The 144179-nt window shown below is 42.3% G+C and overlaps 1 protein-coding gene and 2 pseudogenes across 1 annotated transcript; 2 read left to right on the forward strand and 1 right to left on the reverse strand.

Annotated features, from left to right (window-relative positions):
- Positions 1–5263: 5263 nt before the first annotated feature.
- AP1S3 (adaptor related protein complex 1 subunit sigma 3) lies at positions 5264–88797 on the forward strand. The gene is made up of 5 exons (XM_003925476.4): positions 5264–5387; positions 67570–67748; positions 69753–69861; positions 79007–79144; positions 86757–88797. Exons 1-5 carry the CDS (start codon positions 5385–5387, stop codon positions 86790–86792), a joined length of 465 nt encoding a protein of 154 aa, XP_003925525.1. The 5' UTR covers positions 5264–5384; the 3' UTR covers positions 86793–88797.
- LOC120364525 (small nucleolar RNA U3) lies at positions 35284–35388 on the forward strand (annotated as a pseudogene).
- Positions 88798–132393: 43596 nt separating the features above from the next.
- On the reverse strand, positions 132394–133101 carry LOC101040001 (max-like protein X pseudogene; annotated as a pseudogene).
- Positions 133102–144179: the final 11078 nt, after the last annotated feature.

Here is a 144179-nt window from a genome sequence, read left to right on the forward strand (position 1 = left end):
TGCTGAGATTACAGGGGTGAGCTACCGTACCCAGCCTAGAGGGAGGTTTTAAAATAACACTTTTCTGTGCTTTCCAAATCTGCAATGAACCTTTATTATTTTATAATTTAAAATTTTTGGCCAGGCGCGGTGGTTCACGCCTGTAATCCCAGCACTTTGGGAGGCTGAGGCGCACGGATCACAAGGTCAGGAGTTTCAGACCAGCCTGGCCAATATGGTGAAATCCCATCTCTACCAAAAATACAGAAATTAGCCTGGTGTGATGGCAGGAGCCTGTAGTCCCAGTTACTTGGGAGGCTGAGGCAGGAGAATCACTTGAACCTGGGGAGTGAAGGTTGTAGCGAGCCGAGATCACACCACTGCATTCCAGCCTGGGTGACAAATCGAGACTCTGTCTCAAAAAAAAAAAAAATAATAATAATAATTCTGAAAATATTCTTTAGAAATAGATTAAGTAGATGTTTTTCCATTTGGAATAATAGGCCATCTTTTGAAAAGTAAGGGGGGTTTCTAAAGAGCATAAGGCCTCATACTAAAAGTTTCACCATGACAAGATGAATTCCTGAACACTGCCGAAGGGATTACTGGAGATGTTGATTACTTAAGACATTAATAAGAGGGCATTAAAGAACAGCAGGACCAGCCTTCAATTAATGCCAGTGAAGGCACTGCGTAAGCTGACTTTGAAGTTGGCCTCTCCTTTGCTTCTTCAGTTTCTTAAACTCATAGCTTGATCTTCCTCAATTTCTAGGAAGTTAGTATTTTGGGTTATAGATCATTATTATTTTACTTTAGTATCATGTCTCTAATTTACTCTTTTCCCTTGCTGTGGCCTTGATGGTGGCTTTTACTGCATTCTCTCTACATCTTCTGCTAATATTTAAACATAGAATGATCTGAGATGTGAAACTCCTAAATCAAGTTGACCAAATCCCAGGGCATTGTTTTATGAGTACACACATAGAATCAGCTCATAAACGACCTAATCTGAACCAGGTAATACACTGTAAGCGTCTTCCTATGGCAGTAGATTTTGAATATAAAAGCCCCTTTAGAATCTGACCAGGGAACTCCTCCTTATAGTGGTACATCTTAGGTGATAGGGTCTTTGGGTCCTCCCTAGGGTTTTGCTACTGGTGGGCCTGATGTGGAGTCAGGAATTTGAACGAGAGCAAAGATAAGATACAGAAGTCAAGACTAAGACTGGGTGTGGGGGCCCACACTTGTAATCCTAGTACTTTGGAAGGCTGAGACAGGAGGATCCCTTGAGGCCAGGGGTTCTTGAGATCAACCTGGGCAATATAGTGAGATCCTCTCTCTCTCTCTCTCTCTCTCTCTCTCTCTCTCTCTCTCTCTTCTCTCTCTTAGTTTTTTTTTGGTTTTGTTTTGTTTTTTTTTGAGAGGGAGTCTCACTCTGTCACCCAGACTGGAGTGCGGTGGTGCGATCTTGGCTGTCCCGGGTTCAAGAGATTCTACTGCCTCAGCCTCCTGAGTAGCTGGGATTACAGGTGCTTGCCACCACATCTGGCTAATGTTTGTATTTTTAGTAGAAATGGGGTTTCACCATGTTGGTCAAGCTGGTCTCGAACTCCTGACCTCATGATCTGCCCACCTTGGCCTCCCAAAAAACTGAGATGACAGGAATGAGCCACCGTGCCAGGCCTGTGAGATCCTATCTCTACAGAAAATTTAAAAATAAATGAAAAAAAGAGAAGTCAAGACTTAAACATGCATGGCATTCTTCTGAGACAAATGAGTGACCAAACCAACACTGTTGTGTTCTGAGTAGGTCAGTCAGGGGCGGGGCTTTAGGGGAACCAACTTGAATTTTAGTGCCTTGATTCTAAGATTATCTCTGCCTCTTACTGCCTTCTTATTTATTTTATTATTACTGTTATTTTTTAAATTGAGACGGGGTCTTCCCATGTTGCCCAGGTTGATCTCAAACTCCTGGCCTCAAGTGATCCTCCTGCCTCGGCCTCCCAAAGCACTGGGATTACAAGCTGGAGCCATTGTGCCCAGCCTGCCTCTTATTATTATTGCTGTTGAGCCTCTGAGCCTCAGGCTCTCATCTACACCATGGCCACAGTGCTGCCTTTTTTAAAGATTGTCTTGGGGGCAGCTGAGATAACCCATGAGAAGCGTCCAGCTCACTGCAGGCCTCCCTCTTCAGGTGATTTGGAGGTGTGGCGTGAGAACCTGGAGGGAATAATGCTGGGTGGCAGGGGCCTCAGAGGGCATTCACTGCCCATCGCAGCCAGGCCAGGAGGAAAGGCCAAGGACACGAATAATGGTTAAGTTTAATGCCTCCCCACCCCCACATCTTTAATTACTCCCTCTGCAACCATGGGCCACACAGTAAGGGAAACTTCTCCTGCTTTCTTTGTTTTTATTTTTTGAGATGGAGTTTTACTCTTATTGCCCAGACTGGAGTGCAATGGCGCAGTCTTGGCTCACTGGAACCTCTACCTCCCGGGCTCAGGTGATTCTCCTAGCTCAGCCTCCCAAAGCAGCTGGGATTACAGGCATGTGCCACCATGCCTGCCTAATTTTTTGTATTTAGTAGAGACAGGGTTTCACCATGTTAGTCAGGCTGGTCTCAAACTCCTGACCTCAGGTGATCCACCCGCGTTGGCCTCCCACAATGATAGGATTATAGGTGTTAGCCACTGGCCTCTCCTGCTCTAATATTTGACTTAACTATCATGGCAAGAGGACTGAGAAAATTTCTTTAGCTTTTTTTTTTTCTTTTTGAAAGAATCTGGTAGTGTTGTCCAGGCTGGGGTGCAGTGGGGATCTCAGCTCACTGCCACCTCTGCCTCCAGGGTTCAAGTGATTCTCCTGCCTCAGCCCCCTGAGTAGCTGGGATTACAGGCACCTCACACCACACCTGGATAATTTTGTATTTTTAGTAGAGATGGGGTTTTATCACGTTGGCCAGGCTGGTCTCAAACACCTGACCTCAGGTGATCCACCCGCCTCAGTCTCCCAAAGTGCTGGGATTATAGGCATGAGCCATGGCGCCAGGCCTGAGATTTCTTTAACTTTGAATTTCACCTTTAGTGATTCCATCTCTTTCCCACTAGCAAAGAAACCCTTAGGGCAGAAGGCTCTGGATGGTAGCACAGAGCTGGACCCTGCCTTTAAGTTACCTAGAAAGGAGGAGAAGCACAAAGATTAGACTCTGTCTCGTTAGATAAAGCATGAAGTCCTGAGATAGGGAAGGAACAGACCCTGCGGGGAGAATATAGAAGTTAAAAAGCAGCACTCCTAGATTCACTTTTCTTCCAGGAAGCAAAATCACCCCATCACCTGGGGTTTAACTTCCAATGCCCCAGGCAGAATGCTGAAAGTCCAGTGTTTGAGAGCTTTGATGCTGGAGGCTGTGGCTCTCCTGGGGGCTTGCAGTGATGCCCTAACTAGAGAACACTCATTGCCTCTGGCCCCTACCCACCTCTGGACCTCCTCACACTTAACTCACACAGAGGCCTTTTTTGAAGTGTTTCCAGAAGGACTTTTTTTTCTCACAACCAAGTCCCCTGTCACCTCCCCAGGGGCACTTACCTGACCACTCAACTAAATCAGTATAGCTTCTCTGTGCCCATCCCAGGAACTCAAATATCTCCCTCTTAGCATTCATTTTAATTTCTTACATTTTATTTACTTATTTATTATGTGTTGTCCCACAAGAGACTGTAAGCTCCAGGAGACAGACCACCTGTTTGTCCCCAGCTGGGTTCCCCAGGCTCCTCTTATAGGGCCTGGCCTGGAGTGATGAATATTTGCAGTGTGAATGCAGGGGTGGATGGGGTTCTACTTACTTTCACTCACCTGGGTGGGCTTACATCCCTTGGAAGGTACACAACAGATTCTGGGAAGCACTTCCACTGATTTGGGGTTCCCCAGGAAATGATTCACTTTTTTGTTTGTTTGTTTTTGTTTTGAGATTGAATTTCACTCTGTCACCCAGGCTGGATGATTTCAGCTCATTGTAGCCTCTGCCTCCTGGGTTCAAGTGATTCTCTCCTGACTGAGCCTCCCTAGTAGCTGGGACTACAGGTGTGTGCCACCATGCCCAGCTAATTTTTGTATTTTTAGTAGAGACGGGGTTTCATCATGTTGGCTAGGCTTGTCTTGAAGTTCTGATCTTAAGCGATCCACCCACCTTGGCCTCTCAAAGTGCTGGGATTACAGGCATGAGCCACTATGCTTGGCTCAGGAAATGATCCTTAACTTTTGTAGGGTCTAGGATCTCTTTTGCTATTTGATAAAACCAGTGGACTCCTTTTCTCAAACAAACAAACAAACAAAAACCAGAAAGATGCATTCAAAACTCTGCTTACATCTAGTCTGTCTCGTAAATATAATTTAAAGAAAAAAGAAAAAAACCCTCTGCCTACAATTTGGGGGTTTAGAGATTCTCAGTGCCCCAGGCAGTATCCCTAGACTTAAGAAGAATCAAGGGGAGGAGAGAAATTGGAGAGCCAACCCTCTACACCACAACTTAGGAGAGACCTCTTAAAAGGGTCGTGCTGCCCAGCACTTTGGGAGACCGAGGCAGGTGGATCACCCTGAACGCAGGAGGTGGAGGTTGCAGTGAGCGGAGATCGTGCCACTGAACTCCAGACTGGGCGACAGAGCCAGGCTCCGTCTCTAAATAAATAAATAATTAAATTGGGGGCCTACTTAAAATGATCTTTACCTTTGGAATGTAGAGTTTATATTTTAAAAAGTGAAATGGGGGCGGGAGGGGATAAGAAATCGCTTCTGGCTCCATCTCTGCCAACTGCTGCCCCCCTAGGAGGCTCAGGATAAGACAGCCTCCGACACTTTCTCCGAGTGTATCGGGAGGTATCGTTGCCAGGTCTGATGAACGTTTGTGGAAGGAATGCAGGACACACTCGCGTGGCCGAATCGCGAAAGGTCCCCGGAGTTCTCCACGCAGGGAGTTTCTAGCGGGCCACACGCTCTCGCCTGCCCACCTGCGCGGGGCTGCGGGCTGGCGGGGTGCAGAGGAGCGCGCAGGTGCATTCGCCCCAGGTGCAGCCGGCGCGGGGCGGGAACTGCTGAGGCCAAGGCGGGTGCGGGGAGGGGGTCCAGGAGAGGCAGAAAGGAGAGGGGAAGAAGAGAAGGAGGAGGAGGAGGAGGAGGAAGGAGAAGGAAGAAAGTATAAGAAGGTGGGGGTGGGGGGAGCGGGGAGGAGCGCGCGGGGAGGAGGCAGCCGCGCTGGGAGGAGTCTGCAAACTTTCAGCGCGAGGGCATTGTGGGAAGCAGCCATGGTCTAAGCCTCACCTGTCAGCCACGCCGGCTCCTGCGCTCGCCTCTAGCCCTAGCGTCTCCAGCTCTCCTAGCTCGCACGCGGGGGCGGCGGCGGCACGGTCACCATGGTGAGTGCCGGGAAACCGCCGGGCCGGGTGGGCGATGGGGGCGTGCGCACTCCGGGGAGGCACCTGGGGCGTCCGGGACGGGGTGCGGGCCGAGTCCCTCCCTGCCCCGCGAACCGCGCGCTCTGATGGCCCCACCGCCCCGGATGGCGCGGGCGCGCCAGGATCGCTTGCCCTGGATTCCTACGGCAATCCGCCGTTGCGGCTCCATTCATTCGATCCGCGTTTGCCGGGAGTTTAGTCTGTGCGGGTCTCGGTGCTGGGCGCTGGGGATGCCGCGGGGGACCAGGCGAAGCCCCTGCTCTACAGGAAGCTTACCTTCTAGGAGGGGGATGCGGAGGGAGGGAAGCATGCGATATACAAGTGAAATGAAGAGAACTTCCAGAGTAAGAAGAGCTCTGAAGTCTCAAATACAACTGGGTGAATGACAACTTTTGATTTGGCAAAGCCTCTTCAAGGACATGACATTCTAGCTGCTGGAGGTCCTGGAGGGGCGCTGCAGGTGGATTAGAGAGAGTAAAGGGGAGGGGAGGTGGGCATCTGCCAGGTGAGGCGGTTTCTTACAGCCCAAAGTAAAAAGTTTGGTTTTTTTTCCGACTGAGTAGGGGAATCCTTGCCAGAAAACTGACCTTACCCATTGTGCACTTTTTTTTTTTTTGAGTCGGATCTCGCTCTGTTGCCCGGTCTGGAGTGCAGTGGCGTGATCTCAGCCTACTGCAACCTCCACCTCCTGGGTTCAAGCGATTCTCTTGTCTCCTGCCACGGCCTCCTGAGTAGCTGGGATCACAGATGCGTGCCACCACGTCCTGCTAATTTTTGTACTTTTGGTAAAGACGAGATTTCCCCATGTTGGCCAGGCTGGAGTCGAACTCCTGACCTCAGGTGATCTGCCTGCCTCGGTCTCCCAAAATGCTGGGATACAGGCGTGAGCCACCGCGCCTGGCCTGTTGGGCAATTTTAAGAGATCCCTTTGGTAGTTGTTGGAGAATGGACTGGGGTGTGTAAGAACAGGGGTTAGAGGGTCAGGTTGGAATCTGAGGCCGGCTGCAGCCCTGCTGGTGAGAGATCTGGTGACCTGCACTTGGGTGGAAGTGGTAGTTCAGGCTCCTCTTGCTCTTGCCTGCTGTCGAGGGACAGCCTTTTAAGAGTGCGGTGGTCTGAACATCACTAGTCGCACTTACCCTAAGTGTGGGCCCATTTCCCAAATCCCCAGAAGGGAAGTGACCTGCACTCTGTGGGTCCACTGGAGGCAGGAGTGGGTGGGCCACATGGGCTAAGAAAGCTGATTAACAAGGAGAGCCCTGGAGTGCTGAGCAGCAGGCCAGCAAGACCGCAGATGCTGATTCCTGTGAAAAGTTTGGCTTCGCACGTTAGAGGTGTCGTTTTTGTCTCTTGCAGGTTCTTTGTAAATACAGCAGGATGCAAAAACAATGCTGTAAATAATGGAGCAGCTTTCTTGGCTTGCTCAGGTTTCCTAAGGAACAAGGTGACAGGTGCCCAGTCCACTAGTGTCATTTGCCTAACGAAGGCTGGAATAAGGCCCTGCATTTCTTTTTTTTTTTTTTTTTTTTTGAGACGGAGTTTCGCTCTTGTTACCCAGGCTGGAGTGCAATGGCGCGATCTCGGCTCACCGCAACCTCCACCTCCTGGGTTCAGGCAATTCTCCTTCCTCAGCCCCCTGAGTAGCTGGGATTACAGGCACGTGCCACCATGCTCAGCTAATTTTTTTTTTGTATTTTTAGTAGAGACGGGGTTTCACCATGTTGACCAGGATGGTCTCGATCTCTCGACCTCGTGATCCACCCGCCTCGGCCTCCCAAAGTGCTGGGATTACAAGCTTGAGCCACCGCGCCTGGCCAAGGCCCTGCATTTCTTAGTCGTCAAAGGCAGCTTTCATGCTGAGGCCTGGGCTAAGGTCTGGTCTAGGGGGAAAAAAACTCCCCTAGACAACACCTGTGGTGGAGTTTTGTTTTTTCTTGCTGGTGTCATATGTGTGATGAGTTGATCAGAAATGTGGGAAGTTCCTCCAGCTTTTCTACGAGCTTTTGCCAAACGTGAAGCATTCATGTTATTGGGCACTTGTGATAAGGCAAGCAGGATGTCCAGCTCTTTTCACTCACGATCCGACTCGATCCTTGCAACAAACAAGCGAGGTTAAGTCTGTTATGCTCATTGCACTTTATCTGCTTTGAGCTATTCTAGCAGTATGGCCTTGGACAATTCCTTGATCTGTCTCAGTTTTCCCATTTGAAAAATGGAGATAATGGTTTCTAACTCATAAGGCAGAGGTTCTGAGCGAGGCCTGTGTACCCCCAGGAGTCCCCAAGACTTTTAGTGGAGGTCGGCAAGGTCAAAACTATTTTCATGCTAATACTAAGATATTAATCTCCCCATTTCATTCTCATTCTCACAAGACTACAGTGCCGTTTTCTTGGGTCTACATAAGCTGAGATAGCACAACAGATTGAACACAGATGCAGATAGGAAGGTCCAACTGTCTTTGATAAGCCCAGATATTAGGAGATTTGCAAAACTGTAAAACAGTACCACGCTTTTCACCAATTTTTCTTTTATTTTGCTTTGGAAAATATTGTTATTGGCCATAAAAATGTTAAGTTGAATGTGTAGTAGGTTTACTATTTTTAAATTTTTATTTATTTATTTTGAGACAGAGTCTCTGTGTCACCCAAGCTGAGTGCAGTGGCGAGATCATGGCTCACAGCAGCCTTAACCTCCTGGGCTCCAGCAATCCTCCTCCCCGCGTTTCCCAAGTAGCTGGGACTAGGCAAGTGCCACCATGCCCAGCTAATATTTTATTTTAATTTTTTTGAGATCAGACTTGTTCTATCACCCAGGGGAGAGTGCAGTGGCATAAGCATGGCTCATTGCAGCCTCAACTTACTCAAGGTATCCTCCTACCTCAGCCTTTCATGTAGCTGGGAGCACAGGTGTGTGCCATCACACCCAGGTAATTTTTTGAGTTTTGTAGAAATGAGGCCTTACTTTGTTGCCTTGGCTGGTCTTGAACTCATGAACTCATGCAATCTTCCCACCTTGTCCTCCCCAAGTGCTGAGATTATAGGCGTGAACAACTGGGCCCATGGAATTTTTTATTTTTTGTAGAAATGGAGCCTTGCAGGCCAGGCGCGGTGGCTCTCACCTGTAATCTCAGCACTTTGGGAGGCCAAGGCAGGTGGATCACAAGGTCAAGAGATCAAGACCATCCTGGCCAACATGGAGAAACCCCATCTCTACTAAAAATACAAAAATTAGCTAGTTGCGATGCTGGGTGCCTGTAGTCCCAGCTACTTGGGAATCTGAGGCAGGAGAATCACTTGAACCCGGGAGGTGGAGGTTACAGTGAGCTGAAATTGCACCACTACACTCCAGCTTGGCGATTGAGCGAGACTCTGGCAAACAAACAAACAAACAAACAAACAAACAAACAAACAAACACAAAAACAAAAAACAACAAAGAAAAGAAAAGAAATGTAGCCTTGCTATGTTGCCCAAGCTGTATTGTTTTAAAATATATTAATATCTATCTTATCCATTTTAAATTCAAATACAGTAAATATCAGTGGATATAACCACCATAAACAAAAAGGTCTTTGGGATTGATGGGTGGATCACCCAAGATTGGGAGTTCAAGACCAGCCTGACCAACATTGTGAAACCCCATCCCTAAGAAAAATACAGAATTGGCTGGGCTTGGGGGTGCATGTCTGTAATCCCAGCTACTCAGGAGGCTGAGGCAGGAGAATCACTTGAACTCCGGAGGTGGAGGCTGTGGTGAGCCAAGATTGCACCATTGCACTCCAGCTTGGGCAACAGGAGCAAAACTCCATCTCAGAAGAGTGTAAAACCATCCAAAACATTTCATAATCACTGTCACAGAGTTAAACAGGTACCATGAGTGAATGCATGTGAAGGTGCTTTGGTGCTTCAAGCAGCTTTGCCATTGTAAGTGCTCAGTAACCATCACCTCTCCTTTCTTATTACCTTCAAGTCATAAGAAAGAGTAAGTGGCCCTCACTAGTGCCCAGCAGCTCTGAGATCTTCGCTGAGGCTCACCGTGTAACGCCCTGTCTTTCCTGCTGCGTCATCCCTGACTTTTGCTGATTCGTATGCTAGGAAACTGACAGATACTTACTGGCAGATCTAGGCACCTAGTACTTTACAAAGAGAAAATGGTTCTTGATTCCATGGTGCCAGTGACCCTGGTTTCTGGCACAGAGATTTCATATCTGGTGCATGTTGGGACTGTGTTTGTATCTGGGTCACACTGTTTGAATCAATCGTGTACTTCTCCATCTCACCTTTTAGCAGTCTCTACCTTGGAAAACAGTGTTAGGGCCATTGTGCTTCTGAAATCCCATGGGCTGAGCCTAGTGCCCTTGAAAAGGCTTATAGGGGGCCTGGCATGGTGGCTCACACCTGTAATCCCAGCACTTTGGGAGGCTCAGGTGGGCAGATCACGAGGTCAGGGGTTCAAGACCAGCCTGACCAACATGATGAAACTCCGTCTCTACTAAAACTACACACAAAAAAATCAGCCAGGCATGGTGGTCTGTGCCTGTAATCCCAGCTACTCAGGAGGCTGAGGCAGGAGAATTGCTTGAACCCAGAAGGTGGAGGTTGCAGTGAGCAGAGATGGCACCACTGCACTCCAGCCTGGGTGACAGAGGGAGACGCCATCTCAAAAAATAAAAATAAAAAAGTGCTGGGATTACAGACGTGAGCCACTGGGCCCAGCCCTGGAAAGCCATTTTTTATTCAGAATATATTTAAGTTTGAAATAGTGGGAGTGCACCCTTCTAAAAAAACAAATCCCCTTGTTCATCGTAATCTCATAGAGTTGTGGAGGGTGAGCGTGGAAAAACCGAACTATGAACCTGTAGGTCCTGCCGCGCCCCCATTCCTCTCTATATCAATTTTAGGGTCTGAGGCTTGAATGAATTGTAACAAGCATGCAATGATTTTGGCAGTTTAAGTTGCAGTTTGAGGGTGAAGCGGCCTATTACACTGATGAGTGCTTTCCTCCTCCAAGACGTGGTCTAGGCCAGCAGTTAGTGTGAGGTTCAGGGGTTTGGGATCGGGGGAGAAATGACCCTTTGTGGTGTTCAGTTGTCTCAAGAGGGCTCACCTCCAACTGGCCCTTCTCACGAATCTCCCCAAAACACCAGTGAGACTTGTATTTACTCCTCACCAGGATTACTTCCGAGTTTTTATCACTTTTTTTTTTTTTGTGGTAAATACTGTCAACTGCTGATAACTTTTGTGTGCTGTTATGTTGACAACACGTTCAAGGAAGCAGCAAACTGTGTATTTGCTGAACTGTGTTGGCAATGTCTGCCGTTTTGGGTGAACTGTGTTGGCAATGTCTGCCGTTTTGGGTCCCGTGAATTATTTCATTATGAACAAAGACATAATGATAAAAATACCTCCATTTCCAACACACACACACACACACACACACACACACACACACACACACAGCACCTTTAATAACCTCCAGAGTAAGTACTTCTCGAAGTCTTCATGAATTATTCTTTGAATCTTGTTTTGTTGCTGTGATAACCAGTGGTTCTTCCAGAGACGTGAAGCTTCGCTGTGGTTCTGTGATTCATTTCTTCCATGGGGCCTGTCTTTGTCTCTCTCGAGTCCTCAGAGTCTCTCTTTCTGGAATATCTTGTTCTTCCCCAATACTTTCTCTGTTTAACCTAAAGTATCCAGGAAAACTCCCTTTAAACCATTTGAAACTCCCCCATAACCTATGTTATAAAAGAATGTACACAGATATCAGAGACATATGCCCCTAAATTCTCTCAGTGTCATATGAAACTAACCAGCCAGCACCCTGACGAAGGAACTGTTTTTGACTGGGCGTTGTGGCTCACACCTGTAATCATAACATTTTGGGAGGCCAAGTACGGATTGCTTGAGTTTGGAAGTTTGAGACCAGCCTGTGCAACATGGTGCTATCAACCATCATCAAGAAACTGGCTTTTAAAAAATCTTTGTCGGTTGGGCATAGTGGCTCACGCCTGTAATCCTAGCACTTTGGGAGGCTGAGACAGGCGGATCACCTGAGGTCAGGAGTTTGAGACCAGCCTGACGAACATGGAGAAACCCTGTCTTTACTAAAAATACAAAAATAAAATTAGCAGGGCATGGTGGCACATGCCTGTCATCCCAGCTACTTGGGAGGCTGAGGCAAGAGAATAGCTTGAACCCAGAAAGTGAAGGTTGTGGTGAGCTGAGATTGTACCATTGCACTCCAGCCTGGTCAACAAGAGCGAAAATCCATTTCAAAAAATAAGTAAATAAATAAATAAACTTTGCTAAAATCCCACTTCTAAGAACTTTCCTACAGGCATTCCTGGGCTCTGAAACCACTCCCTCTCAGTAGCTTCTGAAACTGCCTGGGGAAAAATATGATCCCTCATTAGTCTTTCAGTGCAATGGGGCATGGACCGAGTAAAGTACATTTAGTAAAGAATAAGGGCACAAGGGATTCTGTATTTAATGTCCTCATTGGATCTTCCCTAACAGGATTTCTGGGCTGGTAAGAAATGGTTGGTGTGGGTCAAGCTCAGCGGACACTGAAATGCTACGGGAGACTTCCTTCCATACTGGGTATCTCAAACATGAGGAGCGAAGCGATGGTTTGCAAACTGGGGTGCCCGTACCTGCTGTTTATTCATCCTTGTAGACAGGTGTTGTCAAGGGATAAACACGACTCATCCTTGGAGCATTGTTCAGAATGAGAATTTTTCATTTTATTATTTAATTTTTTTGAGATGGAGTCTCACTCTGTTGGTTAAACTGGAGTGCAATGGCGTGATCTTGGTTCACTGCAACCTCTGCCTCTCAGTCACCATGCCTGACTAATTTTTATATTTTTAATAGAGACAAGGTTTCACCATGTTGTCCAGGCTCGCCTCGAACTCCTGACCTCAGGTGATCTGCCCATCTCAGCCTCCCAAAGTACTGGAATTACAGAGTGCAATGACAAGATCTTGGCTTAACCCAATCTCCCCCTCCCAGGTTCAAGTGGTTTTCCTGCCTCAGCCTCCTGCGTAGCTGGGATTACAGGCATGTGCCACCACACCCAGCTAAATTTTTTTGTATTTTTAGTAGAGATGGGGTTTCTCCATGTTGGTCTTGAACTCCCAACCTCAGGTAATCCGCCCGCGTTGGTCTCCCAAAGTGCTAGGATTACAGGTGTGAGCCACTACACTCGGCTCTTATTGACCCATTTTCTAAGGCAGCTTCCACTAATTCATTCACAGTTTATATTGGACAAATAAACTGGATGCCCGTCCCGTGACAGGCAGGACTGGTTACGTAATTTGTGGAGCCCAGTGCAAAATGAAAATGCAGGGTCCCTTTTTCAGTTTGTTGGGAATTTCAAGACAATGACAGCAGACCATTAAGCCAAGTTTTGAGTCCATTTAAATGCAGGGCTCCTCTATGTAATGACCCTGTGTCCACAGAAACCAGCCCTGGGTCTAGGCCTCAGAGACTGCGTTGAACAAGTCAGAGACCCCCTGCTTGCATGGAGCTCACATTATTGGTGAGGAGTTCTCTAAACTCTGTAAATATTTTGAATCAGCCACACAGGAGAAGAATTTAATATTAAGCACTCTTGAGTCATCTCACTTTTACTTCCTGGACAGTTGCAGTTGGGTCATGTGGGGACCCAGCTGTGGCACTTGGCGTAGGGGCAGTGTTGGCCTTGGTGGCTGTGTCAGGCCCTGCCTGGGCTGGGGAGGTCAAGCCATTCCTCCAGCTGGCTCAGCTAGCTGTTGGCTACTTCCAGAGCTGGTTCCCACCAGCCAGAGAGTTCCGAAGCCGTATCTATCTTCCAGGTTTCTGACTGGTGATCCAGCTGAAGGAATTGCCCTTGGCCTTACCCCTGTGGTGAACCCTGGATGCAGATTAAGGGCTTCCCCAGCCCCTCCTGTGTTTGCCCTGTTCATCTGGGTGTGATATAATTTGTTTGCTTAGATCCTGTACCTTCTTTTATTTTGAAACAGAATCTCACTCTGTTGCCTAGGCTGGAGAGCAGTGGCATGATCTTGGCTCACTGCAATCTCCACCTTCCGGGTTCAAGTGATTCTCCTGTCTCAGTCTCCCAAGTAGCTGGTATTACAGGTATGTGCCACCACACCTTGCTAATTTTTGTATTTTTAGTAGAGGTAGGGTTTCACCACGTTGGCCAGGTTGGTCTTGAACTCCTGACCTCAGGTGATCCACCTGGCTTGGCCTCCCAAAATGCTGGTATTACAGGCATGAGCCATGGTGCCTGGTCTGATCCTGTACATTCTTTCTCCATTTGTGTAAAATAAGGAGGCAGATATGCCTATATACAAACTGAAAACTTCAAGAGGATATACAAGGACGTTGATTTTGGGCAAGGCTCTAGGCCTGTGGTAAAAAGATTCACTGTGTGTGTGTGTGTGTGTGTGTGTGTGTGTGTGTGCGTGTGTGTGTGTGTGTGACTGTGTGTGTGTTTTGAGACAGGGTCTCGCTCTGTCACCCAGGCTGGAGTACAATGGCGCAGTCACGGCTCACTCTAGCCTTAACTTGAGCTTAAGAAATCCTCCCATCTTAACCTCCCTAGTAGTTGGGACTTCAGGTGCATGTCACCATGCCCAGATAATTTTTGTATTTTCTGTAGAGACAGGGTCTCGCCTTGTTGCCCAGGTTGGTCTCGAACTCCTGGACTCAAGTAATTTGCCTCCCTCAGCTTCTCAAAGTGCTGGGACTATAGGCGTGAGCCACCAAGCGTGGCCTAAAAGTAGTATGCTTTTCAAACACTCAGTTTTCCCTATTTGCATGTACTATGCTTTAAATTATGTAAAAAATGACTCTTAAAAATATTGTATCTATTACTTTTCCAGCTAAACTGTTTCATTTTTCCCTATACTTTGTAACTTCTTAAGCTTGAGTGTGTCTGGAACTGAGATGGAAACAGAAACAGCCTCTTTAAAGAATATACACACAAAAAAAAACTCATCTGTCTGTCTTCATCATCATCATCATCATCTGTCTGCTTACCTACCTATCTACTTTAAAGATTCCTGATTGTATGACTTCTGTATGAGAATTAACTAGCCGGGTGTGGTGGTGTGTGCTCGTAATCCCAGCTACTCCGGAGGCTAAGGCAGGAGAATCCCTTGGACCTGGGAGGCAGAGGTTGTAGCGAGCTGACATTATGCCATTGCACTCCAGCCTGGGCAATGGGGTGAGACTCTGTCTTACAAAAAAAAAAAAAGAACAAAAGAGAGAATTAAAAATAGCTGAGAGGGGCCAGGCATGGTGGCTCACTCCTGTAATCCCAGCACTTTGGGAGACCAAGGTGGGTGGATCACCTGAGGTCAGGAGTTCGAGACAAGCCTGGCCAACATGGTGAAACCCCGTCTCTACTAAAAATACAAAAAAAAATAGCCAGCTGTAGTGGTGTGCCTGTAATCCCAGCTGCTCTGGAGGCTGAGGCAAGAGAATCGCTTGAACCCAGGAGGCGGAGGTTGCAGTAAGCCAAGACTGTGCCACTGCACTCCAGCCTCGGTGACAGAGTGGGACTCCATCTCAAAAAAAAAAAAAAAAGGAATAGCTGAGGGGAAAGAAAAAAGTTATTCACCTTTCTCACTTTAGTGACTTTGGGTAATGAGGCAAAATAATATTTCTTATTGCTCCACAGGACTGAACCATCAGAATACAGAAATACTTGCCAGATCATTTGGGGTTGACCTCTCTTCACATTCGGTAGACAGCTGAATGTTCTAGCAAGATTAAGAAGTCACGTCCTTGCAAAAGTCAGGAAGGACCTGTCAAATCTGGTGTCAGATTTAGATGATCGCTGAACTGTTCTGCTCTACGTTTCAAAATCTGCTGTGTGTCCCCCAGCTCTTCCCCTTTTCTCCTTCCCCCCCCCAAACTCAGGGCAACAAGTTGTTATTATGCAGATGAAGCTATGAAAGACACACATAAAATTAACATTTCTTCTAAGAGAAGGGTCGGATTCCACCTAGTGACAGAACATGCTCTTAGACATCTCTGTATATGTTTTGCTACATATGCCTTATGGAAGTGACATATAGGATATCTTTTTTTTTTTTTTTTTTTTTTTTGAGGTGATGTCTCGCTCTGTTGCCCATGCTGGAGTACAGTGGCATGATCTTGGTTCACTGCAACCTCCGTCTCCCGCGTTCAAGTAATTCTCTGCTTCAGCCTTCCGAGTAGCTGAGATTACGGGTGCTCACAACCATGCTTGGCCAATTTTTTTGTATTTTCAGTAGAGATGAGGGTTTCACCATCTTGGCCAGGTTGATCTTGAACTCCTGACCTCGTGATCCATCTGCCTCGGTCTCCCAAAGTGCTGGGATTACAGGCATGAGCCACTGCACCATTCCTGACATATAGGGTATTTTGCACATCTTCTTGTGAATATCTGGAGGTATTCTCTACAGGTGTTCACTACTAGAGGAAGGTGTTGGTATTGTGTGGTAGAGAGTAGAATGCAATGAGGTGGATGACCCCAGGCCCTGTGTGAGCACTGTGATCTTGGTTACTTGGATCATACTATTTCATGAGATCACCTATTGAACAAGACACCTGGTTCAATCAGCGTAGGGCCTGGCACCTGGAACACATTCATAAGTGCTAGCCAGGGTTATTTCTGAGAGAAATGGGAAAAAAGTTAATGAAAATGCTTTAGAGTGTTTTTTTTTTTTTTTTTCTCTGAGAAATTTATTTAAACAGATGAAATAAAAATTGGCTGGGTGTGGTGGCTCATGCCTGTATCTCAGCATTTTGGGAGGCAGAGGTAAGTGGATCACTTGAGAACAGGACTTCGAGACCAGCCTGACCAACATGGTAAAACCCTGTCAAAAAAATTAGCTGGGCGTGGTGGCGGTTGCATGTAATCCCAGCTACTCAGGAGGCTGGGGCAGGAGAATTGCTTGAACCTAGGAGACAGAGGTTGCAGTGAGCCAGGATTGTGCCATTGTGCCCCAGCCTGGGTGATAAGAACAAGATTCTGTCACACACACACGCACAAAATCAGTCGGGTATGGTGGCGCACTCCTGTAATCCTAGCACTTTGGGAGACTGTGGTAGGCAGATCACCTGAGGTCAGGGGTTTGAGACCAGCCTGGCCAACATGGAGAAACCCCCGTCTCCATTAAAAATACAAAAATTAGCTGGGGATGGTGGCAGGCACCTGTAATCCCAGCTACTTGGGACGCTGGGGCAGGAGAATAGTTTGAACCCAGGAGGTGGAGGTTGCAGTGTGCCAAGATCGTGCCACTGCACTCCAGCCTGGGTGACAGAGTGAGACTTTGTCTTAAAAAAAATAAAAAATAAAAAATACAGCTGGAGGGGAAGATTTGAATGTATAAAAAGGCATGTTTGTCTCTCAGATCCATGCTTGAAGTTTGTTAGTGGTAGACTTTGAAAGGGTATGATGGATATACCATTGCCTACCTCTTACCAAATTTTGCCTGTAACTGAAGTCATCTTTGTCAAGGTCTAAAAGGCCCTGGGGATAAATTTGTAATGAGTATCGAGTAGGAAGAAAATGAAAGTTTTTTTTTTTTTTTTGAAAATGAAAGTTCTTAATAACCATTAAGTGGTCATCACCATGCAGTGCGTTGAGTTTAGCATAGTAAGCATAGCCTCTTGAACCAAGTTCAAAAAAAGCATCTCAAAATTAACTGGGCGTGGTGGCACTCGCCTGTAGTTGCAGCTACTTGGGAGGCTGAGGTGGGAGGATTGCTTGAACTGGGAAGGCGGAGGTTGCAGTGAGCTGAGATTGTGCCACTGCACTGCAGCCTGGGTGACAGAGTAAGATCCTGTCTTAAAAAACACAAAAACATCCGTATGAAATATGAATAGGGTCTCAAGTTACTCATTTTCATTTTATTTTGTTTTGTTTGAGATGGAGTCTCTCTCTGTCACCCAGGCTGGAGTGCAGTGGTGCAATCTCTGCTCACTGCAACCTCCGCCTCCCAGGTTCAATCTTCATGCCTCAGCATCTCAAGTAGCTGGGATTACAGGTGTGTACCACTATGCCTGACTAATTTTTGTATTTTTAGTAGATATGGGGTTTCACCATATTGACCAGGCTGGTCTCAAGCTCCTGACCTCATGTGTTCCACTCACTGTGGCCCCCCAAAGTGCTGGGATTACAGGCATGAGCCACTATGCCCGGCAATCTTTGTGTTAACTGCAGAGGTTATTACTAATAGGAAAGAAAAACCCACAAGTATAAGATCTGATTACAAGATTCTTGTGTTTTGGGGCAAAATTTTTTACATGCATAGCAAATCTAGACTAGTACAGGAGTAAAAAATTAAGCTCTGAAGTATGTCATTCAAATTATATAATCACTGCAGGAATTCAGTGGAGGAGAAGAGAGGGAGAGGTCTCAGGCTGAGCCTGGAAGGGTGAGATGACCCTACCTTCAGCTTTTCAGGAAACTGTGTTTATGAGTATCTGGATATGTGTGTGAGAGAGAAGGGGTTAGCAAACAGAATAAAGAAAGGGAATAATTATTAAGGAAATAGAAATGCTGGAGGAGAGCTTGGTGAAGGTCAACCATGAGGAACTGTTTTCTCATTGCTACTCCCATCTCCACCCTTTCTCCCCAGCTCTGCCTCTCCAGTTAACCCCACTAACAAATTATTGATCTAGTATTACTGGAGTGACATTTCTCACATGTGAATTTTTCACATAACTAAAAAATAAACCTAAACAAAGTTAGAGTTAAAAAAATATTAATGTCTTCCTTTTAGACCGGGTGTGGTTCTCACGCCTGCAATCCTAGCACTTTTAGAGGCTGAGGTGGCTGGATCACTTCAGGTCATGAGTTTGAGACCAGCCTGGCTAAATGATGAAACCCCATCTCTACTAAAAATATAGAAATGAGCTGGGCATGATGGCATGCACCTGTAATCCCAGGCACTTGGGAGACTGAGGCAGCGGAATCACTTGGACCTGGGAGGCGGAGTTGCATTGAGCCAAGATCACACCAATGCACTCTAGTCTGGGTGACAGAGCAAGACTCTGTCTCAAATGCAAAGAAGCAAACAAACAAAACGAACAGATAAAAAACCCACTTTCCTTTTGCATTTGGGGAAAAGGGTCGAAAGTAGCTTGTGGCTTTTCCAAAGTCAGGAGGCATCTTACATCACTCAACCACATGATTTGGGGGAGACCTTGCCTTCTTAGCAGACTAGGTGCAATGCAGGCGAAATTGTAGATGTATTTAGGTTTCTCTGCGTATGTCTTTTGTCTCTGAGTGGATTATCTCATGGATCTTTTTCAGATATTTTTGTGTATCTTTAAAAAAACCATCTATAGGCTGGCTGCTGTGGCTCATGCCTGTAATCCAAGCACTTTGGGAGGTGAGGTGGGAGGATCACCTGAAATCAGAAGTTGGAGAGCAGCCTGGCCAACGTGGTGAAACCCCGTCTCTACTAAATACAAAAAATTAGTCAGGCATGGTGGTGCATGCCTGTAATCCCAGCTACTCTGGAGGCTAAGGCAGGAGAATCCCTTGAACCCAGGAGGCAGAGGTTGTGATGAGCCAAGCCTGCACCATTGCACACCAACCTGGGCAACAAGAGCAAAACTCTGAAAAAACAAAACAAACAAAACCAAAACCATCCATAGTCGTGCCCAATGGTTCCTATCTGTAATCTCAGCACTTTGAGAGGCTGAGGCAGGCTGATTGCATGAACCCAAAAGTTTGAGACCAGCCTGGCCAATATGGTGAAACAGAGTCTCTACTAAAAAAATATAAAAGTTAGCTGGGTGTCTGGGTGTGGTGGTGCACCCCTATAGTCCCAGCTACTCAGAAGCCTGAGGTGGGAGGATCAATTGAGCCCTGGAAGTTGAGGCTGCAGTGAGCCATGATTTCATCACTGCACTCTAGTGCAAGATCTCATTTCAAAAACAAACAAAAGCAACGTCAAACTTACTATCTCCCTCTACACCCCTGGATGTCAGCCCCCAAGCTGTCTTCCTCTGCCACTTTAAGGTGTGCTTTGAGCAGGGAAGCTTATTTTTTTAATCTATTTTTATTTTTATTATTTAAAAAAAAATTAATTTTATTCATGTTTTTTTGAGATAGAATTTTGTTCTTGTTGCCCAGTCTGGAGTGCAATAGCTCACTGCAACCTCTGCCTCCCGGGTTCAAGTGATTCTCCTGCCTCAGCCTCCCCAAGTAGCTGGGATTACAGGCGTGCACCACCACGCCCGGCTAATTTTGTATTTTTAGTAGAGATGGGGGTTTCTCCATGTTGGTCAGGCTGGTCTTGAACTGCTGACTTCAGGTGATCCACCCACCTTGGCCTCCCAAAGTGCTGGGATTACAGGCGTGGGCCACTGTGCCCGGCCTTAAACCAATTTTTAAAAATTGACAAAAATTATATACATTTACACTGTATAACATGATGTTTTGATACGTATACACATTACAAAATGGTTAAATCAAGCTAATTGGCATATGTATTGCCTCACATATTTATAATTTTGTGTGTGTGATGAGAACACATAAAACAAACTCTTAGTAATTTTCAAATATACAATACATTGTTGTTAACTGTAGTCACCGTGTTGTCATAGACTGAATTTATTCCTCTTGTCTGACTGAAAGTTTGTATTCTTCAACCAATATCTCCCCAATTTCCTCCCTGTTCCCCCAGCCCCTGGTAGCCACCATGCTACTCTGCTTCTAAGACTTTGTCTTTCTTAGATTTTACGTTTAAGTGTGACCATATGGTACTTTTTTGGTGCTTGGCTTATTTCTTTTTTTTTTTTTTTTTTTTTTTTTTTGAGACGGAGTTTCGCCCTTGTTACCCAGGCTGGAGTGCAATGGCGCGATCTCGGCTCACTGCAACCTCCGCCTCCTGGGCTCAGGCAATTCTCCTGCCTCAGCCTCCTGAGTAGCTGGGATTACAGGCACGTGCCACCATGCCCAGCTAATTTTTTGCACTTTTAGTAGAGACGGGGTTTCACCATGTTGACCAGGATGGTCTCGATCTCTCAACCTCGTGATCCACCCGCCTCGGCCTCCCAAAGTGCTGGGATTACAGGCTTGAGCCACCGCGCCCGGCGGCTTATTTCACTTAACATAACGTCATCCACGTTCTCACAAATGACAGGACTTTCTTCTTTTTAAAGGCCAAATAGTATTCCATTGTGTATATATACCACAACTTCTTTATCCATCCATTGATGGACAGTTAGGTTGAGTCTATATCTTGGGTCATCGTGAAGACTGCGACAGTGAACCTGGGATTGCAAATATCTCTTCCACGTACCGATTTCATATCCCTTGGGTACATATTCAGTGGTGGAATTGCTGGATTATATGTGAGTTCTATTTTTAATTTTTTGGAGGGCCTTGATGCTGTTTTCTGTAATAGCTATACTAATTTACATTCCTACCAACAGTGTACCAGGGTCTCTTTTCTCCAACCAATCTTGCTAACACTGATTATCTTTCACCTTTCTGATAGTAGTGTTTCTTTTTTTTTTTGAGATGGAGTCTCGCTCTGTTGCCTAGGCTGGAGTGCAGTGGTGTGACCTTGGCCCACTGCAACCTCTGCCTATCTGGTTCAAGCAATTCTCCCACCTCAGCCTCCTGAGTAGCTGGGACTACAGGCATGTGCCACCAAACCCAGCTAATTTTTTTTTTGTATTTTTAGTAGAGACGGGGTTTCACCATGTTGGCCAAGATGGTCTTGATCTCAATCTCCTGACCTCATGATCCACCCGCCTCAGCCACCCAAAGTGCTAAGATTACAGATGTGAGCCAACACACCTGGTTGGCGATAGTAGCCTTTCTAACAGGTGTGAGGTTATATTTTACTCTAGCTTTTAATTTGCATTTCCAGATGATTAGTGATGTTGAGCACTTTTTTCTCCATATACCCATTGGCCATCTGTATATCTTTTTTTCTGAGATATTTCTATATAGGTTATTTGGCTATTTTTTTCAGTTGGGGTTATGTTTTTGCTATTGAGTTGTTTGAGTTCCTTTTGTATTTTAGACATTAATCCCTTACTGGATTTATGGATTCCAAATATTTTCTCCTATTCCATAGATTGTGTCTTCACTCTATTGCTTGTTTTCTCTGTCGTGCAGAAGCTTTTAGTTTGATGTAACAGAGAAGTTTATTTTATTTTATTATTTATTTATTTTTAAGATAGGGTCTTACTGTGTCCCTCAGGCTGGAATGCAGTGGAGTGATCATGGCTCACCACAGCCTGGGCTCAAGTGATCCTCCTACCTCAGCCTCCCAAGTAGCTGGAACTATAGGTCGTGCCACCATACCCAGCTCATTTTTTCTATTTTTTGTAGCAACAAGTTCTCACTATATTGTCCGGGCTGGTCTGGAACTCCTAGACTCAAGCAATACTCCAATCTTGGCCTCCCAAAGTTCTGGGATTACAGGCGTGATCCACTGTGCCTGGCAGGAATTGATTTAATAGCAGCTTAAGATAAACGTCAGTAGAAACGCAGAAGAGCATATTGCTTGGACTGGATGATGAGGGGACTTAGTTTCTGTACTTAGCTGTGCCAAATACCGCGACCTCCCCACATCATCTAGCTTCTCTGGGGCCTATCCTCGGTTGTCAAAAGATACAATCTTTTTTTTTTTCAGAAGATACAATCTTTTTATTTTTATTTTTTGAGATAGAGTTTCACTCTTGTTGCCAGGGCTGGAGTACAATGGCATGATCTTGGCTCACTGCAACCTTCGCCTCCTGGGTTCAAGCGATTCTTCTGCTTCAGCTTCCTGAGTAGCTGGGATTACAAGCATGTGCCACCATGCCCAGCTAATTTTGTATCTTTAGTAGTGATGGGGTTTCTCCGTGTTGGTCAGGCTGATCTTGAACTCCCGACCTCAGGTGATCTACCCGCCTCGGCCTCCCAAAGTACTGGGATTTCAGGTGTGAGCTATCGCGCCCAGCTGAGATACATTCTTAAAAACCCTTTCTTGCTCTCAGTCTGTTATCAGCTACAAGAAAATAATATGCCTCTATGAACATGATATGCATTATTTTCTGAGTATGTCAGAATCAAAAGCAAGGCTGGCCTGATGCTCAATTGTTGAGCATGAGTCCTTGTGTTGCTGTTGCCCAGGAGCCAGGCTCATGCAGGTGCGGCTCAAAGGTGGGGATTTTCATGTCCATTGCTGTCTGGAAGGGCCAACAGCCATGCACACAGCTGGCATGTGGCAGTCAGTGGACCCCTTGCATTACTCATGAATCTCTGTGTGTCTAGCTGCTATCGTAAGTAGAGTTTTGGCTTCAATCAGATCAAGTGGAGAAGAAGCAGAGCACTACTGTTTTGCTTTAGGTATAGATTTATTGAATATCTACCAGAATTGGGACATTATTAAGAGATATAAAGTTAACAAAACTGATTATGCTTCTGCTTCAGGGAGGGAGGGCATCCATACCTAGAGCAGCTTGGATGTCATTCCAAATAGAGGGTTTTTTTCTCAAGAGCATGGAAGATGAAGGTATGGTCGGGAGGGTCACGGTGCGTAGGGAAGTATATGTTTATATGTTTTGAGAGGGTCCTGAAATGATGTTAGAGACTTGGGTTAGTGAGAAGCGTTTTCTGGCATTGACGGGGGAGGGGAGCTGGGCAGTGTGACTGGTTCTAGCAACCTGTGTTTCAGGGTTTGCAAAGCAGATTAGTTTGGCTGTGCATGGGAATGAGTTTGGTAAACACACACATACCCCCAAAACATCAGTAATCTAGTCCCTGAGAAAAAGTGGAGTCATTTGGTGAGGATGTTGATGCACAAAGGAAATTTTCTCCTTGTCATTTGTCTGGAGAGCAGTCCAAGAAGGTCTGTTTTTTTTTTTTTTTTTTTTTTTTCCCCTCCTAGTTTGGAATCACCAAATCACCATTTCCTAGGTATACAGAATACGAGCAAATAGGTGCTGCTTGGGACAAACACCTAAACTCAAATTCTTGCCTTTCTGTGACTTTTTTCAGATGATAGGGATAGTATGTACCCATATGTATTTTACTGATTTAAAGTATTAAAGTGAAGTTTAAAGTTTTATGTTCATTTTCTTATATATGAGTTAAACAAGAACAACTCAGAAATACTTGAACTCATCTTTGCCTTGGACATTTTGAAAAAAATATTCAGACAATAAGTATTTATTGAACAGCTATACATCAGTCAATGCAAATTAAAATCCAAACCATTAAGTATATTTAAGAATAAAACATTTTAAATCGTAATGGATCAAAATGCGAAAACTTCAACTCTGATCTCTTGTGTAAATCACTGGGAGAAAGACCTTTGTCTTATATCAATTGCAAGATAAATGTTTTTCAGTCTGAGAAAAAAACCTTTTAAAAGTAATCTTCCTTGAAAGAAGAGATTTGTCTGATTTATTAGTAAAATTGATATCAAAGTGCCTTTAAACCACGATAGAAAGAAATTTTGGAGCAATTACCTTAGCAAACATTATGCCAATAAAATTTGCATTGTTATTGCTGGACATGGTGGCTCACACCTGTAATCCCAGCACTTTGGGAGGCGGAGGTGGGCAGATCACCTGAGGTTGGGAGTTCAAGACCAGCCTGACCAACATGGAGAAATTCCGTCTCTACTAAAAATACAAAATTAGCTGGGCATGATGGCGCATGCCTATAATCCCAGCTACTCAGGAGGCTGAGGCAGGAGAATTGCTTGAACCCAGGAGGCAGAGGTTGTAGTGAGCCGAGATCGCACCATTGCACTCCAGCCTGGGCAACAAGAGCAAAACTCCATCTCAAAAAAAAAAAAAAAAAAAAAAAAAAAAAAAAAATCTGTATTATTGCAATCTCTTTTACACATAAATCAGTTTCAGGGTCAAAACACTGATATTTTAAAGGCCTCATGAAATCTTTCTAGCAAGTGTTACATTAAGGTTTTTTCTTTCTTTCTTTCTCTCTCTCTCTCTTTTTTTTTTAACATAGCTAGCTTTTAAATCCCATTTTTCCTGAACTCATTTTTATAACCAGTAAATGTAATTGTATTTTATCAGCAAAAGTTCAAAAAGCAGAAAATATAAGGTAAATAGCTTTGCAATAATCACTGTTCGTAGCAAGTGTTTGTAACATGAGTTCTTCTATAATATAATTTAGAGTTATATACTGTACTAAGGTCTCGACTATGGAAGCTAAGAATTTAGGACCTTGAGCAAAAATGGCCAAAAATGATGCAAAATTCTTTTTTTATTAACTGTGAAATTAGATAATCACAAAGCTAGTAGGACTTTTTTTTTTTTTTTTTTTTTTTTTTTTACACAAAGCATCTTGAAGCAGTATTTTTGGCATCCATAAATAACTGGCAATTATTTATAGATATATAATTAACCTGACATTTAATTATGTATCTTCACCCTTGAAAGATACATAATTAAATGTCGGTTTCATTGCCAATTGCCAGTTATTTATGGATGCCAATGACTTTATAGTTTATTTCTGTAGCTACACATTGCTAAAATTGGGTTGGGTTTACGCATTTTAAAAGAACGAATTAAAATATTTGGCAAGTGAAAGAAGTGAGCAAATGGAAAATAAGCAATAATGTGCTTTTTCTCTAATGAGTGATGTAAAGTAAGTTTTTTTTTTTTCAGCAAAAGGGACCTGAAAATATCTGTTGCATTCTCCCTCAAAACAGCTTTATGCAATTTGGCTACATGGCAGGTGTGATTAAAAATAACCAAAGAGCAAGCATTTAAAATCAAAGATGTTAAGTCCCTCTGCACATGGCTGATTGCTGTGACATCAAAACAGGCCAGGGTTGGGTGTGGTCCTGGCACTCACTGTACTACCTTCATGAAGGGAGATGGAGGCCACCAAGTAGAGAACAAACCCCATATTTATTTCCTTACTCACCGTCAGTCACATCACATTGTAAGAGTAGCAGAAGGCTCTGAAAAAATATGTAGTGGGATTTGAGCATGAAGACTGGTTCACTATCAGGTAATTAGCCCTGCAATTAAAATCGTATTAATTTTTTTCCTCATGCCTGAAGCTTAAATCTATGATCATTAAGTGATGCCCTCTTTAAAGCAGCCAGTGGTCCTTAAAGATTTCTGGCATAAGAACAACTTTGAAAATTTGGCCTGGTGCAGTGGGAGGCCAAGGCAGGCAGATCACTTGAGGTCAGGAGTTCGAGACCAGCCTGGCCAATATAGTGAGACCCCCGTCTCTGCTAAAAATACAAAAATTAGCTGGTATGGTGGCATGCACCTGTAATCCCAGCTACTCAGGCGGCTAAGGCAGGAGAATACCTTGAACCAGGGAGGTGGAGGTTGCAGTGAGTTGAGATTGCACCACTGCACTTCTGCCTGGGTGACAGAGCAAGATGCCATAAAAAAAAAAATTGCTAACATTTCTGAGTCTTTTCCCAAAAGCATAGCTTATAATTCCAGAATTTTTCATATGCTTTCAGGAGTCCTATAGACACTCCTTTTCCTTCCAGATTGTCTTAGGACCTTGGCCATTTCCTTTCTTTTTTATTTTATTTATTTTTTTGAGATGGAGTCTCACTCGCTGTCACCCAGGCTGGAGTGCAGTGGCTCAGTCTTGGCTCACTGCTACCTCTGCCTCCTGAACTCAAGTGATTCTTCTACCTCAGCTTCCCAAGTAGCTGGGACTACAGGTGCACACCACGATGCCTAGCTTTTTTGTGTGTTTTTAGTAGAGACTGGGTTTCGCCATGTTGCCCAGGCTGGTCTCAAATTCATAAGCTCAAGAAATTCACCTACTTTGACCTCCAAGAGTGCTGGGATAACAGGCACAAATGATCATGCCCAGCTGGACATTTTTTATAGAGGTGTAGAATCCAAGCTGCATTTGAGACCTACCCAGCCACTTATATTTCTATAATTTTGGGAAAGTCCATCAACTGTCAACAACTTAATGTTTTTTGTCTTCAATATGATACATTGCCTAGATTTGTGGATTAAACAATATAATGTATGTAAAAGTGTCCATCATCCTGCCTGCCGTGCAGTGGGTCAGTTTTACTGTTGAGTATAATTGTCATGTAGAATACCTTGTTCTTATTATTTGGTCGTTGTATTTGTGTCTTTTTGGAAAAAAGTCCCCTGGGAAGTTAGATGATGATCAGAAAATTCCTTGGGAGAGCCTAGATTCAGAGTAGTAAGAGTCAGTAGGCCAGCTTGGGTGTGGTGGCTCGCCTGTAATCCCAGCACTTTGGGAGGATGAGGTGTAAGAATCACGAGGCCAGGAGATTGAGACCATCCTGACCACAATGGTGCAACCCCATCTCTACTAAAAATACAAAAATTAGCTGGGCGTGATGGTATACACCTGTAGTCCCAGCTACTTGGGAGGCCGAGGCAGGAGAATCGCTTGAACCGGGGAGGCAAAGGTTGCAGTGAGCTGAGATCATACCACTGCACTCCAGCCTGGCGACAGAGGGGGATTCCGTCTTAAAAAAAAAAAAAAAAAAGTCAGTCGGCCAAATAGTCGCTGATGTTCTTGAACTCATAGCTGCTGTATTTATCTCCACTCCAGTTAAATAAATCAACAGAAGATACTCAGAGAAGCCAGACAGGACATTTTCCCCAGAGATGTGTTCCCAAACTCTTCCAAATTGTTTTCTTTTCCCAAGACTCTAAGCGGACCATTGCTGTTAACACATCTTTCTTCAGGCAGACCCTGAAGACAGGTTGACTTTTAGTGTCATTCCGGCCATGTCTTAGTAACACTATGCCATGTTCATGTTGACTGGACCACCTCTCATACAGATGCTCCTTTTATTAACTACAGGCTATTTTATTTTATTTTATTTTATTTTTTTGAGATGGATTCTCCCTTATTGTCTAGGCTGGAGTGCAGTGGCATTAGCTTGGCTCACTGCAATGTTCGTCTTCCAGGTTCAAGAAATTCTCCTGCCTCAGCCTCCCGAGTAGTTGAGATTATAGGCGTGCACCACCATGCCCGGCTAATGTTTGTATTTTTAGTAAAGATGGGGTTTCAACGTGGTGGCTAGGCTGGTCTCAAACTCTAGACCTCAAGTCATCTGCCCACCTTGGCCTACTAAAGTGCTGGGATTATAGGCATGAGCCACCGTACCTGGACTAAGCTATTTTAATTGCCAAGTTATGGGGATTATCTGTCATCTTTTTTTTTTTCCTTTTTTTTTTTTTTTTTTTTTTTTTTTTTTTTTTTGAGAGAGTCTCACTGTTGTCCAGGCTGGAGTGCAGTGGCACAATCTTGGCTCACTGCAGCTTCCCTGCCTCCTGGGTTCAAGTGATTCTCCTGCTTCAGCCTCCTGAGTAGCTGGGAAGCCAGGTGCGTGCCACCATGCTGGCTAATTTTTGTGTTTTTAGTAGAGACGGAGTTTCACCACGTTGGCCAGGATGGTCTTGATCTTCTGACCTCATGATTCACCTGCCTTGAACTCCCAAAGTCCTGGGATTACAGGCGTGAGCCACTGTGCCCGGCCATCTGTTATCTTTTATGAGCAGTCTGTAGTATGTTGACTCTGGTGTTACGGATTTATTTAATATAGACCCAAAAGCCTCATGTTGGTAACCAGCAGTCCCATGGACACTGCACATATGTAAAAATGGCCTTTGATTGTGGGGAGGATTGAGGCATGAACGCTGGGAAGACCTCAGGATTTAGAGTCAGACGGATCTTATTAGAATCTCTCTCTGCCACTTATTAGCCTTTGAGCTCAGTCATTGACATAGGTATTTTGGGACCCTATCCATGGTCTGTGAATACTTGCTATCTGTTCCTTGCTGTTTGTTCTTGTGACTGTTACGGTTTGTGGCTACTCACATTTCATGCTTCTCTTAGCAAAGCTATGTGTTCATAGACTGGAAACCTGGCTTTGCTTAAAAAGACCATTTGATTTCTTCATTTGTTTTTGAAAAAATGACCAGTTAAAGTAGTTTTTTCCAGAAGCATGGGGAAGGAAGGAATAATCACCCACTGTCTGCCACAGAGGTTTATCATCAAACAAATTCTATTGCATTCCTCATTTAACCAATTAACCCAACAGGTGATAAAGTAATACAGTAGGTCCTCACTTAACACCGTTGATAGGTTCTTAGAAACTGTGTCTTTAAGCATGATATGCTGTATGCCATAGGAACTTGAAAAAAAGAACATGATTCTTTTTTTAAGATGTCTTGCTCTATTGCCGGGGCTGGAGCACAATGGCATGATCACACCTCACTGCAGCCTCAGCCTCCCAGGCTCAAGTGACCCTCCCACCTCAGCTGCTGGGATCACAGGCATATGCCACCATACCCAGCTAATTTTTTTTTTTCTTTTTTTTTTTTTTGAGATGGAGTCTCACAGTGTCACCCAGGCTGGAGTGCAGTGGTGTGATCTCGGCTCATTGCAACCTCCACCTCCCAGGTTCAAGCAATTCTCCTGTCTCAGCTTCCTGAGTAGCTGGGATTACAGGCGCCTGCCACCACACCTGACTAATTTTTTTGTATTTTTAGTAGAGATGGGATTTCACTATGTTCGCCAGGCTGGTCTCGAACTCCTGACCTCGTGATCTGCTTGCCTCAGCCTTCCAAAGTGCTGGGATTATAGGCATGAGCCATTGCGCCTAGCAGTTTTTTTTTCTTTACTTTTTTATTTTTTTGAGACGGAATCTTGATCTATCACCAGGCTGGAGTGCAGTGGCATGATCTCGGCTCACTGCAACCTCCACCTCCCAGGTTCAAGTGATTTCCCTGCCTCAGCCTCCTGAGTAGCTGGGATTACGGGGGCGTGCCACCACGCTCGGCTAATTTTTTGTATTTTAGTAGAGACGGGGTTTCACCATGTTGGCCAGGATGGTCTCGCTCTCCTGACCTCGTGATCCGCCCACCTCAGTCTCCCAAAGTGCTGGGATTAAAGGCATGAGCCACTGCGCCTGGCTAATTTTTGTATTTTTTTTGTACAGATGCAGTTTCACTGTGTTGCCCAGGCTGGTCTTGAACTCCTGGGCTCAAGCTGTCTGCCTGCCTTGGCCACCTGTAGTGCTGGAATTAGAGGTCTGAGCCACTGCCTGGCCTTGACTCATGTTTATGTCAATTAGCATATGGTAAAACTAGTTTTGTTACATAGTATGTTGTTTTGCTTAAGTTGTGGTTTTCTTTTCTTTTCTTTTTTTTTTTTTGAGATGGAGTTTTGCTCTCGTTACCCAGGCTGGAGTGCAATGGCGCGATCTCGGCTCACCGCAACCTCCGCCTCCTGGGCTCAGGCAATTCTCCTGCCTCAGCCTCCTGGGTAGCTGGGATTACAGGCACGCGCCACCATGCCCAGCTAATTTTTTCTATTTTTAGTAGAGACGGGGTTTCACCATGTTGACCAAGATGGTCTCGATCTCTCGACCTCGTGATCCACCCGCCTCGGTCTCCCAAAGTGCTGGGATTACAGGCTTGAGCCACCGCGCCCGGCCTAAATTGTGGTTTTCAAGAACCTATTGCTGAAGTTAAGCGAGGACTTAAAAACTGTATTGTGGCCGGGCGCGGTGGCTCAAGCCTGTAATCCCAGCACTTTGGGAGGCTGAGGCGGGTGGATCACGAGGTCGAGAGATCGAGACCATCCTGGTCAACATGGTGAAACCCCGTCTCTACTAAAAATACAAAAAATTAGCTGGGCGTGGTGGCGCGTGCCTGTAATCCCAGCTACTCAGGAGGCTGAGGCAGGAGAATTGCCTGAACCCAGGAGGCGGAGGTTGCGGTGAGCCGAGATCGCGTCATTGCACTCCAGCCTGGGTAACGAGAGCAAAACTCCATCTCAAAAAAAACAAAAAAACAAAAAAACAAAAAACTGTATTGTATTCTATGGAATACTGAGTAATATATGCATAAGAAGAGTTTAGATGCTTGGATTATTTGCTGTGGAATAAAAGCACTTTTATATTTATTAGGAAGCGGACCTATTACCTTAGGTTTTCAGGGTTCACAAGTTTAGTTGGCTTTACAGATCTATGCGTGCATTCATTTTAGGTTAGTTAGTACCATAGTCCTCAGGAATCTGAAGGTGGCTCATAAACTTGGGAGGGAAAGTGATTGCTGTTTTGAGAGCTGGGTCAGACCCTAAAAGAATCATTACTTAGGGCTGACTGGAATTAATTAACCTGATCTTTCTATTTTCCTTGGATTGCATCCAAAATCAACCCTGGTTGGTTTCTGCCAGCATTAGCTCCTTCAAACTCTGCCTCTCAAAGATGTGTCATAGACTACAACCCATGACTAAAATTTGCCGAGAAAGGAGAACTGATTACTATGCTCTTAGTGTGATAGCAAAAAGTACTCAAGATTTTTCCAACATGATTTATGGCACATTGACATTTATTTTCAGAACAGTGGTATTGCTTTGCTAACTCTATCACCCCATTGGTAAAATGAATTGAAAGTCTAAGGCAAATACTAAATCACATTTATTTAAAATAAAGATTGGGGCCAGGTGCACTGGCTTATGCCTGTAATCCCAGCACTTTGGGAGGCCAAGGCAGGAAAATCATTTGAGCCCAGGAGTTCAAGACTAGCCTGGCAACATAGTGATTCCCCTGCTCTCTACAAATAAAAAAAATTAGCCAGGAGTGATAGTGTGTACCTATGGTCCCAGCTACTCGGGAGGCTAAGGCAGGAGGATCTCCTGAGCCCAGGAGGTTAAGGCTTCAGTGAGCTGTGACTGTGCCACCATATACCAGCCTGGGTGACCGAGTAAGACCCTGTTTCAAATAAAGTAAAATAAAATAAAATAAAATAAATTAAATAAATAAATAAATAAAGATTGAGTCTTAGTTCTTATTGTCAGCCTGAAATCTCCTGTGTGGTCTTAGAACTCCCGTCATATTTTTTTTTAGTTTAATGTACAAACCTCATTTTGATTGAAGTGTAACTAAGAGTTTCTATATTTGCAATGAGAATGTTTTGCAAAGAGTGGGTGTTGACGTGACCAGTGAGAATTTCATTTTTGAAGTTTGTTAGAGTCTTTGGAAAACTAGCCGCATGTTCATGTCCCTGATACTTTGTCCTGGAGGGCCAGAGATAGTTTAAATGTTACCTTTTAAGTATATTTGATTTCAGAATTAGGTGATGCCTGAGGAGCAGAAAGGCCAACCCCTGGTCATTTTTACCGCTTTATTAAACTTCATATGATGGACATGGTCTCTGCTGAGGCTGCCAGCTGTGACCTACGTGGGGACAGAACAGAACGTGAAAGGCAAAGAACGGCCACTTCCCATTGTTAACACAGACAACAAAGAACAGAGTGGGAGATACCTAGTGACGCCAGCCATATCCACTGAGGCCTCTTCTTACTGTTTTTTCTCTTACTTCCTTAGTGAAGTCTTTCTCCCAGAGTCAGAGAAGGTCAGGACTTCCCAGGGTTGGAAAGTTCCAACCACTTCCATTTTCCGAAACCACTGGTATGTGAAAAAATGAAGATAGTGTGGAAACAGGGTTATAAATGTTGCCGCACATTTGAAAGGCTTGTGCTTAACAAGTTAATGAATGCATCATTTATAAAATACTGGGTCCTTTCATTTTGTCTTCTGCAGAATGTTTTAAAGATGTATAAAGATGCAGGAGCCCACTCACTGTGACTGCCAGCAGCTTGGGCTGGGAATAGGACATGTGTTTATTGATGTGTAAAGAATGTCTCTGTCTTTTGGCCTCATTGGGGTTTCTCTAAATAAGGCCATGATTCTGTGTTGGACTCTGTGGATGAGAGGGCTGCCACTTCCTTCTCACCCCTCTCACTCCAAGAGCTACCTTCCATTCTGAGGATGATTTGTTTGTCTTTGCTATCCCATACATTGGCGTCTAACTTTCAGGAAATATGAAAGGATATAGGGGCTATTTCAGAGCATATTTAGCTAAGCTATATTCTCCAAACAGGGCTATCGTTGGCAAAAATATTCAGAGTTGGGGGTCTGCTGCCAGCCTGCCTGGCTTCCAAGCCCAGTTCTACCACTTACAGCTGTTTGACCTTGGGCAAATTACTTAACCTCTCTGAGCCTCTACTATCACATTTTAGAGGATGGGAAATAATTATTATCCTCCTCATGTATGGGGATTAAGTGAGGTAAAATACTACAAGATCTGACATGTAGTAAATGATATTCCGAATAATGTCCAATAGTAGTAAATTAATATTTGTTATACTCTTCATTCCTTCCCCAAGATCTTGATCTATTGACTCTCTTATTCTTTGGCTCATACAGGCAATTAAGGCCCATGAGCGGATGGCACAGAGAAGTTGTCTACCATCTCTAGGCGTAAATTTCAAAAGGCACACTTTGAAAGTCAAAGGAAAATTCCTCACTGAGGTTTCAAAATGGCATACGGTGGCTCACTCTTGTAATCCCAGCGATTTGGGAGGCTGAGTGGGGTAGGTCACTGGAGGTCTGGAGTTCAAGACCAACCTGGCCAACATGGCAAAAACTCATCTCTACTGAAAATACAAAAATTACTATTGTAAAATACAAAAGCCGGTGTGGTGGTGCATGTCTGTAATCTTAGCTGCTTGGGAGGCTGAGGCAGGAAAATGGCTTGAGTCTGGGAGGTGGAGGCTGCAGTGAGCTGAGATCGTGCCACCTTATTCCAGCCTGGGCAGCAAAGCAGGACTATATCTCAAATTAAAGAAAAAGCAAACAAGAAACCCCTCATAAAATGGCATACATGAAATAGTAATAGAAGAAAAGAGATTTTTGATTGTTTTTATTGACAATTTTAAGTTCCTTACTCACTTTTGTAACTTTACTGCACGTTCCTGATTTTACTCCTTCTCTCTCTACTACTGCACAGGAGGGATGTGGCTCTTGAAGGCAGTGGTTTTCCAGGCCAGGCTTTATTAAGGTCCATGAGTGGACAGCATGGGGAAGCTGTCTACCATCTCTAGGCATAAATTTCAAAAGGCACACTTTGAAAGTCATAGGAAAATTGCTCACTGAGGTTTCAAAATGGCATATATGGGCTGGGCATGGTGACTCACTCATGTAATCCCAGCACTCTGGAAGGCTGGGATAACATGAATACCTTCCAAATGTTCTTAAACCGGAGTAGCTCAAATGTTACATTTTACTCTTCATAATTAAGTTTTATTTTTCAGAACTAGTTTCCTTGCTTAGAAAAAAGTCCCCAAAACATAAAAGCTATTTCTCTAAGAGCAAGGGATTGGAAAGGGAATCAAAATTTACTGCTCTGACTTTTTTTTTTTTTTTTTTTTTTCTTTTGAGATGGAGTCTTACTCTGTTGCCTGGGCTGGAGGGCAGTAGTGTGATCTTGGCTCACTGCAACCTCCGCTTCCTGGATTCAAGTGATTCTCCTGCCTCAGACTCCTGAGTAGCTGGGACTACTGGTGTATGCCACCACGCCTGGCTAATTTTTTGTATTTTTAGTAGAGACAGGGTTTCACAGTGTTAGCCAGGACTGTCTCGATCTCATGACCTTTTAATCTGCCACCTCAGCCTCTCAAAGTGCTGAGATTAGAGGCGTGAGCCACCGTGCTTGGCCTGCTCTGACATTTTATAAAGGCTGACATGCTGGCTGGGCATGGTGGCTCACACCTGTAATCCCACACTTTGGGAAGCCGAGGCGGGCAAATCAGGAGTTTGAGACCATCCTGGCCAACACAGCGAAACCCCGTCTCCACTAGAAATACAAAAATGAGCCAGGCGTGGTGGCAGGTACCTTAGTTCCAGCTACTCGGGAGGCTGAAGCAGGAGAATCACTTAAACTCAGGAGGCAGAGGTTGCAGTGAGCTGAGATTACGCAGCAGCACTCTGGCCTGGACAACAGAGCAAAACACCATTTCAAAAAAAAAAAAAAAAAAAAAAAAAAAAGGCTCACATGCCTGCATGCGTAAGTGGAAGAAGACTTGGGTGGATAAACGTGATATTTGTATTCTATAATATTTGGCTTCTGAGAAGTATGTTAAAACAAATGCTTTGTGACTGCTGACCTAGTATTTTAAAGAATATATGGTTATTGTTGCCTCGTGGATAAAGGTCTAGTCTCAGATAGTTAAAGTTGAACCTTGGGCATAATCTCACATCATCTCCTTGGAGATGCTGGTCAGCTTACATAAACACGTAGAACTGGTTCTTGGCAAAATCTGGGCTTTGACCACATTTTATGCTGCTGTGCCGCACTGTTCCTGTGGCTATTATTTTATCAGCTCAATAGTAAACAGGCAGATAATAAGCAGGCCTTAAGACACTTATAGGACACATAAAATCTATCATATCATGTGTTCTGTTTTCTAGAGTGTGTGTTCAAGAGTCCCCAAGACATAAATACAACTCCCCAGTCCCAAATAGCCATTGAATCAGAATGCCCCCAACATCGACAGTTGTATTAGATGAAGATGTTAAAAATGGGGCCCAAAACAACCTGATGAGAAAATGGGCAAAGGGCTTAATAGATATTTCTTTTTTCTTTCGAGCCAGAGTCTTGCTCTGTCACCTGGGCTGGAGTGCAGTGACGTGATCTTGGCTCACTGCAACCTCCACTCCCTGGGTTCAAGTGATTTTCCTGCCTCAGCCTCCCAAGTAGCTGGGATTATAGGCACCTGCTACCACCCCTGGCTACTTTATATTTTTAGGAGAGACTGGGTTTCTCCATGTTGGCCAGGCTGGTCTCGAACTCCTGACCTCAGGTGATCCGCCTGCTTTGGCCCCCCAAAGTGCTTGGATTACAGACATGAGCCACCGCACCTAGCCTGTATTTTTTGTTTTTAAGAGGAACAGCACATCTTTGCATTTAGGTGTGTAGACCTTTGTGTGTTGTTTTACGAAAGGAAATTGTACTGCGTCCCTGGGCCAGATGCAAACTGAAGAGTATGGTGTTTAGAAAATTAGATTACAAGACTATACTTTCAGGGATCATTTCTATAGTTTGTTACTAGAGAAAATTAGATTACACGGCTGGACACTGAGGCTCACACCTTTAATGCCAGCACTTTGGGAGGCCAAGGTGAGTGGATTGCTTGAGTTCAGGAGTTTAAGACCAGCCTGAGGAACATGGCAAAACCATGTCTCTACAAAAAATACAAACATTAGCCTGGCATAGTGGCACATGCCTGTAGTCCCAGCTACTTGGGAGGCTGAGGTGGGAGGATCACTTGAGCCCAGGAGGTTGAGGCTACAGTGAGCTGTGATTGTGCCTCTGCACTCCAGCCTGGGTGACAGATGGAGACACTGTCTCAAAAAAAGAAAAAGAAAATTACAAAAGAGAGAGGGGGTGGGCGTGGGGTCAGGTGTCATTTTATTTTCCCCCATCATGGATTAAGCCATTTAGTCTAAATTTTCGCCGACTCAGCCGTGTTTTGCTTTTTTTCAAAAGACAACTGTGTTTGAGGTCAGGATCCCCAGATTCTTTTCCTGATTCAACAGTTTAATAAGCCATGTAACTTTGAGTAGAGGCTCCTCCCAGAACTGTGAGATACAAAAATCATTGCCCCATGGAGCTCCTATTGTAGAGTGTAGAATAATGACAATACATAAAAAGTAAAATAGTCGTGATGAGGGTACATTTTATATAGGTTGTTCAGGGTAGGCTCTACTAAGTAAGAAGTGGGATGTTTTTGTTTTATTTTTTTTGAGATGGAGTCTTGCTCAGTTGCCCAGGCTAGAGTGCAGTGGTGCGATCTCGGCTCACTGCTGCAACTTCCATCTCCTGGGTTCAAATGATTCTCCTGCCTCAGCCTCCCAAGTAGCTCGGATTACAGGCCTGCGCCACCACAGTTGACTAATTTTTGCATTTTTAATACAGATGGGGTTTCACCATGTTGGTCAGTCTGATCTCGAACTCCTGACTTCAAGTGATCTGCCCGCCTTGGCCTCCCAAAGTGCTAGGATTACAGGCGTGAGCCACCGTGCCCAGCCAGAAGCAGGGTTTTGAACAGATTCAATGGAGGTGAGGGAAGCACCCGTGAGATATCTGGGGGAAGTGTCCTGAGCAGAAGGCGTAGCTGGTGCAAAGGCCCTTTGGTCTGGTGAGTGAAGGGAAGAGCAGATGATGTCGGAGGTCATGATGGGGCATGTTGATATGCGCTTGCAGGCCGTGGTGAGGATTTGGCTCTTCCCTGGAAAGATTTTGAGCAGGGGAGTGACCTTCCCTGCCTGACCAAAGACAAATCTGGCTGTTGCGTAAGAGATTGTAAGGCAGCAATGGTTGCAGAAATTGTCATAATGTTTTTAATGTAGTCTCCTCAAACTTCCCCAGCCTGTCCATTTTTATTTTGTTTTTGAGATGAGGTCTCCCTGTGTCATCTAGGCTGGAGTATGGTGGCACAAACACAGCTCACTGCAACCTCATCCTCCTGGGTTCAAGTGATCCTCCTGCCTCAGCTTCCCCAGTAGCTGGGGCCACAGGCGTGTGCCACCATGCCCAGCTAATTTTGTAGAGATGGGGTTTCACCGTGTTGCCCAGGCTGGTCTTGAACTCCTGGGCTCAAGGGATCCACCTGCCTTTGCCTCCCAAAGTGCTGGAATTATAGTCGTGAGCTACTGTGCCCAGTCAAGCCTGTTAAATTTTATTGAAAAACAAAATGTTGAGTATTTTGAAGGAAACTGAGAATTTATAAGGAAATATGTAGTTATAAGGAAATTTAGTTGCTAGTTTGTTTTCTAGTGCATTAATCTAGTGTGATCTAGTCATTATGCCACAGAGTATTAAAAATTAGGGGTCTGTTTAGTTCTGCCTTCATGAAAAGACAGGTCATTTAAAATTGGAATTTGCAACTTTCTAACATAAAAGTGATTGGAGTCCTTTTTCTGCAGTGTTTCAGGTAATTTATGGATTGACCAAAAAAAGACCATCATCACCCTAACATGTAGCACTGGATTCAATTCCTATTAATTAGCTTGTCAGAGGGAGGGGCCCACCCAGAGAAGAGGGACAGCACTCTGCAGCCTGGCTTCCCTGGGCCTGTCGGGTTCATGTTGCCTCATGGCTGCCAATGATGTTGTTGAGTAAGATGGGATTCAGTTCTTTTTGAACCTTGAAGTTCAGTGCTGACCATGTCACCTCCTTCTGTTCTGGGGCCTTACTTCACTGTTTAGGAAGAACTTATATCAGCTCCATTCACTGTTTGAATAAATCCATTTTTTTGTACTGCTGTAAAGAAATACTTGACAGCTTGGGCAGCACGGGGAAACCTCATCTCCACAAAAGATACAAAAATTAGCTGGGGGTGGTGGTCTGCGGCTGGAGTCCCAGCTACTCAGGAGGCTGAGGTGGGAGAATCACTTGAACCGGGGAGGTGGAGGAGGTTGCAGCAAGCAAAGATTGCACCACTGCATGATCACACCTGTGTCACTGCTCGGGTAAAGAAGAGGTTTAAATGGCTCATGGTTCTGCAGGCTGTACAGGAAGCATGCTCGGCTTCTAGGGAGGTCTCAGGAAACTTAAGAAAGTGAATGGAGAGCCAGGCATCTTACATGGGGAAGCAGGAACAAGTGGGGGGAGGTTCCACACACTTTTAAAACAACCAGATCTCAAGATAACTCCCTCCCTCACTATCACAAGAACGGCACTTGGGGGATGATGCTAATTCATTTATGAGAAATCAGCCCCCAGGATTCAATCACCTCCTACCAGGCCCCACCTCCAACACTGGGGATTTCAGCTGAACATGAGATTTGAGTGGGGACACAGATCCAAAACTTGTCACTCTGATTAAGAGAATGCTTACAAATACTAGGCTCTTTCTTGACCCAAACCCAGTATCAACAAAGCTCTATTTTATTGAGTGGGGAGTGTTGAGGTGGTATCCCTGAATAATATCTATTTCTAGCTGTCCAGCATTCCAGAAAGCCCAGTGCTTTCCTTCCTGTATTGGAGTAGCTATTGTATTTTGTATTACTCTCTTTGTCTCTCTTTTGAGACAAGGGCTTGCTCTGTCACCCAGGCTGGAGTGCAGTGGCATGATCATGGCTCACTGCAACGTCTATCTCCCAGGCTCAAGCGATTTTCCTGCCTCAGCCTCCCGAGTAGCTGGGACTATAGGTCTGCACACGATGACCATCTAAATTTTTGTATTTTTAGTAGAGCCGGGGTTTCACCATGTTGGCCAGGCTGATCTCAAACTCCTGGGCTCAAACAATCCTCCTGCCTTGGCCTCCCAAAGTGTGGGACTATAGATGTTAGCCACTGTGCCCAGCCTATTTTGTATTTCTCTAGCAATCTTTACTTAAATTATGACAGTAATGCGTAATTATTGTAGAAAATTTAGAAAAAAACAGAAATGTAAAAAATGCCACCTGTAATTATGCACTGGAAAAGCCATTGTAATATTGTTTATTCTATTAATTTTCTTCTTAAGATGTTGTAAAAGTAAATATGAACAAAGCTGAAATAATTGGGACCCCAAAAAGAAAGTTTATGATCTCAATTTCACACACACACACACACACACACACACACACTGCACAGTTTTTATATATGAGAATGTATGCATACTATAAATATTGAAAGTATAAGGGTAACCTCTGTCAGTAAGTAAAAGGAGAATCTAGTTTATATCATATACAGCTAAAATGACATAAAAAGAATCCTTTGTTTATGTCAAAAAGTGTAAGGCAACCATTACTTTTACATGGCATGCATTTTGCATTTCCTGATGGGATTTCCAGGAGGTGGTATTTGGGTTTGATACTTTCAGCAATGAAAACGGAGTCATCTACTCCACTGGAGCTTGTCTGGTTTCTTTTTGACTTGACAAGGCTGCCTGCCAGAGAGGTGTGCAGTTTTTCTAGTGTTTGACACAAGTTTGGCTTTATTTTTCTAGAAGTGAAGAGTCTGGTGTTCTTTTTAGTTGTCTTTCTCTTTGTAATTTGGTGAAACGTTTACTTCGTAGAGTGCCAACTCCTGTGGCATTTTTGCTTCTGCACTTTCCCAATTAGTGTTAGAAATGGAGGTTTCTCCACTAACGATTAGCGTTAGAAATGGTAGGCATACTCAACCTAGTGAAGGCACAGAACATATTCAAATTTAACCTCAGAATAATGATAATTTGCAAAAGTTTTGAAAATATTGCATATAATACATGGGTAAAAGAATAAAGGAAAAGGAGAAAGATAACTGAACTCACTGAAACTTCAAAACAAAGCAGTTTGAAGATCAGCCTTCAAGAAATGCCAGCTATTTGAAAACACGTTGCTTAAGATGTATAAGAAGTTAGACATAGTTCTGAACTATAATGAGGATTTAGCATGTATTTGTTAAAGTAAATTAGAATGGTGTTGGGTAAACATATAAAGTATCTAGTGGATTATTTAGCAGAATAAATTTTGAGACTAAATTTTATCTTGACATCAGAGGTGTAGCATTGTATGTTATAAATGTAAAGGCAGAAAATATAATCTTCAGAAGTAATTCAGGAAATGATACATAATTTTTTTTTTTTTTTTTTGAGACAAGGGTTTCACTCTTGTCATCCAGGCTGGAGTGTAACGGTGAGATCACAGCTCACTGCAACTTCTGCCTCCCGGGTTCAAGCAATTCTCCTGCCTCAGCTTCCCAAGTAGCTGGGATTACAGGTGTCCACTACCATGCCCAGCTAACTTATATATATATATATTTTTAGTAGAGACAGGGTTTCACCACGTTGGCCAGGCTGGTCTCAAACTCCTGACCTCAGGTGATCTATCCGCCTCCGCCTCCCAAAGTGCTGGGATTACAGGTGTGAACCACCACGCCCCGCTCATAACATATGTTAAAGCTGCAGTAGTCAATATTTCATTCTTCCTAAGCCTGCTGACAAGTTTTCAAGGCTTCTGCCTAATGCTGCCTTTTTCTTTGCTGTGTCATTCTGAGGCAACTTGATTTTCGCTGTTGTTTCTCTATAAATATTTTCTTACAGGTTCTTTTTATTTGACTCACAGTTGCTGTACATGTCAGTTTTAAGTCTAAATTATTTCTATTGTTAGTTAAAGGTGGTTTTCAACTAACTAGAACCAGATCTGCCAATTCCCTGTAACACTGCTACAAAATTAAGTCTTTTCCTAAATGTAGATATTTGAGCTGGACACACAAACATGATTTACAGATTTTACCATTAATATTCTTACTGAAAAATACTCTCCTTCCTTTCATTTGGTCTAGAAGATTCTAGTAGTTTCTGGAAACCTTTTTTTTTTTTTTTCTTTTTTGAGGTAGTCTCTGTCACTCAGGCTGGAGTGTAGTAGCACAAACATGGCTCACTGCAACCTCCATGCCACTATAGCCTCTGCCTCCTGGAATCAAGCCATCCTCCCACCTTAGACTCCCAGGTAACTGGGACTACAGGGATGTGCCAGCAGGGCTGGCCAATTTTTTAAAAAAGTTTTTTTTTTGTAGAGATAGACTCTCACTATGTTGCCCAGGTTGGTCTTGAACTCCTGGGTTCAAGTGATCCACCCTCCTCAGCCTCCCAAGGTGCTGGGATTACAGGCATGAACCACCATACTGGGCTGATCCTCATCTTTTCTATCCTCCTGTAATTTGGAATCAATCACCTGGAAAACTAGAAGAAAGGAAATTCTGGCATTGGCAAAGCAAGAGTACTTACTTGAAGGTGCATTGTGAAGTTAATTAATGAGCATACTCCCAGGATGGCAGCACAGATCTGTAGCTGCTCATTTGGATGGTTGGGATCTGTGCTCAGCTACTGCCTGGCTGGTGGCTTGTCTTGCTGGAGCCAGGGGTAGGATCTAAATTTAAGAGCACAAAACCAGTCATCAATTGGGAGGTTCACTTGTGTAGCTTTACCCGACATTCATCACATCCATTTTTTTCTTTGGCAAAGGTGATTGTTCAGACTGTGAAATCAGAGATGTAGGGTAGTGTGTTGTGTAATTCAACATCCTACTTAAGTTTGAATAAAGACATTCTTGTACCTTACATTTGTGCTGTCCACTTCACCTTTCAAAAGTCAGGAAGGTTGTACTCATTATTAAGTACCTTTTGGGATTGATACTTCCATCTTTATAGTTCCTCTGCCTTGTTTTAGTGACTTCAAATTTCCCACATTATTTTCTAAACTCAGGCATACAATTTTCATTACAAAGGCGCAATACATGACCAGCCATCCTGGGACTTTTAAGAACAATTTTCTTTGAGTACATCACCTTTACCACCATCCTAAGTACCACTATCCTAAGTGTTATGCTGTTAGGAAAAAACCAATGAATGAGTTGTTGCTTGAAGCAAAAAGCAATTACATATGGAATTTTGAGCAGTAACATTTAGTAACACTAAAATTGTGCCATGAAATTGGGACATTAAAATTCTTACTAATAGCATTTTGCATACCATTTTAGTTCCTGTTGACTCATCTTGCATATGAGTTAAAAACTTAATTTGCTGTATTTGAGTTTGAATGAAGCTTTAACTTTCTGAAAGAGTGAATTGATGAGTAAATTTATGACATGCTTGAATATGAAAGGTCTTAGAGTTGGGGTGGATTGCCTTCATTGAGTAGCAATAATTTACAAGAAGAAAAATAACACTTCTTACTTGGTTATTGGCAGATATATGTGTTTGTTTCCATTTGATAACATCATAAAAATTTAAAATTGCTTTCAGCAGGTTCCAGCAGTCATAGAAAAAGGTTAGTCTGTACTATCAATCATACTGAAATTTTGATTGCTAGAAATGTTCGGATTTTAACACAAGTTAATTGTAATAATGGAAAAACCATCTTACTTTGGTTCTATCATATGTTGATTTATGTAGCCCAGGATATAGATTTATTGCAGTTTCACTACAAAAAAATGCTTGATTGTTCAAATAATATTTCCAGACTGTTTGGTTCCAGGAAGTTACATTTTTTGAGAACTGTGAACCATGGAGTAGAATCAAAACTCCAGAAGAAATGCCCCTTCGTGAAACAACTGATGAAACTGCTAACAATTTATTTCACACTGTTATCCGATATGTTTCAGAATAAATGAAAGCAAAGTACCCTATTGAAACAGCTTGGCTTTGCTGCGTTTCGGATTTGTGTGGTGATTTATTATTCAAGTTGTTTAAGAGCTATTGGCCAGGTGGAGTAGCTCACACCTGTAATCACAGTACTTTGGGAGACCAAGGTAAATGGATCACCTGAGATCAGGAGTTCGAGACCAGCCTGGTCAACATGGTGAAACCCTGCCTCTACTAAAAATACAAAAGAATTAGCCAGGCATGGTGGCAGGCGCCTGTAATCTCAGTTACTTGGGCTGAGGCAGGAGAATCACTTGAACCCAGGAGGCAGAGGTTTTAAGTGAGCCGAGATTGCACCACTGCACTCCAGCCTGGGCAACACAGTGAGACTCCGTCTCCAAAAAAAAAAAAAAAAAGAAGTAAGACTGGATGCTTTCTCAATAAGGAACAAAGCCCAGCAGACAGTGGCTGTACCTTTCTCCCCTCCTTCCTTGCAATCCTCCCATTTCATTTCTCTTAGAAACAAGGATTTCCCTGCCACATAAGATCTGTTTAGTTATCTTAAAATCTCAAAGGACCTCCCAGTAACATTCCAGACCCAGAGATATCCGAGCAATCTTTTTTATCTTTTTTTTTTTTTGAGACGGAGTTTCGCTCTTGTTACCCAGGCTGGAGTACAATGGCGCGATCTCGGCTCACCGCAACCTCCGCCTCCTGGGTTCAGGCAATTCTCCTGCCTCAGCCTCCTGAGTAGCTGGGATTACAGGCACGCGCCACGATGCCCAGCTAATTTTTTGTGTTTTTAGTAGAGACGGGGTTTCACCATGTTGACCAGGATGGTCCTGATCTCTCGACCTCGTGATCCACCCGCCTCGGCCTCCCAAAGTGCTGGGATTACAGGCTTGAGCCACCGCACCCGGCCCAAGCAATCTTTTCTAAGTTCAAATTCCTCATTGCTCTCTAGGAAGAGATAGGAATCCATGTTTGACCAAGCTCAACTAATTAGGTGACCTCGTATCTTTTGCTATCTGCAAAACGTTGACAGTTCAAAAACTTTGTTAGAGCTTTTTCTAGCTATTTTGTTGTCACTTCTGTGATATATGTAATACTAGTGATGCAGAGTGACTCGGTACTAGTATCATTATTGTTTTCATTGGATTTGTATTTCTTCTATCTTAATCTCTGTAAGTCTAGGCCTTTTGGCCTCTTCTGCTTATTTTTATGATTGTCACAGAAACCCTTGGTATTAGATGGGGCAGAGGGAGATTTAAGAGTTACCCTCTCATGGGCTGGCCTACATTAATTAATTAATTAATTAATTGATTGATTTAGAGACAGAAACTCACTCCATTGCCCAGGCTGGAATGCAGTGGTGTGATCTCAGCTCACTGCAACCTCCGCCTCCTGTGTTCAAACAATTCTTCTGCCTCAGCCTCCTGAGTACCTGGGATTACAGGCATGTGTCACCACGTCTGGCTAATTTTTGTATTTATAGTAGAGATGGGGTTTCACCATGTTGGTCAGGCTGGTCTCGAACTCCTGACCTCAGGTAATCCACCCCCCTCGCCCCACTATGGGAAGTGCTGGGATTACAGGTGTGAGCCACCACACCCAGCCATACATTAATTGATTTTTGAATGCTGATCTAGCTTTGCATCCTTGGATAAACCCACTTGGTTGTGGTGTGTAATTTTATTTATATATTATTAGATTTAAACTGCTAACATTTCGTTGAAGATTGTTTTCATCTATGTTCATGGGAAGATTTCTTCAGTTTTAAGATGAAAAGTTTTGTACCAAATCAGCTTTATTGTCCTTTCTAATGCTAGAATTTTATGAGCCTAGGAATGAGTTATTATTTCATTTTAAATACCTCACTGAGGTAGATACTAAATAAATATTTGCTAAGTTGAATGGAACCTGCTGACTTTATCTTTGGAATGTGGATGACCTGCTTTTATAATATTGAATTGTAACAAGATAGAAAACAACAGTGATTATTTTTGAGATTAACAATAAAAAATCGCGTAAAATTCAAGGGCAGAGATAGACCGTGGATTAGTTTGCTAAGCTGCTGTAATGAAGTACCATGAGCTGTGTGGCCTAAGCAACTGACATTTGTCATCTCCTAGTTCCAGAGGCTAGAAGCCCAGCAAGAATGGCTTCTTTTAAGATCTCTGAGAGGGAATGGGTTGCATGCCTTTCTTCTGGCTTCCAGTAGTTTAAGAGCAGTCTTTGGAGCACCTTTGCTTCTGTTGCATTGCCCCGGTCTCTGCCTTCATCTTCACATGGTGTTCTCGCTCTGTTTGTGTGTTTGTGTATATGTTTGTGTCTGGGCTCAAATTTCCCTTTTTTAGGAGTCCACCAGTGACAATGAACTAGGGGCCCACCTTACTCTCATATGACCTCATCTTAACTAGGTTACAACTGCAATGTCTATTTCTTCTCACACTCTCTCTCTCTCTTTTTTTTTTTTTTTTTTTTTTTTGAGACAGAGTTTTGCTCTTGTTGCCCAGGCTAGAGTGCAGTGGCGCCTCCCAGGTTCAAGTGATTCTCTTGTCTCAGCCTTCCAAGTAGCTGAGATTACAGGTGCACACCACCACACCCAGCTTTTTCATAGAGATGGGGCTTCACCGTGTTGGCCAGGCTTGAACTCCTGACCTCAGATGATCCGCCTGCATCAGCCTCCCAAAGTGCTGGGATTACAGGCGTGAGCCACTGTGCCCAGCTGCAACGTCTGTCTAAATTACTTCGAATTCGGAACTACTCAGAGGCTAGGACTGTAACATATGAATTTGGGAGACACATTCAATTCATAGCAGGTAGATTATTCTGTCCTTTCAGTGTAACCACCTGTCTATCCTTCCTTCCTTCTTTTCTTCCATTAAATGTTACTGTGCCATACAGGTGGATGGATAACAGACGGAGAAATTTATGAGGAATTTTCTTTATAGAGAGAATGTTCACATTTCATGTAAGTGACCACTTGCTAATTCATAGCAGTTAATTCATAGAGTAACCTGGAGGTTACTCATAGCTGGTATGGACTTAATTCATTTCAACAGTTTGTTTCTGTGTCATTCCATTTCTTCCTCCTATTGTTCCTCTTATCCTGTTCTTCCTAGCTCTGTTGTACCCCCTTAGATTAATTTGCCTTCTTACCTGAGCATTTCATAGTAGCTGGTTCTGCCACCAGATGGTGTGCAAGGATTAGGAAAAGAATCAAAATATGTTGGTCAATGTCTTTGCAACATTTTATTTCAGGAAAAAGGCTGACATGACAGGTCTACCCGAGATTGTGTAGATTTAAAGTTTTCATACAAATTTTCCTCTCCTTTATCATAGAAACAGAAACCTGAGTTGGAAATCTTGATGGAGGGTGGAAACCTATAAAATTTGATATATGTATGTAAATGAGAGACTTTGATTTCAGAATGGATTTGAGGGTAATATTACGCTGAGATATGGAAGAAAGGTTCTTGGGTCAGAGGACCACTTCCTCAAATAGGTAGTCTCAGAAGCCACAGAAAGGAGAAATCTCTCCAACCAAAGCTGTAGAATGTTAGCGCAATGAGAGACTCTAGCCATCATCTGATTCAGCAGCCTCAGATGAGGCCTGCAGCCACACGGAGCTTGCAGACCGCATCCACACACAGTGTGCTTTGTTTAGCTTTAACAAGGTTCTGTTTTATTTCATTTATTTTTTTGAGATGGAATTTCGCTTTTTTTGCCCAGACTAGAGTGAAGAGGTATGACCTCAGCTCACTGTAACCTCGGCCCCCCAGATTCAAGTGATTCTTTTGCTTCAGCCTCCTGAGTAGCTGGGATTATAGGTGCCCACCACCAGCCTGGCCAAGTTTTGTATTTTTAGTAGAGACAGGGTTTTGCCATGTTGGCCAGGCTGGTCTGAAACTCCTGACCTCAGGTGATCCACCTGCGTCAGCCTCCCAAAGTGCTGGGATTATAGGCGTGAGCCACTGTGCCGGGCCTGAACAAGGTTTTTCTTTTTTTTTCTTTTCGAGGCAGGGTTTCATGGTGTTAACCAGGATGGTCTCAGTCTCCTGACCTTGTGATCCTCCTGCCTTGGCCTCCCAAAGTGCTGGAATTACAGGAGTGAGCCACTGCACCCAGCCCCACAAGGTTTTATTGTTACTAATTGACAATGTTAAGACAGCCCCAATATTACACCTAATCATCCAGATTTCGGGCTTTTGGAAAAAAATTCTGAAGACTTGGCAACAGGGATTGACATGTTTTTCTTGGCCACACTTAACTATAGCAGAGTTGTGGCTGTGGCTTTAGTTGGAGCTTCTGATTCATAGTTTGCTGCTGTCTCCTCCACCCCCTATTGTGTGATGCTGGAGCTTTACCCTTATTTAATATGTTACCTGCCTCTACCCAGCCCATGAAAGGCATTTGGATGTGTCACCCTGCCCTTCCGTTTCTTGGATAAAGACATGAGGCCTGGAGACAGAGATGAGAGGAGTTGGTTCAGGCCACACCTGCCTTCTCAGCTCCCCTAACTAGTGCTGTGTCTGTGAGCAGAAACTGGTGGGGAAACAGTGAAAGTGACTCACCCTAGAGGAGTGATGCAGTGTAAGTAAGGAATCCACAGGGAAAGTGACAACTCAAAATTCAAAATTCCACTGCTGCCGATCAATTACAGAAAAAGATGTTAGAGGGCTGGGTGCTGTGGCTCATGCCTGTAATCCTAGCACTTTGGGAGGCTGAGGTGTGTGCATCACCTGAGGTCAGGAGTTTGAGATCAGCCTGGCCAATGTGGTGAAACCCTGTCTCTTCCAAAATACAAAAGTTAGCTGGGCATGGTGGTGGGCGCCTATAATCCCAGCTACTCAGGAGGCAGAGGTGGGAGAATCGCTTGAACCCTGGAGGTAGAGGATGAAGTGAGCCAAGATCGTGCCATTGCACTCCAGCCTAGGTGATAAGAATGAAACTCTGTCTTAAGGGGGAAAAATGCTAGAAAAATATACACCCATAAGTGAAAAAATGGGAAACCCTGAAGTAAACACCTTACAGGGAACTTGAATAAATGCATGATCAGAAGACCATTGGTCAACAGTCAAGAGAAAGGAAGTCTAGATTATTCATCTGTAAGTATATCCCAGCTGTTTCTGGGATAAACTTCTTATTCAAATAATAAGTGGAAGTTGGTTGATGAGACTAGGTGATTGAGGAGACGAGGTAAGTCAGTCAGCTAGACAGCAGACAGTTTGTTGTTTCCCAAGAATGTCCTTCTGAGTGCCAGTGAAATGGCTGTCAGAGGCTCTTTCCATCAGAACATGAAAACCGTTAGTGAAATAAATAATGGGGTAGTAATGGGATGATTCTGAATGGGAAAGCAGAGATTGTTTTTGCCTGCCTTGATGAAGATAAATGGGAGTATAAATGAGAGAGGCTGACCCCTGTATAATTTATTTTATATTAATTAATTAATTTTTTTTGAGACAGAGTCTCTCTGTGTTGTCCAGGCTGGAGTGCAATGGTGTGATCTTGGCTCACTGCATCCTCCGCCTCCAGGGTTCAAGCAATTCTCCCACCTCAGCCTCCTGAGTAGCTGGGATTATAGGCACTTGCCACTGTGCCCAGCTAATTTTTGTATTTTTAGTAGAGATGGGGTTTTGCCATGTTGCCAGGCTGGTCTTGAACTCCTGAACTCAGGTGATCTGCCTGCCTTGGCCACCCAAAGTGCTGGGATGACAGGCGTGAGCCACTGCACCCAGCCTGGATAATTTATTAATGATTACAGACATTTATTGAATGCTCATTCTGTGCTGTACTCTACACTCTAGAGCAGGCGTCCCCAAACTACGGCCTGCGGGCCGCATGCGGCCCCCTGAGGCCATTTATCCGGCCCCCGCCGCACTTCAGGAAGGCGCACCTCTTTCACTGGTGGTCAGTGAGAGGAGCACAGTATGTGGCGGCTCTCCAGCGGTCTGAGGGACAGTGAACTGGCCCCCTGTGTAAAAAGTTTGGGGACGCCTGACATAGAGGTTGATGTGTAATATTTTGTTCTCACAGCATCACTGGTCCTTACCATTGTTTTTCCTATTTTGTTGATAAGGAGACTGGAAAGATCAGGTAACATTATCACATCCACTTAGCTCATAAATGACAGAGCCAGGATTTAAATACAAGCTCTCAAGCTATTTATTACCAAAGTTTTCCCACTTAACAACCAAGTTACTCCACTGCCTCCCAGGACCCTCTGCCTGGCCTAGTGATAAATGTCCAGTGGGCCCTGGACAAAATCCGAAACAGTGACTGAGTTATATCATTTTGGCTGGATGGCATGCAACAGGCTTGAAAAAGCTAACATTTAAATCTGTGGAATGTAACAAATTTGTTTCGAAGAGTCAGTAAATTAGAAGACTGGCAGATGTCAGTGAATCTTCATCCTAAGAACATGTGTAAAAGGTATCTGGGAAACTTTCGTCTGGCAAATCTTATTTCTACCCAGAGCATGCTGGTAAAATCTATACTAAGGGACATCATGAAAGGCTTTGGCAGATGGCCTTCTTCAGGAGAAAGCATCTTGGCTTGTGGAAGAGGGAAGTGGATTTGGCTGGAGCCATTTGAGAAGGTGAATATGCCATGCTGGTCAAGAAACAGTGGATGCCCCTCCTTTCCACTTTCAGAAAGCCCCTGTGATGTGGGTTCAGATGCAAGGGAGAGGGTTGAGAGGGAGTAGCCTGGGAAAGATACTCTTGTGGCTTTCAGAGTGAGCTTAGAGTAAGGACATCAGGATAATTGTTTTAAGGGCTCATCCCGACATACAAAGGTAAACCATGGAGCCCTGGAGGAATGAGTGCTCAGACGAGTCGTGTGTAACGTTTTTATAATTGATCTAGCAGGAAGAAGAGGGCAGCTGGGTCTCTCGGTTTGCAGATGCTATTAGATGCTTCTGGCCAGAGAACTGTTAAACCTGTCAGGATAAGCTGCTTGAATATGTGGCAAATACAAGTGCTAGTTCAGTTTATTATATCTGGAGAAAAGTAATTCAAATTGTATATTTCTGATACGCAGTAAAACCCTGAGCTTTTTAAAGGAAGCCTTTCTCAAGAAAACCATAGGAGGGGCTGACTTCTGGATAATTTATTTTACTTTTAATTTCTTTTTAGTTTTTTGAGATGGAGTCTGTGTTGCCCAGGCTAGAGTGCAGTAGTGTGATAGTGTTAGTGTAAGAGGGGTTAGTTACAGGAGTTAGTGTTCTCTAACCCCTATAAAAAAGCCAAAGCCGTTCTCCACCCAGAATATTAATAGAGGGCTATTTGTTATTTCTCAAAATTTAACAGTTTCGCCAATATGTGAGTCCCCATTATGAGCAAGAAATGGAGTTAAACATGATTCAGAAAGAAAAATGCAAAATGATAAGGGAACTAAGAAACCTATGGTAGGAAAAAAACTCAAGAGGTGAAACTTCTTTAATCCAAAGGTGACAACTGAGGATCATATGTAGTAATTTACTAAAACACGAAGAATAAACACAGAATCAGCAAAAACTATGAATCCTTTCTCTTTAAAAATTGTAGGCTGGGTGTGGTAGCTCATGCCTGTAATCCCAGCACTTTGGGAGGCCAAGGCAGTCGGATCACCTCAGGTCAGGAGTTCAAGACCACCCTGGCCAACATGGTGAAACCCCATTCCCCCTAATACAAACAAAATGTATTAGGTGGTGGTGGGAAAAGGGGAGATGTTGGTCAAAGGGTACAAAGTTTTATTTAGGTTGAATAGGTTCTGGGGATTTAACGTACATCTTGGTGACTATAGTTAAGAATAATGTATTATACACTTGAGCATGCTGCACAGATCATCCTATTAACTATTCTTCCTGGTACTCAGCATCCATTAACTATTCTTCCTCTCCCTCCTTAGCTATTCTTCCTGATGCTCTCCCTCCTCCTACCCCCACTCCCCAACAGGCCGCAATATGTATTGTTTCCCCCATGTGTCCATCTGTTCTCATCATTCAACTCCCACTTATAAGTGACAACATGCAGTATTTGGTTTTCTGTTCCTGTATTAGTTTGCTGAAGATAATGGCTTCCAGCTCCATCTATGGCCCTGCAAAGGATATAATCTCATTCCTTTTTATGGCTGCATAGTATTCCATGTTGTGTGTGTACCATATTTTCTTAATCCAGTCTATCATTGATGAGCAGTTAGGTTGATTCCATGTCTTTGCTATTGTAAATACTGCTGCAATGACTGTACACAGTATATATTCTATATAATAGAATAATATATATTCATTTGGGTATATATCCAATAATGGAGTTGTTGAGTCAAATGGTATTTCTGCCTATAGGTCTTTTAGGGATTGCAACACTGTCTTCCACAGTGATTGAACTAATTTACATGCCTACCAACAGTGTAAAAGCATTCCTTTTTCTTCATAACCTCAGCATCTGTTGATTTTTGACTTCTTAGTAATGGCCATTCTGACTGGTGTGACATGATATCTCATTGTGGTTTTGATTTGCTTTTCTCTAATAATTAGTGGTGTTGAGCTTTTTTTCATGTTTGTTGGCTACATGTATGCGTTCTTTTGACAAGTGTCTCTTCATGTCTTTTGCCCACTTTTTAATGTTTTTTAAAAATTTGTTTAAGTTCCTTTTAGATGCTAAATATTAGACAGATACAGGTGAGGGGATGGAAGACAGCAAACCACACTGCCATGTGTGTACCTATGCAACAATCTTGCATGTTCTTCACATGTACCCTCAAACCTAAAATGCAATAAAAAAAAAGAATAGGGGACCATTTTAATTATAAGTTATTATTCAAATTAGCTACACAATAGAGGGAAAACTCTTGATTTCGTAGGTCATTTAAACTAAAATCATGACCTAAAGTCCTGTATGTTTTTATATTTTATATTTTATTTGGCCAATTTATTTAGACTAAATTTTACTATTTAAATCTCAAAAAAAAAAAAAAAAAGATAGAGGGTTGCAAAAATCCCCTAAGCATTGGCTGATTTTCTTTTTCCTTTATCAGTTTTATTTTAAGATTGAGTAAAATGTGTGGGTACAAAATTTTCTACAAATCTCACTTCACCTCTAATGAAAGTTGTCCTTGAAAGGAATCTCTTTGGGAGGCTAAACACTTTTTCAGAGTATGTTTTGTTTAGTCAGAACATTTTACAAGACTGCTTTTTGAATTGCTTTCAGAAATCTTTACCAAATTAGCTCTTTTTACTTGATCATCCGTTTGTTATTTTCATTCTCCTTCTCTTTGGGCATCAACTGGTTAGCCCTCGTATCGCCAGACCTGCCACTTTGGTTCTGCCACTGGAGACTACGGCTTTGTTGTGTTGGCAAAGACAAGAGAGTCTCCAGAGATGGCTCAGATGGCCTTGGAGGATGTGGACCTTGTCTAAGAATGGGAATCGAGGAGCATTTCATTAAGCAAATAAAAAACATATGGTCTAGACAACATTCATTTAAAAAAAATTTGTTTAAGTTCCTTTTAGATGCTAAATATTAGACCTTTATCAGATGAATAGATTGCAGAAAATTTCTCCCATTCTGTAGGATGTCTGTCTACTCTGATGACAGTTTCTTTTGCTGTGCAGAAACTCTTTAGTTTAAGTAGATCCCGCCATTTGTCAATTGTTGCTTTTATTACAATTGCTTTTGGCATTTTGGTCAAGAAATCTGCTCATGACTATGTCCTGAATAGTATTGCCTAGCTTTTCTTCTAGGGTTTCTATAGTTTCAGTTTTACATTTAAGTCTTTAGTCCATCTTGAGTTGATTTTTTAATATGGTATAAGGAAGGAGCCCAGTTTCAATCTGCATATGGCTAGTCAGTTCTCCCAGCACTATTTAATGAATAAGGAATCCTTTCCCCATTGCTTATTTTTTTTCAGGTTTGTTGAAGATCAGATGGTTGTAGTTGTGCTGTCTTATTTCTGAGTTTTCTATTCAGTTCCATGGTCAATGTGTCTGTTCTTATACCAGTACCATGCTGTTTTGGTTACTGTAGCCTGGCAGTATAGTTTGAAGTAGTATAGTAGCCTTGAAGTAGTAGCCTTGTAGTATAGTTTGGGTAGCATAATGCCTTTAGCTTTGTTCTTTTTGCTTAGGAGTATCTTGGCTATTCGGGCTGTTTTCTGGCTCAGGAGTAGCATTGAATCTATATATTGGTTTGGGCAGTATGGCTATTTTCATGATATTGATTCTTTCTATCCATGAGCATGGAATGTTTTTCCATTTGTTTGTGTCATCTCTGATTTCTTTGAGCAGTGGTTTATATCTCTCCTTGAAGACACCTTTCACTTCCTTTGTTAGTTGTATTCCTAGATATTTTATTCCTTTTGTGGCGATTGTGAATGGGAATTCATTCATGATTTGGCCCCTGACTTGCCTGTTGTTGGTGCATAGGAATGCTAGTGATTTTTGCACACTGATTTTGTATTCTGAGACTTTGCTGAAGTTGCTTATTAGCTTAAGAAGATAAGATTTTCTAGATATAGGATCATGTCATCTGCAAACCAAGATCGTTTGATTTCCTCTCTTCATATCTGAATATGCTTTGTTTCTTTCTCTTGCTTGATTGCCCTGGCCAGAACTTCCAATACTATGTGGAATAAGAGTGGTGAGAAAGGGTGTCCTTTTCTTGCGCTGGTTTTCAAGAGGAATGCTTCCAGCTTTTGCCCATTTGGTATGATATTGGCTGTGGTTTTGTCACAAATGGCTCGTATTATTTTAAGGTATGTTCCTTCAATACCTAGCTTATTGAGAATTTTTAACATGAAGTGATGTTGAATTTTATTGAAAGCCCTTTCTGCATCTATTGAGATAATCATGTGGTTTTTGTCTTCATTTCTGTTTATGTGATGAATCACATTTATTGATCTGTGTATGTTGAACCAACCTTGCATCCTGGGGATGAAGCTGACTTGATCGTGGTGGATAAGCTTTTTGATGTGCTGCTGGTTTTGGTTTGCCAGTATTTTGTTGAGGATTTTTGCATTGGTGTTCATCAAGGATATTGGCCTGAAGTGTTTTTGTTGTTGTTGTTGTATCTCTGCCAGATTTTGGTATCAGGATGATGCTAGCCTCATGAATGAGTTAGGGAGAAATCCCTTCTTTTCAAGTTTTTGGAAAATTTTCGGTAGGAGTGGTACCATCTCTTCTTTGTGCCTCTGGTAGCATTCAGTTGTGACTCCCTCTGGTCCTGATCTTTCCTTGGTTGGTGGGCTGTTTGTTACTGTCTCAACTTCAGAACAAGTTATTGGTCTATTCAGGGATTCAATTTCTTCCTTGTTCAGTCTTGGGAGGGTGTATGTGTCCAGGAATTTATCCCCCTCTTCTAGATTTTCTAGTTTGTTTGCATAGAGGTGTTTTTGTATTCTCCGATGGTTAGTTTTATTTCTGTGGCGTCAGGGATGAAATCCCTCTTAACATTTCTGATTGTGTTTATTTGAATTTTGGTAGATCTTAAAAGTTATCACAATAGCCACACAGATTTTAACTAAGTGAGGTGATGAATATGCTAATTAGCTTGATTTCGGTAATCACTTTGTAATGTATATATATAAAAATCATATTTTATAACATAAACATATACTATCTTTCAGGACATATATTAAAGTGAATTACTCCACCTACAGGCCAGTAGACTAATTACATCCTTATTCTATGAACTGGTACAGGTTGAAAATAATTGGTAAAATCAAATGATGGCTGGATATAGAGGCTTACACCTGTAATCTCAGCACTTTGGGAGGCTGAGGCAGGCAGAACACTTGAGATCAGGAATTTGAGATCAGCCTGGTCAAAATGGCAAAATCTCATCTCTACTAGTAACACAAAAACTGGCTGGGCATGGTGACACATGCCTGTAATCCCAGCTACTAGGGAGGCTGAGGCATGAGAATCGCTTGAACCTGGGAGAAGGAGGTTCCAGTGAGCTGAGATGGTACCACTGCACTCCAGCCTCGGTGACAGAGTGAGACCCTGTCTTAACAACAACAACAACAACAACAAAATTAAATGATAGCTCATAATGGATAGTTTAAGACACCTAATATACCTATGAGTTTCCCTCTAAACTTTTGCATTTACATGGACTTTGCATTTCACATGGGGAAGAAGAGGGGATAATAACATCCAGAATATGTTTTTAATAACACTATCAAATGTAGACACTCCATCACTTCTTATTTATTATTTTAAAAATTACTTTTGACTGGGTGTGGTGCCTGTAATCCCAGCATTATGGGAGGTCGAGGCAGGCGGATCACTTGAGGCTAGGAGTTCGAGACCAGCCTGGCCAACATGGTGAAACCCCATCTCTACCAAAAATACAAAAATTAGGCAGGCATGGTGGCATGCGCCTGTAATCCCAACTACTCAGGAAGGCCAGGTAGGACAATCGCTTGAACCTTGGAGGCAGAGGTTGCGGTGCGCTGAGATTGCTCCGCTGCATTCATGCCTGGGTGACAGAGCGAGACTTTGACTCAAAAAAAAATTACTTCTAATGTTTTTCTCTAAATAGATGTGTATTTAAACTCAAATTAAATAATCTGTAATAAAAACAGTAACCTCCTTTGCCACGTTCTTCTCCCAGGGGCAATTGCTTTCAATAATCACAGCCTTTTCTTTTGTCCTTTACCTCTGTATTTCCAAATAATCTACTTATATTGTGGTTTCCATTGATTATTGACTTCCTGTTAAGGTAACTGAGTACTTACTTCTCTTTTGTTCACCCTGCCCCCACCTTAACACACACATATGCACACACACTCTCTTACTCTTCCATCTGGAATCGTGGCTTTCTTGGCCTGGTGTGTGGCTGTCACTCTGGCTTTTCTTTTTTCAATCACCATGTTGTGTTGGATTCTCTGTTCCCTGGAGAACATACCCAATTCTTTCTTGCATTTCCTCCCTCATTTACTGAGGCACATCCTCTGGTGGCTTCTTAAGAAATACTCGAGGCAGGCCAGGTGCGGTGACTCATGCCTGTAATCCCCGGCATGTTAGGAGGCCAAAGCAGGCTGATCTCCTGAGGTCAGGAGTTCCAGACCAGCCTGGCCAACATGATGAAACCCCATTTCTACTAAAAATACAAATTATCTGGGTGTGGTGATGGGCGCCTGGCCGGTTTTCCCAGCTACTCAGGAGGCTGAGGCAGGAGATTCGCTTGAACCCAGGGAAGCAGAGGTTGTAGTGAGCTGAGATGGTGCCACTGCACTCCAGCCTGGGAGACAGAGCAAGACTCTGTGTCAAAAAAAAAAAAAAAAAAAAAAAAAGAAAAAAGGAAAGGAAATGTTGGAGGCAATTTCTCTTCTTTTTATTTTTAGTCTTTGCATGTGTGAAAATGTCAATTTTTAGTCTTCACATGTGTGAAAATGTCATGTCTCTTGACTGATAATTCGGCTGGATTTAGACTTCTTATCTTTCAGCATCTAGTATTGCAGGTTCTGAGTTCTGATCCATTGCACGTAAACTGTCTTTCTGGAATCTCAGGGTACTTTCTTTGTCATGGTTGTTCTGAAGTTTCGAGTTGATATGCTTCTAAAATTTATTGTGCTGCTTGCTTCATGAGTTTTTAAAATCTGAAGTCTCATCTACTTAGTTCTTGAAAACATTTTGAATTCTTTCTTTGATATTTTCTTCCTCTCCATTATCTCTGCTCCATCTTTCTAGATATCATTACACCTTCTTGCTTGATCACCTATAGTTTTTTATTTTTTTTTTTTATTTTTGAGATAGAGTCTTACGCTATCACCCAGGCGGGAGTGGAGTGGAGTGGCATCATCTCAGCTCACTGCAACCTCTGGCTCCCGTGCTTAAGGGTCCTCCCACCTCAGCCTCCTGAATAGATGGGACCATAGGCATGTGCCACCATGCCTGGCTAATTTTTTTGTTTTTGTAGATAAAGGATTTTGTCATGTTGACCCAGGCTGGCCTTGAGCTCCTGGGCTCAAGTGATCCACCTGCCTTGCTCTCCCAAAGTGCTAGGATTGTAGGCATGAACCGCCATACCCAGAACCCCCTCTATAGTTTTATATTTTCCATTAATTTCCTATTTATTAAAACTTATTTTTGAAGGATGGGATCTCACTATATTTTCTAGGCTGGCCTTGAACTCCTTGGGCTCAAGTGATCCTCCTGCTTCAGCCTCTGGAGTAGCTGGGACTACAGGAATTCCACTGCACCCAGCTTACATCTATTTTTTTTTTTTTTTTTGATCCAGCTTATTGGTGATTCCTTTGACTTTATTTTGGTTATCATAGTTTTTAACTTTCAAGAACGTTTTCTTGTCTATTTTTAGAAAAGGAAACTTGGCTAGGTGCGGTGACTCATTCCTGTAATCCCAGCACTTTGGGAGGCTGAGGCGGGTGGATCACGAGGTCAGGAGATCAAGACCATCTTGGCCTACATGGTGAAATCCAGTCTCTACTAAAATACAAAAATTAGCCGGGAGTGGTAGTGGGTGCCTGTAATCCCAGCTACTCTGGAGGTTGAGGCAGGGGAATTGCTTGAACATGCAAGATGGAGACTATAGTGAGCCAAGATCATGCCACTGCACTCTAGCCTGGCGACAGAGTTGAGACTCCATCTTAAAAAAAGAAAAAAAGGGGAAAAAAAGGAAACCCTGTGTTTGTTTTATCGACATAGGAACTTTATCCTTTAACCATCCCTGAGTATTGCGTGTGTGTGTGCGTGTGTGTGTGTCTGTGTGTGTATGTGTGTCTGTGTGTAGCAATTTGTTCAGCACCGTGATTTGTTACTGTATCCAGTGGTTTGCCTTTTTTTTTATTTGTTCTTTTCTGTCTCTTTCTTGTTATAGGCTGTTTTCAAATGCTTGGGACCCTGGTCTCTGCTCATATTTAGAAGCAGGGTGGGGAAGTGCTGATAGGCAGTTCTGAGGAAATAGACAGGCTGACTGAAGGCGTCACCTACAGGTCTTTTCTCTGTCATTTAGTATCTTCAGGGAAGAATCATTCAGTCTGTTGAATGAAGAGATGGGTTTTTCTGTACAACAAAGCTAGAGATGGAGGTTCAGAAACCTTACATATACTGCTTTGCAGGCTCTGAATTAGGTTTAGAATCCAGGAGGGTTGCAGGCATCTGTAAATATCTCTTCTTAAGGGTGACACTCTGTGTGGTAATGTAAGCCTTAAGTATATAAGAACTGTGGCAATCCAGCCTGGTGTGGTGGCTCAAGCCTGTAATCCCAGCACCCTGGGAGGCCAAGGTGGGTGGATCACTTGAGGTCAGGAGTTTGAGACCAGGCTGGCCAACACGGTAAAACCCTATCTCTACTAAAAATATAAAAATTAGCCAGGCATGGTGGCACCTGTCTCTAATCCCAGCTACTTAGGAAGCTGAGGCATGGCATGAGAATCACTTGAACCTGGGAGGCGAAGGTTTCAGGGAGCCAAGATGGTACCACTGCACTCCAGCCTGGGTGACGGAATGAGACTCCATCTAAAAAAAAAAAAAAAAAAAAAAAAAAAAGAAGAAAAAGAAAAGAACTGTGGCCTTTATTTACACTGGAGCTTCTCAGATTAGGTAATGCCCTGCTTCATATGGACAGTGTCAGCAGTCCCTCCTTGGGAGGTTACTGACTCGGGGCCGGAGCAAGCTGTGCTAAGAAGTTCTCCAACTGCATGGAGTTCCTAAATTTCTGTACCCTTGGATGAAGCAATTGGGAACTTACTGTGTGGTGTAGTTTGTGTGTGTGTGTGTGTGTGTGTGTGTTGTGTATGCATGTACATTTTCACTTAGCTATGGTCCCTGGAAATCTGCCTGTGGCACATGTCAGTTACTGGATAGGTAGACTTTCAGCCGTGCTTCCTGCTTTCAGAACTCTGCCTTATCCCTTATCTTCTAGCGACATGGTGCCCCCAAGTGTTGCTCTCAGGCATTCTCTGGGGAGAGATGTCTGGTTTCTCTTTGGAATTCACCCTTTCAGTGGCAACTTCCCCTATTTTGCTAAATCTTTCATCTCATTTCTGCCTCTGTCTTCCAAAGATTGAAGATTTCTGTCAACCTTCCTAGCTCAGGAGCACTTTTCTCTCTTAGATGAAGATATATGGCTTTGCACGCTCTGAAGCAGGCGTCCCCAAACTACGGCCCCCTGAGGCCCCCTGAGGCCATTTATCTGCCCCCCCGCCGCACTTCAGGAAGGGACACCTCTTTCATTGGTGGTCAGTGAGAGGAGCACAGTATGTGGCGGCCCTCCAGCGGTCTGAGGGACAGTGAACTGGCCCCCTGTGTAAAAAGTTTGGGGACACCTGCTCTGAAGTGTTAAGACCCAGGAGTGTTGCAGATGTCTATAAATATTTCTTCTTGTCTTGGTCCGTTCTTGCATTGCTGTAAAGAATTACCTGAGACTGGGTAATTTATGAAAGAAAACAGGTTTAATTGGCCCATGGTTCTGCAGGCTATATAGAAAGCGTAGTGGCTTCTGCTTCTGGGGAGGCCTCAGGAAACTTACAATCATGGTTGAAGGAGAAGGGGAAGTAGTATCTTACATGGTTGGAGCAGGAAGAAGAGAGAGGGGGGAGTTGTCACACACTTTTAAACAACCAGATCTCACAATAACCCACTCACTAACTCTCATGAGAACAGCATCAAAGAGATGGTGCTAAACCATTCATGAGAACTCTGGACTCTCATGATCTAATCACATCCCACTTAGGTCCCATCTCCAACACTGGGGATTACAATTTGACATGAGTTTGGTGGGGACACAAATCCAAACCATATTACCTTTTTTTTTTTTTGAGACAGAGTCTCACTTTTTCACCCAGGCTGGAGGGCAGTGGCGTGATCTTGGCTTACTGCAGCCTTGACTTCCTGGGTTCAAGTGATCCTCCTGCCTCAGTCCCCTAAGTAGTTGGGACTACAGTTGTGCACTGCCCTGCCTGACTAATTTTTGTATCTTTTGTTGAGATTATTGGTTTCACTATGTTGCCCAGGCTGGTCTTGAACTCCTGAGCTCAAGCCATCCAGCCTCCTTGGCCTCCTAAAGTGCTAGGATTACAGGCATGAGCCACCACACCTGCCTTTATTTTTTTTTAATTTAATAATTCTTTTTTTGAAGAGACACAGGGTCTTATGTTACCTAGGCTAATCCTGAATTCCTGGCCTCAAGCAATCTTCCCGCCTCAGCTTCCCAAAGTGCTGGGTTTACATTCAGTAGCCACCATCCCTGGACTGTTTTATGATGTTGATTACCATCTACTAGTTTGCTTTATAACCTACTGGATCGCAGCCTGTTGTAAAAACAATGCTCTAGCTAATGTAAAGGAAACGTAAACTGTAGGTTTGCACTTTCTCTCTCACGTTCTTCAGTTTATTGGCAGAATTAAATAACATCGCTTTGAAATTAGAGAAGAATAGTTCATAGGGCGCCCCCATCTTAACAAGGCAACAATGATCGTTTCTTAGTGATCCTACCTATTATTGTTGTCCCTATGCGTATGTAATTGTCATCTTAGTTGTGTAGCTGGAAGACACTTTGGCTGCACAGTTGGTATGTTTCTTAAGACTTATTTTTTTTTAGAGCAGTTTTAGGTTCACAACAACATTGAGAACGAGACATCTCATATACCTCCTGCCCCAACACATATGGAGACTCTCCCATCATCAACGTCCCCCACTGGCGTGGTACACCTGTTGCAACTGATTAGCCTACACTGAATCCTCACTGTCACCCCAAATCTGTAGTTAATTTAATTTTTATTTTGTAGTTTCAACTTTTATTTTAGATTCAGGGAGTATACGTGTGAGTTTGTTACATGTAGAGCTCATTGTTGGTGTTGGGTATTCTATAGGTTTAGACAAATTTATAATGACACAGATCCACCATTATAGAATCATACTGAGTCTTGCCACTCCCCTAAAATCCTCTGTCCTATTCATCCCTCCCCCACACGCTGCTACAGCCTCTGGCAGCCACACAGTCTGCAATTCTTTCTGCCATTACTACAGGGTCAGCTGAGTAGTGTGCCATGTCTTTGAGCTAAAGTTGTATTTGTGGAAGGAACATTGGCATTTACTTCGTGTTAGACCTTCAGATAGAATGTTGACTGATTTTAATCGAACTTATTGATATTCTTATTAAGCATTTTTTTCTTATTATATAATCATATAGATGAATTTTGGAAAATCCAGACAAGTACAAAGAAGAAAATAACATTTATAATTCTACTGTTTTAAGATAGGCACTATAACAATTTAGTGTATTTCTTTCATGTAATTTTTTTGCAAGAATAGTTTTACATTTTTGCTCTATACTACACAAGCAGTTTAATATTCTTTTATTTTTTTTTGAGATGGAGTCTCACTCTTGTTGCCCAGGCTGGTGAGTGGAATGGTGTGATCTCGACTCACTGCAGCCTCTGCCTCATGGGTTCAAGCTATTCTCCTGCCTCAGCCTCCTGTATAGCTGAGATTACAGGTGCCTGCCACCACACCCAGCTAATTTTTGTATTTTTAGTAGATATGGGGTTTCACCAGATTGGCTAGGCTGGTCTCAAACTCTTGACCTCAGGTGATCTGCCTGCCTCAGCCTCCCAAAGTGCTGGGATCACAGGTGTTAGCCACTGTGCCCAGCCATCTTTTTAAAACAACATTATATCATAAGCATTCTTACTTTGTTGAAATTATTTAATAAATATCATTTAAACTCTATTATGGGATATTAAGACTTTTTAAGTTTTTTTTTGTATGCTAATATAAAGATCAGGAGTAGACATCTAATACCTCAATATTTGTCTGCATTTTGAGGCACATTCTTAAGAAATATTTAATTAATTAATTTATTTATTGATGTATGGTAGAGACGTGGTCTCCCTATGCTGTCCAAACTGGTCTTGAACTCCCGGGCTCAAGTGATCTTCCTACCTCAGCCTCCCAAAGTGTTGTGATTACAGGCATGAGCCATTGCACCTGGCCAGACAGATTTTAAAAGCAGAATTACTGAGACCAAAGATATGGGCACTTTAGGACTCTTGACACTTACTGCTGAGTCACTTTTCAGGAGAGTTGGAGGTCTGGGGGTGCTGGTTGTTTTTTAAAGATGAGAGAGACTTGGGTTATTCAGCATTTGTAGGTGAGGAGCCCCAGAAAAGGGAGCACAGCCTGGCAGTGTAGGAGTGATGATGCCATGCTCTCAAAGAAGTAGGCAAGGGTTGAAAGCCAAGATGTGAGAAGCATTGTGCTCTCCGATGCAGGAAGAAAATACATCGTATTGGGGGGTGGGTGTGACAGGTCTGTGCACACAGTATGCAGGTGTGGGAGGAGCCAAGGGAGTCCCCAAAATGGCTTTTATCCTCTCCTCAGAGTCAGAGAGTGAGGATGGAGACTGGAAACATGGGGGCATGGTGGTGACATGAAATGACTCACTTGGGGGATAAAAGGGGCAGATGCTTAGAAATCTTTTGCATTGAAAGGTACGTGGAGTGTCTCCGAGTACCCTGGAGATTCAGCCCAGCTTGGTCATCAGACCTTAGCAGTAGTACCAATTTGCAAAACCCTCTTTGATTTTTCCCAGGAGTGCCTGGTAACTTCCATATAGAAGCAAAGTAAGAGTGGATGGTCTGATCATGTTTGGGAGTTTGTAGAGTGGCTGTAGAGGTGGGAAAAAAGGACTGAGGATGTGAGGATCAGAGCAGTGGCATTGTTTAAGTGATGTGTCATCATCTGGGCCACCAGAGGAGGGCTTGTCAGGTTGATGGAGCTGGAGGAAAAGAGCATCATAGCCTGAGTGTTTGTTTGAGCAGCTCAGGTTCTGAGATACGAGCTAGTCCTAAAAGGCTGGTGTTTGCAGCATGACAGTGCTGGGGACAGGGAAGGGTCCTGGATGTGTCTTTTCTTGGAAGCTGGTTGTGCGTCCATTTCATGGATCCATGTCAAGTATAGGGAGTTGTGAACCAAAGCTGCTACTGGAAGCCTTCAGGGTTCCCCTTCATCTAGAAGGAAGATGCCAACATGGGCCAGAGCGCAGACTGAACAGCCTGGTGCAGCTCCGCTTCGTGCTTCCCTCAGAGTCCCAACGGTGTCCCCCAGAGCATGCCTCCGAAACAGATTAGAAAATGCACAGAGGAGTTTGCATTCTGAGTCTAAGTGAGAATTGGTGGCTGTGCCCAATTGGGTCAAGGATTGCTCTAGTAGACACTCTGAGGACAAAGAAAGCTGGAATTGCCTGATGTCTTTGGGTTTGAGGGATAATCTGTTAACAAATGAGACCTCTCAAAATGGCAGCTGACAGAAGTGGCCCCTTTGGAGGTGTGGATGGATGGAGGTCTTGGTGGAAATAGGTGCCCATGTTGTGCCAAGCATTTGGGCCAAGTATAAGAAGTCACCATGCTTCATTGGATGTTACAGCTGTTGCTGAAGTTGGGGTCTCCCGGGAGAGTCCCTTCATTATTCCTTTTGTCCCAATAATATTATTGAAAGAGAATGCTAGAGTGTCATTTTCTGAAGTCAGATGAACTTGTTTATGACATCGACTTGCATTTAAGTTGGCTCTTGGCAAATATTGAAAAACTCTTCCCAGGTCCTTTTTTTCTACTCTCAAGCGAATCCTAATCAAAAATGGTATTTTTTTCATTAACCTTTTGAAAAGTATTATTCAAATGTGCCCTGAATGACTAAACTGATAAACTGGATAAAATTAATTGCTGGAGGTGATGAAGTCTTGTGAATCATTACAATCCATTCCACCAGTCTGTTCAAGGTACCTCATTAAATCTAAAGAGGTAACAGACTCAACACAAGCCCAGTTCTCAAGCAAAGGAGAACTTGAGAGGTCTAAATTTTTGAACGCTGTCTCATGCAGTGCAATTATTGGATATGCTTGAATCTAGTTATTGCTGTTTTTGACTCTGGAATGCATAGTTGCGTTTTATATGGGCTTACTGGGTGTATTATGTTCCTGATCATCCTTTCTTCTTGAATTTGTAAGAATGAAACATTGCTCTTTGTTCATTGTTCTACACTGTTGATCCTTGTTTAAGAAGGCAGGCATCTGATCCTCAGATAAGTTTGCATCACAGAGCAACTAGCAAAGCATCCAGCATTAAACCCAGCAATAGTTACACCTCTCAATAGAACTTCCAAGGTTGATCTAGGTGCCCTGGATTAAAAGTAACATTTGGCCTATGGAGAATTCCCAGAGGATGCTCAACAATGATGATTATGAGATCTGAAAATAGAACCAATAAAGAGAAAACATAAGACCTGGTTTATTTCCTCCGGAAGGAAAATGCTAAAAGAAGACTTAAAGACGGCAGGGCACAGTGGCTCATGGCTGTAATCCCAGCACTTTGGGAGGCCGAGGCAGGCTGATCGCCAGAGGTCAGGAGTTCAAGACCAGCCTGGCCAACATGGCAAAACCCTGTCTCTACTAAAAATACAAAAATTAGCCAGGCATGGTGGCGGCTGTTTGTAATCCTAGCTATGCTGGGAGGCTGAGGTAGGAGAATCACTTGAACCTGGGAAGTGGGGGTTGCAGTGAGCTGAGATGCTGAGATGGCACCACTGCACTCCAGCCTGAGCAGCAGAGTGAGACTCTGTTTCAAAAAGAAAAAAAAAAAAAAAAAAAAAAAAGAAGACTTAAAGGCTATCTCCAAATCTGTGAAGTTAGTTTTTCTTCCAAAGATACTTGATACATTCTCTTTTTATATAATCTGTGGATAAAATCAGGGAAAACTGGTTTAAATTAAAACAGAAGAGATTTAGGTTAGATGGAAGAAGAAAAATTTCTAGCAGAAAATGCAAGTAAACAGCAAGCAAATGTGTGGACTTCATTTACCTAGTAAAAATCTGACTATTCACTAGGCATTGGATTGAATAATCTTACACACTGTGATGATGCAATGCTGAGCCTTATTCTTTTGAGATCCTATAATCATTCAATTTTATGCTCTTAGAGTATCAATCACTTTATTGATATCTTCTTGGAAGCAAAAATACCCTTCTCAATACAGTTATCAGAAGGTAGTAACTGTGTTTGATTATCGAATTTGATTATTATTATTTCAAATAGAGATGGGATCTTGCTCTGTTGCTCAGGCTGCTCTCAAACTCCTGGACTCAAGCAATCCTCCTTCCTCAGCCTTCCAACATTATAGGATTACAGGCATAAGCCACCACACCTGGCCAAGATTATTGAATTGTTTATACCTGTGTTATAGTGGAACAGGTATTCAAGAAAATGCTAATAAAGGTGATTTTTCTTAAAGCTGCTGATGAGGAGGGCTTTTCAACTTGGTTTTTCATCAACTGTGATGTCTTGGTCCTCATATCATTGTTATAATGGATGTTGCTTTTCTAAGATTACCTATTCACTATTCACAATAGAAAGACATGGAATAAACCTACATGTCTGTCAGTGGTGGAATGGATAAAGAAAACATGGCAATATACATATATTCCACAGAATACTACACAGCATAAAAAAGAACAAAATCTTGTCCTTTGCAGCAGCATGGGTGCAGCTGGAGGTTATTATCCTAAGTGAATTAACACAGGAACAGAAAACCAAATAGTGCATGTTCTCACAAGTGGGAGCTAAACACTGGATGGTTATGGCTGTAAAAATGGCAACAATACACACTGGGAACTACTAGATGGGGAAGAAGGGGGCGGGGGCAGGGCTGAGAAACTGACTTAGGTACTATACTCAGTGCCTGGTTTGACAGGATCAGTTGTACCCAAAACCTCAGCATCACGCAATATACCCATGTGACAAAAATCACACATACACTCCCTGAATCTAACACAGAAATTGAAATTATTAAAAAACTAATCTGTAGTTACCAGGAAAAAAATAATGAACTATTAAGAACCTCAAGCTGGTCTTGGTGGCTCATGCCTGTAATCACAACACTCTGGGAGACCGAGGCAGGAGAATTGCTTGAGGCTAGGAGTTCGAGACCAGTCTGGGCAACATAGGGAGACCTTGTTTCTACAACAAAATTTAAAAAGTATTAGCTGGGCATGGTGGCACATACTTATAATCCCAGAACTTTGGGAGGCCAAGGCGAGGGGGGGATCACTTGAGCCTGGGAGGTTGAGGCTGCGGTGACCTATGATCATGTCACTGCACTCCAAAAGAAGACCTCATATTCTGTAGGCTTGAGATTGAGACAAGTCTGGACAACATAGGGAGACCTCATCTCTACAAAAATAAAAAATAAAAAAAATATTAGCCAGGCGTTGTGGTGCGTGCCTGTGGTCTCAGCTACTGGGGAGGCTGAGGTGGGAGGATCACCTGAGCCTGGGAGGTTGAGGCTGCAGTGAGCTATGATCATGCCACTGCACTCCAAGAGACCTCAAATTCTAGGTGGGTGCAGTTAGGGGGAGATCAGAGTAAAAAGCATGGTTTCATTTGACTCTCAGATGTTGCCACCTAGTGAGTTGTAATGGTTTATGTTGTGACATTTACTTTTTAACAGAGTAGAATCTTTTATATGTAAAATGTTTTATTAAAATCTAATAACTTTTTGTTCTCAGTATATATAATTTCCTTCATGACACAATTAACTGAAACAATGCACTTTAAAAAAACAAAACAAAACAAAAACTGAATACAATAAATTATGTTTCTAAACCTGATCTTCTGATACCATGGATTGAGAAAACAGTTCTCATAAAATAAAGATTAGGCCATCTGACAAGTTCCAAAAATTAAATATACCTACCTCCAAGGATTTTTTTTAAATTTCTTTTTTTTAAAAAAACCACTCTAACAGAGCCTTACAAAATTTAGAGATGGGGTCTCACTGTGTTGCCTAGGCTTGGCTCAGCTCAAACTTTAGGGCTCAAGTGATTATACCACCTTGGCCTCCAAAAGTGTTGGTATTACAGGTGTGAGCCACTGGGCGCTGTCCCTTCTGGGTTCTGAAGTAAATTTCCAGATGTTCCAATGTATTCTGCTTACTTAAAGCTTTTAAAATTCATTACCTTCATTTCAAATATACTTTTCGAAACTTATTTGAAAATAAAATCAGGTTGTTTCCTAGTGTAGCCAATACACTATGTAAACGGTGATGCCAAAGGCAATTTTAACTTGAGGTGGTTGATTCTAAAGCTCTCAGCCAAGTAACCTGCAAAGCGGAGAAAAGAGCTTACGTTTAAGGGTGGGTGCAGTGGCTCATGCCTGCAATCCCAGCATTTTGGGAGGCTGAGGTGGGCCGATCACTTGAGACCAGGAGTTTGAGACCAGCCTGCCCAACATGGGTCAACCCCGTCTTTACTAAAAACACACAAAAAATTAGCTGAGCATGGTGTGTGCACATGTAATCTCTGCTACTTGGGAGGCTGAGGCGTGAAAATCGTTTGAACCTGGGGGGCGGGGGGCGGCAAAGCAAGACTCTGTCTCAAAAACAAACAAACAAAAAGGAGCTTACATTTAAGGCAGAACATGGTTCCCTTCTCACTTTCTCTTTCCCCTTGCTTCAGCCTCACTTCCTTTCCTTCTCCCCTTTATTTCTGTATTATCATTATGTTTCTGTAGTTGAATATGGTGCTGGGAAGTAATTTTTAAAGTAAACCCTTCTATTCTTAAAATTTTATTTTTCTTGTGAAGGAAGAAATTAATGTTTTCAAAACAGAAGTACTATTACTTTCTGGATGTATTTTTCCCTATATGTGTTTATAACATTTAAAAAGAATGAAAATAAAGCCGGGTATGGTGGCTTATGCTTGTAAGCCCAGCACTTTGGGAGGCCGAGGCGGGCAGATCACCTGAGGTCAGGAGTTCGAGATATTCCTGGCCAACATGGAAAAACCCCGTCTCTACTAAAAATACAAAAATTAACCAGGAGTGGTGGGACGTACCTGTAATCTCAGCTACTTGGGAGGCTGAGGCAGGAGAATTGCTTGAACCCAGGAGGCAGAGATTGCAGTAAGCCGAGATCATGCCACTGCACTGCAGCCTGGGCAGCAGAGCAGGACCCTGTCTCAAAAAAAAAAAAAAAAAAAAAAAAAAAAAAAAAAAAAAAAAAAGAATTAAAATAAAAAACTTATCCTATAATAAAAGTAAGCTATGTTTGTGATTTATACATTTCTTTTTTCTCTGATGGGTTCAATACGCTTTGTTGGATGAGCTAGTTTTCATGCTGGTAAGTATTTTTTCATCTGTTCAGAATGATATTTCTTTGTAACTCATCCACTGAATTTCAGTGTCTAAGCAAAATGGTAGAATGACTTGGTTGACCAGGTTCTGTTTTCTGTGTTCTTTGTTTGTTCTAGATACATTTCATATTGCTCTTCAGTCGACAAGGGAAATTACGGCTGCAGAAATGGTACATCACTCTCCCTGACAAAGAGAAGAAGAAGATCACCAGGGAAATTGTTCAGATTATTCTCTCCCGTGGTCATAGGACAAGCAGTTTTATTGACTGGAAGGAGCTAAAACTTGTTTATAAAAGGTGTGAGTAATTTTATGAGAGTTTAATTTCCTAGTCTTGCTTTGGTTTGTTCTAATGGTTGGTTCTAATCCTGAACATTTTAGATTGCTATACCAATTCCATCATTTACTGAAATCTTTGAAGGCTAGGGTCCAGATATTTGTACCAATAGACTAGCTAGAAAATAACTCTCATGTTACCAAAAGAACTTCTAGGTGCAGGATAAATTGTAGGTACTTAAACTACACCTTTATAGTGCACGGATGCATTCAAGAAAAATGGTATGAGCACCTGTTACATTCCTGGTGTTGTTCTTTTTTATTTTTTTGGAGATGGAGTCTCACTCTGTTGTCCAGGCTGGAATGCCATGGCGTAATCTCAGCTCACTGCAACTTCCACCTCCTGGGTTCAAGTGATTCTCTTGCCTCAGCCTCCCAAGTAGCCGGGATTATAGGCATCTGCCACCATGCCTGGCTAATTTATGTAATTTAAGAGAGACAGGGTATTGCCATGTTGCCCAGTCTGGTCACAAATTCTGAGCTCAGGTGATCCATCTACCTAAGTGCTGGGATTACAGGCGTGGGCCACTGCACCTAGCCATTTTTTGGCATGTTCTAATGGCTGCGAATACATCAGTGAACAAGACATACGACATTCCTCCTCTCATGGAGTGTACTTATTTATTTATTATTTTTTGAGATGGAGTCTCGCTTTGTCACCCAGGCTGGAGTGCAGTCGCATGATATTGGCTTACTGCAACCTCTGCCTTCTGGGTTCAAGTGATTCTCCTGCCTCAGCCTCCCTGAGTAGCTGGGAGTACAGGCATGAACCACTATGCCCGGCTACTTTTTGTATTTTTAGTAAAGACAGGGTTTCACCATGTTGGTCAGGCTGGTCTTGAACTCCTGACCTCAGGTGATCTGCCTGCCTTGGCCTTCCAAAGTGCTAGGATTACAGGCGTGAGCCACCACACCCATCCAGAATGTACTTATTTATTAAGTAACCAAATAAAAAATATTGAGTTAGTAACAAGGGTTTTGGAATAAAATGGAGGTTAGCATGACAGAGAGATGGGGATGTGTTCAGTGGGGCATCTCTTGTTATACCTGTTACTTACATTTGTAATGAGTAAATTGAGGACATGAAGAGTTTTGGTAGTCAGTTCCCAGTCACAGTAATTGAGTGTTCATTGGTAGAGCCACGATTCAAATCCAGATCTTTGACTTTGAAGCCTGTATATTCTTTTTTACCACACCTGCTTGCCATGGCAAGACCATACTAGAAAGGACTCTCAATTTATAGATAAGAGAACCAAAGCTGAGAGGTAACATAATTTTGCTCTTGGAGACCCAGGTAATTGATGCCTAAGCCAGGAACGGACCACAGCTGACCAGACCCTGCATCCAATATCCTACTGCAGCTCCTGGAAGGAAAATGCACATTAGAGAGGCTCTTGCAAAGGGTGTTTATAAATCTCATTGGGAAAAACAGAGGTAACCTCTGCAGACTGATATTTAATGGATTAAATTACCAGCAAGTGCCTGCAAAGCTCCTTCTGCTGGGCCCAAGATTGGAGTTTGACAATTTGAGGAGGGGAGGCACACACAGAATGACTGAAGCACATTCATAAGCGGGAGGGTGGGGAGCGTGGACTCCTGAGAGCACTCACTGGTCAGGGCTTTCTGTTTTATAAAAAACAATTGACAAGCTGGAGAGGGGTGTGAAAAGATACCCTGATTACCATGGGCCAAAGGACACTGTCCTCCTGATAATAGCTCTTCAAGGTAAAATTTTGTTGAGAGCCTTTCATGTGTAATTAACAGAAGTAATCCAACCCCCACAGCATTTTTATATATTCCGATTTATATTTCAGGAGGCTACTGAGGGCGGTGAATAATGATTTCATCCTTTGATGGGGAGAGGCTCAGCGGGGAGGAGGTGACTTTGCATATTCATGGGAAAAAAACTGTCTTCAGGTTGCTTAATGTATCATCATATTTCGCTTTTGTTATTTTTCATTTCAAGGTATGCTAGTTTATATTTTTGCTGTGCAGTAGAAAATCAGGACAATGAGCTCTTGACGCTAGAGATTGTGCATCGTTACGTGGAGCTGCTGGACAAATATTTTGGAAATGTAAGTGTGTGCTTGTTGGTTAGGATTAGTAACAATCGTCATCTCAGCTCTTACTTCAGTCTGTTACCCCTTCTCTCCCTCACGTCTAAAATATGAATCGAACTCAAATCAAAGATCACCTTAGTCCCCCTAAGATTAGCATACAAGACCTTTCTCCCTACCTGTGATTCTTTCTAAATAGAGATGGAGTCCCACTATGTTGACAAGGTTGGTCTTGAACTCTTGACCTGAAGCAATTCTCCCACCTCAGCATTCCAAAGAACTAGGTTATAGGCATGAGCTACTGTGCTCGGCCACCCAAAGCTTTCAAGAGATGGATGTATCTTTATCTTACCACAAATACACCAGAGACCTTATTTCAATGAACCAGAAGGTAACTATAAAGGATTTCTTGATATTCTCTCCCTTATTCTTCATTGGCTTTGTCATCTCTTTTCTGTTTTGGCTTTTTATTCTTTCTCTGCTTTTTTTTTCCCCCTAAGCTATAAGTATTCTTAATTATTTATACATAAGAAAAATAGCAACAAACAAAAAACCCGAATTCTTTTCCTTCACATTGCTGTTCAATAATCTTTTTGCATTTTCTGCCAAGTGATATACTATACCAGGTGTTCCAGTCCTCAGAACCCATTCACTACGCAGTGCCTACAGCATGGGTCCATCTTTACTCTCCAAGGAAATCAGCAAGTTACCTTGGAACCCTCCCGTGGGTTTACACCAGCGATTCCTCTTAAGTCTTCACCTGCTTTCGCCTGCCTCTCACTACAGCACTGGACCCTTGCTCACCATGAAGCTTTCTTTAAATTGGCCCCTCTTGATTTTGCCATGACACTGATTTCTGCTGACTCTTGTCCTGTTATTTCTGAAGGCCCCTCCTTGGTTTCTTCCACTCAGCTCCCTTCCTCCACCCATCCCTAAATGCTCTCATCTCTTCCTAACTCTGTGTGTACTGACTCTCGTCCTGGAAATCCCTTACTAAGTGACTCTTGTTGGTGACAGTCTTCACTGGGCTTCTCATGGTCCAGAATCAAACACATTTTCTGAAAACCCATTTGGTTGTGTGACTGGAATTTTTTATGTCCCAGGATCCTTCAGTGTGAAAGGATGCCGCTGCTTTTGTCTTTTTCTGTGCCTTACCAGAATCTGCCTCTATTCAAATTGGGCTGACATTCATTCCCTTCTTTCCACTCTCACTAATATAGGTTCACTTGGGATTTTAATTTTGCTTCTCTCTTAAACATCCTATCTGGATTTTTATGCCTCTGAACTTTTCTCTGTTTGCCCTCTTGCCCTATTAGTTACCATCTTCCTTAAATAAAACCAAATCTAAGTGTGGCATTCCTTCACAGCCACTTGGCATCATGTGCAGTGAATAAAATCAAAGCCCCTAGCCTGGAGTTTAACCTTTCAAAGCATGGATCCCTGATCACTCCTCTAGGCTTGTTGCATTTCCATTTTTATTTATTTATTGAGATGGAGTTTTGCTCTTGTTTCCCAGACTAGAGTGCAATGGCACAATCTCTGCTCACTGCAACCTCCACCTACTGAGTTCAAGTGATTCTCCTGCCTCAGCCTCCTGAGTAGCTAGGATTACAGTTGTCCACCACCACACCCAGCTAATTTTTATGTTTTTAGTAGAGATAGCATTTTACCATGTTGGCCAGGCTAGTCTTGAACTCCTGACCTCAGGTGATCTGCCTGCCTTGGCCTCCCAAAGTGCTGGGATTATAGATGTGAGCCACCATGTCCAGCCTACATGTCCCGTTTTTTATACCTGACAGTTCTTCAGCAACAAGGAATGACTTTGGAGTGTGTCTAACTGGAACCAGATTTACTTGACCACCAAATTGCTAGTCTCTTGAGACCACACCTTGTGACTCATTTTATCCCCTTGCCACTTAACCCGTAATCAGCACTGGGCCAGATTTGATAGCAAATCTTCCAACACATTTAATCAATTTCACAGTCTCAAGAAATAAATCACTGGATTTTGGAAAATGTTTTCTTCTCAGTAACACCCTCTTCCCTATTCCCTTACTCACTGAAGATGTGTGTTAAGTGTTAGGATAATTTGCCTCCAGTAGAGTTTTTCTGTTACTCTCTTTAACGGAATGAGCAGTATTTGCAGTATTGAACGAGTTTTATCAGATTTGTTGCAACACTTTTCATAAGCATGAACACTGGAAAGATTTCTAAAAGAATTTTTCCTCCCTTCCTTTTTTCCCCTTTGGAAATGATGTTTTAAAACCTAAAATGTTGCTTCAGGGATTTCAGGTTGTTGGTCAGTATATAACAGCAATAAGACTAGACCATGTTTTCTTTCTCTTCTTGGTGTACCAAGTTTATTTTCATTTTTTTAAAGGAGAAATTTGCAAATGTATAATAGCATATTTTCAAACATATTATTTAATTTAATGCTTCCTACTATTCAAATTAATCCTCACATTTTTGTACTTTACTTTGAAATAAACTACAGATTTGACCTTGTGTAAGAGCCTGAAGAAGTTTTCCTGAGGTCTGGGCATTCCCGTAACCTGCCTTCCCTTTCTCATTTCTGAACTCTGGTTTGACCTGTTGCATTTTCCTAGATTAAACCAACTCTGATAATGTGAATTGGGGCTGGATTTTGATCTCAATCTATCTGACCAAATTTCAACCAGATGTCTCAGGGCATTCTGCTTCTCAAGAGAACTTGAGTAACCTTCACCAACACTAAGCCCAATTAAATTACAAAGAGCATCAAAATGAATTTCCATTTCTCTAACATTAATTTTCCATTCTATTTTGGTATACCTTTGGAAGTTCTGTCTTTGTCATGTACCCAAATTTAATTTATTAAAAAATTCAATGAATCTTTCATTAAGCTAAGAACAGCTAAGAGCAATTCAAGGCTATATGCCCAGTAGATGTTCAGTTCTTATTAATTAACAGTGATGAGCAAAGACTTCCAATCCTGATTCTCATTGACATCATCTCAGCAATAAAATATTTCTCTTTGGTTTTCTTTTCCTTCTGTATTAATACTAAAGCTTTCCTTGAATTCTGCCCTTATATAATATTATCCAGGGAAAATCTTGGTACTGAGCCTCTCGTATAACACTGGAAAATATTATCTGCTGAAGACAGATGGATCAAAATCTCTGGCTACTAATTTATGTATTTTTTAGCACTTTTTAATTCCAAGGAGATTTACAAGGATTAACTAGTTAATCTTCCGATCTTCAGTAAGTAGCATCAACCCCAATTTATAGAGGCTCAGAGGAAATGCCTTAGAGTCTCATGCCACATAATAGTCTAAGGATTTAGATACCTGCCATATTTCTGCATTATAGACCGTAGTGTGAATTTTTACTGGTGCCCTCAGTATGTGTGGATGTTGATGTCTCAGAGGGCTTTTGAACTTGGTGGAGGGAGTTTTTTGTTTGTTTTTTGCTGTCAGGTGAAGAGCACCATGAATCCCCCAGATGCTGGTACAGGCTCATTCACTCACCAGATCAAGGATTTGGGGCCTGTCATGTGTCTCTGTTTAACAGATGAGAAAAATGACCCTCAAAAAGGTTAAGAGAAGTGTTTACTCTGCTAACCTGATGGGTCTGCTAGAAGGGGTGAAGAGAGAGTGATACTTAATAAACTGTTCATTGCTATGTAGTATAGATTGCATTATAATTATTATTTTATATATAGCTTTATGGTACTTATATAGTTTCTTATTATTTGAAGCATATATTGCATGTAACTTGAAACTTTTTGTATTTACTTTAGAGCATAATTTAATAAGGACAGGTGCCTCTTAGAGTCTGTCCAAAAGGATTTAGTTGGGGAAATGCCAGAAATAATCTCACTGCACCGTGAATTCTGCTGTTAGAGAAGAACCTCAAGCCAAATTGCAGTAAAGCACAAGGCTAGGATGTTGAAGATAAAGTTAAATGATAGTTCCTATCTTTTTAAAGCTTTATTCAGAATCTAGATACACTAGAAAATAAAGAGGCTTATGTGTTTATTAACATGGTGATGGAGGAAGAAGCCAGGGCTATTTGCATAATTCGAAAGAGTGGGGTCACTGGAGCATCGGTGACATATTTTTGTTGTGTTGGGATGACCTCAAGGTGGAATTTATCTTACTTTATTTTATTTTGTTTCTTTTTCCTGAGATGGAGTCTTACTTCGTCACCCAGGCTGGAGTGCAGTCACATGATCTTGCCTCACTGCAACCTCTGCTTTCTAGGTTCAAGCAATTCTCCTGCCTCAGCCTCTCGAGTAGCTGGGATTACAGGCATGTGCCACCATGCCTGGCTAATCTTTTGTAGTTTTAGTAGAGACAGGGTTTCACCATGTTGGCCAGTCTGGTCTGAAATTCTTGACCTCGAGTGATTAGCCTGCCTTGGCATCCCAAAGTGCTGGAATTACAGGCACGAGTAATTAGGCAGTAGCTTTGGAAATCTGAACTGGGACTGGGAACAATGGCTCATGCCTGTAATCTCAGCTCTTTGGGAGGCCAAGGCAGGGGGATCACTTAAGGTCAGGAGTTCAAGACCAGTCTGGCCAACAGGGTGAAACCCCATCTCTACTAAACACACACACACACACACACACACACACACACACACCCGCCACACACACACAATTAGCCAGCCATGGTGGCACATGCCTGTAATCTCAGCTACTCAGGAGGCTGAGGCAGAGGAATTGCTTGAATCCAGGAGGCAGTGAGCTGAGATGGCTTCACTGCACTCCAGCCAGGGCGGCAGAATGAGACTCTGTCTCAAAAAAAAAAAAAAAAAACACAAAAAACAAAATACCTGATTTGGTCTGAGGTCTTCCTGGATGTTTTCTCTCATTCTCAGATGGCAGTAGACTCCAAGAATAACCGTAGGGTAGCACTTTCAAGTGGCTGTATGTGAAATGGTTGCTCAGTTGTAACATTCTCTATGATGCCTACGGAACTTCCATATTCATTTCTCTTATGATCTAAAGATAGTAACTGTAAACTAAGGTGTGTGTGTGTGTGTGTGTGTGTGTGTGTGTGTGTGTGTATTGTGTCTGTAATTCTGCGTACCACCTTACCTTACCCTTATCCCCTGAAACAAGTACAGTAAATCAATTACCCCATGGCTGCTAGAGGACCCAGACCTGGCGTTGTGTCAAAGTGGGATATAAGAAGTTCCTAGAGAATTTTCATTAGTATTTGTCAGGTTTACTTTGCAGGATGTTAATTGCTGGTTTCTCCTAATGAGGCTCCTGTCTGTCTTGGATTCCTGGTCTACGCCTTGAACTCTGACGTTCCTCAGCTTGCTATTGCAACTCCTGACTTCTGCCTTTTCTGACCTCTGGTAACTGCTTTCTTCTCATACCTTCTTTCACGTACATGGATGTCTGATCTATTGTGATTTCTTGTTGTTTCTTTCTATTGATTAAAACTGCAAGAATGATGCAAATTTTTACATAGCCCTCTAGATACACAGTTTTTAAAAATGGGATTGCATTCTACATATTATTCTGCAACTTTCTTTTTTCTCCCCCTTACAAGTCTTAGAGCTCTTGCCATATTTGTGCATGAAATCTACCTCATTCTTTTCAGCTTCTACATAGAAAATACTTGCAACATATACAGCCGCAGGGAAAGCGGATAGTATCTGTGATACAGAAAGTTATTCAAATTTCTAAGACCAATATTACAATAGAGAAAAGCAAAGTCTTTAAGAAGCAATTTAGAGACAAGGCAAGAAATGGAAATGGCCAGTGCACATATAGTAAGATGTACAGTCTCACTAATAAGCAGGGAAATGCAAATTCAATTAATGTTCATCTGAAAATTTAGAGACTATCCATTGCTGGAGATGGTATAGATAAGTAGGTCATTACTCTTACCGTTAGTGAAATTTTTAAGTTTTATAGCGTATTTTGGAGGACCAAATTTTAGTATTTATTAATTTTAAATGTACAAATCCTTTGACCCAACAATTCTCCAAGGAATTTATTCCTATGCTATCCTCAAATTAGCATGCAATGCTATAGATGGACAACAAAAATTATGGCAGCATCATTTAGAATAAAAATTGGAAACAGCCCAATGTCTGCCCATATCTATAAAGGAACTGCTTAAATAAACTATGATATACCCCAGTATGGCACATGGAAATTCTGTGTGGAAGTTGGATTCATTTGGCTCTGTCTACTTAAACCATGTTCTCTGTGGAGTCTGCTTGTTTATTGACCTAACTTGTAAATATATGGAGGAATTTGCTAAAATATTGACATCTATTTCATGCAAAGTTATAGCATTCAGTACAACCATAGAATTTTATCTAGGATGCCATTAATCTCTAGCATATTAGAAACAAGGCCTATATTTATTTATTTTTGAGATGGAGTGTTGCTCTGTCACCCAGGCTGGAGTACACTGGCACAGTCTTGGCTCACTACGACCTCTGCCTCCTGGATTCAAGCAATTCTCCTGCCTCAGCCTCCTGAGTAGCTGTGATTACAGGTGTGCACCACCATGCCCAGCTAATTTTTGTATTTTCAGTGGAGATGGGATTTCACCATGTTGTCTCAAACTCCTAATCTCAGGTGATCCACCCGCCTCAGCGTCCCAAAGTGCTGGAATTACAGGCGTGAGCCACTGTGCCCTAACAAGGCCTCTATTTAATCTTCCTCATTCATTTATCTTGCAAGCATATTTTTGTGTCTTACAATGTGCCAGAAACCGGGGATATAAAGATGATGAAGACAAAGTTTCTACCCTGAACTCACCATACGGGGGAGTGGTTAGTAATCAATAAGCATAAACTAGTGCACGGAAGATGTCTGTGAGAACCCACAGGAAGTGGTGTGAAATCTGAATGAGGAAAAGGGGATGTGGGGAATTACCATGTGCCTAACTTTTGAATTTGGCCTTGAAAAAAATGAGTTTGATTTGCCAGCAGGAGAATAAAGAAAAGGACATTTGAAGAAGTGATCCTAGAATTGTTGGAATGTGCAAAGGGCAAAGGCACAAAAAACCCACCGTGACATTGTGAGTTTGTGGCATGTGTGTCAGATGCATGGCTGAGCACTGGTGCAGGAAATCAGACAACAGGGCCTAGGCTGGTAGAGATTCCTATATGCCTTTGTCCTGAACATAAGACCTTACACAAGAGAGGCATAACATCAGCATTTTTTTTGACAGTCTCACTCTGTCACGTACGCTGGAGTGCTATGACATGATCTCTGCTCACTGCAACCTCTGCCTTCTGGGTCTGAGCAATTCTCCTGTCTCAGCCTCCCAAGTAGCTGGGATTACAGGCGCCCGCCACCACGCCCAGCTAATTTTTTATAGTTTTAGTAGGGATGGGGTTTCATCATGTTGGCCAGACTGGTCTCAAACTCCTAATATCAGGTGGTCCACTTGCCTCCGCCTTCCAAAGTGCTGGCATTGCAGTCATGAACCACACACCTGGCCAAGATCAGCATTTTAGCAAAGTATTAGTAGTCAATGGCCTTGAGCAGGAACAGCCGCCACCTGGAAGGTCATTGGCCTGATTGAGACGTGTTGCAAGTCTGAGCAGCAGCTGTGAAAGCAGAGAAGCGAAGAAGGGTAGGGATTTATTTAGACAACAGAATCAGTAGGAACTGATGATCAAATCCAGAGGGGTGAGATCGAGGGAGGGAGAGGAATAAGGGGGGAAGGGAAAGTAAGTTGGTTGAACTCTAGAATGAATGAGATGGAGCAATTGGAAAGAGGTTACAACTACTAAGCAAAAAAGGTACTAAAGGAAAAAGAGTAATCTTGGTATCAGTTTGGGACATGGTGACATGGATTGAGGAATAGCCATGTAAAGGTGTCTAGTTAGTGGGTGAAAATATTGGACTAGTGGCCCAGAGGGAGATCAGGGCCAATCATCTAGGTTTGTTGAGCTACCTGCATGCTAGACACAGCAGTAGAAAGTCAGTGAGTTTGTCCAGGAGAATATGCATTTTGCAAAGAGAAAAGGCTTTCTTGAGGAACATGAAAATCCAAGGAGAAGATGGATGGTTAGAATATAAACAACATGCAGCAGAGATGTTTGCCTGTTCTGTTGATTGATATGTGCTAGGCACGCCAAAATGCTTCTTAAACAAATGCAGGGTAGGAGGGAGATAAACTATGCAAGGAGTCTGAGAAGGAATGCTCAGAGATAGAGGAGAAAAAGAGGCGTTAAGCAGTATTGCCAAAATCAGGAGAGCAAGGGAGATTTTCAAGGATCAGAGATGGTGGAGAGTACCACATGCTGCTGAGAGGTAAATGTTGGGGAGGTCTGGAGACTTTCAATGAGCAGAGTTTCAAGAGAACAGCTTCAGTTGGGTGGGTGGGGTATGGTATGGAAAGAGAAGGTGTCAGTGAGTACAGGAACAAGTAGAAAGGAAGACAGCAAGGAGAATGTGTGAGTATTGGAAATGACCCTTATTGGGATGATGGGAGAGATCTTGCCATACTTGCTACACTTTAAATAAACACCAGAATCTATCAGACTCTACTTTGGTCTGTGCCAGGGGTTCTGGATGTGAAGTCCCTAGGCCAGAGGCCTCAGAATCTCCTGGGAGCCTGTTAAAAGTGCAGATTCTCAGTTCTTATCTAGACCTCCTGAGTCATAAATTCCGGGGCTGGGGCCCAGCATCTATGTGTTTTAATTTGCCTTTGGAATGACTTTGAGAACCACTGGCCGTGACATAATTTTGAGAAAAATTAGCACAGTTGAGCTCATTTTCCTCTGAAGAGTGAGTTTCTGAGAGCGTTCTAAAGCTAGAAGCCAAGATGTGCAGAGCAGAGAGCAGGAGAAATGAAGCTCTGCCCTCCCGCCTGGAATGCAGCTGGGGCTCAGTTTTCTCGGTGCAGATGGAAAGAAGAGCCGAGTGGCCTCATTCCCTTACCGGGTCTCAAATTTCCTGTTGCAACGCAAAACATTATTATCTAAGTACATGCTTTGCTTTAATAGACTGTGGCTTTTCTTTTATTAAAGGCCTGGCATTCCCCATTCTTTTTTTTTTTCCTGTCCTTAAAATGCCATCTGATATTTTTATTTTTGGTATGCCACATGAGTGCAAGCTAAAAAAGCTCGAGATTCGGGCAGATATTTCCCGTGATACAACTGCAAGGTTATGAAAACATTTGTTTTTGTCCTACCAGGTCTGTGAGCTGGATATCATCTTCAATTTTGAAAAGGCTTATTTCATCCTGGATGAGTTTATAATAGGTGGAGAAATTCAGGAAACATCCAAGAAAATTGCTGTCAAAGCCATTGAAGACTCTGATATGTTACAGGAGGTCAGTACAGTTTCCCAAACCACGGGAAAAAGATGATGACGATGATGATGATAGTGTTAATAATTATAATAATAACCAAGACTTACCGGGCACTTTGTGCTGGGTACAGTTTCTAAACTATGAATTAGCTTATTTAATTCTCACAGCAATTCAAAAAGGTAGGTGGTATTGTTACCCCCACTTTACAGATGAGTAAACTGAGACACTAAGAGGTTAACTGACTTGCTCAATTTTACATTGCTAGGAAGTGTGGTATAGAGATTGAACCCAGGTAACTGGGCTTAAGAGTCTTTGCTCTTCACGTTTGGCTGAGTTTTGGAGTGTGAGAATACTTCACCGTCAAAAAGGTATCAAACACTTAGTTCTATTCTTTTCAAGAATAATTTTATGAGATGTATAAAAAAGACTCATTAAAATACCTGTGCTGCCCTGGGAAAGGAGACTACCAGTACATTGTGTTTTTGTTTGCCAGGGATGTTAAAACTTTATTACTGAGTATGGTATTTATCATTGTAATTAAAATTTCTTACACCTTTTGAGAAGGCTGTACGTGTGCTCCTGTTTGCATAAATGAATTGGGAACACCGTGGCTTGCTTGCCAAGGTATAAATGACATCCATTTGGTATTGCTCTGGACTCTGGGATTTCTATATAAAATAAAGTGGGAATGATCTTTTAGAAGCAGCACAGATTTGCGTCATACCTCATCAGGGTATTTACCGATTAAGCCCCTCCATCCTTCCCAAGACACTGTGAGAAAGAGCACTTCACCCCACTGACCTCTGCCCTCCCAGATGAGATGCTCTGAGGGCCTGAGTTTCATCCCAGCTCCTCCACCTCTAGATCCTTCTTCTCACTGTCTCAGTGGGTCTTCCCACCTTCCTATTTTCGAATCAGTAGGTCAAGAGGATCCAGAGCTTATAAAGTACTTTTTTTTTTTTTTTTAAGTGGCATTTGGCCAGACACAGTGGCTCACTCCTATAATCTCAGCACTTTGGGAGGCTGAGGCAGGCGGCTCACTTGAGGCCAGGAGTTAGAGACCTGGCCAACATGGTGAAGCCCTGTCTCTACTAAAAGAAAAAGACAATTAGCCAGGCGTGGTGGCGGACACCTGTAATCCCAGCTACTTGGGAGGCTGAGGCAGGAGAACCACTTGAACCCAGGAGGCGGAGGTTGCAGTGAGCTGAGATAGCACCACTGCACCACCTGGGTGACAGAGAGAGCCTCGACACTCCATCTCAAAAATAAAGAAAAATAAAAAAGATAATAAATAAATAAAACTGGCATTAAAGCTATTTTTTTCTGCTGTGTGGAAGAGGGTGATTAGGTTAACAAAACACCATTAAGTGTGAATTCCCAGCAGCTGTTTTGGCGCGTCTTTAGGCTGATTGCTTGCTTCCACCCAGCCAATCAGTCCTCTGGTGAATGGATGTGAAGGAAGATGTCTATTTGAGTGGGTGCCATAAGCAGCTGCGTGTGCCTATCAGCAGGCCAATGCATTCATTACCAGAGGAGTCTCACCTCAAAAAATGCGTTTAAACTCTCTGATGTTGATTTGGCTGTCTCCAAATGCCACAGGGAGAAAACTTTACAAAGTATTTGAGAAATCAGTGGTTTGGAAATTTCACAAAACAGTGTTTTATAAAGTATACTGGGGGTTGGGGGCAGGCAGAAGGGGAGGAAGTTTTTTAGAATTCTAACGTCAGGATCCTGACTGTGCAATCTCCTTACAAGAGAAACAGACTTTTATCAGGGTCTTTGGCACTTTAGTAATTAAAACTGAATTGGGGACCAAGACACACCTGGGTTAATTTGAAATCCTCTTAAACCAGGAAACAGTTTTAAAAAGGTTGTGGGGTGGGCGCAGTGGATCATGCCTGTAATCCCAGCACTTTGGGAGGCCGAGGCGGGCAGATCATGAGGTCAGTAGTTTGAGACCAGCCTGGCCAACATGGTGAAACCCCGTCTCTACTAAAAAAAAAAAAATACAGAAATTAGCTGGGCATGGTGGCGGGCGCCTGTAATCCCAGCTATTCAAGGAGACTGAGGCCGGACAATCATTTCAACTCAGGAGGCGGAGGTTGCAGTGAGTCGAGATTGCTCCATTGCACTCCAGCCTGGGCAACAAGAGCAAAACTGCACCTCAAAAAAAAAAAAAAAAAAAAAAAGAAGGTTTTTATAAGTCTGGTGTTGCTAGTTCCATTTAAATCTAGGAAGTAGGTATTTCAAGAGTGAGCTCTTTCACAATTAAACACCAGTTGGCAATTCATGTTCCTGGCGATTGAGTGGAGGGGCTTGATGGGTCGGTCTCAGGGGACCTTGCACTTAACCCCAGTGTCGCTATTTGGGTGAGCAGGCAACGTCATGGCTGCCCTCTCAATTTCTTCTGTTGCACTAACAACACTTGCCAAATACAGAGAGTGTTATTAGCGTTCTCTTGAGCTCCGGTATTCAGTAAAGTCAATGAATATTTTGGGGAGCTTGTTGAAAAATGGACTTGTATATCTTGCCTGCTTAAGAAGTTTAAACTGGATAAGAGCCAGTAATATACTTGCATCAAGGAAAACAATTACTGCTTTTTTTTTTTTTTTTTTTCTGTCCTTTGGACCTAATCATATATTTGTAGTTACTGAAGGTTAAGGGAGGCCTTTGTGACATTGCTTTAGCTGTGAGAACAACTGTCAACCTTAAATAGGTTTTAAGACTTTTCTCTAACTCCTACTTAATAACAATTTCTTAGAACAGTAATAACTTTTAAAAAGCTGCACCTCGGCCGGGCGCGGTGGCTCAAGCCTGTAATCCCAGCACTTTGGGAGGCCGAGGCGGGTGGATCACGAGGTCAAGAGATCGAGACCATCCTGGTCAACATGGTGAAACCCCGTCTCTACTAAAAATACAAAAAATTTGCAGGGCGTGGTGGCACGTGCCTGTAATCCCAGCTACTCAGGAGGCTGAGGCAGGAGAATTGCCTGAACCCAGGAAACAGAGGTTGCCATGAGCTGAGATCGTGCCATTGCACTCCAGCCTGGGTAACAAGAGTGAAACTCCGCCTAAAAAAAAAAAAAGCTGCACCTTTTGGGAGGCTGAGGCGGGTGGATCACGAGGTCAAGAGATCGAGACCATCCTGGCCAACATAGTGAAACCCTGTCTCCACTAAAAATACAAAAATTAGCTGGGCGTGGTGCCATGCGCCTGTGGTCCCAGCTACTCGGGAGGCTGAGGTGGAAGAATCACTTGAACCCAGGAGGTGGAGGTTGTAGTGAGCCGAGATTGATTCACTGCACTCCAGCCTGGTGACAGAGCAAGACTCCGTCTAAAAAAAAAAAGGCGGCACCTGCCTGAATATTTAGTAAGAAGACAAATAGTCTCAATCTCCAAATGCTCAAAGCTTTTTCTGAGTGTGCAGTGGCTAGATGTTGATAAGAGGAAAAGAAAGGAACTGTTTACTCGGTTGGGGATACTTATTTGGTGGTAATAACAATATGGACAATAGCACAAAGTTATTGTGAGGAAAATAAAACTCTCTGGCCAAGCGTGGTGGCTCATGTCTGTAATCCCAGCACTTTGGGAGGCCGAGACGGGAGGATCACTTGAGGTCAGAAGTTCGAGACGAGCCTAGCTTACATGGCGAAACCCCATCCCTACTAAAAATACAAATATTAGCCAGGTGTGATGATGAAGATCTGTAATCCCAGCTACTCGAGAGGCTGAGGCCGGAGGATTGCTTGAACCCGGAAGGCAGAGGTTGCAGTGAGCCGAGATGGTGACAGTGCACTCCAGCCTGGGTGACAGCGTGAGACTCTACCTCAAAAACAAAAACAAAAATAAAAAAGAAACGAAACTCTCAAGGGAGTTAGTGGCCATTAACTGCAGAACTTGCAGTATGTGGCAGGGACAAACTATACGTGTTACTCGGACTGACAGCCTGCCAAGAAGGGAAGCTCAGGGCCAGCTGCAGCGGCTCATGCCTGTATTCCCAGCACCTAAGGAGGCTCAGGCAGAAGATTGCTTAAGTCTAAGGGTTTGAGATCAGCCTGGGCAACATAGTGAGAACCTTGTCTTTCCAAAAAAAAAAAAAAAAAAGGATAAAATTAGCCAGGTGTGGTGTGCACCTGTAATCCCAGCTACTCAGAAGGGCTGACATGGAGGGACTGTATGAGCCCAGGAGTTTTGAGACCAGGTAACATAGTGAGAACCTCGTCTCTACAAAAGGTAATAAAATTAGCAGGCGTGGTGGTGTGCACCTGTAATTTCAGCTACTTGGAAGGCTAAAGTGAAAGGATTCACTTGAGCCCAAGAGGCGAGGGTGCAGTGAGTGGTAATCGCACCACTGCACTCCAGCCTGGGTGACAGAGTGAGACCCTGTCTCCAAAAAAGAAGGGTCAGATTGTATCTCAGGAGCAATAGGATACCATGCGCCCCCGTCTGGATGCGTGTGGAACTGCTAGATACGCCCAACACCGTCATCCTTAAAAGAGTAAAAACCGTTTTAACAGCTAAGCCAAACCACAATGCAATAGGAAGTCACAGCATGCACTGAGCTATATGCATAAGAAACACCACAGAGCTAGATGTAACCAGAAGAGGTCCCAAGATACAGACTCCAGTCTCTGTCTTGCGAATATGAGGGCAACTAAGGTTCTGCCAGCTCTGAAAGTCTGCCCCAAACCTTTAAAGTGGCAAGCTCAAGAAAATACCAACTTTTACCTTATTGGTTTACACAGCTTGAGTAACAACCTGGCTCAGCTCACACAAGGCAGCCAGTGTGGTTTTTAGCAGACTGAGTCATCTGGTGGTGTGAGCAGTGCCAATGACTAGAGGCCACTGAACCACAAAGACAGGAAAAGTGTCAACTCCAGGCCCCTCTCAAGGCTGCAGGAAGGGCCTAGCAATGCCCTCGTCTGGTCATGGGTTTTTGTCAACATTGCAAAAGTAAGATTTTTTTTTTTTTTTTTTTTTTAAACAGAATTTTTGCTCTTGTTACCCAGGCTGGAGTGCAATGGCACGATCTCGGCTCACCACAACCTCTGCCTCCTGGGTTTGGGCAATTCTCCTGCCTCAGCCTCCCGAGTAGCTGGAATTACGGGCACGTGCTACCATGCCCAGCTGATTTTTTGTATTTTTAGTAGAGATGGAGTTACACCATGTTGACCAGGATGGTCTCGATCTCTTGATCTCGTGATCCACCCGCCTCGGCCTCCCAAAGTGCTGGGATTACAGGCGTAAGCCACCACGCCCAGCCCAAAAGTAAGATATTTTAACTGCAAAAAGTGAGTAGCCATACATGCAATATATGCTAGAGGAGTGTCAAGCAATTAATTAATGAAAATAACATGCAACTGATTTTTATTTTGTGGTGTCTGTCATCTTCAAAGTTCATAATCTGCGGTCATTTCTTTTCTCATTCCAAATATACTTTATATCTGATTATGTATTTGTAACTTTGTATTCCCACTTAAATGGTATAAACTATAGATTCCACAAAACCAGCATGGGCCAATGGCCTGTGTGATCCCTCTGCTAAGTTAAAAGACAGGGGCAGCATCTATAGAAGGGTAGAGAGGGGTACGGGACTGTCTCAGCCAATGCCCATTTAGGAGGTGAGAGCTTTATGGAGTAAACGTAGATAACTGAGCACAAGTATTTCTCAGCAGAGGAACTCTGGAATTCTAGATAGAGCTGGTGGAAACCAGTTAGAAAATCTCTTAAGATAAGGGCAGATTTCTAGCTCTGCTATCTCCTGAACAATCTTGCTCGGCCAGTAGCCTTGGTCTCTTCAGCCCATATCAGTTAGTGGACTTCCTGGCAGGTTCATATGAATCACATACCCTGGGGTTTCAACTTAAGAACAGGTTGAACTTGGATTGCTAAATGAGCAAATCGTAACTCAAACGAAAGAGACAGGTTGACTTTTTGTTCTCTCGAGCTTTCTTATTGATTCAACCTGGGGCTCTGGTGTGACACAAATACATATGTTTATAGTAGGAGAGAGTGCAAGAGAAGGCCCATCCGTCTTGTATGGTGTAGGACCAGCAACATCACTGTTAACTTTGAACACTGCCTGTACTCGTGAGTCTGTTCAAACATTTTTTTTTTTTTAATGCTGAAAAAAAATATTCCTTAGCAGACTTAGTAACTGATGGGTAATATAAAAAGAATGAGATCATGTCCTTTGCAGGGACATGGATGGAGCTGGAAGCCATTATTCTTAGCAAACTAACCCAGGAACAGAAAATCAAATGCCGCATGTTCCCACTTACAAGTGAGAACTAAATGATGAGAATACATGGATACATAGAAGGGAACAATACACACTGGAGCCCATCAGAAGGTGAAGGTTGGGAGGAGGGAGAGGATCAGGAAAAATCACTACTGGATACTAGGCTTAATACCTGGGTGATGAAATCATCTGTATAACAAATCCCCAAGACGCAAGTTTACCTATATAACAAACCTGCACATGTACCCTTGAACTTAAAAGTCAAAAAGAAACATAATTTGTTTACATTGGACAGATGCCTTTGGAAACATATGGCAGAAATTATATATTTTTTTCTATGAACTTGGTAGAGAAGTAAAGAAATTTCTAAAAATTTCAGTCTGTTTATCTTTATCTTTTTTTTTTTTTTCTTTTGAGACAAAGTTTCACTCTTGTTGCCCAGACTGGAGTGTAACTGTGCAATGTCAGTTCACTGCAACCTCCACCTCCTGGGTTCAAGTGATTCTCCTGCCTCAGCCTACTGAGTAGCTGAGATTACAGGACCCCGCCACAACACCCAGCTAATTTTTGTATTTTTAGTAGAGACCGGGTTTCACCATGTTGGCCATGCTAGTCTTGAACTCCTGACCTCAGGTGATCCACCTGCCTTGGCCTCCCAAAGTGCTGGGATTACAGGCATGAGCCACCATACCCAGCCTGTTTATCTTTTTTGTCTTGACAATACATATAATAAAGATGTTTTGCACAACATAGGTAACAATACATACGTTGTACAAATATAATTCAGAATTCCCTAATACGTGTACCTGGTCCTCATGATCATTTTAGCAATCTTGGCAACTTTGCTTTAGCATTTCTCTCTCTCTCTCTCTCTTTTTTTTTTTTTTGAGATGGAATCTCACTTTGTCACCCAGGCTGGAGTGCAGTGGTGCAGTCTTGGCTTACTGCAACCTCTGCCTCCCGGTTCAAGCTTCCGGAGTAGCTGGGACTACAGGAGCGCACCACTACGCCCAGCTCATGTTTGTATTTTTTCGTAGAGATGGGGTTTTGCCATGTTTGCCAGGCTGACCTCAGGTGCTACACCCACCTCAGCCTCCCAAAGTGCTGGTATTACAGGTGTGAGCACTGTGCTGGCCAAGCACGACTCTTACCAGACATTTATTTTATGATCACACTTAACTTTTTCTCAGTTGAAAGTCACTTAATTCCAGCCATATGGACGTGTATACAAATTATACTGAAACTTTGATTAGAATGCAAAGATTTTATATCCATGTATCCTTTTGATAACTTGTTTTCAACAATGGCAAATAAATAAAAATGCAGATTTCACAGTCTGCTAAAGGATGTGATTTAAAGGGAAGATTGTTCTAATTTATTGTTCTCTTTCAGACATTGGAAGAATACATGAACAAGCCTACATTTTAACTGGAAATCTACCTGAAGACTCGAGCCTACGTGTTATGAAGCTGTAAATAAGCAATGCTTTCCATCTGGGTTTTTGATGGAGCCTCAGGCACCATGCCAAAAATAACTTAAAGGGATTTTTGTTAACAAAAGTTAAAGTTGTTTAACATATTTATAATTACTATATGTCTGTATTATTACAAAAAAAGAAAAAACTATGTGTCTTTATTATACTATATAAAAGTCCTTGTAGCTCTGAATGTTTAAAATAACTACCACCTAACCCAACAGACAATATTTGTAATGTTTTAACTCCATGTTATATTTTTTAAGCTAGTTTAGATAAATTTGCTGCAATTTTTTTTGCATTTGATCCTCTACCGACAGGTTGAAAAATATGTTGTAATAATCCATGGTTTTGAATGTAAAGTTCATATGATGTCATTAATACTTTTTCTAAATGTTTGGTTTTTTAAATTGTATAATAATTCAAACTTATGTTAACAGTGCAGTTTATAAATAATGCTAGACCTTTTTCATACACTTAATAATACTGTTATGGTAATTCACATACAAAGTATCTGATTTCAATGTGCTGAATTCATTTATTTTTTTCTGAATTCATTTATTATTTTAAGAAAATAACCAAAGAGTATAGAATTTAATAAGTGTTTTTGACGCTTTAGAAGCTGCTATCCTGACTGAGGTTTTAATTTATCTTTTAATTGAATATAAGGGACGTTCCAATGAGGTTTTCTACAAACTATATATTTATTAAGGTTTATAGAGACCTAGAGATACAGCATCTATGACTTCCTTTATTATTCTAAAATAGTATAAGGGTTAATAACAATAGCAATAATAATTTTGCTGCTATTTTTAAAATTTCATGTTCCAAGCATTCTTAATTGCTGGAAATTTCATTTCAAATATGTTTTAATGTATCTCTAATACTTCGAAGATTTACTATATGGCTTACTTAGAGCATTTAAGATGATCACAGCCTACATGGTAGATTCCTTCTTTTTTATTTTCTCACCCTTTCTTCCCTAAATAAAAAATTTGCTGCTGACCATTATTACTGTGAATATATCACATCTGTGCTTCCTGGAATGAAAATTCGGTGTAACCAGGTAATAACAGTGATCAAACCTATTGTGGGGAAATAGCCTGTAGGCCGGGCACGGTGGCTCACCCCTGTAATCCCAGCACTTCGGGAGGCAAAGGTGGGTGCATCACTTGAGGTTAAGAGTTGGAGAGCAGCCTGGCCAACATGGTGAAAGCCCTTTTCTACTAAAAATACAAAAATTAGCTGGGCGTAGTGGCGCACACCTGCAGTCCCAGCTACTCAAGAGGCTGAGGCAGAAGAATTGCTTGAACCTGGGAGGTGGAGGTTGCAGTGAGGCGAGATTGCACCACTGCACACCAGCCTGGTGACAGAACTCAAACAAAACAAAACAAAACAAAAAAACAAAAATTAGCCAGGTGTGGTGGCGGATGCCTGTAATCTCAGCTACTCAGGGTGGGGGTTGGGGGCGCTGAGGCAGGAGAATGGCTTGAGCCTGGGAAGCAGAGGCTGCAGTGAGCTGAAATCACTGCACTCCAGCCTGGGTGACAGAGCAAGACTCTGGCTCAAAAAAGAAAAAAAAAAAAAAAAAAAAAAAAAAAAAAAGGAAAAGCTTGTAGTATTCTGTCTTGATGCCTGCTATTTGATGTTTTACCTGTGCATTCTCAATGTTAGCTTTGAGGCCGGTATCATTCATATTAAAGTGGTTTGGGACCTCCATTGATTTCCTAGAAGAATGTGTTTCCTGTTGGATTCTTTAGAAAATCCCATCTGGTAGATTTTTAGAGAAACTTATGGAAAAATGTTCTCTTTAGTTCATCTCAGCAGACATATTTAGGGAAAACAGCAAAGCAAGCAGGAGAACAAAGGGAAAGTCACCAATTCCTCAATATAACCATCAAAGGAAATAACTCAGATTAGTATATAAAATAATCATTAGGCTTTTACTATCCATATTTCCTCAACCATGTAATTACAGTTATGGCATCAGCTTGAAGTATATCATTTATGATTGATCACTCTTTAGCTTATCTTCAGTTTTGTGGTTTAACTTTTTTTTTTTTTTTTGAGACGGAGTTTCGCTCTTGTTGCCCAGGCTGGAGTGCAATGGCGCGATCTCGGCTCACCGCAACCTCCGCCTCCTGGGCTCAGGCAATTCTCCTGCCTCAGCCTCCTGAGTAGCTGGGATTACAGGCACGCACCACCATGCCCAGCTAATTTTTTGCACTTTTAGTAGAGACGGGGTTTCACCATGTTGACCAGGATGGTCTCGATCTCTTGACCTCGTGATTCACCCGCCTCGGCCTCCCAAAGTGCTGGGATTACAGGCTTGAGCCACCGCGCCCGGCCGGTTTAACTTTTTAATGTGGTAGAATCCTTCCATTTCCTCCCCTTCCCTCCCCTCCCTCCTCCTTTCTCCCTCCTCCCTCCCCTCCCCTCCCTTCCCCTCCCTCCTCCCCTCCCCTCCCTCCTCCCCCCTTCCCCTTTCCTCTCCCCTCTTCCTTCCCTTATTTTTTGAGATGGAGCTTTGCTCTTGTTGCCTCGGTTGGGGTGCAATGTTGCAATCTCAGCTCACTGCAACCTATGCCTCCCTGGTTCAAGCAGTTCTGCCTCAGCCGCCCAACTTGCTGGGATTACAGGCATGCATTACCATGGCTGGCTAATTTTGTATTTTTAGTAGGGTTTCTCCATGTTAGTCAGGCTGGACTTGAACTCCCAACCTCAGATGATCTACCTGTTTCAGCCTTACAAAGTGCTAGGATTACAGGAATGAGCCACTGCACCTGGCTGAATTCTTTATTTTTCAATACAATTTTGTAAAGATGGACCTCATGTAAATCCATCACACTTTTTCTGGTTCTTTTGAAATTTGTCACTATATTTGGATAATGGTAGCTCTTGAACCTCAATCAAATATACTACATATATTGATAATTCCATATTAGACACTCTAGCTATGCACAGGCTTCTCAGACTTCCTATCAATGTCACACATAGAGAGTAAGTATATCTCAGCCGAGTGAGGTGGCTCACACCTGTAATCTCAGTACTTTGGGAGGCCAATGCAGGCAGATCACCTGAGGTCAGGAGTTCAAGACCAGCCTTGCCAGCATGGTGAAACCCTATCTCTACTAAAAAATATAAAAATTAGCCAGGCATGGTGGTGCATAGTTGTAGTGCCAGCTATTTGGGAGGCTGAGGCAAGAGAATTGCTTGAACCCGGAAGGTGGAGGTTGCAGTGAGCTGAGATCATGCCATTGTACTCCAACCTGAGTGACAGAGTGAGACTCTGTCTAAAAAAAAAAAAAAAAAAAAAAAGAAAAGTAAATATATCTATTTGGCGCAATGGGGTAAATTTGAGAAATTTTAGAGACATCTTACATGGGCCTAGGCTAAAATAATTATTGTGTTTTATGTTATATAATTACCATAAGATGACCAAGGGAAAGGAAAGATAATAAATATTAAATTTCTATAAAACTTCCAAAATAAAATATTTTAACATTTTTAATGAAGAATTCGGTGTGCTTTCATGAATATACTTTTTTAAAGTCAGATTTTATGCTTAAAATTGCTACTCACAATTCCTGGCGACATCTCTTTAATAAGACCTCTTTATTTTCTTGGTACCTACCACCAAGAAGCTACTTCACAAGTAAGTGGTAGCAAATGGGAGAAAAGCATTTATTGTTTTTGCCCCTACTGACTTTTCTCATCATTCACCTACATTTTGGTAATCTGATCTTTTTACATGTAATTAATGATTGGATCATTCTTTAAATCTAGTGACAGCTCCTTTTCTTTCATTAACAAATGTGAAGTCGACAGGTCTTGTGATGAAGCAAATGGATTTTTGATTCAAACTTTTTTTCCATGTCAAACCTCCTAAAATAATGATAAAGCTTTTGTCAAATGTATTGTTCTAAACGTTTTTTTTTTTTTTTTTTGAGACAGAGTCTCACTTGGTTGCCCAGGCTGGAGTGCAGTGGTGTGATCTCCGCTCACTGCAACCTCCGCCCCCGAGTTCAAGTGGTCCTTGTGCCTCAGCCTCCCAAGATGTGGGGATTATAGGAGTGCACCACCATACCTGGCCAATTTTTGTAGTTTTAGTAGAGATGGGGTTTCACCATGTTGGCCAGGTTAGTCTTGAACTCCTGACCTCAGAAGACCTGCCCACCTCGGTCTCCCAAAGTGCTGGGATTACAGGCGTGAGCTACTGCCCCTGGCAGGCGTCTTCTTTAGAATTCATATTATAATACCTATGAAACATCGTTAGTGAACTGTGTTTGATTTCACCTTTCTAAGTTATAATCAATAAATGTTATTGGTAAATTTTACTGACAAGGTACTTATTTACAGTGGTCCCTGAAAATTTTTCATTAAGTTCATTTGGATGTTGGGGGATACGAGTAAAGCAAACCAATGAATATTCCCCAATAATCTGCAAAGGAGGACCATTAATTTTTTTTTCAGCTCTTATTTTAACTCTTGACAAATTCTTGGCAAAATCTTACCCTTAGACCATGTACTTTGGTATTAAGTGGCAATCATCTATTTTGTCACATATTGCTAAAAATAGGAAGGTCTGTAACATCTAGGGCTTTTATTTTATTTTTTGAGTCAAGGTCTAGCTCTGTTGACTAGGCTGGTGAGCAGTGGCATGATCACAGCTCACTGTGAACTTGAACTCCCAGGTTTAAGGGATCCTCTCACCACAGCCTCCCAAGTAGCTGGGACTACAGTCATGCACTACCATGCCTGGCTAATTTTTAAACTTTTTGTAGAGATCGAGAGTCTCCTTGTATTGACCAGGCTGGTCTTGAACTCCTGGGCTCAAGACATCCTCCTGCCTTGGCCTCCCAAAGTATTGGGATTACAGGTATGAGCCACCATACCTGACTTTCTCAGGCTTTATTAGACTCACCTTCTGATAGAACCATTTAATGTGGAATTCAGTCCTACACATGAACTTTCGGTAAGTTCTTTATGAATAAGCTCACATATAACCGAATCTCAGTGTCTTTTCCTGGAATCTGTGTTGTCGGCACATACTTTACGCAGTGTTTCCATTATATTTAACTTATTTAAAGTGTTCATTTGCTATTTAGCTTATTAGTTTGTTTTGCAGCTTTACAGAATAAATTATGTTTTAAGTATTTCTCTTCAGGGTTTCACAGTTACTAACTAACAAGGATCAATTAACCTGAGATGATCTATTTACAACTGAACCATTCTGGATTATAATTATTTCCATATCTTTGACATGTTTTCTATCCAGTGATAGTATTATTCAAAAGTGGCACTTTTTCTCTTTCCTTTGAAAAATGTTGAGAATTTCCACATATATTGATAACATGAGCAGTTCTGAGATTATGTGAGTTACATGGGCTTTTGCTATTGTTAGCTGACTTCATAACTAGCCTTATGAGATATGCTTCATATACCTCATGTTGTTATAACATTTTTTAAGAATTAAAAAATAGAGATGAGTTCTCACTATGTTGCCCAGGCTGGTCTTGAACTCCTGGTCTCAAGTAATCCTCCTACCTCAGCCTCCCAAAGTGCTGGGATTATAGGCATCAGCCACCACATCCAGCCTGCTATAACTTCTAAGATAACTTCATTTCTTATATTATACTTGCCCTTGTTTAAATTGTTATTTAATTTTGTATGTAAAATGATTGCTTAGTAGAGAGATGCCAGTATAATTTACTTGACACTATTGCTTTACTTGATAACATTTTGAAGGAAATAAGATATTTAGGCTGAAGAAAAGGAAGAATTATGAAGAACTTGGTTCCATATGTGAGATACTTCTCATCCTGCATCAGTAGTAACTTAAACTCTTTTCTGAACTATGATTTTTTTTTTTTTGTGGGGGATCTTTTGAATTTGGGAAGCCTTCAGTTTTAATAAGTTTTTTTTATTATGATGGAAACATATCTGTAAAATGTAGGACTATATAAGTACAAAGAATAAAGAACTAAGGAAGTTGCACACATTTGTAGTCAGAAATTAAGTTCAAAAAATAATTGAGGTTATTTACATTCTTTAATATGCAAAATAAATTGAAAAATTAGAGTGCAATAAAATGTAATTTAAAAAATGAATGCAGTTAAACACTGAAAACATTGAAATATTAATTATCATTAAATAAAATAAACATCAAAGCATTAAAATATAAGTATTTTCACTTATGTAGGATTAAATATATTTCAGATAATCTGTCCTTTATAATGAATTGATTTAATAATGTTTTTCTGTTTTTACAGATGAGCATCTTTTTATTTCTGGAAACAATTTTTTAATGAGATTTTTTTCAAGCATTAGACTATGACTAATTATAATATTTAAAGCCAAAACCAAAATGATGGATAAATAAATGAATAAAACAAGGCACATTAATAGAAAAAAAATGAATAAAATCAATTACGGGTTTCACTTGAAACAATCTCATAATAGCAATAATAAAACAACTTGTACATTATTAGTTGAACATTTATTAAAAACACAAGAGCATAGAGCAAATTAAGTTGGACAAAAATTTAAATCTTTTACACACAAATAACCTCAAGAATAATAAATCCTAGAGTATTAATAAAATTAAACCAGTTGATAATTTTAGAAAGTGCTTCACGTGCAGAGACTTTTATTCAAGTCTTCTCTGCTCTCTGCCAGTGTTTTTGTTTTTTGAAATGGGGTCTCACTCTATCACTCAGGCTGGAGTGTGGTAGCATAATCGTAGCCCACTGCAATCTGGACCTCCTGGGATCAAGTGATCCTCCCACCTCAGCCTCCTGAGTAGCTGGGGCTACAGGTGTGTGCCACCACACTTGGCTAATTAAAAACAAACAAAACAAAACAAACAACAACAACAAAACACCAAAATAACTATTGCAGTGAAAGGGTCTCAGTATATTGCCTAGGCTGGTCTCAAACTTCTGGGCTTCAATGATCCTCCTGCCTCAGCCTCCCAAAAAGTGCTGGGATTACAGGTGTGAGTCACCATACCTGGTTCTCAGTGCCTTTTATATTCAAAATATTTTGAACCAAAATACACAATTACTGAATTTAGGAATTTTTCTGAGACAGCCATCCAAATACTATTCAAATATTATTTCAAATCTTATGAACTTCTGAATCAAAAAAAAATAATGATTTCCTTTTTTTATCTCTATGATTTTTAGCTATCAGTCTCAGAGCAAACAAGTGGGCCATAGTAGATTGGTTGTGATGTTCTGAACCATGTGACTGAGAATCCTATTTGTGTTTGGAGTGTCAAAATGGAGTAGGAATTAAGGACCTTCATGCTGGTCCTGGCTGTGCCACTCTGGCAAGGCTCTCGAACTTGCTCTTTGGAATGCATGGAATGTTAGAATCAGATGAGATCATAGAGTATTCTAAATCACTCAATGTATATAAGAGGGAAGAAGAATAATCATTGTCGTTACATTTATGATTTTGATCAAGTCCCAGTACTAGTCATTTGTTTAATTAAACTTTGTCTTGATCAGAGGGGTTACCCCATGAGACTATTTGATGAGTCTGGTGTGAAATACAATCCTAATGACATTCAAGCATATTTTTCACCCTTTTAAATGATACAAGTGAAGAATATTGAGTGATCTTTAAACGAAAGATGTCATTGTAAGAGTAGAAAGAACCATACCTGGAATATAGGCAAAAGGGGAATTACAAATTTTTATAGGCCGGGTGCAGTGGCTCACGCCTGTAATCCCAGCACTTTGGGAGGTTAAAGTGGGCAGATCACCTGAGGTTAGGAGTTCGAGACCAGCCTGGCCAACATGGTGAAACCCTGTCCCTACTAAAAACACAAAAATTAGCCAAGCGTGGTGGCTTATGACGGTAGTCCCAGCCGCTCTGGAGGCTGAGGCAGGAGAATCACTTGAACCGGGGAGGTAGAGGTTGCAGTGAACCGAGATGGTGCCACTGCACTCCAGCCTGTGTGACAGAGTGAGACTCTATCTAAAAAATCATAATAATTAAAATTAAAAATAAATAAAAACAAGTTTGCGTTGACTAATTTTGGAGGTGGAATTTCTCATATGTTTCAGAAGGAAAGGAGAGAACAGAGGAAAAACACATTTTTAGCTGGTATGGAATTCACAATGTCTCTGGAAGATCGGTTTATTCATGGTGGAATTACAGCCAGTGGAATGTGGGTTGAAGTAACGCATGCCCATTGCAGGTCTGGCTCATAAAACTCTACCATATGAGACCCTCCGTTCTCTGTTTACAGCTAAATAGACTCCAGGATCCAGAGAAGGCAGAGCCATGTGATGGGGGAATCTGTAAAAAGGCTGTCAAGAAAGCCAACCAGCTAGGGCAGCCCATTGGACCAATATATCGGTAGAAGTCAACCTCTATTGTGTTACGCCACTGTACTGGGATGGTCACAGCATTCAGCCTGCCCCAATGCACAAAACGACTGTGGGCTACAATCAGCGGGATCATGATATGTGAAATCAAGTTTATTTACAGAAAGTGGACAAATAAAGCACCCTTTAGAGTTAACACAAGTGACTACCTGGAAAAGGGTGGACAATAAGCATGATTGGGAGAGCAGGCTTCTAAGAAATGGACACCAAAATGTAGAAGTAGAAAGACGGTGAAATTGCCATTCACACATCGTGTCAGTTTCATAGAGGCACAAATTGGGTCCCACAAGTTACCCTGCACCTACATACAAATTTTGTTTAGTTGTCACTGTATAAAAAATTGAATCAATTATGTTATTTCACATACAAAGAGTCTTTTGTTTTTTCTTGGAAAATTGTAAGGGCTGGTAATATGAGCTTGCACTTCTTCGTGGCAAGAATCAGCTGAAGCTGGAGGCTTGCAGTGAAGGGTCTCATGGAAAAGTTTTATGAGCCAGACCTGCAGACCTGTTTCCCACAGCCCCTACCACTGCACCTGCCCACTTCTCTGATTTCTATACCTGCCTAGCCCTGGGCATATTCTTTTCTTTTTGTTTTTTCTTTTGAGACAGAGCCTTACTCTATCACCCAGGATGGAGTGCAGTGGCACCATCTTGGCTCACTGCAACCTCTGCCTCCTGGGTTCAAATGTTTCTCGTGCCTCAGCCTCCCGAGTAGCTGGGATTACAGGTATGTGCCACCAATCCTGGCTAATTTTTGTATTTTTAGTAGAGAAGGGATGTCACCATGTTGTCCAGGCTGGTCTTGAACTTCTGACCTCAGGTGATCAGTCTGCCTCAGTCTCCCAAAGTGCTGGGATTACAGGCGTGAGCCACCATGCCTGGACCCCTGGGCATTTTCATTTGACCCCTATGCTAGGTTTTTACCCTGCTGCTGTGGTTGCAGGCACAGCCCCCTACGTTGCCTTTGAGACTCTCCGTGATTTGAGTGCTTCTGTACTTTTTTTTTTTTTTTTTTGAGACAGAGTTTCGCTCTTGTTACCCAGGCTGGAGTGCAATGGCGTGATCTCGGCTCACTGCAACCTCCGCCTCCTGGGTTCAGGCAATTCTCCTGCCTCAGCCTCCTGAGTAGCTGGGATTACAGGCACGCACCACCATGCCCAGCTGATTTTTTGTATTTTTTTTTTTTTTTTTTTTTTTTTTTTTTTTTTTTTTAGTAAAGACGGGGTTTTACCATGTTGACCAGGATGGTCTCGCTCTCTTGACCTCATGATCCACCCGCCTTGGCCTCCCAAAGTGCTGGGATTACAGGCTTGAGCCACCGCGCCCGGCCTGCTTCTGTACTTTTAAATCACATACCCACCCTCCTTCACAGTTCCTTCAGGTCGATGTATTATTCTCTTCTTTGCTGTTGCTCGTTCTGTTCATTCCTTTTACCTAAATGTCGTTCACTCTCTCTCCCTATATCCAGATTCTTTAACACCCCACTGAAGTGCTACTTTGTTCATGAATCCTCTCTTGTTCCATTCTCTCTCCCGTCTCTGAAATCCCTTTGCATTGCATCTATGCCTCACACGGTACTTAATTTATCACTTGTAATGTTATATTACAGATATTTAACTATAAGTCACCTAAATATTAAATATCCAGGATGAGTGGGAGGGGTGTGTGTGTGTGTGCATGTGTGTGTGTTAGAGAGAGATAAATAAATTTTCTGAATCTCCTAATGGTGTATTGATGTCTTGCATACATTGACACAATTTCTCACAGCTACCAGGTTAGAATCTAGAACTTCTCCTTTAAAAGTATGTATTTTTCTTTTCTTTCTTTCTTTCTTTCTTTCTTTCTTTCTTTCTTTCTTTCTTTCTTTCTTTCTCTTTCTTTCTTTCTTTCCTTCTTTCTTCTTTGTTTTCTTTTCTTTTCTTTTTCTTTTTTTTTGAGACAGGGTTTTACTCTGTCATCAAGGCTGGAGTGCAGTGGCATGATCTTGGCTCAGTGCAACTTCTGCCTCCCAGGCTCAAGCGATCCTCCCACTTCTGCCTCCAGAGTAGGTGGGACTAGAAGCACATGCCAGCTAATTTTTGTATTTTTTGTAAAGAAGGTTTTTTTTTTTTTTTTTTTTTTCCTGCCAGGCACAGTGGCTCATACCTATAATCCTAGCACTTTGGGAGGCTCAGGTTGGTAGATAACTTGAGGTCAAGTGTTCGAGACCAGTGTACCCAACCTGGTGAAACCCATCTCTACTAAAAATACAAAAAAATTAGCCAGGTGTGGTGATGGGCACCTGTAACCCCAGCTACTAGGGAGGCTGAGGCAGGAGAACCACTTGAACCCGGGAGGTGGAGGTTGCAGTGAGCCGAGAACATTCCACTGCACTCCAGCCTGGGCGACAAGAGCAAAGCTCTATGCAAAAAAAAAAAAAAAAAAAAAAAGAAGGGTTTTTTTCCATGTTGCCAAGGCTGGTCTTGAACTCCTGAACTCAAGCGATCCTCCCGCCTCAGCCTCCCAAAATACTGGGATTGCAGGCATGAGCCATCACGCTTGCCCAAAAGGTATATTTCTCTTAATACTGCCAAACTAGAAGATTTTTGAAGCGTCACAAGAAGTTCTTGAATCTAGCAAGTTGTATAATCATTTCCAGATTATGTTGTCAAATAGTTAATTTTTGATCAAAAGAGTTTGTACTGTCTCTTACGCTGTCTTGAATCCAGAAATAACATTAAAATATTGTGCTTCTGAAGCATGACAGGATTCTAAAACTTCAGGTGACAGGTGACACTCTACTGTCGAAGACTTTTTCTGTTCTGTCTACCACTGGGTCCCCAGAAACCATACCAGTGCCTGGCACACAGTAAGATATCAGCAGTAACTGTTTGCTTAAAGATGAATGATAAAAAACTAACATGGTGATTACTTGGTTGCAGCTGTTCTTGTGATAAAATGATCAAAATTAAAACTGAGAACTTAGCAGTGGCACCATGAGGATATGTTTTCTTTCTTGGGAAATAGACAAGAGGTTTGGAACCAGAAGTTAGTTAAACTGCCACATTTCGGAGCCAGCCTTCATTCAATACCATTTACATGCATGACACATTAAGCTTTTATGTTGAAGCCATTCGTCTGGGTGGGGAGTTTATTGCCAAGTCTTGCCAGCATGATGAAAAAGAACCTGATGGCTTGTTGATGTGATTGTACAAAGAGGAATAGGCTTTTTTTTTTTTATGTGATTCAAGGCTACTCAAATATGTGCACTTTTTGTAGTTTTTAATGTGTCATGTGGATTATGATTTTAGTGCAAGATTATTATAGGGGATCACTTGTTAAGGTTAGAAAACTTTTTGATTATTATTATTTCCAAGTCATGAAGTAGAAGGAAGTGGGATGCTAATTCCTCTCTGTCTCTCCAGTCTTCCTTTTGTCCTTCGCTACAAAAATGTGTTGACTCTCTCTTTAGATGCCATGTGAGATCTGTGTAAACGCAAGTGATGTGGAGATAATGCCTAAGAAGGCAGATTTATAAACAAAAATGGAAAAATACCTTTAAAAGAAGCTTAACTGTAGCTGAAAGTGGTAGTTGCTATGAGAATCACTGACTACCAAGTACATTGTATACTAGACCTAGCTAATGTATTATTCATAAGAGACAGGACAAGCAGTTTCCCTCCTTCTTGCCCCCCACACTTCCTTCCTTCCCTCCCTCCCCACTCCCCTCCTCTTCCCTCCCCCCCATCCCTCCCCTCCTCTTCCCTTCTTTCCTATTTAGAACAGATGAGCAAGTGAGGAACAGATAATAGCAAAAGAGAATGAGATTTCATGTTAATAAACGTAAAGATTCCCCACGTTTGATTTGCGCATTTGTGCTCTTGTTTATAGATGGAAATGTAGTGAAATAAGAATTCGGAGGTAACAATTGTAAAAAAGGGCTGAGAGCCAAGTTAAGGCCCTTTATGTAGTATTGACTTCTCTCAATTGCTCTTTCTTTTCTTTTGAGACAGTCTCGCTCTGTTGCTCAGGCTGGAGCATGGAGTATAGTGGCTCACTGCACCCTCCACTTTCCAGGTTCATGATTCTCCTGCCTCAGCCTCCTGAGGAGCCGAGACTACAGGCATGCACAACCACACTCGGCTAATTTTTGTATTTTTAGTAGAGACGAGGTTTCACCATGTGGGTCAGGCTGGTCTCACACTCCTGCCCTCAAGTGATTCACCTGCCTCGGCCTCCCAAAGTGCTGGAATTATAGCTGTGAGCCATCGCACCCGGCTATCAATTGTTCTTAATAATTGCTTTTTAGTGACAAAGGCAAATTACAGGCATAGAAAATTAGGTTTAGCGGGTCCATGTTCTAACCAAGTGTTTCCTTTGGAAGTGTATAATATGGGAGTGGCTTCTTCACTCTCAGCTTTCAATAAAAATCACGCTGCAAAAACTGCCAGTTAGAATGGCGATCATTAAAAAAAAATCTGGAGACAACAGATGCTGGAGAGGATGTGGAGAAATAGGGACATTTTTATGCTGTTGGTGGGAGTGTAAATTAGTTCAGCCATTGCGGAAGACGGTGTGGCGATTCTTCAAGGATCTAGAAATAGAAATTCCATTTGACCCAGCAATCCCATTACTGGGTATATACCCAAAGGATTATAAATCTTTCTATTATAAAGACACATGCACAGGTATGTTCATTGCAGTACTGTTTACAATAGCAAAGACCTGGAACCAACCCAAATGCCCATCGATGATAGACTGGACAAGGAAAATGTGGCACATATACATCATGGAATACTATGCAGCCGTAAAAAATGATGAGTTCGTGTCCTTTGTAAGGACATGGATGAATCTGGAAACCATCATTCTCAACAAACTGACACAAGAACAGAAAATCAAACACTGAATGTTCTCACTCATAGGTGGGTGTTGAACAATGAGAACACATGGACATAGGGAAGGGAGCATTACACACTGGGGTCTGTGGGGGGGCTAGGGGAGGGACAGTGAGGGTTGGGGAGGTTGGGGAGGGATAACATGGGGAGAAATGCCAGATATAGGTGACGGGAGATGGAGGCAGCAAACCACCTTGCCATGTAGGTACCTATGCAACAGTCCTGCATGTTCTACACATGTGCCACAGAACCTAAAGTACAATTTAAAAAATTAAGAGAAATAAAACTCAATAGAAAATTGAGAAATCACACTAAACAGAAAATTGATTGTATATTTAGTAAACATTGCAAATATTATATTTAGAAAAATAAAACTCAACAGAAAATTGATTGGGAAATCATACTGGTGTCTCTGTCTCTCTCTTACTCTGTCTTTCTCTCTCTTCTCATCCTTAGAGAAAGCAGAACATTCAAATCAAGACTGTGATCTGTGGGCAGTCTGCCCTAGACCAGGGCTTCCCGTGGGGGTGACATAAATATAGTACAGGTGACCTGAAGGTATTGATCCTTTGGCCCCAGAGGAGCCTTTTTTTCTTTACCAAGGAAAATGTACCAAAAATAGGATAATTTTCATGAGTACCATGACATAAAAGATTGGGATGCTGTGCCAGAAATTACCTTTTAACAACTAGTCTTACAAATGTCACCTTATGGAGAAGACTTAGAAAAGTAATCAGATTAATATGACAGTCCAGAAACCCCAAATGCACTGAGCTGTCACGCATGCAGAGCCCTCCACTCGGAATATCGTACCTTTTTCTCTCCTGCCTTGGGAATGCCCCACTCACCATTGACCTGGTAATTTTTGGTCACCACCCAGGGCTCAGCTCAGGGTCAACTCCTGTGAAACTATCCTCATGACTCCCTTCCCCACATTAATGGATGTTATTGGGGACCATAGGAGCAGAGAACACTGTGGTTCATGTATGTGAACCTACGTGAACAACAGGCCGACTGTCCCTCAAAACTGAGCTTCTGCAAGACAGCGGCTACGAGCTTATGCTGCTATCCAGATGGATTCCTTAATGTTTATTATGTCAATGCCTATGTCACACTTTCAAACTTCACATGGAGAAAAGTGCATTCGAAGCATAGCCATGGGCCTCCCACCCACCACATCACCACAGCCCCCTGGACACATTTACATTTAGCTGTAGAGTTGGGGTCCTACTATTCCTTTTTGGTCATATATATATTCATATATATATATATATATATATATATATATATATATATAGAGAGAGAGAGAGAGAGAGAGAGAGAGAGAGAGTTTTTTTTTAGATGGATTCTTGCTCTGTCGCCCAGGCTGGAGTACAGTGGTACGATCTTGGCTTACTGCAACCTCCACCTCTGGGGTTCAAGCAATTCTGCTGCAGCTTCCCGAGTAGCTGGGATTACAGGCATGCACAACTAGACCCAGCTAATTTTTTATATTTTTCGTAGAGACAGGGTTTCACCATGTTGACCAGGCTGGTCTCGAACTCCTGACCTCAAGTGATATGTCTGCCTCCGCCTCCCAAGGTGCTGAGATTACAGGTGTGAGCCATGGTGCCCGGCCTTCCTTGATATTGTTGATAGCGCCATTTGAGGAGATTTGCTTTTCTTTGCTGACAACCTGTTAAGGGTTAACTCTGTGTGTCTAGGTTGTTCGACCTCTGCACATTTAAAAACCTGCCTCCAGAACTGGCTGGCTCTTGAGACATGGTGTCTGAGCCTCTGGAATGTTCTGCTTGATAAGCGTGTTCTGCATGCCCTGGCCTTGGGCCATGCTGTACCAGTGGCCAGATAAGTTAATCCTAGCTTTGTGATTTATGGCAAACACTGTTTTTGCTCTGGGTGAGGGGGCTGGTGTCTGGGTAGCTGAGGTCAGTCACATGGGTGCTGCATGCCTAGGTTAACTGGTGTCTAGGTAAAACTGCAAGACACCAAGGCTTGGTGAGCTTCCCTGATTGGCAAAAGTTTGCATATGTTGCCATAGGTGGTTGCTGGGAGAATTAAATGCATCCTCCCATGACACCACTGAGGGGAAGCTAGACACAAGTGCCTTTTCCCTTTTCCTTATTCTAGTTTAAATGCTTTTAATGCAATAAACTGTAACTGTGACTTTAACAGCTTCAGAATCCTGTAAGTCCTTCTAGGGAATCATTGACCCTGAGGGTAGTACTGTGGACCCCCCCCCACACAACTCAGTTGAGATGTTATTGTTCAGTAGTTTGGTATTTGAAAACAATGATGGAGGCTGGGCACAATGGCTCACACCTGTAATTCCAGTACTTTGGGAGGCCAAGGCCAGTGGATCACCTGAGGTCGGGAGTTGGCGATCAGCCTGGCCAACATAGTGAAACCCTGTCTCCACTAAAAATACAAAATTAGCCAGGCATGGTGGCACATGCCTATAATCCCAGCTACTCGAAAGGCCAAGGCAGGAGAATCGCTTGAACCCAGGAGGCAAAGGTTGCAGTGAGCCAAGATTGCATCATCATTGCACTCCAGGCTGGGCAACAAGAGCGAAACTTCATTTCAAAAAAAAAAAAAAAGAAAAGAAAGAAAAGAAAACAATTATGGATACCAGGAAAGGGGCAGTTGGAGGGAAAATCTGGGAAGGTGTTTTGGGGGCAGAGTGCGGTGGATCTGTGAGGTCAGGCCTTCTCAATTTACTGGGATTATGTGGTGGGAGCCAGAACTGACATGGCTGGGTAAAAGCTCTCAGCCAATATTTGAAATTAGTATGCTTCAGGCTTTGTTTCTTCTGACTCAAAAGGTATCTCCATGTTCCCAGGGGAAGGGGGACAAAGTAAGCAAAGGGCAAGTACGTATGATTGGCAAGTTTGCTGATTTGGGGGTTCTCACTGTCCAGGGCAGCTTGCCCATCAGCCTTGCTAGGACTGCCCCGCTGGGAGGAGGGAATGTAGTCCTACATGGGACTAGCGAGTGACAGCCTTGCCCAGCCTTGCTGCCTGCTCAACCTTCTGAGGCCACGGGAATTGCTTTACAGGGGCCATCTAGCAACATCTCAAAATTAGCCCCTAGAATTCCTGAGTTGATTGATATGGTGGGTTTTGGACCTGAAGTGCTGGGGTTCATGACCTGTCTCTGTCCCCTCAGCTGGGTGACTTCCAGCGGGTAACTTCTCCCTGCCTTGGTTTCCTCATCTCTGCTCAGGACAGGGTCTGGCACCTTGTAAGTGCTCAACAAACGCTAGCTGCTGTTCTTGGTTTCTCTTCTGGATCTCTCTGACAAGTGGCAGAAGCGCTGTCCTAATCCTATTGTAGGGAAGAGGTTTTATGTAGCTTCGTTGAAGAAAAAGGCCCAGAACTGGGATACCGTTTTGTAAGCTGGTTATAGAAATTGCACTTCAAGACCAGGGACAGTGGCTCATGCCTGTAAGTCTGGCACTTTAAGAGGCCATGGTGGATGGATCACTTGAGGCCAGGAGTTCAAGACCAGCTTGGCCAATGTGGTGAAACCCTGTCTCTACTAAAAATACAAAAATTAGTTGGGGTGGGGGATACGGAGGAATGCAGAGTGTGGGAAGGATAGGGGGTTTGGTACATGTCTGTAATCCCAGTTGCTCAGGAGGCTGAGGCACGAGAATCACTTGAAACCAGGAGGCAGAGGTTGCAGTGAGTCAAGATGGCACCACTGCATTCCAGCCTGGGCGACAAAGTGAGACTCTGTCTCACAAAAAATAAAAAAAATAAAGAAGTTGCGCTTCAACACCATTTCTTACATATTATATTCAAAGGAGAGGGTTTCTTTCTGTAAATAAGTTGAGGTATGTTCCCCTGATGCTCTTTCCCCACTTCCCTGTAGGTTATCTCTTAAGTCCCTTCCACTGCTTGCAACTGGGAAGGACAAATTCTTGCTTCACCAAACAAAGCAAATATAAGGTTAATATCATCCCTGATGCCAAAGGACAAATCTGACAAAATAGGAACTTAGTCACAGGCCAACTCTTAGGTTTAAGATAATCTCTTCTTTTGACATATTCAGGATAGCCCCAAAATGATAAGGCTCATTTTTGCCCAGGTTTAGAAGGCCACAGGCCAACTGTGATCCCTAGAACACAGTAATCCGGGTGTGCTGAGAGTCTGATGTGACCTGCTTACCTTATAGGATATGATACAGCCAGGCGGCCCCTCCACAAGACAGTAAACAAGGCATAATATAATATTTTATTTCTCTGGGGCTATGGACTCCATTTTCAAACTCTTAAAAGATGGAATATTACTGGAATGGTTAAAGAAATGAATAAAAATTCCTAGCAAAATTTCTTTGTCTTCCACAAAAATTCAAATGGTATTCAGGAAAAAACGAAAAGAAAAAATAATAGTATCCAATATTGGGTGACAAGATAAACAGCATACACCATAGAAGAAGAATTTATTAGTGTGAGTAAAATGATCATATCTGTTCCCCCAGGAATTCTGAGACTCGAACTCAGTGATCTGCAAATTATGGTTTTTGGATCAAACCCAACCTGCAGACTATTTTTGTGTGGCCAACCAGGGAGGTAAGAATGGTCTTTACATTTTCAAAAGGTCATTAAAAGAGAAAACAGAGGAGGAGGAAGAGGAGGGAGGGAGAAGGGTAAGAGAAATTCCTGTGTGTTCAATGCAGATGTTGAATAAACTGCACATTTTAAACTTGTTGATATTCTGCCTTAAATGGAAAGTCCTTTGCTTAAAGGAATGGGCCCTTATAGCTCCTGATAGCTGTGTTCTGGCTTTTAGGACACTTACAGCAGAGAAGTGACACCAAGGTCACACCATCTAGCCCAGAAGACTATTTTCTCCCCTGATGAGGAAGCTTCTCAGTTTCCTAGAAGCCTGCAGCATCCCTTCTATATTCTGCAGAGCGGGTATGGATAGGTGGGATTCTTATGCTCTTTAATTGATTTATATGTCTTTCTGAAACCAAATACTATGAGGTATTGATACAGTGTATGGGGCATGGGGAGGCCAGTGCTGGGAAAAGAAGGGCAGGGTTTCTGGCAAGAACTCTACCTTCAGGCCTGTGCCTATGGACCTAAGTGAGAACAGGCACTCCTGTATTTGTGCCCAAATTTTCCAAGACCACTCTGGCCTGCCATGCCCTATTCATGTGCCCATATAAACCTGAGACCTCAGTGGGCATACATACAAATGGCTGAATGTCCAGAGGAGCAGAGGAACACACCAGCAGACACCAGCAGACCACCAATATCAGAGCAACATGGCAGAGAAAGAGAGAAGGGGAATTAACCAGGGGCAGTCAGGGGAGTCCAGCTGCTGAGCAGCCCGACTCCAGGGGAAGACCACCTTCCCACTCCATTCCCCCTTCCCACGCCCCATCCACCTTACTGAGAGCCACCTCCACCACTCAGTAAAACTTTGCATTCATCCCTCAGGCCCATAGGTGATCCGATTTTTTTCAGTACACTGAGCAAAAACTTGGGATACAGAAAGCTGTCACACTGCCCCTCTGCCCTTGTGATAAGGCAGAGTGTTTAATTGAGCTGATTAACACAAGCTGTCTGCAGACAGAAAAGCTGAAAAAGCACACTGTGACCTACACCCACTTGGGTTTTGGGGATCGCAGACACCCACTCCTAGACGCTACTATGGGGCCGGATCCCAAAAGTGGCCTCTGTACCTGCCTGCCTGCATGCTCCCTCTAGGGGTTTGAGCAGCAGGGTGGCTGAAGGAAGCAGCCACACCCCTGTCAAACGTCCTCTGAAGATGATAAGGGAACTCTCCGGTGTCAGCATGTTCCATAGATCTCATTGCATGTGACTTTTGTGGTTATTTCTGTATAAGTCTGGCTTCAAAGTCTTGGACAGGTATATAATCAGGGACGTATCATGTTGTGTTGACAAACCTCAGACGTAGTTTTCATTGTTTGCCCACTGCTTATTGTTTAAGTGTTTCCAGTGTAGAAGAATTTGAGAGAAATTTCCAAACCCAGGCCGAATGCCTCGTGATTTCTTTGGGAAGAAGCACAGCACAGATAAGATAGAAATCAGATCTATCCCTGTGTTGCTGTAAACCCCGCAACAGTCTTTGTCTCCCATGGCATAATGTCCACACTCTTTGCTGTGGAACCAGATAATTTTAAATTCCAGGATATATGCGCAGGACATGGAGGTTTGTTACACAGGTAAACATGTGCCATGGTGGTTTGCTGCACCTGTCAACCCATCACCTAGGTATTAAGCCCCACATGCATTAGGTATTTACCCTAATGCCCTCCGTCCCACCCCACCCCCCCACCACCACACACAGGTCCCAGTGGTGTTTTTTCCCTTTCTGTGTCCATGTATTCTCCTTAAGTAGCAGTTTTTTTCATGCTTTCTCCTTCCTTCCTGATACGAGTACCCCACATCCAGCTGTATCCCCAACATGTGATGTGTTTTCTTCATTCTGTATTTTTGCATGTTTGAGCTTATACATCACCTCCTCAGAGAGCTGTTCCTTGATCAGCCCAGTTCAGTAGCAACCTGTCTCCCCACTGTCATTGTCTTGCCCATACCCTGTTTTATTTTCTTTATAACACTTACTTTATTTGAAATTATTTCATTGGTTTGTTTGTTTACTTACCTATTTGTGCATGTATTCATGCATTTATTGCATCTTTCTTCTTCCTCTTCTCCCTCACTATAATGTGGATTTTTTGAGGGCAGGGATTCTACACCTACAGCAGCTAGAGCTCTGCTTAGTAGAGAATCCGGCATGCAGTATATTCCCAAAAGGTGCTGATATGGTTTGGCTCTGTCCCCACCCAAATCTCAACTTGAATTGCATCTCCCAGAATTTGGAATGACTCTGGTATGGTGTCATGCCCAGTCCTGGCTGTCCAGGGTAAATGAAGACACTCCTCCATGTCTGTGGAGGGAGGCAGGTGCCCAGAAGTACCCCACTGCCAAGAACCTGCCCCACACCCCACAGGGCAGAATAGGAGTTGCCCTCAAGGAAATGAGAGTGCTTTGGGGAAGGGAGATGGATTCTGGGAATGAAAACACAGAATGAAAATAATCTAGGGAAATGCCCCAGACTGCCTCAAAACATGAAATAGAAGGAAAAAAAATCAGAAACCTATATGTAGTAGTCCATTTTCATGCTGCTGATAATGACATACCTGAAACTAGGTGATTTACAAAGAAAAAGAGGTTAAATGGACTCACAGTTCCACGTGGTTGGGGAGTCCTCACAATCATGGTGGAAGGTGAAAGGCATGTCTCACATGGCGGCAGATGAGAGAAAGAGAGCCAAGTAAAAGGGGAAACCCCTTATAAAACCAGCAGCTCTCATGAGACTTATTCACTACCACCAGAACGGTATGGGGAAAACCACCCCCATGATTCAATCATTTCCCACTGGGCCCCTGCCACAATGCGTGGGAATTATGGGAGCTATAATTCAAGATGAGATTGGGGTGGAGTCATCCCAATCAGCCGATTCATATCACTTTAGTTGCAAATGTTTCTGAAAGAAAAATGTAATGCGTGACCTTTTATCTGTGCATTAAATTTAGAAAAAATAAGCACAGGGACTAATGACTGTTATAATTTATAGATATAGACTAGTCTGTCACTGAAAGGGCTTTTGGTATGCATCTCATAATTCCATGCCTCTGTTTTAAGGGAGAAAGGAGCCCAGTGAGGGACTTTGCCACTGGAAAGCAAATTGTAAAAATGGAACTGGAACTCACAGCTCCAGATTCCCAGTTCAGTATTGGAATTAGACTAAGATTTCTTATCTAACATCCTGTGTAAGGTCGTGCACTTGGATCTGGGTTAGAATCCCAGCTCAGGCACTTACTCTGTGAGAACTTGGGTTTTGCCCAACGTCACCGTTTTCTCATCAGTGAAACCGGAAAAAAATATTACCCCCTTTCCTTTTAAGTTTGTTGTGGGGATGAGGGAATTAAATAAATTAAGTAAAGCATGTCAGAGCATTGTTCAATGCCTGAGAATTACAGAGTGCTTGACACATGTCAGCCAAATCCAGTTATGAGGACTTGACTGAGTGAAATAGAGCTGATGCAGTGATAGCAGACGTTCTTTTTAAAGCATACATGCAGCAGTCAGAGAAGAAAACTGGTTCAGGAGAGTGGTGAGTTGGTTGATGACAAACGCGTTGAGAAACTTTGCCAAAGAAACAGATGAGTAGAGGCCAAATTCCTGGCTCAGGATATTTTTAAAAATTGATTTTTGTGTATTCTTAGATTGGCCAAGAATATGTTTAAAATGGAGGAATGGAAGTTTGAACATGAAGGGGTAGACAGGACAGAGATGTGGCTGTGTCTTTTGGGAACTTCGAAGTCCTGGGTGTCCTTAGAGGTACTAAGGGTCCCACACAGGGCTCCTCTGTGAACATGTGACCTATAGCAAGAGGTTAGAGCTTTGGGCCAAGCAGGGCTAACCCCAAGCAATAGTGAGAAACAAGCCATTCATCTTTGGGGTCCTTCAATGGTTTCCTCTGAGCATTCCTGCTGGGACCCCAACTCCCCTAGCCTCTCCCTGAGGCTTCTACATATTTGGTGCTCCGAAAGAGATACCTCTGGCACCAACCTATTTCTGCCCAGTTGGCAAGTCCATGCGAACATCCCAACTATCTAACAAGAACTCGCCTCTTTAGGCCCCACCCCTAGCCCAGATAGAACATGCCAAGGATAGGAGGAAAAAAGCCACATTCCCATGGTCACAATATTTGCTTTGAACTAAGGTTGAACTTCCTTTCTTTCTACTGGCCTCTATTTAAACATCCTCTCCATTCTTGCTCTTCTCTTTGGTTATCCTGTTTCTACCTTTGGGATTCTGGTTTTCCACCTCCGCTCTCTTGCCTCCAATGCCAGATTCCCTGCTTGCCTTCTTCTCTCAGTTTCATGTTGCTCAAGCATTTTTTCCCTGAAATTTGACCTCTTAGACTTGGCCTCAGATTCCACTCTTCTGAACTGTCAATCTTGGCAGCTCTGAAAGTTAGAACTGGATCCTGTTACACCCACTTCCTTCAGAGAGGGCAAGTGGGCCAATGGCTATTCTTGCTAAACATTTACTTGGAGCTTGACATAAAAAGCTTTTATACTGGCCGGGTGGGGTGGTTCACGCCTGTAATCCCAGTACTTTAGGAGGCTGAGGCAGGTGGATCACTTGAGATCAAGAGTTCAAGACCAGCCTGGCCAACATGGTGAAACCCTGCCTCTGCTAAAAATGCAAAAAATTAGCCGGGTGTGGTGGTGGGTGCCTGTAATTCCAGCTACTTAGGAGGATGAGGCAAGAGAATAACTCCCAGGAGGTGGAGATTGCAGTGAGCTGACATTGTGCTACTGCACTCCAACCTGGGTGACAGTGAAAGACCCTGTCTCAAACAAAACAAAACAAAACAAAACAAAACAAAACAAAACAAAAAACCCAGAAACAGAAAATGACAAAAAGCAAAGCTTTTATATCACTATTTTCCAAAATATGAAACGTCCAAGTCATTGCAAGAGATATTTAAGAAAATAAGGGTCCTATGAAAATACTTAAGAAACATTTAGAAAATTTGCATACTCTCTTTACTTTCTCACGGAGAATCACGGCACATCTTCAGCCCATTACAGGTTCTGGAAACTCCTATTCTAAAGAGACCTTTGAACATGGTATTTCATAATTGTACTTGATGCCAGAAACATTTTTCGAGCAAGTACCTATTAACAGTTCACGGAACTACTAATTCTTGGAGATCACTGTCTTCATTCACATGATGATGGTATCCAGTATTGGGGGAGTGTAGGCATTCTGGTAGGTGCTTGTCTATAGAGTTTTCTAACTTAGTCCTCATGACAGACCTGAGAAGTTGATTGTTTTATCCCTACTTTATTAGTCTGAGACTGCCAACTCTTGAGCCTGCTCACATCTTTTTGGGTCCCACTGGCAGCCAGGGTTGAAGAATAGGCCATCTTATATTGAATCTGCTGGTGACAGCTGTCAGAATGGCAGAACAGGGCAGCAACTTCTCTGGGCAACTTTCTGGGGGCAACCAAGGAAATCTATTCTATGTTACTGCAGGGGTGCCTGGCAAGCCCAGCCTACAGAATCCACTTCTAGGACTGGATTATCCTCTCTCTTACTGACCCACCTGTAGTCCACCTCTAAGATCTTCTGGTTGTATTTTCAAAATAGTTTTTAAAAATTTGACTATTTCTGGCTGGGCCCAGTGGCTCAAGCCTATAATTCCAGCACTTTGGGAAGCTAAGGCAGGTGGATCACCTGAGGTCAGGAGTTCGAGACCAGCCTGACCAATATGGTAAAACCCCATCTCTATGAAAAATATAAAAATTAACCAGGCATGGTGGCAGGTGGGTGCCTGTAGTCCCAGCTACTTGGGATGCTGAGACAGTAGAATTGCTTGAAGGCTGGGATGTGTAGGTTGCAGTGAGTTGAGATCACACCATTGCACTCCTGCCTGGGTGACAGAATGAGACTCCATATATTAAAAAAAAAAAAAAAATCTGGCTATTTCCATCACCTCTGCCTTCACTAGCCTGAGCCACCAACACTTATTGCCAAAATATTGCCTTCATAGTAATAAAGGTCCCTTAGCTGGTCATTTCCACTCTTGACTCACTATGACCTATCTTGTAGTTACAAAGGTGAACTTTTTCAAACGATAACCACATCATGCCTCTTCCTTTCTCAAAAACCTCTAAAAGCTTCCCATCACATCTTAACTCATATTCCAATTCTTTATCATTCCCTATGTTAATCTAGCTCCTGCCACCCCCTCTAGCCTCAAGTTGTTCTCTCCTCTGTCTGTTTTGCTCTGGCTTCATTGGTTTTCATCACTAACTTGTGAGTGAGCCCAGCCAAGATCAGCAGAGCCACCCAGCCAAGCTCCCTAAACATGTGGGAAGTAGAAGCTCAGTGTTGTGCCTCACAGACGCTTCCTGATGGTTTGTTATAGACACCATTTGGCAATAAAGAGCTAACGGTTGGCCAGGCACAGTGGCTCACACCTACAATCCTAGCACTTCGGGAGACTGAGGTGGGTGGATTGCTTTAGTCCAGTAGTTTGAGACCAGCCTGGGCAACATAGCAAGAGACCATTTCTAAAAATTAAAATAAAAAGAGCCAATGGTTGACTTTCTTAACTTGACTTCATTTTATGTTTGAATGCCTCCCACTCAAAATGACTGTTCCTGTTTTATCATTTTCTATTTCTTCAGTTTTAAACTTTTAAATAAAATGCATAGTATTTTATTTTATGGCCTCTATCTTTCTTTACTTTCTTTGCTTTGTTCTAGCGGATTTTAGCAGTTATCATTACCTAAAGCTGTGTTATGTAAATATTGTTTTCTTTCTTGTCAATCTCTTTCAATAAGCCCTCCTAGGGCAGGGATTTTGTCTTAATTTTCACTCTCTCCTTAGGGTCTGTAACAGTGCCTATGCAGAGTAGGTGCCCAGGAAATATTTGTTGAATAAAAGGCTGTCATTAAATTCTTTTTATCTTCAGGAGGCCTTCCCTGATTCCTGCTGATATGGCTTGGCTGTGTCCCTATCCAAATCTCACCTTGAATTATAGCTCCCCTAAGCTCCACATATCATAGAAGGGACCAGGTGAGAGGTAACTGAATCACAGGGGCCCGTCTTTCCTGTGCTGCTCTCATGATAGTGAATAAGTCTCATGATATCTGATGGTTTTATAAAGGGCAGTTCTCCTGCACACCCTCCCTTGCCTGCTGCCATGACGTGATTGAGGATATGATTTTGCTCCTCATTTGTCTGCTGCCATTATTGTGAAGCCTCCCCAGCCATGTGGAACTGTGAGTCCATTAAACCTCTTTCCTTTACAAGTTACCCAATCTTTGGTATGTCTTTATTAGCAGCGTGAGAACAGACTAATACACCTGCCTAGTAGCACTTAACGGTTCTATGACCAGGCTCGGTGCTTCCCCACTATTCTAGTGCTTTTCTATCTCAGATTGAATATTGACTGCTTATGTATCTGTATTCTCCTCTACAGTATGATTTTTTTGAGATCTGGAGTTCTGTGTTGATCATCATTGTAAGCCTAGACTGCAGCATAAAGGCCTGGTGTGTGGCAGTAGTCACTAAATATTTTCTGAAGGTATGAGTACATAATCAGGATCTGGTCAGCCCATTCTTGGATGAACGACTATTACTATGTGCTAAAGGAGGAAGCAAATAGAGAGAAAGAGGCCCAAAAAGGAGAATAAGATGTCCTTATGGGCATTGGTTTTATTTGTACAGGAGCTATTTTATGAACATTTTAAATTTTAGTTGGCTGAACTGTCTACCCACAGATGATTTAAAATTGTCCCTGGAGAATGAGTGACGCAGAAAAATGAGACTGACTGGTATTGATGTGTGAATTACACCCTTCAAAGATACTTAGCAGCCTGTATGTCAGTTACATCAGACTCCTCCTCTTAGTTACCGTATTTATGGCATGGACTTGAACTCAGGAGGCTAAATATAGTGTCGAGAGCCCCAGGCAATTTATAGAAGACATAGCCAAAAGTTTATCTAGTATTTTCTACAAGCTTTCATTGTACTGGGTTTTTTGATTTGCTTTTATCTGGGCGAACCAGGAATAAGGAACATTTTATTAAAGATATCTTTACCTAAGATTAATAAATACCCCACTTGTGACTTCCAGTGCAGAGCGTATTTAAAGCCTTCTCTTTCTTTCTTCTTCTTTTCTTCCCTCTTCCTCTTCTCCTCCTTCTTTTTCTTTAAATGAGAGACTGAAGCCTCATTTAAAGAGTGGAAACATCTGAGACAGTAATCAGATCACCAGGCAGTGAGCTTCTCGTCTGAGATCAGTGCTGAAGTCAGTCCCTATTCCAAAGGGCAAAGTAATAACAGCAAGACTGTGCTGACTTTGAGGAGTTAAAAGCTTTTGTCCAGTTTTGGGAAAAGACCCAAACTCAAGTTGTTAAGATGTAATCTGTGCCATTGTTGTATAAAATACTCCTTGTTAGCTGGGCGTGGTGGCTCACGCCTGTAATCTCAGCACTTCGGGAGGCTGATGTGGGCAGATTACTTGAGGTCTGGAGTTCTAGAGCAGCCTAACCAACATGGAGAAACCCCATCGCTACTAAAAATACAAAATTAGCCAGGGGTGGTGGTGCATGCCTGTAATCTCAGCTAATTTATGGAGGCTGAGGTGGGAGAATCACTTGAACCTGGGAGGCAGAGGTTGTGGTGAGGAGAGATCGCACCATTACACTTCAGCCTGGGCAAACCAAAACTCCATCTCAAACAAACAAAAAATTCCTTGTCACTTAATTTGGTATTCAATTATGCCACTTAATGATTGTGTTGCAATTGATCTATGTGCATTTACTTCTACTCATCAATCATGTCCATCAAAAAAAAAAAAAAAAATCACTCCTTGAGGGCAGCTTCTTTGTCTTATGATCTTTTCATTTTTTACTCAATGCCCCATATATAGTAGATGCTCATAAGATAGAATTATTGTTTGATTTAAACACACACACACACACACACACACACACACACACACACACACACATAGTTACAAGTATATGCTCTAAGTCTTCCTCTAAGCCTTTTTCCAAAAGTCCCTCAAGGTCCTTTAAGAAGACTTATAATATGCAAAAGTGGTGACATTTGACATATTCACATTTATTTTGCCTATTTGGCTTGTGCAAAAGAAAGCTAGATGTTAGAAAATGCCTGTGGATTTTCATAAACTTAATCAGGTGGTAAATCCAATGGTAGCATCTGTTCCAGATATAGTACTTCCACGAATACAAACCTTGCAGCCCCTGGAACTGGGTATGAAGTGATGGACCCAGCAAATGCTATCTCCTCTACACCAATTTGCAAAGACTGCCAGAAGGAGTTTGCTTTTTCCTGACAGGGCGAAGAGTATGCTTTCTTTTTCTTTTCTTTTCTTTTCTTTTTTTTTTTTTTTAAGACGGAATTTCACTCTTGTTACCCAGGCTGGAGTGCAATGGCGCGATCTCGGCTCACTGCAACCTCCGCCTCCTGGGTTCAGGCAATTCTCCTGCCTCAGCCTCCTGAATAGCTGGGATTACAGGCACGTGCCACCATGCCCAGCTAACTTTTTTGTATTTTTGGTAGAGACGGGGTTTCACCATGTTGACCAGGATGGTCTTGATCTCTTGACCTCGTGATCCACCTGCCTCAGCCTCCCAAAGTGCTGGGATTACAGGCTTGAGCCACCACGCCCGGCCGAAGAGTATACTTTCTTAGTGTATGTGCAGGGCCATGTCAACTCTCTTACTGTCTGCCATATTGTATCTGCAGATATTTTGATTATTTTGACATTCCAAAGAACAGCACACTAGTCCACAGCATTGATGACATTGATTGTATTTAGATGAACAGGTAATATCACATACTTCAGATGCCGCAGGAAGACATGTGAACCAGAGGAAGGCAGAGAATTCCAATTCTTAGTAACCATTACTGTATCAATTAGGATGCTGCCATAAAAACAGATATCAGTTATTTTAACAGACAGAATTTAATATAAAGAATTGGCTAAACAGAATAGAAGATTAATTTTTTTTCAAAGATGAGATCTTGCTAGGTTGACCAGGCTGGTCTTGAACTCCTAGCCTCAAGCAGTCCTCTCATCTCACCTCCCAAATTGCTGGTACTACAGGCATGAGCCACCAAGCCTGGCCCAAGACAGAGAACTTAAATAGTTAAACAGGAATCCTGATGTATCACAGAGGTATTGACTGCATAAGGCAATTGTCACTTTTAGGACACAAAGGCAAGATGTCGGGATTATTGGAAACTAGCAACTTGGAGCAGGAATCTTCCAGGGGTGGCCTGTGCCTCTGAGGACTTTCAGGACTAAGGAGGGCCCTAAAGAGTTGCCATTCAGACCTCTGAGAAGAGAAGAATGGGAGAAAGCACAATAAGAAGAACATTGGATGGATGGTGGGGCCAGAAAAGGAAAGTTCATTCAAGGTGGTAGAAAGATCAGTTCATACACACCATGTTGCCAAGTTTAATTGACTTGATTTATTTCAGGAATGGGATAAGAAAGTAAATATACAAGAGGAGAAGACATTCAAGAAAATTGAGGATTCATTGCATGCAGCAAACTCTCACTTTTTTATTTCACTTTAAAACCACTGTTGACAGAGATGAAAAACCTATTGAAAACAAAGAGCTAGTCCATGGAAATACATTTGCTGATTCCTGGAGTTGAGAGGCAGCAACACTTGGACCCAAGATAACAATGAGAAGACCAGAGAAACTTCTGAGCCAGACTGAACTTAGTTCAAATCTCAGCTTTATCACAAGCTGTGATATTACTTATTTAGCCTCTCTGTACTTCAGTTTTATTGTAAGTGGGATCATTATTACTACCATCACACATTAAGTTCCACAGAGCTAAAACTGAAGTGCTATCATGCCTTCAACACTTACCCCATGCTTCATTTGGGGATTCTCTGCACCCAAGTTATAATCCTCTATATTATAATAACAAGAACCATCTGCCTAGTTTTGACCCACAATGATTATTTATAACACTGCCTTTTTTCCCCCAATAGATGCCTGGAGTCTGAACCTGTTTAGCATGAACTCTTAGAATCGTCTCACTTTCTTTGGGAAAAGTGAGTCTCCAAATTTGGGAGACTCCAGGTTAAGTATCAGAAAGAGTTAAAGGACCATCAAACAAACATTTGACTGAAAGTTTCCCCAGGATAAAAACAGGCAGAGTCTCAGTAAGAGTGACGATAATAACAGGACAGGGAAGTCCCCCTAAGGACAAAGGGGAAATACAAGGAGATTTGAAATAAGATGAAAATGTGGAATTCAGAAGGTGTAGAAGAATAATCATTTATCAGCTGACTCTAAGCATTTCCCAAAAAACTGGGATTCCCGTTCCAAGTGAGCAAGGTTTTATCCTTCTAGAGAAGGAGAGGACCATTCGCTTGCCTTCCATAGCTTTTTGGAAAATATCTCTGTGTAGCTTGTATCCAACAGTCATCAGGAATCTTCGCATTCTAATTTGCTGTCCTTAGCAGACTTGCATGCTAGAGGGAAATGCCCTCCGCTGGTGTGAGAGTTCATAGACCAAATCCTTCTTGCATTCTAATTTGGTACCTCATAATTGGTTTCTTGTTACTTAACAGTCCTGTGTGATATTGGGTGATAATGTTACATGGAGGCCTGAACTGGGGCAGGACTAGCGTTCAACTAGTTAGGGCCAGCATTCCACATCAACAGCATATATGTGGCTATATTCGGGAGTTCCAAAAGTCTTTCTAATCCCAAATTATCTTTGCTGCCCAACTGCTATGATGTCTGAAATGCTACCATTAAATTGATCCCATTAGACTATAGTTCCTGGAGTTACCAAAATGTAAGTTCCATTCAACCTGATAAACTCTCACTGGGTGACCTTTTAGTGCAGGACATTGGGATGGGTACTCCGAGTGAGAAAACAAAAGCAAAAATTAAGATGAGGATTCAGTAAGTTTAACCATCATGCTCAACAGCCAAAAAACGAAGTGTAAGATGCAAGGAAAAGTTAATATATAAAAAAATGCCCAAGGGATTGATAAGGACTCTTATGCAATAAAAATTTAAAGAACTGAATGATTAGTAGGTGCTGGAGTAGCCAGACATGTGACTTGCATCAAGACTTCAGAGGTAAGTACTCCATCTGTGGTGGTCATAAATGATTTAGGTTTCACTGATGAGTTAGCTATCCAGACTCCTTGAAAAGAGAAAAATTTAGAATGAATTCAATGGCACTTCTCAGGGGGTTACTAGAGAATAGCTTATGTAGGAGACCCCAGGACAAATACCTGGGGACTAAATTGTGTGGCAGCCAAAAAGTTTCCAAGGACAAATTTGTTTGACTATTTGCACAGGGATGTCAGAGCTTTGTTGGATGGTACCCTGTGGGTACCTTGATATACCCAAAGCTCTGTTTGAATAACTAATACAGTGAACAGTGAAATGGCCCTATGCATAATCTGGTAAAGTGCTTGGAAATCCTGATGTGAAAGGCAGACTGGAAAAGGTCATTGTTGAGATTTCCTTCCTTCCTTCCTTCCTTCCTTCCTTCCTTCTCTCCCTCCCACCCTCTTTTCTTTTCTTTTTCTTTCTCTTTTCTTTCTTTCCTTCTTTCTTCTCTCTCTCTTTCTTTTTTTCTTTTTTCTTTTTTTGAGGCAGAGTGTCACTATATTGCCCAAGACAGTCTAAAACTCCTAGGCTCAGGTAATCTTCCCACCTTGGCCTCCCAAAGTGCTGGGACTACAGGCATGAGCCACCATGCCCAGCCACTGTTGAGATGTTGTAAGCAAATTGTTATGGACCGCAACCCCAAATTCATATATTGAAACCTTAACCTCCACTCTGATGGTACATGGAGGTGGGGCCACTGGCTGGTAGTTAAGATTAAATGAGATCATGAGGGTAGAGCCCCCAGGATGGGATTAGCATTTTCATAAAAAGAGATTATCATGTTCTCCTTCCTCCCAACCTCTTCTCTGCCAAGTGAGGCTACAACAGAAAGACAGCCATTGGCTAACCAGAAAGAGGGCTTTAACCAGACACGAAATTTGTCTGCAACTTGATCTTGCACTTCCCAGCCAGCAGAATTGCTGGGTCTGTCCCACAGACCCTGGCCAAGTGACGGATGAAAGGAGTACTCAGACACAGATGTACAGTGTAAGATCAGCTAGGGGGCTGCCAGCTCCAGTGGCCGAAGAGAGCAGCCTCGAACAGCTGGAGCTGCTTGCTTTTATTCAGTGCAGACATAACACTGAAAGCCTGGAGCAAACACAGTTGGCAGGTGAGTAACATTGCTGTTCCCCCTTTCAGGGATCAGTCATGTGCATGGATGATCGAAGGTTGGTTTCTGGACAACATGAGTAAACAAGCCTATTTAGATAAACTCCCCTAGACTCTCATACCTACTCCTTGCCCTCTGCCTCAGGTAAGAGAACATCTGCCTTCAGCCTATTCTCCCGCAAAGTTTTGCAGAGCTTCTGACCTTTCAAAGGGCCTGTTCCTTTCCCTATAGCTTGTCCTATCACTGACTGATCTTCTACACAGGATGAGAAATAAATGATTGTTTTTGAAGCCGCCCAGTCTACACTGTTCATTCTAGTGCAGACAGACTAATACGCAAATCAATATAAAGCACTGTGTGGGAAAAAAACAAAACAAAACAAAACCCCAAAACGGAATGCTTTCAATATTTTCCAGCGAAAAAGAACTTAGAATGCAAATTTGACATTGTTTGACAGGAAGGCAGGCTTCTGTTTCTAGTTTTTTAGTTACCTTGACAGTGAAGTTCAAGTTTCACAGTTTAAACTTTCTCTGGGTTGAAATCATCATTGCCAGGTGTGGGAAGAGGAAGCGGGACCCACGCAGGACTCAGGAGGGCATTTAGGTCATTCTACTCAGGCCATTGCCATTCTCTTCCTACTCCTCTTAAAGAAAGGGAGGCTTTGACGTCAGGCGTGGGTGAGTCATCTTTCCTCCCAGGGCCTCCGGCTGGGATTTGCAGGCTGTCTTTGCAGCGACTATTCTGTTAGTCATTCACAAAAAAGCATCCTGGAAAAGCTGAAGGGAAATGCTTGGATGGACAAGTGATTAAATTTCTCTTTTCACAGCAGAGAACCTGCTGGCTTGCTCACAAAAGCAGCCACATCCAGTACCAGGCACCCCAAGGGCACCCAGTAAATGCTTGCAGATTCACTGACAAGAAGATCTGCTGGGTTCTCTTAAATCTTGGTGTCGAAAACTGAATTTCCAGATATGATTAAGAGGCTGGTCGGTATGGTTTTGGGCCTATTTGCTTCTCCGTGCTCAAATGTCAACTCAAATTTATTGGATTTACAGAAAGAGCTTAGTAGCGTTGCCAGCCCTACTATCATGAACATTGTGAAAGGAAAATGAATAAGGCCCTTTCTGAAGCTTTATCTGCAGGAGTACATGTGGGATTCAATGGAAAGAAAGGTGAACTGTGAACTAAGAATTATTCTCTCTCTTGCTCCAGGAAGCCCTCAGCAATCATTTGATCTCTTTTGAGAAGCTGTTAGAGAAAAGAATAAAAATATCTCCTTATCTGCCAGAAATGCAGGGAAACAAGAATGAAGAAATGAAAGAGTGCGAGTCCTACATTCTTCCAACCTGAAACAGGATGTATCCGTATTGCTTTTCCTGCAGTGAACTGACAGGGAATCTGAGCTGCAGAGAGGCGTGGTGAATGAGCCAGAGAGGTCTAGCGACTGTGGCCTGAGCTCTCTTCTCTTTTTCCTCTCTTAGGCGATCTCCACAGGTTTATATACCAGCTACATCCATGACTCTTAGATTTCTATCTCTAGCCCTTATTCACGTATATAACTTGTGCTTTACACGTTAATGTGAAGGTCCAATAGGTATTTCAAACATCACATTCATATGGAAACTCACGACTTTCCCCTCAAACATGCTCCTTCCTGTCTCCCTTAGGAGGGACTACCATTTACAGTTATCGATGCCAAAAAGTCTAGGAGTCATCCTTGATTCCTCTGTTCTTTTCATCCCCCGTTAGATACAATTCAGCATTAAGACAAATTCTTTCTCCCTTTCCTTCTCTCTGTGTCCACTGCCAATACCCTAGAATAAAATATGCTCCTTTCTCACTGGGTGGACAGCACCCAGCAGTCACTCTGGTCTCTCTTATTTTACTATTGACTCCTACTGATATAGATGTTAGGAAGAAATTCCTTAGGCAGATAGTGAAGGTACTGGGGTCCTTGGTAAGCTTTTCCCTTTTAATAAAAAGCAGCCCCAAATCATTTTCTAAGAAACAACGGCCTGTAAAATCAAGCTGCAGACATAGACAAGCAAGCTGGAAGTTTGCAGGGGTGAATGCCAGTAAGGAAGAGCCAGCTGGGACTAGGCATGTTCAAAATGCCAGCTCCATCTTCCCTTCCCTTTGCCAGCCATGTCTACAGTAATGAGCAGACAAGATAGCACTAGTCAAGTGGAAAGTCTATTTGCATAATAAGATTGGTAGGTGCGGGGGGTGGGTAGAGGGGTTGTAGAGGGGTGGCCAGCCTTCTCCACATGCTCTGTAAACATCACACCTGATCAAACCAATTGATGAACCCTATGTAAATCAGACACTGCCTTTTCAAGGCTGTCTGTAAAATCCAGTGAACTCTGCTTCCGGCCAGTCTTTGCTCTCTGAAGCCCTTGTCTCTCACTGGGGAGAGAACTGTTCTTTCTCTTTCTTCTACCTATTAAGCCTCTGCTCCTAATCTCCTCATGGGTGTCCGTGTCCTAAACTCTCCTGGCATGGCACAACAAATCCTGGGTATTTATCCAAGACAATGAAACCACTTCACTATGATGTGTGCATGCTGCAAAGGAAAGTTAGTATAAAATTCTTCTTAAAGAAAATTCAGGCAATTTATTAAACATTACGTATAAAATATTATGTATCTGTATTTTACATAAGAAAACAATGATTTATTGGTCTTCATAACAACTGATCCATGCAACAATGTTGTAAGCTTAGTAGTCAACACTAAGCTTAACTCTATTTTCAGACCAACCATGCAACTTCAGAGGACATGTGGGACCTTGCATCCTAATTCCTAAATTTACAGTCAAAACGTTTTCAGAGATAAGTATTACAAAATCCATAAGAAGTGAAAATAAGTTATTTATTTATTTATTTATTTATTTATTTATTTATTTATTTTTGAGATTGAGTCTCGCTCTTGTCACCCTGGCTGGAGTGCAATGGCGTGATCTCAGCTCACCGCAACCTCTGCCTCCCGGGTTCAAGCAATTCTTCTGCCTTGGTGCCCCAAATAGCTGGGATTACAGGCGTGTGCCACCTGAGTTAATTTTTTTATTTTTAATAGAGCCAAGTTTTCACTATGTTGGCCAGGCTGGTCTCAAACTCCTGACCTCAGGTGATCCACCTGCCTTGGCCTCCCAAAGTGCTAGGATTACAGGTGTGAGCCACCGCACCTGGCTCTGCCTCTTCTTGAAGTTGTCTCTTTTCTATCTTTTAGATCTCAGCCCTAACTAAGGTCCCTTCCCTGAGAAACCATTTCTGGGTACTCTTTCTAAAGCAGCAGTCTCTGTCTCCCTCAGTCCCTGTGAATTAGATCATTGTTTAATTCCTTTGTAGAATTAACCGCATACTGAAATTATCCAGCTTATTTATTTACTTGTTTATTATATCTCCACTATCTCTTGCTTCTTTCCAAGTAAGTGACCTCCATGTGAATGAGGGCCTTGTCCTTACAAAAGGCAACTATGGAGCAGCGATTAAGCTTCATACTCCAGAAATAGACTTCTTGGATTCATAGCCCAACTTTGCCACTTGCTAGGTATTTGACCTAAAATAATTGTTTGACCTCCTGTTCCTCTCTGTTCTCATTAGTAAAAATGATAGCAGTAAAAGGACCTGCCTCATGAAATTGTTGTAAAAAGATCACTCCTTGTAAGTCACCCCTCGCACAATGCACATACTCTGCAAATGTTAGCTGCTGCTGTTGATACCTGTACAGTACCTGCTTAACACGTATTAGTAGAGTGAACAGGCTGGGTGTGGTGGCTCACGCCTGTAATCCCAGCACTTTGGGAGGCCAAGGTGGGTGGATCACCTGAAGTTAGGGGTTTGAGACCAGCCTGACTAATGTAGTGAAACCCTGTCTTTACTAAAATTACAAAAATTAGCTGGGCGTGGTGGCGCCACCTGTAATCCCAGCTACTCAGGAGGCTGAGGTGGAAGAATCGCTTGAACCCAGGAGGCGGATGGATGTTGCAGTGAGCTGAGATCATGGCATTGCATTACAGCCTGGGCAACAAGAGCGAAACTCTGTCTCAAAAAAATAAAAAAATAAAGTAGAGTGAACAATAAATTAGTTTTATTCATTCAAGGAACATTTCTGCTATGTCATGGAATGTTTTTGGGATTATGCATAGGAGCTGAGAGGACAGGCAAGCCGTCCTGTTTGGATGGTGGCTGGCAGAGCTGCAGCTCTGCAGAGAGAGATACCAGCCAGCATGCAAAAGTGGCAAGTGATCATAATAGAAGTCAGAGTTTATATTTTGTACTGATTCTGGGCTAAGTGCTGTGACCCATTTTTCTATTTTGCCTTTCAAAAATTACTAATCCATTTGTGTGAAATTTATTATGAAACACTTCTTAGGGCCCCTGGTCACACCAACCTTCTTGATGCTACAGAAATGGCACATGACCCATTACCTGCTGGAATACGCCTTAGCTTCTACTCCAAGCCCATCTTCAGCTCCCAACTGAAATGGGAGCCTTAGTGAAGCCTCACTTGACCCTGGCAGTATGTTCCAGATTTCCCTGGAATATGTAGTTTTTCATGCCTTTTACCTTGTCTTTCTGGCATACATCACACCTTACATTAATTCAAAAGAACAATTAATCTTTCTTCTTTTTTCCTTTCTCTTTTTTTGAGGCAGAGTCTTATTTGTTCTGTCTACCCAAGCTGGCGTGTAATGGTGTGATCTCGGTTCACTGTAACCTCTGCCTCATGGGTTCAAGCAATTCTTCTGCGTCAGCCTCCCCAGTAGCTGGGATTACAGGTTCACACCACCATGCCTGGCTACTTTCTTCTATTTTTAGTAGAGATGGGGTTTCGCCATGTTGGCCAGGTTGATCTTGAACTCCTGACCTCAAATGATCCAACAGCCTCTGCCTTCCAAAGTGCTGGGATTAACAAGCATGAGCCAGGGCGCCCATCCCATTGGCTTTTTTAAGGGTCTCGTTCAACAACAACAACAAAATCCAGGAAACTTGAGATAAAAGAAACATTAAGAGGCAGTATTTTAATGATCACTTGATGAAAAAAGTCATTCAGCACTTTACTGTTCTCATTAAAACAAGAATGACTTTCATTCTATTTTATTTAACTTTTAAAGACAGAATCTTGCTGTATCACCCAGCTGGAATGCAGTGGCACCATTACAGCTCACTGCAGCCTCAAACTCCTGGTCCAAGGGATCCTTCAGCCTCAGCCTCCTGATTAGCTAGAACTGCAGGTGAGCACCATCATGCCCTGCTAAGTTCTAATTTTTTTGTAGAGATGGAGTTTTGCTGTGTTGCCCAGGCTAAGAATAACTTTAATTCATCATGAGTTATACTACTGGTTTATAATTTTTTATTACTTATGCCAATGTTTTCCAGTAGGACTTCATAGAAAATTAACTGAAAGTCTGATGATATTCAGAGAGTTAAAAAAAAAATTCACACTGATGATATCTTAGCAAAAGTAGGGAAATGATCAAAAGAAGCTCTTGTTTTACCCACTCAATTTATGGTCTATGAAAAGCAGGACTGCTTCTGAAACTGCCTTTGCAAAATTATGGCTGAGTTGGTGAAAGAGATCTAAGCTAATTGACTCCATCTTGCTTCTTACCTCCAAGCTGTTCTTGTTCATTCCTGGGTGTAGGCTAAACTAACTTTGGGAGAGACTCAGTTTATAGTTATAGTTTAAACAAAGATAATAACAGCCCTTTCCCAAAGCAAACCTCCTTCTTGCCTGGAGACTAGACTGCCTTTGTAGGACTAACAAATTAGCCACAAGATTAGAAATTAAAGTTTAGGGGTCACACAAAATCAGGAGGCTACAAGATTCTGACTTCTGCTAAACTGCTCCTAAGATCAGTACTTGAGATATTTTGTAGAGCCTGGACTTGATGGATCTGTTGGCATCACCCAGATAGATTAACTGGCTCATCTGATCTTGTGGCCCCCACCCAGGAACTGACTCAGCGCAGGAAGACAGCTTTGACTCCCTATGATTTCATCACTGACCTGACCAATCAGCACTCCTGGCTCACTGGCCTCCCCCACCCATCAGGTTGTCCTTCCCTGCTTCCCAAATGTTGGACCGACTGATCTGAGTAACAATAAAACTCCAAAGAAAAAAACCTGAAAAACAAAAACAAAACAAAACAAAACAAACAAACCAACAAAAACCCTCCAGTCTCCCACACAGCTGGCTCTATGTCAATTACTCTTTCTCTATTGCAATCCCCCTGTCTTGATAAATGGGCTCTGTCTAGGCAGCAGGCAAGGTGAAAGGCTTGGGCGGTTACACTTCTGATGGGAGAGATCAGAATAATCAATGAGAAGTTTGAATTCAAAGAAAAATCGTAGGACACTTACTAAGTTTGATTGTGAAGAGACCTATTTCAAACAGAAGGTAAAGTCAAATCTCTCATCTGGAATTTGGTTTTTTCCTATCCTTAACAAATGAATATTTCAAGTAGGGATAAGATTTTTCATAAGGGTATATGAAAGGTATATTTACCATTTGAGATTAGATGTCAGAAGAATAAACTGAAATTACATTATTGATAATGTTACTGCAAGATCTTTTAATATGAATTGAGTCATAAAGAAAAGTTTGCAAAAGAAAATTCTTCTGAACCAATGTTCAACCTGAAAAATATGAGCTTATCTCAAGGGCTGAAAATGGAAGAGAGTAACAAATGAGAATAAAAATGAAACAAAAACAGCACTTTAGAATAGAATGGTAGTGTATTTTAACATCTCCATCCTTAATTTTTTTTTTTTTTTTTTTTTTTTTTTTTTTTTTTTTTAGACTGAATCTTGCTTTATTACCCTGGCTGAAGTGCACTGGAGTGATCTTGGCTCAATGCAACCTCTGCCTCCTAGATTCAAGTGATTCTCATGCCTCAGCTTCCCAAGCAGCTGGGACTACAGGTGCCCTCCACTATGCCTGGCTAATTTTTGTATTTTTAGTAGAGATGGGGTTTCACCATGTTGGCCAGGTTCGTCTCGAACTCCTGACCTCATGATCCACCCATCTTGACCTCCCGAAATGTTGGCATTACAGGCGTGAGCCATCATGCTCCGCCTATTCACATATTCTGATGTGAATTTTATTTCACAAACGCATTTTTATTTGTGAAATAAAATGATTGGATGGACTGAGCTCTACAGCAGACTATGATCTTTATTACCTCTACCTCTGACATTTTATGACATTAAAGAAAAAAACTACTTTGTTTCCCTAAGAAAATTTCTGTGGTAGAGTAGGAATAGTAACATAGCAATATCCTTCTTAATGGGCTTTCCTCAGTGGAAGATCACTTAGCGTTTAATGGGATTAATTTGGCTGACACATTCAATTTTAAAAGAAATTTTTGTGATTGTGCCAGCCAGCGTGGATCTTGACAGGCAGAAATGCTCAAATTCTGCCAATTTCACAGAGGAGTACAGCTCCTTAAGTCATGACTCTGGCTGAGAAGTTGTCCACAGACGTTGGTTGCTGAGCTGAAGAATCCATGGTGCAAACAGAGGTTCCTGGACTCCTCTGTTGGGCAAATCCTATTTGTCCTTCAGGCTATACCAGCCCTGACTCTGGGCTCCTCTTCCCAATCTATAATGAAAGGGCAAACAGATTTAGGTGGCATCAATGTTTCTCTATCTTGGAACTTACACAGAGAACAAGTTTTTTTTGTTTTGTTTTGTTTTTTGTTTTTTTTTGAGACAGGGTTTACTCCAGTCACCCATACTGGAGTGCAGTGGTGTGATCTCTGTTCACCACAACCTCTGCCCCCCGGATTCAAGCAATTCTCCTGCTTTAGCCTCCCAAGTAGCTATCATGTGCCACCACACCTGGCTAATTTTTGTACATTTAGTAGAGATGGGGTGTTGCCATGTTGGCCAGGCCTCAGGTGATCTGCCCACGTCAGCCTCCCGAAGTGCTGGGGTTATAGGCATGAGTCACTGCACCTGACCTGAAGACAGATTTTACACTAAATATGTTCATTCCAAAAGGCAAAGCAAAATCTTTCTATCACAGACGCAGCTTTGACAGCCCCATAATGTCCCCTCTCCTCTCTGACCCTTCCCTTCCTGCATCTTCAGGATCGAGCGGGATCAGCTTTCTGTTGGTGGTATTCTCAGCAGCAACTGCTCTTTTATCTTCCCCCTAAGCAGCAGGGCCATTCCTTTTTTTAACTCCAGGAGCTTTTAAGTTTTTGCATTTTACTGCTCTTCCTGTGAGCAAGGAATGGCCTTGAGGACTGAGGACAGGGAAACTAAAAATAATTAGGGTCAACCCAGTAGAAGCGGATCCCACTGGAATTCCAAATAGCTTTTGCCCTTACACTAGAAAATATCTCCAGTTAGCTAGGTAGATTCCATTTTTATCTTTTCTCTAAAGCCGTGAGTGAAGAACGGCATACCAGAATAGAACGCATATTGATTCATGGAACACATTTCTGTAACTGCCATGTTTTGAACATTGAACTTAGTCGATTTGAAAAGGCCTTGGCAAGGAATAGAGGCATGGTGATGCCATCAAACTACCTACTGGCCTGGAAATAGATGAAACCTGGCTCTGGAAGGCAATACTGAAGTGGCTAAGACTTAGGCTTTAGATTCAGACTCTGTTTTTATCAAGGCCCTGCTTATTATACATATATGTGTTACCTGGGACAGGTACTTAATTTCTTTATACATTAATTTTCCCATTGTATGTTCTCACTTATAAGTGGGAGCTAAAAAGTGCATACACATGAACACAGAGAGTGGAAAAATATACACTGGACTCGGAAGTGTGGGAGGCAGGGTGAGGGATAAGAAATTCTCTAACGGGTACCATGTACTCTAGGCAGGTGATGTTTACGCTAAAAACTTCCACTTCACAATCACGCAATATATCCATGTATCAAAACTGAACTTGTGCCCCTAAAAAACACCAACAGCCGGGCATGGCGGCTCACGCCTGTAATCCCAGCATTTTGGGAGGCCTGAGGCAGGCGGATCACGAGGCCAACATGGTGAAACCCAGTCTCTACTAAAAATACAAACATTAGCTGAGTGTGGTGGCCCATGCCTTTAATCCCAGCTACTCAGGAGCCTGAGGCAGGAAAATAACTTGAACTTGAGAGGTAGAGATTGCAGTGAACTGAGATCGTGCCACTGCACTCCAGCGTGGTGACAGAGCGGGACTCAGTCTAAAAAAAAAAAAAGAAAAAAAAAAAAACCCACACCAAAAATAGTATCTACTTCACAAAGTTATGGTAAGGATTATTTATTTATTTATTTTGAGATAGGGCCTCAGTCAGACACCCAGGCTGGAGTGCAGTGGCAGACCTCAGCTCACTGCAACCTCTGCCCCCTGGTTGAAGCAATTCTCCTGCCTCAGCCTCCTACTTCTGGCTAATATTTGTATTTTTAGTAGAGACAGGGGTGTCACTATATTGGTCAGGCTGATTTCAAACTCCTGACCTCAAGTGGTCTGCCTGCCTTTGGCCTCCCTCTCTCTCCAAAGGGATTACAGGCATGAGCCACCACAACTGGCATATGAAGTAATTTAGATGTTCAATACACATCACTTATTATTAAGGACCAGACAAATCTTCCTTACCTCTGTATCTTATCCCCAAATCCAAGCTTCTTGGCTCCAAGCTAAATATTTTATAGCCTAAATTAGATTGGAGAAAGGGGTGAGGGAAAGAAAAAGCAAGCTCACAGAGACTTTGCAAAGAAAAAAATAGTCAGAGCAAGGTAAATCCTTTGATGAAGGGGGAGGGTGAAATGAAAGATAATTTTTAGGTTTGGAACTTCAGAGACAAAGAAGATGGTCATACTATAGAGTGCACAGTGCAGAGAGAAAAATGCTTTGAGATAAACATAAGGAGTTTAATTGTGGATATATTGACATTAGTGCATGACGGAGCATCTAGCACAAAATAACAAGTAGACAAATGCAGACTGGGAAAATACATTTTTTGTTTACTTTTAGAAATTACTAAAAGAACCTTAATATAACTTTAGTTACTTTATTTTTAGATACTTTTCTCTAGATTTGTAATAGCATACAATTTGTTTATTTTTGTCCACCAGCATTTGAAGGCGTTTTAAACTAAACTTTTAAATTAAGATCTTGGAAGATCTTTACATTATAATTTTGGCAGGGGATACATTTTGCTGTTTTCCCCTAAGAATTTTGCCATTATCTAAATATGTTTTGATCTTTATTTTAACTTAAGTAGCAGAGCTTATATTTCATTGGAACCTCGGTGATCTAATTACACAGCAATGTGTTCATTTCTCACTGCTTCATTGATTAGCAACTCAGAAATCTCCCAAAATGGAAGTCCATTAGGAAAATCTCTCCCTTTTAAAAGAGATGTTCTGAGAATAATCCCATTAGGCTAGAAGGCTGCTAAACTTATCAACTCTAGATACATTTTTTTCTACAAAGGGGAGAAAAAAATCCAGAGTGAATGACAAATACATGTTGATAGAAAATGTGTATTTAACTTTAGGAAATAATAATCACATTCTATTCAAATGTCAGTTTTATGCCAGGAAATATTTGATGACCCTTTAAGATCTAATCTTGACACATTTAGATAAAAGTAAAGAAAAAAAAATCAGTTAAGTTTAAATATTAGGATCAGTGTGTTTTTTAAAATAGTCATATATTTTTTTAAAAAAGAGGAAAAATCATCTTTTATATATTTGCATATATTTGGTAACTCTTATGTTCTTTATTATTTCCTAAAGGTTTAGATTTTCATCTGGTTTCAGCATTTTTGACAGTGCAGGTCTGTAGGTTATACAATATTTTCTCATATCTGAAAGATTATAGTTTCATCCAAAAGAGAAAAATTTTTCCCTTATCTGAAAATGTCTTTATTTGACCTTGAGTTTTTTTTTTTTTTTTTTTTTTTTTTTGAGACAGAGTCTTGCTCTGTTGAGCAGGCTGGAGTGCAGTGGTGTGATCTCTGCTCACTGCAACCTCTGCTTCCCAGGTTCAAGTGATTCTCCTGCCTCAGCTTCCCAAGTAGCTGGGATTACAGGTGCACACAATGCCTGGCTAATTTTTGTGTTTTTAGTGGAAACGTGGTTTCACCATGTTGGTCAGGCTGGTCTCAAACCTTTGATCTCGTGATCTGCCCACTTCAGCCTCCCAAAGTGCCTGGCCTTGACCTTGATTTTTAAAGGCTATTTTTGCTGAAGATAAATTTCTCATTGAGTTAAAAAAATTATTTCAGCATTTTAACCATACAGTGTCCTCTGACCTCCAGTGTTTCTGATGAGAAGTCATTGGTTTGATCTCGTTCGTTTGTATGCAGAGTGTGCTGTTTTCTTTGCCTGCTGTTAAGATTTTAGCTTTTTGGCTGGGTGTGGTGGCTCACAGCTGTAATCTCAGCCCTTGGGTAGGCTGAGGTCGTGGATCATGTAGATCAGCTGAGTGCGATGGCGTTCCACTTCAATTTTGTGCCTGTTTTTCTCTCCCTCCAGTGCTTTCGGTTGGTTGTTTTTTATACTGTGTCCAGAGTTTATAGTTGTTAATTACTGAAGGGTTGGTCTGATAGGAGCTAGTCAATGATGCTGAAAGATGAACTGTATTGGCCCTTTCCCTACTTACCAGTAAAGGGAATGGTTGTTTGTGCTGAACCCATTGTCTTGAGCTCTCTCAATCTTCTCTTGTCTAACATTCTCCTTTTTTCTCCCTGTTGCTTTCCTGAAGTAGAGTGTGATTTTGCATTAAGTACAGGATACAATGTTTGAGCGGATGACAAGAAGGTCTTCACTCAGAGTCTTTGTCCTTTCCAAATTATTAAACTGCAGGGAATTTGCCCGCATCCCTGGGCAGGTAACACCACAAGAGGGAGTGGGTTGAGCATATTACGTACATAGATGTGAAATACAGCTGGTATTTGAATTGCAGAGATTATTTGAAATCTGCTGCTTCCCCTTATGTCAAGAAGACTAATATTAACTCTTTTATGGGACAATTGAAGGTAATGAGTATAAGAAAATGAATTTATAAAAAATCACCTTAAATATGGTATATGAATAACTATTATCTTGTAGAGCATTTTAATTTTTTAAAATTTCAACTTTTGTTATAGATTAAAGGGTATATGTGAAAGTTATTACACGGATAAATTGTGTGATGCTGAGGCTTGGGGTTCCAACGATCCTGTCACCCAGGCAGTGAGCATAGTTAACTTGTGTTTAGATGAACATGTACTTCAAGAAATTTCTTAGAAAAAGGGCCATGTGGCTGGGTGTGGTGGTTCATCCCTGTAATCCTAGCACTTTGGGAGGCTGAGATAGGAGAATCACTGCACTCCAGCCTGGGTGAGAGTGAGACTCTGTCTCAAAAAAAAGAAAAAATAGAAAAAGAAAAAGAAGAAGCATGATGTGGTTTAATACATTTGAAAAGACGATTTGGGGAATAGAAATGTAAATTATTGCTGTACACAAATTATAGATTACCAAGATTAGGAATACAATACAGTCGTACTAGGACTGGCAAACTCTGCAGAAGATGCTTATTCTTCCTGGATAATTCAGAAGGCATGTTGAAATCCTTTTGTGTCTTGCTTTCTCTTTTGACATTCTCTGCTTAGATATTTTCATCTATTTCCATGTTTTAAAGGGCATCTATAAGCTGATGCCTTCCAAATTTATCTTTTTGGTGTAAACTTCTTCTCTGAGTGCAATGGCCTAGAAGGCAGTTCTACTTTTTTTTTTTTTTTTTTTTTTTTGAGATGGAGTCTCTGTTGCCCAGCCTGGAGTGCAGTGGCTTGATCTTGGCTCACTGCAACCTCCACCTCCCGGGTCCAAGCTATTCTCTTCCCTCAGCTTTCCTAGTAGCTGGGATTACAGGCATGCAGCACCATGCTTGGCTAATTTTTGGAGATTAGGGTTTCACTATGTTGGCCAGGCTGGTCTCAAACTCCTGATCTCAGGTAATCTACCCACCTTGGTCTCCCAAAGTGCTGAGATTACAGGTATGAGCCACCACGCCCAACCAGGCAGTTCTACTTTTAGGTTTCATAGACATTTCAAAAGTAAACATTTCAATCCAGAACTTTTAATTCTATCTTTCATCAAATATATTCTTACCCAGTCTTTCTCATTGCAATAAGTGGCATCAGCATTTTCTCATGCTGGAAAACATGGAGTCAACACTGATTCTCCACTGACATCAAATCTATTAGCGAGTCCTGTCTGCTCTTGCTTCTTTCAAAATATATCTTGAACTCATCTGTCAGTCCAAGATATTCATATTAATTATAAGTACGGAGGAAAAATGTTTATCATATTGTTCTCTGAGAAATTAGTCTTAAAAATTATTCTCGTGCCATAAATTTGCTGTTTTATATTGTTCACACCTTCATTATTACCTGCATGAATGAAGAGTGGGAACGGTAAGATGCCCTGTGATAAATTAGATCAGAGGTCAGAAAACTATGGCCGTTGTAAATAAAGCCTTAGAGTACAGCCAAGCCTATTCTTTTACATGTGGTTACAGATTGTTTTCCTTTTACAACAGCGGAATTGGTGAGTAGTGACAGAGGCTATGTCATCCACCCTGCCTGAAACATATACTATTTGATTTTTCGTAGAAAAGGCCAATTTGCCAATTTCTCATTTGAATAAATGTTTAAAAACATAAAGCTGTAGTGTAAAAATTAAATTAGTGAATGTTTGGGTCATTGTCGTGTTTTGTTTTTTTTTCTGCACCAGATGAGGTTACATTTCTTAGGGGATATCAAGGCATGAGAATCATAAATAGAAAATAAGACATGAGCATCCATTTTTGTTGTTGAAATCTTGCTCTGTCGCCCAGGCTGGAGTCCAGTGGCACGATCTCTGCTCACTGCAACCTCTGTCTCAAGTGATTCTCCTACCTCGGCCTCCCAGGTAGCTGGGACTACAGGTGTACACTGTAATCACAGCCAGCTAATTTTTGTATTTTTAGTGGAGACGGAGTTTCACTATGTTGGTCAGGTTGATCTCAAACTCCTGACCTTAGGTGATCTGCCCACCTCAGCCTCCCAAAGTGCTGGGATTACAGGTGTGAGCCACCACGACCAGCCGTCTTTTTTTTTAAAGGAAAACATCTGGCAATATTATTGTAATTCGATTGGATATAAAAATATTTAATTTCCTCTGGATAGCCAATCCTCTCAGATATGAAACCCAAGGAAGGCAGAAGTGAACTTGGAGGACTCGGATGGAGAGAGGTTACTACCCACCAGCATCTAGGGAGCCCAAGGCTTTACCCAGGACTCTCCTGAGCCTGTGTACCCCTGGAGACTTCTGTACCCTTTAATCCCACCCCTTTCTCCCCAAAGTGAGAGGGTCCAGCCGCTCAGTGGCCAAATAGAGACTGAAGGGCCTCATATTTGCTCTTCTTTAGGTTTCCAAGAAATGGTCAGTAAAGCTGGTTTTTCAATTGGTGCTGGATGCCAATCACAGTCTCCCATGGTCTGTGGCTTACAGTGCTCCTCAATCCAGCTGAAGACAGGCCGACAGCTCCTGGAAGTTGGTCATAGAGATGAAGGCGTTGAAGGAACAAAACAGGGAGTCCATGATACCTCAAAACACATTGACCTTGACTTGGTCAGGGGCCTGGTCCTCCCCCTCATGGGGGTTGTCCTGGTGTGCCTCCACCATCTGTTCATTGATCATTTTCATGATCTTTAGGGCTGCAAGGTCCTTGCATAGTGTGGACACTTCCTTCTGTGTTTTCTTCTCCTTGTGCAAAAGAGTGTAGTCAATGGTCTTTTGTAGAATGATGGTTTTGCTGAGCTTTTGGGAGCCAATACAGGAGTCCTGCTGCTGGCAGTGGGGGATGATGGTCTGAAGGTCATCACAGCCTCTCTTGATGACATCCTTCTTCTACTCAGCCTCCGTGTGTGCTCACCACTACCGGTCCTTGTAGGACTCCTGGTAGTAATCACTGTCCTCATGTGTGTTGGGGATGGAAGAGGCACTGGTGGAACTGATGCTATTAGCTCTGCCTTTCCATTGTGGCATTGTGGGCACTCTCTATTAAAAACGTGAAGTCTGAGCTTTTGTAGCTGTAGACATACTCCACCTTTACTCAGGGGTACTTGGGACAGGCACCTGGCTTCATCATCTTGGACCCACCGGACCAGAAATAAGCTCTATTTTATTTTTTACCTGCCAAAAAGAATGATACATTTTGCTAACACCTCTAGGTGATGATGGTTGATCAAATATTATAAACAAACATAATTCAATGTTTGATGTTGCCTATTGAAGCTAATTCCTTTCTCTTTTTCTAATTATACTTTGGATCACATATGACAATAGTTGATGGTAGAAAGCATGAATGACATGGGTCAAAAGATCTACATAGCAGGTTCAAATACGTCTCTCATTAACTTTATGACCTTAATCAAGTTGCTTAAACTCTCTGATCCTCAATTTCTCCATCAGTGGGATTGACACTAAAAACATTGAATCATGGTTTGTACAAAGAAGCACCGAGCAAGATGCCTGCCTGCCTGCCTGCCTGCCTTCCTTCCTTTCTCTTTCTTTTTCTTTCTTTCTTCTTCCTTTTCTTTCTCTCTCCCCTCTCCCCTCCCCTCCCCTCCCCTCCCCTCCCCTCCTCTCCCTTCCCTTCCCCTTCCTTCCCTTTCTCTCTCTCTCTCTCTTTTTGGAGACAGAGTCTTGCTCTATCCCCCTAGAGTGCAGTGGTGTGATCTCAGCTCACTGCAACTTCTGCCACTCAAGTTCAAGCAATTTTCATGCCTCGGTCTCCCCAGTAGCTGGGACGACAGGCACCTGCCACCATGCCTGGCTAAATTTTTGTATTTTTTTCTCTTTTTTTTCTTAATTGTATTTTAGATTCTGGGATACATGTGCAGATCATGCAAGATTGTTGCATAGGTACATTCATGGCAAGGTGGTTTGTTGCCAGCATAATTTTTGTATTTTTAGTAGAGACGAAGTTTCATCATGTTGGCCAGGTTGGTCTTGAACTCCTGACCTCAAGTGATCTGCCCGCCTTGGCCTCCCAAAGTGCTGGGATAACTGGTGTGAGCCACTGTGCCCTGTCTGTTTGTAGAATCTGATGCAGATTTTGGCTCCTAGTACTATTTCTGGGATTACATATAACATTTTGTATTGTAATAGAAGGAAGAAATCTAAAATTTGACCAGTGTTATAAGTACAAATGGAGAGCCACAAAATTAAAAACACAGAGCCTTGTCTCACAGGCACATACACATAGATTCCAGATATATTAAAAAACTCTATTAATATGCCAAATAATAAAATAAAGGGAAATGTATTTATAAATATCGAAATGGGGAAGAACTTCCTAGGAAAAGCCCTAAACACAGAAACCATAAAAGGAAATGTGATATATTTGAATACATAAAATTTTAGAGTCATAAAATATTCCATGAACAAAGTTAAAAGACTTTGAGAAAACTGGAGAAAATATTTGCAGTTGGAGACAGAGAATAAACTCCCAAGAAACAGAAGGTGCTGTTACAAATCAGTGAGAGAAGAAAAACAACCCAATACAGAAGATGAAGAAAGGATCTGAACATATCCCACTGCCTCAAGTGTCTGATAATAATGATCATGAAAAGATGCCGAATTCACTCACAAACAGAAATGCAAATTAAACTGAATTATCATGTTTCACTCAGACTAGTGAAAACATAAACATTGACAGTATTTAGTATTTATATGTGGGCAAAGCTCTTCTTTTACTATGTGAGAATATAAATTGGTATCAGTGTTTCGAGGGAACTTTGTCAGTTACTGGTAAATTTTTAAATGTGCGTATTCTTTAAGGCACAATTTTGCTTTTAGAAATCTTCCCTTCACAAATACTCACATAAAATAAAAATAGTAATCACTACCTTCATAATAGCTTGCATCACTACCTTCATAATAGCTTGCATTTACTGAACATTAGATGATGCCAGTCCCTGATCTGCATACTTTGAGTGTTGTCTCATTCAAATCTCATGACAATCTTGAGAGATACTGAGAGGGAGACAAAAGACAAACCAAAGCATATGTATGGTGATAGAATAAGTAATTTTTTGGTGTACATAGTTTTTCTTAAATTGCTAATTTAACACTTATTTCTTAAATTGCTATCAAGAATGCATATTGTTATTAGCCAGGGGTGGTGGTGGGTGCCTGTCATCCCAGTTACTTAGAGGCTGAGGCAGGAAAACTGCTTGAACCTGGGAGACAGAGGTTGCAGTGAGCCAAGATCGTGACACTACACTCCAGATTGGGAGACAGAGCAAGACTCTGTCTCAAAAAAGAATGCGTACTGCTTTTGTGATTATGTACATTAATTGTTATATAAGAAAAGAATAGCTGGGTGTGTTGGTTCATGCCTGTAATCCCAGCACTTTGGGAGGCCAGAGAGGGCATATCACAAGGTCAAGAGATCGAGACCAGTCTGGCCAACATAGTAAAACCCTTTCTCTACTAAAAATACAAAAAATTAGCTGGGCATGGTGGCGGGCACCTGTATTCCCAGCTACTCAGGAGGATGAGGCAAGAGAATTGAATCACATGAACCTGGGAGGTGGAGGTTGCAGGTTGCAGTGAGCCAAGATCACACCATTGCACTCCAGCCTGGACAACAGAGAGATACTCTGTCTCAAAAAAAAAAAAAAAAAAAAAAAAAAAAAAAGAATGAAAAGGAAAAGAATACTATGGAAAACCAAATTCATAAACAATGAATGTGTTAAATACCAGTTTTGATTTTAACAATAGAGGGAATATGATGGAAGATATCCAAGGACAATGCAAGTTCAGATTTCAGGTAAGTTACTATGTCATTGGGAAGATAAGCTGAAATATTTTGAACAACCTGAGACAATTTATACTAATTGCCAAATCATCTGGTGTAGATAGCTTGTTGCTATAGCAATTCAGAGTCGGGAGCCTAGTACAGACTTGTTTCTGTGACAGGCAGTCTCTAATTCTTGCTGCCCTGAATTTCTCTAGTTGATATATCTGATGCTGCCCCTATAGTCTCATTTCACTGCTGTAGCTCTCCATTCCCCTGCTTGAGCAGCTGACTCGTCAGTTTCTTCTGGTTTAAATTTAAGTCTGTATTGTTCCTTTCCAATTAAGAATTAAGATCACCACCTAGAGTAACTGCTGACTACAGGGAGATTATAGAAAAAGGTGGTGCTTTTAACTGCAGGGTTTTCTGACCCCATTTCTAGAAATACACTTCATCAATAAGTAGAATGTTCCTTGATAGTCTATAAATGACAGTACAACATACTGGTTAAGAGCACAGACTCTGAACCAGACTTTAAATACTGGCAGTGCCACTTACTAGCTGTGCGACATTGGCAATTTACTTAACCCCTGAGTTTTAATCTCCTCATTCTTAATATGGAGATAATAATAAAGATATCCTCAGGCTGAGCACAGTGATTATGCCTGTAATCTCAGCACTTTGGGAGGGGGTAGTGGGAGGATCACCTGAGGTCGGGAGTTCGAGACCAGCCTGGCCGACATGGTGAAACCCGTCTCCACCAACAATACAAAAATTAGCCTGACATGGTGGCACACACCCAGTTACTTGGGAGACTGAGGCAGAATTGCTTGAACCTGGGAGGTGGAGGTTGCAGTGAGCCAAGATGGTACCACTGCACTCCAGCCTGGGTGACAGAGTGAGACTCTGTCTCAAAAATAAATAAATAAATAAAATAAAATAATAATGGTACTCTCATCATGTGGTTGAAGATTGAATCAAAATATGTAAGGTGCCTTAAATGACAATGTATCTGGCACATGGTAAATGTTCCGTAACTACTTGCTACTAGAAATAGGCACCTTTATTAAATATTTCTACCTTTTTTATTTTTTTGAGTCTCGCTACGTCACCCAGGCTGGAGTGCAACCTCTGCCTCCTGGGTTAAAAATATTGTCTTGCCTCATCCTCCCAAGTAGCTGGGACTACAGACGTGCGCCACTGCACCCTGCTAATTTCTGTACTTTTAGTAGAGATGGGATTTTGCCATGTTGGCCAGGCTAGTCTTGAACTCCTGATCTCAGGTGATCCACCCACCTCGGCCCCCCAAAGTGCTGGTATTACAGGTGTGAGCCACCGGGCCTGGCCAACTTTGGGGTTGCTTCCTCATGATGGAATTCAATGCTTGCTCATGGATGATGTGTCCTCTTTATAAATAGTACCCCTCACCTGAAGCTCCCTTCTGAAAAATTCTGACATATAATTCAGCAGACTAAACTATCAGATCACCCTGGAACGTTCCTCTCAGCTGGACTCTGGGGGGCACTGATGTTCCTGGCTTTAGTCATACCTCGGCTACGCAGCTACGGCTTTGTGCATACACCAGTTGGACTAACTTGGGATGAAAATCAAGTTAAACCTGGTAGAAAATGTCATCCTACGTTTTGGTGGTAAAAGAAGCAAATGAACAAATGAACAGAGGCTACTAAAGGGTTGTTTCACAGACTATTACGACTAGCTAACAAGTTTCGCTGGGTCATATCTAGTTGTCAAAGAATACCATAAGAACTCAGAAATTTGACATATTTCTGTTATTTGCTTGTCATGTAGATGAACAGATGAAAAGAGTTATAAAAAACAAAGAGAAAATAATAGTAAAATTAGAGAACCTGTTATTATCTCTTGGGCTCACTTGGCTTTAGAAAGAGGTGTTTATCCATCATAAATATGAATCCAAGAATCTGGATAGATATAAGAGAACCAAATGTAACAGAAATTTAATATCATTTTTCCTCTAAGATGAAACATCTTCCATTTTCCATTTTATTAGATAAAATTACTAAATATGTTTGAGACCCTCGGTTGTATATTTTATGATGTTGGTTGCTGTGGAGTGGCCATGATTGCTTTTTCAAATTGTTAATTTGATTTCTTTTTAATACAGATGGGTTACATGACCCATGGCAAGAGACTGTAGATTATTTCATTTTATTTATGAGTTTCCTGTAATTTTAACAAGTTCCATTGTCAATGCAGATGTTTACTCCAAAAAAGAATAAAATCTAAAAACAAGAAACTCTCTTTGCTTTTGAGAATGAATTTCACTGTAAGTTTGAATCCAAAGTCACAGGGTTGAGAAATGCATTTTATGTTGGAAAATAAAGATCTTAATCATAGAAACAGCATTTACTAACTTCACTTCTCGATTTTCAACAGTGTCAGATTGGTTGAGTGTGGTGCTGAAGCTCAAACAGCCAAATACACCATCTCATGACTCATTTCCTTTAGTTAGTCACTGAGTCATAACTCATCTTTGTTCATTCAGTTCCACGCAAAAGGTCTCAATAAACTCCCAAGTACCTGATGTTCTTTGCAACTAGGTAGGGAGGTATCTAACGACACTCCAATTTTATTTTAAACAGATATTAAGTAACTTTGATGGGCAGCCCATAAAATAATCATTAAACATTGATTTGATGGTTTGGGTGGTACAACTTCTCTTTCTTCTTACTTTCCTTTCTTATAAACTCTTGCTTTTTCAAACTCTTTCTAGCCTTCGTATTAACTTTTCTGCCTCCAGTATAACCCAAGTAAACAAATCTTCTTGGTTGGAACCAATTTGAAGATTGCCCATGCCTGAGATCAAGTTTTAAAATGGAGTTGGAAATCTCTGCCTCTCACTGGTTGCTTTCCTTTAAGCTACCTGACAATTACCTCACCCTTTCCCAAAATTCAGTTTCCGAATCAAAATAATAATTTTCTCCTCTGTGCTTGTGCTTGTTTGTCATGAGCAAAAACTGCCCCCTTCGACAGAATGAATGCTAAGTGGAGGTAAGAAATAACCTCCGGGAAAGGACAAGACTTCGGGCCCAAAAGAGCTTCAGCCTTGGCTTCTTCCAAGAGTCTACACAAAGTCATTTTGGGGAATACATCCCAAAGTTTCTCCTTCTTTAGAACAGGAAGACATTATTTTGTGAACCTGTAAAATCCTTGAATGACAATCAGAAGCGTAGCCAGGGGAAGATGAGGATACACAGTTGTCCTCCTTAGCATATTCTGCAAATGTGGATTCTTTTTCCACAGCACATTTCTGAAGAGTAACATGTGACTAGGTAAGGCCATGAGAACATGTTAGAAAAAGCAAGACTGTGAGATGAAGAGAAGGTAGTTGTGGGGGTGAGGGGATATACTTAACGTTGTCCTACCAACTGCGGACACAGATCCCTTGGCCCCCAACCCTGCCTAGCCCCAAGAATAGCTCCCTCTGAAATTAGAATCTAACTGTGCTTTAAATGACAACATGGGTGCGCAGGGTCATTGATGATCTACTGCTCGTATCAAACCAGTGGAAATCTCTGCTCCCAAGTGCAAGTGGTGAATCGCCCCTGGAAGCTGCTATACTGAAGAGAATGAATGACCCTCCGGGCCCCAGACCCAGTTGGGTGCTCTGCCTTGTTCTTTGTCAGACAACTCCCAGAGTCTTCCTGTGACTATTTTCTTTGCCTTTGTAAAATGCATACTCTCTCTCTCTCTCTCTCTCTCTGTGTGTGTGTGTGTGTGTGTGTGTGTGTGTGTGTGTGTGATGGTTAAAACAACTCTCCCAGCTCCTCCTGAATGATCCCAACATTGATGAGAAAGTGGTTTGTTTATTTCTAAACCCCAGAGGTCAGATCATAGTGTTCTCTAGACTGAGTCACAAAATCAAAGTTAAATGCGTTACCTGTTCGTTAATGAAAAGCTCCCAGTAGTTCATATGATTCATGAGAAATAAATGAAAAGGACAGCCTCATGGAACAGTATCAGTTCAAATGATCTTTCCTTCTCCTGGTAATTACAAGGCCTCAATCTCATTAAGGCCAACATATTCAATGAAGGAAGATCAGTTTCTTTGGAGAGCCATTTCATTTAAATAGATGAGCTAATAACCGGTACTAATGGCAAACATCTTTTAGCTATGGAAATTATACTTTTCATTTAGTCATTTTCTTCCAATGTGCTACACTCTGTAACCTATTCGGTGTCTCAAAGAGCTTGTGAGGTTAGCAGCCAGGTGGATAATCACCCTTGTTTTAGATAGCAGGAGTCTGAGGAAGAGAAATGTTGGAAAACATTGTCAAGGGATGACATACATGGGCTGGAAAGTGACAAAATACCAGGCCTGTGACTTTATAACTAAAATTCACTGAATTCTTTCAGAGCCTTTAAAAATAACACATTCTCTCCATTTGACACGTTGCCATTACCTCATGATGGCAATCACCAATAATTTCATCTTGCATCTGGAGATCCTAAGCATAGTTCTAAAAAGTAAAGGAGTTTTTTAAATTAAATTTCACAATAAAAACAGACGAAGGTATTTCTTTCTTTCTTTTCTGGAAACAGATCTGCTTACAATGCTGAGTAAAATGTTGTCCAAAGATACAATCAGAACTATATTGCATAATCATAGTATCTCTATGTTTGTCAAGGTCTGAAAATGTTTGAATGTGCCTGAAAAATTTCAATCTCTTTAGGAAGTATTTGTTCATTGTAAAGATTCAGTATGACTGTCAGCCAGGGTCATTTATCAGCAGTAATGTTTGAATAAAGTAATACGATTGGCTATAGAAACACTAAAAGACTAGGCCACACTTGGCTTGTGCTAAGGTATTTATATGAGATAGAGTCTAGGGAAATCAAGGAAGGGATCCACATTTTCTGTCAAGTTGCAAGTTCCTTTTGATTAGGTGAAATGAAATCTCAGTGAACAGAGGACTGAGGACTACCTTAGTCATGGTTTGAATGACTTTAAGTGGAGAGGAGAGGATAAGATTTCCTTGTTTAATTGAGAGTGGCTGTTGACAATGGAGAGCTGTTTTTCCAGCTGTCCTCTACTGCCTGGGGTTATCAGCCTTGGCTGCTCATCAATCATCTGGGAAGCTTTTAAAAACAGATGTCTGAGTCTCACCTAGATCTACTGAATCAGAATTTCTGGCATCTGTAATTTGGAAAGCTCCAATGTTATTAGGAAGGGCAGCCTGGCTTGAGAACGGATGTGCTAAAGTTTTGCGGATGAGCATGGGCAGTGGCTGACTGCTCTCTCCCCGCTGCCTTCGGTCCCAGAACATCTGAGTCTATGTGTTCTGAAACACTGGGTTTTCTCTGCGAACAGTTAAGAATCCTTCATGTTCCCAGCACTTTGGGAGGCCGAGGTGGGCGGATCACCTGAGGTTGGGAGTTCAAGACCAGCCTGACCAACACAGAGAAACCCCATCTCTACTAAAAAATACAAAAATTAGCTGGATATGGTGGCGCATGTCTGTAGTCCCAGCTACTCTGGAGGCTAAGGCAGGAGAATCACTTGAACCCAGGAGGCAGAGGTTGCTGTGAGCCAAGATCGTGCCATTGCACTCTAGCCTGGGCGACAAGAGTGAAACTCTGTCTCAGAAGTAAAAAGAATCCTTCATGTTAAGGGTCCACAGCTTTCCCACTCCCCTATTCTCTGCTTAGCTTCCTCCTATTTCGTTTTCTGTCTTAAGAGAGAATGGGGAGGGTGTGTTCTCTCTGGAGAGAAGTGAAAGCACTGGGGAGAGGAAAGAAGAACTGAAGAACCTAGATGGTAGAGCAGGAGGACCTGGGCGAGACAGTTCTTTCTGGGTTGGGGGCCTGGGGGATGCAGAATGTGGGAAGCAGAATGAAAGGCTTTCAGGATTAGACAGAGTGAAGTGGAGATGGAGGCAGAGACTTGGGTACAAGAGTTTGTATGTTAGGCTTTGTAGACTAATCCTTGAACAATATTAAGTGTTTGAAAAGGAAGAAAAATGGAAACTTCAGAGTCATGCTTCTTTAAATGTGATTTCTCTCCGGAACGGGTAATGAGGAAGGTGGGATGCTTTATCAGTTAGAAATGCTGAAAGCATGTGTGGGCTTCTTAATGATATCAAAGATCCAGGATTTTCCACTCTTCTACTCCATCGGCCCTAGAGTGTTGGCCTTTTGTCTCCATCCTCGCCCTTACATGGTCAGAAGAAGGGATCACAGCCAGTTTTAAGGCAGGAAGAAGAGGGAAAGGGTAGCCGGGAACATGGAGCTTGTGAAGTCCTTTTATAAAGAAACAGGGATTTTCAGACCCATTAGCAGACTACCCCTTTGAAGACCAGCCAGATTGGGTCCTATTGGCCTAACAGCTGTGAGGGGGCCTGCAAAAGGGAGTATTGAGCTTTTTCAACAGCTATAGAGGAGAGAGGGAGGGAGGAAAGGAAGGAAGGAAGGAAGGAAGGAAGGAAGGACTAGGATTGACTGTTGCGGTAAGTTAAACAACAGTGTGTGCTATCAAGGGTTGGGCTGGCATGTCACTTGCCCTGGAGAGACAGAAAGTGAGCTCCATCAAAAGAAATGTGGAAATTGCTGTTTTAAAACAGTGATTTTTTGGGCTGAGCATGGTGGCTCATGCCTGTAATCCCGGTGCTTTGGGAAGCTGAGGCGGGTGGATCACTTAAGGCCAGGAATTGGAGACCTGTCTGGACGACACGGCAAAAACCTGTGTCCACTAAAAATACAAGAATTAGCTGGACTTGTGGTACACACCTGTAATCCCAGCCACTTGGGAGGCTGAGGCACAAGAATTGCTTGAACCCGGGAGGTAGAGATTGCAGTGAGCTGTGATCATGCCACTACAGTCTGGGTGACAGAGTGAGACTCTTCCCTCAAAAACAAAAACAAAAAAACAAAACCGTGATTTTTAAGTTTTCAGAATCAATTGGAATGTATGGAAAGATGTCTGGGCCTCTGTCTCACAGATTCTGATTTGGTAGGTTTGGAATAATACCTGGAAGGTTTACACTGATTGACTGATTTATAGAGACAGGGTCTTGCTCTGTTGCCCAGGCTGGAGTGCAGTGGAGTAATCACAGCTCACTGCAGCCTCAAACTCCTGGGCTCAAGCAGTCCTCCCATCTAAGCCTCCCAAGTAGCTGAAACTATAGGCACATGCCACCACACCTTGCTGATTTTTTTGTAGAGATGGGGTTCTCCCTATGTTCCACAGGCTGGTTGTGAACTCCTGGGTTCAAGCGATCCTCCCATTTCTGCCTCTACTTCCCAAAGTGTTGAGATTACAGGTGTGAGCCACCATGGCCAGGCATTTTGCCTTTTTAATAATCCTCTTAGATGATCCTGATGTGGCAGTTCTGTGGCCCACACATTCATAAACACTGGGAACACATTAGTTAAGTGGTTCTTAAACTTGCTGAATATTAGAATCACCAGGAAATTAAAAAATATCAGTAAGCCCTTCTCCCAACTAATTAAGTTAGAAAATCTGAGTTTGAGAGATCAGCATCATTTAAGGTCTCCCAAGGTGATTCTAATGTGCAGTCGGAGATGAGAATCAGTGACTGATGGGTTCTATTGACTAACAAGCTTCTTGCACAAACAGGAGAAGCCAGGGACAGCTGGGGTAGCAGGCAGAAGGCACCAAATTCTCCAGGCTGGCCCTTGGACATCTTTGAGAAGAGTGGATAGAGGGAAGAGAGTCAAACACACTGGCAAACTTGGGTGATGTACATGGTAACTGATATGCAAGAAATAAATGGCGAAAAGTGAGTCATCTCAAAGTGGCTCAGTCTTTCATCTTTAAACGCTAATTTTTGCAGGGCGTGGTGGCTCATGCCTGTAATCCTAGCACTTTGGGAGGCCGAGGTGGGTGGATCATCTGAGGTCAGGAGTATGAGACCAGCCTGGCCAACTTGGCCAAATCCTGTCTCTACAAAAATTACAAAAATTATCTGGGCATGGTGGTGGGTGCCTGTAAGCCCAGTTACTCGGGAGGCTGAAGCAGGAGAATAGCTTGAACCTGGGGTGGGCAGAGTTTGCAGTGAGCTGAGGTTGTGCCACTTTACTCCAGTCTGGGCAAAAGAATGAAATTCTGTCTCAAAAAAACCCCCGAAATACACAATTTTTAAAATTTATTAAAATATTTTTATTTTCATCCTAAAATAATTTCGAACTTACAGAAAAGTTGCAAGAATAGTATAAAAAACCCATGGACCCTTTACCTAGATCGTCAATACCAAATATTTTACCACATCAACTTTATCATGTCCCTCATCCCTTTCTATGTATCTTTTCCATATTCATATTTTTTTCGGAACCATTTGAGAGTAGATGGCGTATTTCAGACCCCTTTGTTCCGTGTCTTCAGGTTGTATTTATCTGAACTACAGTCCTCATTCCAGTTTTGCTAA

Source organism: Saimiri boliviensis, chromosome 5, assembly GCF_048565385.1.
Source record: "Saimiri boliviensis isolate mSaiBol1 chromosome 5, mSaiBol1.pri, whole genome shotgun sequence".
Classification (NCBI taxonomy): domain Eukaryota; kingdom Metazoa; phylum Chordata; class Mammalia; order Primates; family Cebidae; genus Saimiri; species Saimiri boliviensis.

Excerpts from the sequence above, each read along its gene's own strand:
- AP1S3 (XM_003925476.4), top strand. Across the intron at positions 69,862-79,006 it reads TGGACAAATATTTTGGAAAT|GTCTGTGAGCTGGATATCAT; the intron begins GTAAGTGTGTGC and ends TTGTCCTACCAG. Across the intron at positions 79,145-86,756 it reads ACTCTGATATGTTACAGGAG|ACATTGGAAGAATACATGAA; the intron begins GTCAGTACAGTT and ends GTTCTCTTTCAG.